The sequence below is a fragment of the Hemibagrus wyckioides genome, linkage group LG03 (assembly GCF_019097595.1).
Source record: "Hemibagrus wyckioides isolate EC202008001 linkage group LG03, SWU_Hwy_1.0, whole genome shotgun sequence".
Classification (NCBI taxonomy): domain Eukaryota; kingdom Metazoa; phylum Chordata; class Actinopteri; order Siluriformes; family Bagridae; genus Hemibagrus; species Hemibagrus wyckioides.
This window is the reverse complement of record NC_080712.1, coordinates 18,277,275-18,396,802: the sequence shown is the minus strand read 5'-3', so window position 1 is coordinate 18,396,802 and position 119,528 is coordinate 18,277,275. Positions and strand designations below refer to the sequence as shown.

General features: G+C 37.1%; 8 protein-coding genes across 11 annotated transcripts; 4 read left to right on the top strand and 4 right to left on the bottom strand.

The window, feature by feature from the left end:
* Window positions 1–23,826: 23,826 nt before the first annotated feature.
* marveld1 (MARVEL domain containing 1) lies at window positions 23,827–25,691 on the bottom strand. The gene has a single exon (XM_058378940.1). The coding sequence runs from the start codon at window positions 25,408–25,410 to the stop codon at window positions 24,922–24,924; it is 489 nt and encodes a 162-aa protein (XP_058234923.1). The 5' UTR covers window positions 25,411–25,691; the 3' UTR covers window positions 23,827–24,921.
* A 5,711-nt stretch (window positions 25,692–31,402) lies between these two features.
* Window positions 31,403–34,110, top strand: pgam1a (phosphoglycerate mutase 1a). The gene is made up of 4 exons (XM_058378927.1): window positions 31,403–31,664; window positions 32,229–32,503; window positions 32,670–32,850; window positions 33,410–34,110. Exons 1-4 carry the CDS (start codon window positions 31,526–31,528, stop codon window positions 33,577–33,579), a joined length of 765 nt encoding a protein of 254 aa, XP_058234910.1. The 5' UTR covers window positions 31,403–31,525; the 3' UTR covers window positions 33,580–34,110.
* A 137-nt stretch (window positions 34,111–34,247) lies between these two features.
* Window positions 34,248–36,155, bottom strand: mettl18 (methyltransferase 18, RPL3 N3-histidine). The gene is made up of 2 exons (XM_058378913.1): window positions 35,896–36,155; window positions 34,248–35,756 (listed from the first exon to the last, which is right to left on the bottom strand). Exons 1-2 carry the CDS (start codon window positions 36,016–36,018, stop codon window positions 34,878–34,880), a joined length of 1,002 nt encoding a protein of 333 aa, XP_058234896.1. The 5' UTR covers window positions 36,019–36,155; the 3' UTR covers window positions 34,248–34,877.
* Window positions 36,156–36,424: 269 nt separating this feature from the next.
* zdhhc16a (zinc finger DHHC-type palmitoyltransferase 16a) lies at window positions 36,425–43,582 on the top strand. 3 transcript variants are annotated; one of them, XM_058378890.1, is made up of 11 exons: window positions 36,426–36,578; window positions 38,405–38,638; window positions 38,753–38,947; window positions 39,051–39,139; window positions 39,219–39,247; window positions 39,949–40,082; window positions 40,212–40,307; window positions 41,492–41,568; window positions 41,671–41,794; window positions 42,166–42,236; window positions 42,687–43,582. In XM_058378890.1, the coding sequence occupies exons 2-11, from the start codon at window positions 38,411–38,413 to the stop codon at window positions 42,787–42,789; spliced, it is 1,146 nt and encodes a 381-aa protein (XP_058234873.1). In that variant the 5' UTR covers window positions 36,426–36,578; window positions 38,405–38,410; the 3' UTR covers window positions 42,790–43,582. The 3 variants fall into 3 exon arrangements, with proteins under 3 accessions (XP_058234888.1, XP_058234873.1, XP_058234878.1); XM_058378895.1 differs by having other exon boundaries at window positions 36,438–36,583; XM_058378905.1 differs by lacking the exon at window positions 40,212–40,307 and having other exon boundaries at window positions 36,425–36,578.
* A 1,972-nt stretch (window positions 43,583–45,554) lies between these two features.
* Window positions 45,555–61,418, top strand: rrp12 (ribosomal RNA processing 12 homolog). Its single transcript, XM_058378877.1, has 34 exons — window positions 45,555–45,770; window positions 46,195–46,415; window positions 46,522–46,605; window positions 46,810–46,886; window positions 47,460–47,565; window positions 48,232–48,348; window positions 49,003–49,141; window positions 49,581–49,708; window positions 49,808–49,906; window positions 50,009–50,100; window positions 50,179–50,290; window positions 51,228–51,328; window positions 51,498–51,612; window positions 52,082–52,224; window positions 53,330–53,451; window positions 53,604–53,668; window positions 53,777–53,939; window positions 54,465–54,619; window positions 54,717–54,784; window positions 55,171–55,264; window positions 55,355–55,513; window positions 55,638–55,718; window positions 55,812–55,917; window positions 57,173–57,280; window positions 57,363–57,520; window positions 58,378–58,469; window positions 58,574–58,732; window positions 58,895–59,058; window positions 59,186–59,296; window positions 60,008–60,054; window positions 60,143–60,218; window positions 60,369–60,436; window positions 60,820–60,902; window positions 60,987–61,418. Exons 1-34 carry the CDS (start codon window positions 45,632–45,634, stop codon window positions 61,087–61,089), a joined length of 3,855 nt encoding a protein of 1,284 aa, XP_058234860.1. The 5' UTR covers window positions 45,555–45,631; the 3' UTR covers window positions 61,090–61,418.
* Window positions 61,419–64,646: 3,228 nt separating this feature from the next.
* On the bottom strand, window positions 64,647–87,719 carry antxr1d (ANTXR cell adhesion molecule 1d). Of its 2 annotated transcripts, XM_058386608.1 has the most exons (18): window positions 87,338–87,718; window positions 85,284–85,355; window positions 85,123–85,194; window positions 84,951–85,032; window positions 84,823–84,853; window positions 84,669–84,742; window positions 84,503–84,571; window positions 84,294–84,374; window positions 84,115–84,175; window positions 80,354–80,452; window positions 80,071–80,140; window positions 75,381–75,459; window positions 74,247–74,342; window positions 74,113–74,151; window positions 72,040–72,138; window positions 71,325–71,492; window positions 70,773–70,853; window positions 64,647–65,594 (listed from the first exon to the last, which is right to left on the bottom strand). In XM_058386608.1, exons 1-18 carry the CDS (start codon window positions 87,514–87,516, stop codon window positions 65,340–65,342), a joined length of 1,707 nt encoding a protein of 568 aa, XP_058242591.1. In that variant the 5' UTR covers window positions 87,517–87,718; the 3' UTR covers window positions 64,647–65,339. The 2 variants fall into 2 exon arrangements, with proteins under 2 accessions (XP_058242591.1, XP_058242592.1); XM_058386609.1 differs by lacking the exon at window positions 74,247–74,342 and having other exon boundaries at window positions 87,338–87,719.
* A 1,165-nt stretch (window positions 87,720–88,884) lies between these two features.
* On the top strand, window positions 88,885–93,193 carry prdm8 (PR domain containing 8). The gene is made up of 4 exons (XM_058378837.1): window positions 88,885–89,028; window positions 89,469–89,688; window positions 89,818–90,049; window positions 90,206–93,193. The coding sequence occupies exons 1-4, from the start codon at window positions 88,886–88,888 to the stop codon at window positions 91,276–91,278; spliced, it is 1,668 nt and encodes a 555-aa protein (XP_058234820.1). The 5' UTR covers window position 88,885; the 3' UTR covers window positions 91,279–93,193.
* A 50-nt stretch (window positions 93,194–93,243) lies between these two features.
* On the bottom strand, window positions 93,244–98,130 carry gdf10a (growth differentiation factor 10a). The gene is made up of 3 exons (XM_058378844.1): window positions 97,649–98,130; window positions 96,143–97,044; window positions 93,244–95,714 (listed from the first exon to the last, which is right to left on the bottom strand). The coding sequence occupies exons 1-3, from the start codon at window positions 97,875–97,877 to the stop codon at window positions 95,523–95,525; spliced, it is 1,323 nt and encodes a 440-aa protein (XP_058234827.1). The 5' UTR covers window positions 97,878–98,130; the 3' UTR covers window positions 93,244–95,522.
* Between the last annotated feature and the right edge of the window lie 21,398 nt (window positions 98,131–119,528).

Here is a 119,528-nt window from a genome sequence, read left to right as displayed (position 1 = left end):
GGGACTATGCCAGACTACTCATTTCCCCTTTTTACAGACTTGCTGCCTCCTCTTGAGGGACAGACGTCATTTCGGGAAACCAACACATGTAATCAGTTACAGTTTCCAAAAATGACAAAGAAAAAGCACTAAACTCTTCTTTAATAAGAAAACTCTAAATGCAGAGCTAAAGAGAGTTTTTCTTTTATTCTTTTTACTGATGTGATGTTTTTAGACTTGTATAAACTGTTGTCTTATTTTAAATGATTTATTTAAGAGTTCATTTTATTCTTATTTTAAAATGTAAATGAATGTGTGACAAAGCATCAATAAAACTCTCTAATTCACTCATTAGATTCACAGCTTTCTATATTCTGAAGAATAGGAACAAAAATGAAACCTGTGAATAAAATTGTTGCTTTTTTTATTTCACAGTGACATTTTCAGTGTCGTGTCCAAAGGTAATGTGAGCCAATTTTAGAAAGAAAAAAAAAGTCTAAATGGCAGAGAGAATAATCCAGTGCAAGGCTTGCAAGAACACAATTTTCTCACACAATGTCTGACATTCTTCTCTGCTTTTATGTAATTAGTCTAAGATCTGTGTTGTTGTCTCTGTTCCTCCAGTGTATAAGTGATTTGATGTGAATGACGTACATTATTTAATTTGCCTGGAAAGTCACAGAATCAATTCTCAACAAGCTTTATTATTCATGATAGCTCTTTGCCTCCGAACCAATTAATCTCTCTAATCATGCTTTCATTAAATTATTATTTAGAAGCTGCATTCTAACTGTGCTTTCGTTACATTATTATTTAGAAGCTGCATAGACCAGAAGTAATGTTCAGTGACTTAAGAGAAATTCTCTTATCTAAAATATTTTTCCCTGTTTGCCCCATGTTTTTCCAGCTTTTCATCTCTGAAGTAGATAATTCTTCTCAGCTTCTCATCCTCAAAACTGTTCCATGAGATAAAGTCACAGGAATTATTACCTTTACACAGAGTTTTACAACAGATCTGCGCTATATCCTTAACCATTTCATGACCATTTTCTTCACTCATATAACTAAAGATGACGTTTTTCAATTTTGATTGAAATGCCAAATCATATTGCAAAAAGAAAATTTGTTGTTTCTTTTTTGTCAAATAGGTTTTATTGAAAGACAAAGATTTTGAAGATGGATTTGCAAAGTATTTCATCTCTATTACATAGACAAAGAATACAATTAAAATTAGAAAAACAAACAAACAAACAAATCACAAACCATCCCTTACAAGATCTGTTTACATTAAATTGTAAAGTATGATGAAAAAACATTACTTAAAACATTACTTTTAACAAATGATGCATTAGTCCATAGGGTTTGCATCAAGGTAACAAGAAAAAAGGGTGCCAGATTTTGTCAAACTGCTCAAATTTTCCCTTCAAACAGCACCTCACTTGTTCCAACTGTAAAGTAGAAATCACCTCTCCAAGCCATAGCTTGCATGTAGGAGCGTCCCTTTTCTTGCAGAATAACAGTAGTAATTTCTTGGCTGTAGTTAAACTGTATGCAAGCAGATTCCCCTGATAATGGATGCATACGTTCAGAAAATGAAAAGTGCCAGATCCGGCTGCAATTTCACCCTAAAAATCTCTGAAAGCACATTACAAATTCCATTACAATTACAAAACAAAACTATGGGACAAATCAGCATCTACTGAATTACATTTGTCCCAAAGAGGTGAGACATTTTGGAAAATTCTATATAGTTACATACTTTTTTGAATAATGTAGTCTGTCAATGACTTTAAACTGAATAAGGCAGTGTCTAGAATTGACAGAATGTTCGTTAATATCCTTTAGTCTCATCTGCCACATCTCAGAAAATGATCAGAATGTATTTAGTCACCACAGTTTTAATTGTGTTTAACTGCATGATGTGGTCAGGTTTAATATTCATTCACTCATATCATATTAGTCATCCATATGACTTATTTGTTTATTTAAGCTGCATGAGTGTTCTGTGTGTGCTCCTGCTGAGCCTCTGTTGTCAGGAGGAGTTAAATAACAACATTTCTGAATCACACTGAAGCAAATGGCCTTCAGTGCAGAGGAACAGGCTGTTGATTTTTGGCCCAGTGCTTTTGGGAAGTGCTTTGTGTTGGTTGTAAACAGGCTTTTAAGTTTTTAAGTGTCAGGGTAGACAAACAAGTTCTGCACAAAGTTGCTACAGCATCTAAAGAGCTTTTTCGAGGCTACTCAATGAATGTCACTTTGAAAGCTGCTTGAAGGATATATTTGCAGGACATTTTTTTCCATCCTCTGTTTCCTGCCAGTATAATTGGAATCAATGTGATAATGTGCAGTAACAACAAACTTCAAGAATAAACTTTATAAACAATGTGTGCAAAATAGATTTAAAAAAAACCTGCTTTAAAAAGGTTCTCGTGTCTAGTCATCCAACAGGGAAACATGTGACATAATTATAGCATCTCATATTATTGTTGCTTTGCCTGACCTTGTCACTATAAATTTATACTTCATTTACCATGACAGTTGCTATAACAACATTTCTTAATGGCTTTATTAACCTGAAAACCCTAACATTGAAACATTTTCTGGCAATGTGTTTAACTCGTGTTTTTTACATGATATCAGGACAAAAAAAATACCCTAGCAGATCTAGGACAGGGCCTACAATCAGAATCAATCTTGTTTGACAATGCAGCAGTTTTCACAGCATTATTTATAACAATTTTAACCATTTAGCACTCAGACCTGTTACATAACACTGCACATATTTGTCTTAGTTCTAGGCTAGTTCTATTTGCTGACATGTTTTAAGAGGCTGATTAACAAAATGAGAATTTGTGAGTATAATGATGTGTCTATTTTGAGGATGCCTAGTTATTATGTAGCCCCCAGCAGTAAACGGGTGATTCTGCAGTCCTTATTTGCTGGAAACTTCTCCTGTATACAGTTTAAGAGAAAAAAGTTAATTAAAAATAAAAACGCATAAATATGCTCCATGGCACACAGTGGTAATTTCCTCAAGTTGATTTAGTGCAATAAGCTATGCTTATTAGCCTTATATAAAGCCTCAGTGAGACCTTAAATAAAGAAACTTTACAAATCAACTGAAGCTTTAACATGATCAGAGTTTAAATAGTTGTTTCAAATCATTTTCATTACACTTACCTAAAAACAAAATATCTACTTGAAAAAGCAAGACACAACTATGACAAATCCAAATATCCGTTCTCTGAAGAGATGAAGTGAGCCTATCCCAGGGAACTCGAGGCACTAGGCAGGACGCAATCACAGACAGTCGTATAGTTTAGAGTGAGCATTCATATTCATTCACTCTTATTCATACAATTTAGAAATGCCAATTAGCCTACAACACATGTCTATGGACTGGAGGAAGAAAACAAAGTGCCCGGGTGAAATTCTGGAGAACATGCAAATTTGCAGGGCAGAGATAAATAAAAACCGAAAGAAAATTAAAAGAATATTGTGCAGAACTAAGAAAAATTAAACAGTAAATTTAAATATAAGGTAGTCTATATCATAGTGCCAGCTCTGAGTGCTCATTAAAAAGCACAAGGGAATGGACGTGTTTCAACCTTGACCTAGTCCTCAGTTGTTCATTATATAAGTTATATATACAGACCTGGACCTTTTGAATGGTCTTTTGAGGAGGACAGGACAGAACACTCTTTTGGTAATGAAAGCATGGATAAGCTTCTCCAAGTATTTTGTAGGCATAAAGCAACTAATTTAGGCTATATTTCTCAGATATTAGAACAATGATTAACTGATTGCTTAATCAAGGCTTGTTTTAACATAACGTAAGAGACTAAGAGTGTGGATTTGATCAGTAGATTGTAGCATTCTGGAGATTAGGTATACATAAAGTTTTTTCTTTACTGCAGAAACATGCACATGGCAGGGCTTTAGGTGCCCCCTTTCTCCTCAAAGGCCATGGTACCCTTTTGGAACCCTTTGTCCAATTGTTTTTAATTGGTAAAGGCCAGCCATCAATAGGCTGAAGGGGAAGTTGTGGGTCACCATGGGTTTGTTTTGTTATTGATCTGTGTGTGCTGCTTGTGTGAAGGAAAATATTGGAAAATAAAAACAACTGGCTTGTGCGTATCTATAAATTTGAAGAAGCAGTAGTTAGAAATTTCTTATCCATAAATGCCAATTTTAAATTAAAATATAAGTAGTTATAATCTCTGATCTCTGATGTGACACAACAAATAATCTATTTGCGCACTTCATACAGAATTGGCCTCATGGGTGCGTAAAAGTAGGAGCTGAACAATACGAAGAACTCAGGTGGAATCTTAAAATGGATTCTACCTTGAATCCCAGAAAAAAATGGGTGGGAAACAGGAATACACCATGGATGTCCAGATCATTCGCACACTCTTTTACATATAGGGCATATTAGTATGTGGCACGTGGAGAACTTGGAAAAACACCCATAAAAACACAAGGAGGACATTTGAGACTCCACACTGACAGCAGCCCATGTTCAGGATCCTCCATAGGACCCTTGAGACAACAACACTGTATACCATCTATAATCATGTAATTGAATTTAAATAGCTTCATATTTAATTACTGTACCTATATTTTGCTTCAGTGAAAAAAAAACATTTATTTGATAAAATAGAAAAAAAAAATAGTAACAACCAAAATGTTTCAACTTCACATTTATATCATTACACATAAAATCAGGTTATTGCAGTTACTGTGCATATGACGAACATTACCCAGAGGACTTAATCACAACAGGAATTGACTCAATGTCTAAAAAAAAGCAACACAATAAAAGAAGTCAATATTAAACTGATACAACAATCTGTAAAAGCATATGTTCCAAGCAGGGTGCAAAACAAGTACTTCTGCTGACACTTTGCAACAGTCACTGTCTTGCTAGAAGATTACGACTTACTGTTTACAATTTATTATTTGTACAATTTATGCTAAATTTTTATTTTAAAGCACTGTTTCCACTGTTTGCCACTGATAGTCTCTTATGCAGCACATACTAATGTATATGATTAGACAAACTTTACCGCTTTATTCTCATGTAGTTTAAATTGCAATTTGTTTATATACAAATACAAAACCATTTAATTGTAAGTACAAAGAAAATAAATAACTGTGTGGGAGAAACTGGTCAAATGTTCTGCAGCAGCAAAAAAAAAACATGTACACACCTCTAGCTAAAAGTACATAATTATACTGTTTTAATTAACATACTTAGCTTGTACATATTTATAAGCAAAATTCTTGACAAGGCAAAAGTTTTGAACCAGCTACAATGTTAAGATTATGTACTGTATGATTAAGATTATGTATTATGTCATAATGACATGTGCATGGACATTTGTGTTTTTACATAATTGATCTATGGAGTACATACATTTCATTTGAAGTTAACTGAAATCACAATTTCTACAGTTTCTAGATTTGATAGGCTGGATACAAGGTTAGAAAATAGAGTTGAATTTAAACATTTTGAAATGATATTGTTTTTGTTGGTGTTCTTGTTTATTGACAAAACGTATGCTTTTAATATAAATATGAATTAATAAAGCATTTGTGTCCACTCTGAACACAGTCACCACTTTCAAATCTACTGAAACTCATTATTCCATCACATCCCAGTTTTTAAAGATTTCAAGGAAAAAAAAACTTCTGTTGTTTGTGCCAATCCAGTCGCTGTGGCTCAGTGGCGACTTCATTAAATGAATGTTTTTTAAAGATGTAGCGTAAACAAATGAACAGGAATCTGATCACATTTATATATTCATAAATCCATCGCTTCTCACGCATTAAATTAATCTGAAGTGCATGGTCACATTTTGTCAAAAGGATGTGTTCTATACAGTACATCATACACATAGACATGATAGATGCCCCCATACCTTTTCTTTCAAGCTGTGTCATAGTGTAGTTTGTTGCTTGGCTACAGGATCTTGTGCTAATGATGGAGGAGCATTGCTTTGCAAAACATTATACAGCTGGAGACCCTTATAAGACTAATCTATTTTTTAATCTGCTATTCAATTGCTTTATACAGCAAGCTGATTATATTAGGGCTGCTTATTTTAAGATTGATTTAAGAAATCAAGGTTTATGTATCCAAGGTTTATGTGACGCAAGTATTTAAATGTATTTTTCTGTGATTTAACCCTGTGCTTGGAATAAGAGTAATAAACATTGGCAGGTATGATTAATTTGATTCATTTATATTGATCATTCTAAGTTAATTAAAAAGAGAAAAATTCTGACACTTAATTTTTTTAGCTGAGTTTTCCAGATGGGAATTCAGGGCAGAATTGACTGAGGCAAATAGTCTACACATGATGCACGAGCTAATTAAACAAACTACACATTTTCAGAAAGTATAGAACCCATTTGTGCCCCTATAGAACCCTAAAACAGTGTTTCCCTATTAGAATGGGTTCCAAGTAGAACCTTTTTAAACATTTTAGGAACACCTCTTTAACCATTTTATCTAGGGACAGCTACATGTACTGTAGATGCAGGCACAGAGGCATGGAGCCAATGGTGTTTCAAAGAATCAGATCTTGGACAATAGTGCGGGCAGGACACAGAGCTCATGGCTGCATCAATGATTTGCAAGTCAATCAGACACCTTATGAAATATCATTTCTATACACACACACACCCCAAGCACACACACACCCACACACACGACAGGGATAAATGCAGGACTTAAGTGAACTAAGTAGCAAATCATGAAGTTTTTATTATTCTTATTTTTATTCTTATAAATTCTCAGTCCTGGGTGATATATCCTTGCAGAGTACAGTAACAGAGATTCTACAATTCACTTCAAAAAGCTTTTTTTTGTGTAAAGTTTCTAGCTGCCTTTTAAATATATATTCTAGTTTTCTAGAATAATTTAACTCCACAACACATCAGTTAAAAGTGATTGGTCACATTGAAAAATTTACTGCCCATTTGGCAGCCAGAGGAGCTCCGTGCTTGTAACATTTTATTTGTATGAGAAAAGGAAATGTAATGATACCAGTGGAACACTGTTTTTATTAGGCCGCAAATAAGGGAAGGCAGAATGATATCTGAGAAAAAATATTGGCAGAAATGTAAAATTCTTGCTTATATAAACCATGAATGGGAATATTCTAGGTGGGGAATTTGTATGGAAAGTAAAATATAAAACTTTAAATATTAAGCAGATGTCCTTATCTGCCCTGGAAGAGCACCAGATATTTATTTCTTAACACTTAAAAAGTCCCTTTTTAAGGTCAATACTATTTCTATATTAATTTGTTATTTGAGGTTGAACATTGATTTCAATTCCGTTGATATTTAACAGATTGACCAGTGTGAGATTGTGAGGTGAGACAAACTGGGCAATATATAAAAAATGTGATTCATCAGATCATGCCACGTTCTTTCATTGTTCTATGGTGCAAATATGGTGCTTAATATTTCCCAGCCCTTGACAGGTGCCATCTCAATCTATATGGTCATCCATGCATTGCTAAATATATTGACATTTTTATTGTGTTTCCTGGCCATTTGCCCACTTTATCCATATAAGAGAGCTACCCGATAGCCCTACATTAACACTTCCCAGATGGTATAATGGCATAATAATAGCATTACTAGTGATTTGTGCAATATATTGCACTCATATAACAATGAGCAAAAACTCCTGGTGGAACGTCAACAGCCTAACAACTTGATTTGACCAAGGTTTAAATGTTATTCAGGCATATTTGCACATCTGTAATTCACTTTGGACAAACAAGTTTGCTAAATGATGTAAATGTAAATGATTGTAAATATTACTGATATGCTGTGCTATAAAAGGCCAACAGTTATTAGTTTAAGTGGTATTCTTTTTATAGGCAACATATCACAGATATGAAATTTCATACTACATACATTATATGGCCAAAAGTTTGCGGACACCTGACGAAACACACCCATATGTTGGCCTTCTCTAAACTTTTTTGCCAAAAAGTTGGAAGCACACAATTGTCTATGACATCTTTGTATGCTGTAAGATTTCATTTGTCATTTGTCATATCTGTCATTTTAAGATTTCACATCACTGAATCTAAGCAGCCCAAACTTGTTCTAGCATGACAATTCACATGCACACTAAAGGTACATAAAGACATTGTTTTTGGTTGAAGTGGAAGAACTGCACAGAGCCTTGACCTCAACCCTAAGCACCTTTGGGATGAACTGGAACACAGACTGCATGTCAGTAATCAATGCCCATGCTCACTAACACTCTTGTCACTGAATGAGCACAAATCTCCATAGCCATGTTCCAAAATGTAGTGAAAAGCATTCCAAGAAGTGTGGAAGCTGTTAGAGCAGCAAAGTGGAAGCAACTCTGGAAAGGGATGTTTGTTAAGCAAAAATGATGTTGTGTGATGATCTGGGCTCTACATACTTATGGCCAAGTGTATTAGTTCTACCCATAAGCACAACTGGGACCCATTTTTCTAAAAGCCAGCACATTTCAACTGGCCTACATTCATTTTACAAATGAGATGTGACTGTCAGTGTATTGTTACAAGCATGGAAACCAGTGCTGGTGATTCAGAAAATTACATGCAATACTCTTAAAAGGTATTTTGTTTCTTTGTTTGGTACCTCTTATTAAATTTTCATTTGAATCACTGACCTGGGATAAGACCCCTCTACTTCCCCTGAGACAAAAACTCAAAATCAATTTAATGTGCAGCTCAGCAAAGCAGGAAAATTAGGGCACAACTTAATTCACACTGTGACCTAAAAGTGTCCCATAATATGGATTCTTATATTTTGCTTCACATTAGAACTACACTGAGAATGGAAGGGTCACCTGTAGTTAACCCTAGTACTGATGAAGTAGCTTCTTCAGCCACCTAGCTTGGCCAAAAGAGATATAAGATTATTAAGTTAAGGAGCCCATGAGACCATAAAAGCTATCAGTAACATTTTATTTATAGAAATCTATCAGTAAAGACATTATTAAGTTACCTATTTTCCTGAAAGGAAGAAACTAAAATCAAATAAGCATATAATGACCTTTTTTATGTTTGACTTTTAAATTTTTCAAGGTAACATTTTTCAATTTGGAGACAAAAATAATGCACTAGTTAACATTATAGTAAAGCAAATCTAATAGAACTTCAGTAAATCTGTTTTGATACAATTACATGCATAAGAGTTGATGTTTTACCATTTAAAGTTGTAGGGAGATAAAGTAAATCTGCATAAAGTTAGGCTACTTTGGCACTGCTTCATAAATCCTTGTCCTGGCAGGAAACAAGCAGAGTGTAGCTCCAGATGTGAATTCCAGTTAGCACAAATGACTTGACATCTGCAGAGAGCATCTAAAACTACATTATCAGAACCTTTTGTATGCAATATGCAACTCTGTTCCAGAGGTGAGCACAGTAACCAAAAACAAATGAACAAAAAAAACTTTTGGTAAAGTGAAAAAAGAAACTAAAGGCAAAAACACTGAATAAGCAATGTGTTATTTGTTACAGTGGATGATATTCAAATTTCAGAACAAAGGTGCTGATAATGACAAAACAGGTTATAGCTGGTGTTATAAGAAAATAATCCACTTCATGTGGCCTGGCTTTTATCACCACTTTTATTGCCACCGTACAAAAAAAACAATAACACAACAATAACCTCAGAAAGTAAGAAAGGGACTTTCATTTCAAGCTCTCCTTCTCAAGTGACAGTAAAGATAACATTGCATCTATGCTACATGATGATCGTGGGTCCAGTGTCCTTAGTCCATGCCCAGCTTTTCAGAATGTCACTACGCACCAATAATCTATTTCACTGTGAAAACTACAGATAGCCAAATGAAAGAAAAGCAATAGGATGCAGAGTAGCATTTTGTATGATTTTACAGGACAGTCAGAAAAAAGGATAAAAATATTACTGCAAATGCAGTGGTCAAGTTAAATTTCATTTCATTGTCTGTACCGCTTATCTGATCTATACTCGGGTCATGGGGAGCCTGTGCCTCAGGTGTCATCGGGCATCAAGGCAGGATATACCCTGGACGGAATGCCAACCCATTGCAGGGCACACACATTCTCTCATTTACTCACACAATCACACACTACGGGCAATTTAGAGACTCCAATCAGCCTAGTAGCATGTCTTTGGACTGTGGGAGGAAACCCACCAAGCACAGGGAGAACATGCAAACTCCACACATACAGTGAGCGGGAGCAAGACTTGAACCCAGGACTCTGGAGGTGTGAGGCAAAAATGCTAACCACTAAGCCACCGTGCTGCCAAGTATTTTAAACTTAATTGTATAATTAACAAATTAAATTGTTTAAATTCAATATGACTATGACTATAAATATTATTTTAACAGCTGCAGGAAATAGCCCATATCCCAAATTCTATATACAGTATGGTTCATGATTTATTTTCATGAATGGAAACTATTTAAAAAAAAAAGTTAATAAGATAACAGTGACTGATAATGATTAAGATACACATAGTACAATAAAAGCAAATCATTTGTGATCATACTAAATGAATCTAAACTCATTGTTATCTGGATGTATTAATATTGTATGGATGAATAAATGGCTCAAGTCACTAAAGATTTTCAGAGTTGGATTTAGGGAGGTGCCTTAACCCTTGCCTTAACATCAATAATAAGGGAACATTACACCTTACATCTTATAAGAACTCATCTAATTTTATTTTCTTCTTATTACAGTAAACCTCCACCTTTATCATCCTTCAATTTGATATCTTATATATGTGTATGTGTATTATAGTGTATGTATCTGGCTAATAGCTTTGAAAAAGAAATGCATGATCCCAGTTGTTTAATTTCTTTTATCATTCTAACCATTACTTGCAAATATTTACATAGTTTCTGATGCCTTATCTTTTTCCTAGAAAACATAATTTTCTAAATTCAAAGCCTAGGTTATTGGTGTTAATGATTAAAATATGTTAAATAAGTTCAACTATTGCCCTATGAATGAAAGTATGAATATTTGTCTACAGCTTTATATTGTGCTAGAAGTCTGTCCTTGGGGATGGCTGTGCAGAAATGAAACATAAAATACATTTAAACAAAACATATGGCACAGAGCCCACACTTCATCATTACAATACTATTATATATTATATTTCACTGGCAAGCATGATTGTAAAAGATGCCCATCAGACATTTTAACTGCATCCCCAATCAAGACAGATGAAATCCGGCAGTGGTTTCTATTCATCTTATATTCATCTTATCCTTTTCTCATGAGGCTCTGATGAGTGTTACCTCCATCTTCTTGAAGTCTATTAAATTGCACTACACAGTGTGTCTGATGAATCTACCTACCTTGCCTGCCCTATATATATATATATATATATATATATATATATATATATATATATATATATATATATATATATATATATATATATACACTATATTGCCAAAAGTATTAACTCACCTGCCTTGACTCGCATATGAACTTAAGTGACATCCCATTACTAATCCATAGAGTTAAATATGACGTCAGTCCACCCTTTGCAGCTATAACAGCTTCAACTCTTCTGGGAAGACTGTCCACAAGGTTTAGGAGTGTGTTTATGGGAATTTTTGACCATTCTTCCAGAAGCGCATTTGTGAGGTCACACACTGATGTTGGACGAGAAGGCCTGGCTCTCAGTCTCCGCTCTAATTCATCCCAAAGGTGTTCTATCGGGTTGAGGTCAGGACTCTGTGCAGGCCAGTCAAGTTCATCCACACCAGACTCTGTCATCCATGTCTTTATGGACCTTGCTTTGTGCACTGGTGCACAGTCATGTTGGAAGAGGAAGGGGCCAGCTCCAAACTGTTCCCACAAAGTTGGGAGCATGGAATTGTCCAAAATGTCTTGGAATGCTGAAGCATTCAGAGTTCCTTTCACTGGAACTAAGGGGCCAAGCCCAGCTCCTGAAAAACAACCCCACACCATAATCCCCATAATCCACCAAACTTTACACTTGGCACAATGCAGTCAGACAAGTACCGTTCTCCTGGCAACCGCCAAACCCAGACTCGTCCATCAGATTGCCAGATGGAGAAGCGCGATTCGTCACTCCAGAGAACGCGTCTCCACTGCTCCAGAGTCCAGTGGCGGCGTGCTTTACACCACTGCATCCGACGCTTTGCATTGCACTTGGTGATGTATGGCTTGGATGCATGGAAACCCATTCCATGAAGCTCTCTGCGCACTGTTCTTGAGCTAATCTGAAGGCCACATGAAGTTTGGAGGTCTGTAGCGATTGACTCTGCAGAAAGTTGGCGACCTCTTCGCACTATGCGCCTCAGCATCCGCTGACCCCGCTCCGTCAGTTTACGTGGCCTACCACTTCGTGGCTGAGTTGCTGTCGTTCCCAAACACTTCCACATTCTTATAATACAGTTGACAGTTGACTGTGGAATATTTAGGAGCGAGGAAATTTCATGACTGGATTTGTTGCACAGGTGGCATCCTATCATAGTTCCACGCTGGAATTCACTGAGCTCCTGAGAGCGACCCATTCTTTCACAAATGTTTGTAAAAACAGTCTGCATGCTTAGGTGCTTGATTTTATACACCTGTGGCCATGGAAGTGATTGGAACACCTGATTCTGATTATTTGGATGGGTGAGCGAATACTTTTGGCAATATAGTGTATATATATATATATATATATATATATATATATATATATATATATATATATATATATATATATATATACTACTTTCTTTAGGTCCTGAATTATTATTCATTATTGCCATTTCAGTTCATGAAACTTCAAACTATATGACTATATGATAGAATATAGCCACTGAGCAGTCATGGCAGATGACACAGAGTTGGACGACAGATCTATGGAGAAATAGGAAAATAACAAAAAAATGCCAGAGACACAATTCAATATACTTCAATAGAACAGAATGTAATAAACTGGTCATTTTGATGCAATTTAAACTGGCAGCCCTAGCATGAGAGCAATGTAAGTGGCCTTGAATATTTATAGCAGTCTATAGCAGATTCAGTCTATTCTTTTTTAGACCACAGGTTTGGTATCTTTAGAGCTGTACCCTATTCTCAGGCAAGAGATAAACAGCAAAAGGATTAGGCACTGCTGGTCTGATTTCATCTCTCATAAATTAGGGCTTGGGGCATGGAGCACAGATCGCTGTCACACACCTGATGTGTTCTTGCTTCGTTTGCAGGGTGCTCATTTTGGTTTCAGAGCAGCTGGTGCTGTGGATTATGCTATTTTAGCTTATTAAATAAAAACTGAGGCTTTAGATTGAGACGCACAGGCATCTAAATTGTAAATTGTCAAAAGGTTTCAAAAATTCAAATTAATGATTTATTGATTATTGAATTATTAATTTCTTGTGATAACATGCCACACTTAAATGAAACCATATAAAATACATAAAAAACCTACAACAAATCAGTCTTTTTGTTTTATGTCTTCCTGTGTTATCTTAATAACATTAGTCTCATGTCCTAATAAATGTATATTCAAGCTTCAGTGGAAATCATCTAGCAATATAACATATAGCTAAAAGTATATACTCACCTTAAATCAAGGCATGAAAGCTAGCTTTCTGGAAGGATTTTCCACTAGATTGAAATTCAGGTTTTGAAGTCTGATCACAAATGGTGCTCTATTCATCAAAGCCCTGATGAGGGCAACTCATCAGCGCTCTGTGCAGGCCAGGAGAGTTCATACATATCATTTTATGCTGTTTCTATAAGGGAATGTGTGACACTCTTTGTACACAAGTAGTCTCATGCTAAAGCTGAGCAAAATAGCAACAATTCTGTTTGGCCGACACATGGAAAAACAGCTCCAGACCATTATTCCTCCTCCACATTTACATTAGGCATTGCACATTACACATCCATTAACCCCGGAATCATCCAACAGATTGCCCAAAAGTAAAGCATGACACACAGTCATATTAGGCTTAGGCTTTTGTAATACTAATTAGCCACAGAAACCCTTGTTGTTTAGCTCCAGACAAAAAGTTCATGTGCTGGCAGTGCTGCTGTATGAGTTTTGAAACTCATAATGGTTTCTCCAAGGCCAATACATTTTACACTTTTTCTGCTCTGTTTCAGCATGTTGCTGTCCAATTATCTTAGTTTGCATAGCCACACAAGCTTTGTTCCTTTCATTTCACAATTTTACATGTTTTCATTTCATCAGGTGGTTGATCACGGTCAAATTTATATAAGTTATACACATACCTGTGAGGTATGTGTGTATTTTTTTCTATTTATTTCTATTTCTAATGTTCTATAACACAGCTTTACACACAATTCAGCTTCAGGAATCTAGTGTACTTTAAGTAGCATAATACTTTAAATAATTCAAGAGGTTTAATGATATTTTCTGATATGTAATGTATAGCATATGTGGCATTGCCATGTGTATTTTAATGTCATGTAAATGGAGTGATTAATCAAGACTCCAGAATGGTGAAATATCCCTTAAATCAAGATTCAGCCCCAACAAGATATGATCTTCTGGATTTAGTGTCTTTCACATTTTTTTTCATTTGGGAATATTTCATTGAAATGCATCCTGTTGCCTCATGTGATTTTATTATTGGCACAAACCATGAGGTATTCAACCCAATCCATGCTGAGGTACAACTTCAGGGCTGTTGCCTAAAATTTCATCATTATTGTAGACAAAACATTTTTAAGCAGACATTCATAGGTGTAGAAATAAAATGTTCTTCACTACCTGTCATATTTGTCAGATAACTAGTATAATAACCAGTGACATATACACTTTTTAGACATTTGTACTGGCAATTCTCAAGTTTAAACAATAATGTGTAAAGTTCCAGAAGTGCACTGGTTATCCAAGTGGAGTATGGTATTTATCTGTATGACAGCTCCTTTAGGCAAAAAATCAAATAATTTTTCATATACTATCATATCATTACACACACTTATAAACTAGTGGCAAAAGCAGCCAATCTGCCTAAGGATGTATAAAACCTTGCTAACCCCGAATAACCAAGTATCAGTCAAGTTATTGGATATCTGTTAAGGCCAAGACATTACATAAGCGTAGGCTGAAGATATTCCAAATGTTTTAACTACACACATTTTTGTTAACATATATAAGTGGGTCAAAACACCAAAAGGCTAGGTCTTTGCACTGGTGATGAAAGTGACCTAGGGAAATCTGCAGCTTCAGTCAGGCATTTTATGCCAGCCTTGGAGTAAGAACTTCCTCCTTGTATGCCAGCCTTTCACACGTGACTCTCTTAATGGTGGACATAAATATAATATATGGCCAAATGTATGTAAACACCTGACCAACACATACATATTTATTCCTTCCTTTAAAGTGCTGCTACAAAATTCTAAGCACATAATTTCATAGGGCACCTTTATTTACTGTGTTGTTACAATTTTCCTAAACTGGAACTAAGAGGCCCAAACCTGTTCCAGCATGACAATGACCCTGTGCACAAAGAAAGCTTCAGGAAGACATGATCTGCCAAGATGAAAGAACTCGACAGGTAATCTGAACATCTTTGATAAGAACTGCAATGCCGACTGCACACCAGGCCTGTGTCTGAGTCTGACCTCACTAATGCTCTTATGGCTGAATGAACACATCATTTACGGAATTTGTCAAATGCCTTTTTACAGAGCAACTTAGATTTACCTCATTTATACTAAAGTGGTCCTGGGAACTTACAATTTTCTAATCAGTAATCCAACATCTTAACGGAGCTACCATTGCTACATAATACATCCCAAAAGCTATGCTTCAAAATCTAACGAAAGCCTTCTCCAGAACAGTCGAGGTTATTGTAACAGCAATGGGGGACTAAATCTGGAATGGGATGTTCAAAAAGTACACAATGTTATCTTGGGGTTCAGATGAAAATTTGCTCTTCCATGGGAGCTGGAAGTTGTGCCTCTTTCCTGAATACTGCAGTGTCTGTTTGCTCCCAGAATTTTTATAATTATACAAAATAATTTTACAGATGATCAGGGTATCTTCAGTTGTTTGGAAATTGATAAAATTGCATAAAATTTTGACTCAGCTGAGTTGCTTGGATTTTTCTATTGTAATAATGGCAAAAGGCACTGAAGGTACTCTAATGGTAGGCCTCTTACAGGCACAGGTTCACTTCAAATTAACTTCTAGTTATGACAGTTAACCAATCAAAAACATCCAAAAATCATCACATCAATTTTTGTAATTTTTAAAGAGACTATTTGGTGTACAGTGGATATAAAAAGTCTGCAGTTACCCCTGTGTAAAATTGTAGGTTTTGATGTAAAAAGAACTGAAATAATGTGTCTCTAAGCTATTGTTCTGCTTTAAAATTATGTCTGATGTGGACAAAGTAGTAGACTAAATATCTTAAGCCAAGGCATTTCACTTTCACAACAAGTTTTTAAAATAAAATGTCCTAATAAAAGTAATGGAAAACTATTCAACAGAATACCCCTAATTAATTATGAATCAATTCTTACTGATGTACACTAAGTCGAATAAAGAGACAAGGATGTTTGCACCTCATTTGAAGTGACTGATGTGGATTACTCATTTCCAATTGTAAGTGTATAAATCTAATTTTACATTCAATAAATGTAATAGAACAATGACATTTTGCCATTTATCCCATCAATAAATTAATAAAATTGGAGTTGCTTTTAGACATTCAGTGTATCATGCCTTTCGTTGATGTCTGTATGGAATCTTTAAATGGAGGTTTTTTTGCTTTTTCAAAAACTTCTGGGTATAGTTAGAAGTTAAAATTGGCCTTTTGCTGTGGTTGGGAATGATAAATTACAATCAGTTGTAGTTCTTGGTAAAGAATCAGTTTTATATTGGCTTAAGCAACAGGAAATATTTGTAATCTCACTGTTTCTTGCGCTGAGGGAATGACTAGGTCAATAACCTTTACTAAGAAGAAGTTTTCCCTTCTTTGCACAGCATGTCCCAAATTTGTAATCACTTGGCTGAAGTTAATTATTCAGTGTGCAACTCAGTGGTGCTCTAGCAGGGCATTAGACACAGTTCTATGATCTATGGACAGAAACGTACTTGAACATTTGTATGTGAAGTCATGTAAGAACATGTGACAATTCAAATGCTCATATTTGTATTTTAAATTCTTATTTTAAAAAATTATGTATACATGCAAGCACGATAAATGCAAGGTCAGCAGGTTTGAAAAATCTTGTCAACATCCGATATTATATATCCGGGAAGAAAACAGAATTTGTCTTCCTTATTCCAATATTTCTACATTCTTTTCTGCAAAACAGAATCGCAATAAACATTTGAATATAGGCAAATCTGTTTAATGTTTCTCATTATGAAAATATATAGTCTTACAATTAAATGCAGTATAATTTAACTGTACTTGTAGATCAATTAAAGTGTTTAATATGAAAACTAATGATAATTTCTTACTTACTTTCTTACTATTTATTTATAATAAGTTCTAAAAATAAAAACTTTTTTATAATTTTAAATATTTCAAAATTCACTTGAAATATTAGATTTTGAGATATTTTCCCTTGCTAAGTTGTCAGTTGCAGTAATGTGCGAATGACACTGTTTTATTGCTTAACCCTCACACAGAAGTCTCTTTTGCTGTGTTTTCTAGCTGGTAAATGTCAGACATGTCCATCTGCTCATGATATTTTGTGCTAAACTCTGGCCTGAGCCGTCTGATCGCATGAACGGTTCCCTAGGCCCCCACACAGGTCCATATGCCCACCAGCGTGCTCTGAACATGCAAGCTTTGCCAGGGGCAACAGGCAGGTGCAGAAGTGCTATGTCACAGAGAGAGCACTCATCTGTTTATCTTTTTATTACAGTTCCTATTGACTGCAGCACTCACTGCTGTAAGACAACCGCTTTTTATAGCTATTTCCTAAGAAATTCTGACTGAGCTATTACAAAGGTGTGGTACATGCACACATTAATATTATGGCCATCTCTTGCCATGGCTTTTCATTACAATTTGCATGCATATTTCTGCCTTGCACTGAAAAGTACAAATGTGAACAGATTTTGTATGTAAATAGTAGTTATATGAGATTGTAAAAACATAATCAATAATTGCTGTAATTTCAGGTACAAGACCTAATGCATTTTGCACCACAATTTAATTACCATGCTCATTCTAACATAATTACTACATATAATAGATGGTGAGGCTTTCTAACAGAGTACCTAATACAAATGCTCTAATATTGTGGTATGATGATTATGATGATCCAGACCACAAATAACTATTGCAAAAGAGGGGATTCCAAAGATTTTATTGTATACATAGCTTAGTGTATCACTAATTACACAACACTTAAGTTCCAGTGCCCTAAGTTGATTGTTCAAGTGGAGTTCCAAGTCCAAAAAAGCAATATCACAATCTATTCTAAAAATCAGCAGAGTTGAAAATAGCTAAAGCACTCAAATTACAGTCAAATCACAGCCTTGCTAATATTCAGTATATCTGCACTCTTGCTTAATTAACTCCAGTACTCAACTTGCACTGCCAATGAATTTGACCATTTTGTTATTATCACAAGGCCTGGAAATCCAATTAATCCTCTTTCAACTTTTTTAATGTAATATTATAGTTGTTTAATCCTGTATCATATGTCAATTTACTGATAGTATTTTATTTTCCAGTATGTTGTTATGTAATTATGTAAGCCTGTAATTATGGATTGTGTTAACACTATGTATAAAAGCCACAGCACAATGTTAATACAATATTATACTTAAAATGCAAACTTGGAATGCATCCACTGTTGTATATTTTCTTGTGCATATTGATGGTATGTCTTTGAAATTTCATTCTGCAATAAATTTACTTGAGGTTTTCTCTTAGACAGTTCACGCTTGTGCAATGATTTAAAATGAGTGATGAGGGTGTCGAGAGACGCTACACTGGGAAATAACCAGAAATGAAATGGAAGACGAGCTGTCAGGAATCTTCATCATCAAATTTGAAACAAGACATCTGTGTGCAAAACAAGAAGCTAGGTAACAAAGTTTCCAAGAATTCAACTGTCTAACCACAAGTGATAACTGTGTAGCCATCAGTGATAATAGCAAACCTTATTAAAACAATCATGATAATGATTTCAAGTCTGCAAAACCTGAATGAAATAACTGTACTGAGCTTTTCACTTTCTAGGAATAATTGAACATTTCCTTTGGGCACATGCTGAAGTGTGCCATGTGGCTGTTATGTAAATCTACTTCAAATACGATGGCGCAGAATGCTTCCAGCATCCTCTAGTGGAAATGTTCAAACAACACACACAAATGCAATGCAAAAACTTCCTGAAAGATTTTTTTCACTAGAATATCCATAAAAGGTGATGCTTGTCAAAGCTGGCTGTTAAAAAAAAGAAAAAGAAAAGAAAGAAAGAAAGAAAAGACAAAAAGAAAAGAAAAGAACGACCTACTAGCCATATAACAATGTTATATAAAATACATGTGCATTTAATTTGAGAAGATTGACTTTGTACATTACAACATCTTGGCCATTACACTCCTTCTGCTTATCAAAAACATTTGTTAGATGGTTAGAGGTTGAGTCAGACTGGTCAGGATTTATTTAAAATTTCTGTTCTTATATAAGCTGAAGGGTTTTTTTTGTGTGTGTGTGTGTGTCGCGATGGGTGGACATGCTAATATGAAAGGTAAAGTGTGTCTGAGGCATGCATTAATATTTCTAACACAATTAAAAGCAACAATTGACATATTTGTATATTTTTGAAGTAGCAGATTTGGCAAACATTTAGCCATGACAACACACAAAGAGCAGCTAAAGCAATGCTCAATAATTACATTGAGTATGGAGTTGAAAGACTGACATTTTCCCCTAATGTGTGTCTTAGATGTCCTCTAATGTGTATATACAGCATGAGGCCTTGAAGGTACATAGAAAATACACACATTTACATTTTCCCAATGTACTATACACTGTACAGAAAACTGTATACTCCATGATTATCTTCACAAGAAGAAGAAAATTAAATATACTATATAATATTCTAGTATATTCATAGTGATTTTCAGATACTGACTGATGAGGTCATTTTGAAAGTACAGCCCTGTTACCCAAAGCAGTCCTGTGATACTCATTTAAGAGCATAAATGCAGCCAAGAAACTTTGTAAAGAATGAGATTGTTGCCCAGTATTCATCAGTCATTCTTTATTAATCAATGCCATAACCCACTGTCTCTGTTCAGTAGTTGTGAAGAGCATTGTTTAAAAGAATAATGAAGCAAACCATCACATTTATTTGATAATTATTTTGTCACCTTTCTAACTGAACTATGTTTATGGTACTTAAAAAAAACATGTTTAATATCTTGAAGACATGAGGGAGACACAGGGCATGATGGTGACAGAAAGCAATAGTGGCAAAGAACAATGCTTCAAATGTTATACACTTATTGTTAACACTGTCTGAGAACTAAAATGACTATTTGATAAAAATTAAAAGAATAACCTCTTCAATTACAGTTAAGTTTGATGCCAAGAGCTGACTGAACTTCTGACATCATGAGCTATTGTGGAGTAGTTACACTTGCTTGATTAGAATGTAGATGATGCAACCCTATCATTCATTGCCTTCACTGAGGTAAGCAAGGGTAGATATGATGCAAATTTTCAGTGATGTATCACAAACAGACAGACTTATCTTTTCTTGTGGCCTCGCAAAAACAAGGGGAAAGCATTCTGACACATTATTGCAAAATTCTTAGGATTCCCTAGACAGACAGAACTTACTGCATGCTGTGTGAGAGAAATGGAATGGATACTGAAATGAACAACAGTTCAAGTATGATGTTTTATTTGTGGGGGAAAAAATGTAATCATGAGCAAATTGCTGTGCTGTAAGACCCAATAAAATAGAATCAACTTCAGGGTTCTTAACAGCATTACACAAGCTTGTTGATAATAAATTTTAATTCAGTTAACAGAGCATCATGTTGTGTTTTCTTTCTTATTTAAACATTTGGAGTTAGTTCCTACATGGTTTGAAACATCAGGACATCAAACTAGTTCTAAATTAGCATTGGGCTAGTTTTCTTATGCTTTCTTAGGATTTCTATAACTCTACCACATTCACATCATTGTCAGTTACATTTCATAATCTTACAGTTTTATCCATTCATCTATTCATTTTCTGTACTGCTTATCTTACACAGGGTCATGGGGAGCCTTTAGCCCATACCAGGGGACTCAGGACAAAGCTATGGACACCCTGCACAGGGGGACAACAAGCACACACACACACACACACACACACACACACAAAGCGTTTAGAGATGCAAATCAACAACACATATCTTTGGTCCAGGGAGGAAAGCATCGGGAGAGCATGCGAACTCTGTGGACGCAGGGCAGAGGCCAGAATCAAACCTCCAGCCATATACGTGTAAAGCAGATGCCTAACAATAATGAAACTAACAATAATAAAACTTTAGCTCAAAATCACTCTTATGTTTGTGGTGGTATCCCACTAAATGTGTAGGGATACTTTTTGTGTGTATGTGTGTGTATGTGTAGACACACAATATCTTCAATTTATTCCATTACAGTGAGAAATGTTTTATTAATTTAATAATTAATGTACACAAAGCCACTGGCAACAATGGCAAAAAAGTTCACCCATCATCACCTAACTCATCTTCTGCAGAATTTATCATGATGAAGTGGCATAATGTCTATAATATTTCATATGATGATTTATATTAGGCTGACAATAATAATAATAATAATTATTATTATTATTATTATTATTATTATTATTATTATTATTATTATTATTATTATTATTATTTTGTCTTTGAACATTTTTGTCTTTACAACCATTCCACAAATAAGCTTACTTTAAAAAAAACGACTAGTTTCCTTCCGGTGGTTTAGTGATTCAGACTCCCTGTGTTTACTTAATCACAGACATCTGTTTGAAGTTCCCATGGCAGTGCTAAGAAGTGTAGAAAAACAAGGTGAAGTCACAGCAAATGTTGGTTTAGCAGAACCCTGGCACCTACAGATTTATGCTCAGTTCTTTTCCTCATAGCACTTTGCACACAAAGTACAATTGGCAAAATGTTCCTGGAATCAATAACACATTTCTGCCATCTGCTACAGGCTGGCAGCAAAATCTGTAGTCTCTGTATTTCCAGAATCTTATAAATAGCATGTCCAACCCACAAATTGTCCATCCCTCTTCCACATTTAACCGAAACATGGCACCTATGAAACAGGATGTAACGTAATTTCCTCTTTCCTCACAAGACTAATTCTGTCTTCTGGAACATTTGGTAATTTGGTATAAAGCATTGCATTCCTTATTGTGTCATATTGTGAGTACTGAAGAATTGAACAGTGATGCAGAAACATAACACACTGACAGAGATGACATTAGAATGCATTGTGTTTGATTACACACTCTTGGATCTATGCCCAGGTAGCAATCCTTTTCAGTGTAGTCTTCAGTGAGGTTAAAATTGATGTCCGTTAAAGCGTTTGAATACCTCTCTGGCACTCTTTGGGTTTTGGTGTTTTCTTTGCTCATTTTCTGTCTCAATCTATTTCCTCCTGTACCGTGTGCAAGGGTGCGTCATTTGGAGGAATGTGTGTCTCAGCACAGCATGGAGCATGTGGTTAGTGCTGCCTTGGCGGGGTCCACATGTGCAGCTCTGATCTCATCGAAGCACTGGCGGATGCACTATTAGTCGGGGTGGAGGGCTACTAAAGAAGGCTTATTCATCAGCAGCTGTCCTGCAGCAATGTAGATTATTGTGATAGAAATGTATGATACACACTGGTGTTATGTCCGTCTTGGGTTTCTGTTTAGATTCACAGTGTGCTGCTTTTTTTTTTTTTTGTATATAAGGCACTTCCTTTTATGAGGCATTAACATGTGATGATTCTTATGTACACCGGAAGCACTTGAAAGTAATTTTGAAGTTATGTTATAATGTCCCACAACTAATTGATTGTATTATTATTATTGACTGAAGGACATCTAATGAGACCAGTACTTGAAAAGCATGAATTCAAATTTTCTCAGTGAAGTTTTGATACATTTACAATTGTTAAAGTATGATTATGAATGTTGTTGTTGTTGTTGTTTTAATGATGCAAAATGACTCAAATCCTGGCTCGGATTCACAGAGAATCTGGATAAGCCATAACACTGAGACTGTTGTACTTGCTGTCTGGGTTCATACAGGAAACACTTAAGCTGTTAATATAACTGCTGCTTTTTTCCTAAAGTTTGTTCTGGCATAACATTTGTTTTTACTTGTTATCTATAGCAGCTCACATGGTAATAGTATGCTGTTGGAAAAAGAAGCAGGGAGTATAAATTTATTTTTGCTCAGTACATAAAAAAGTAGTGAATTCAGAGAGTTTCTACTGACCTTGTGAGGAACAGACCCTGCATTGTACAGCCTTGCTGCTTCACAGGAATTTTAGTGAGAGGCTTACTGGCATGCTCAGTAGAGTCATGGAGTATAGTAACGAGCAGAGAAACAGAGAATGGAGTCTTTCGACAGTTTTCTATGTTCATCACGTATAGCTATCTATTATATATAACTACAAATACAGTAACAAATTCATTTACATTATATACTGTTGGAATGCGAAAAATAGAAGCTGCGTGTTGTTAGAAAAATGTTCAGTGTTGGACCTGGAGAAACTTTGTGGGAAACATCATGGTTCTCATCCTATGTAAGAGAGGCAGAGCTTATGCTACTATCAGCTTTTAATAAAGAGGGTCAATTACATTTGTACTTTTTGTGGTATTAACAGGATTTAGTGTTCTTGTACAAACAACACAAAATAAATTGAGATTTTGTTTTTACTGAATAGGAGAAATGAATGCTGCTTAGCTGAGGCCCAGCCTCATTGGAATTCTTTGGAAGTACGCTCATTAATCAGAGATTACAGTAACACACTCTCCCTCAATTCCCACTACAGACATTAGCAACTCACTTTTACTGCAATTCAGTTTAAGAGTAGAAGTTTGAAAAAATCTAACATTTAAAATCTCACACAAATGGAGTGTATGGAATTTAAACAAACCCATTCTTCTCAGATTCTTGACTTGTTGGCACAGTTTTGTGTACTGCAACAATCTAGATGCTGTGGAATGCTGTCCTAGCTTTTGACTCTTAGCCTTATCTGGACTTAACTAGGACCGCGAAGACTCACAAATCTCCCCCACTACTGACAGAGATGAGTTTCAGGTGATCATTTACTTTTTATTCATTATTTGCTCATACTGACACTTGCTTTGTGTGAAATATAAATACTTGTAGATGGACATTTTTACATACCATTGTTGATGTGTGCATGTTAAGCAAGCGATATTGTCAGTGACATTCTTGATATGGCATTATTCATTCTGCTAGACTCTGTACACATACACCAACACATGTATCTAATGCACATTCAGTCATAAAAAAAGACCCAGCTTTATGTCATCATAAAAACTGATAAAAAATAAACGCTACAGACATGGCATATTAGATTGTTGGTTTGTCATTGTAACAGAAATGATAAAAGAAACCATAGAACTCTGGTATATAACTTGTTGAGTATCTAGACACATAAAATATAAAATAAAATACATATTTTTTTGTGGCTGATGAAGGTATAAATGAGTTTAAATTACTTTATACAAAATCAACCAACCTGGAAGCCTGAGACAAAGGGATCAAACCCTCTGCTTTAATAGAAAAGGAAAGATCTTTTTTTTCATAAGCCAGCTGTGTGCAACCTGGAAAAGGGCTGTTTTTCTCTCTCTCAGGGCTCTCAGAGAGAAGAAGAAGTGTCCCTCCCCCATCCCTCATGTATCCCATGTTGGGTTTTTACACCACGGTCTGCTCACCCCGGCACTTTCTGCAGGAGCCGTATATGGCTGAGAGAAGGTAGGCGCTGGCAGTCAGGCAGGCGAACACAGAGCCAGTGAGGTAGACGATGTACAGGCATGTGTAGCTGTACTGTGGCAAATTGCAGTAAGCGTTCTTCGACGTTTTGTATATCATGATGCCGATTGCAGACAAATAAAGCAATGTAGCAGCAATGTCATGTATCACATTGGTTAACAGCCATCGCTCTCCTCCTAGGATGGGGACAAGGTCCTGCTTGTTTAGCATAGTGACAAAGAAGAGGGCGAGTGTGAGAAGCCAGAAGAACACAGCCACAAAGAGGACAAAGTGAACGGAGCCCTCATACTTGCTGGTGGCGACAGTGACCCAAAGTCCAGCTCCTAGGAGAATCTGAAGGATCCGTATAATCCCATAAAAGCTCTTGAGGAACTCCTGGAAATTCCTTGTCACCTGTGGCTGGGGGGACATCTCCTCTCAGTGGATTAGTTCTCTTTCTTCTCTTTAGGGTGGAGGCTTTTTTCCCCACAACCACAGAAACAACTGGAGATTAGCAACAAATGTAGAAACAAAGGTGGAATTTTCCGAAGAAGTCTGTGTATGATTCAGGAGAAGAAGAAGAAGATCTCAGACAGCAATGCTTGAGCATAGACTTGAAGTTTTGAAATTAGTTTTCTGTTTCGTCCCTTCCGTTTCCTCTGTGGCAGCTGGAAGACTTTGTTAACCTCCCCCTCTTTTCCTTCCAGCAGCAACAGGAGGAGGTTCACAGAGCAGAGGGTTGGCTGAAACACTAACCATCATTCTGTATGAGGGTCACACCCACAGCCATAGAGGAAGGAAGAAGGGGAAGATGAAATAACTTTTGGGATTAACCCCTGTATGAAAAAGAAAATATATATATATTTACATGACTGCATGCAACATCAAATTATTTAAATATCACTCCACAGTACAGATATGTGGACATTATGTATCAAGGACATAAAAAAAATTTTTATACATCTTTATTAAGCACAGGAGAAGATTCTGGTAAGTGTCACAGCAGATCCTGAGTCCGCCAGTGAACCACTGAGCATGAGGCTGGAATACACCTCAGATAGGACACCAGTGCATTCACATACTCTTACATATTCACATACTATGCAAACCCTTTCTAGTGCACAACATGGGTCTAAAATGAAGTATATTCATTTTCTGTTATTTCATGCTTGGCTAGGTATTTTTTGTTTCATCTTTAGAAATCAAATTGTTTCAGCATTTAATATTCCCTGATCTATGAATTCCATGATACATGAATATTCAAAATATCTTTTTTCAATAACCACAAATTAATATTTTATTTTTTCCCTAGCTTTTGTGTTACTACATCAGGCTTACACAGATGCATGCATACAAGACAACATTTTGTTAAAACAATCATTTTAACAATTATTTATATTTATATATTATACTTGAAATATGTTCAATTGCCACTTTTCCACAAATATCACTGATAATCAATAACACTGAAATTGCACTGCAGTGTATCTGTAGTGCAACTGTAGTAAATTGTAGTGATTGTGAATAAAAGAACATAAAACTGACAAAATAAAGTCACACAGGTACAGCGCCATCTCAAATTGCCATCTCAGTGCTCACATGCCTCACAAATGACAACTACATGTTTGTGCTCCTTGCACACAGGTCTGTTGCACAGGGAACAGGCTGTCTTTTCTGTCTTTGGCAGCTGGGCAGATCCTGCACCTCTTCCTCTACGATTGGCCCTCCTGTCTGATGTCCTCCTGCAGCTGGGTGGTGGCTAAGTTTTGTTTTATTATCCAACACCTACCCATTATCACTGTAATGTGGTTTTGAAGGTGGGGCGTGCCTTTATAAACAGCCATTGTGCATTGGTCACACCACCCATGTAATCAGGGTTTGGCTTCTTGTTCGGCCCTGATAAGGGGATGCTCGCTCCAGTAAGACCCCATTTCACTCAATCTATTGGACTGTGTCTCAGTTTCCTCATCAGACAAGTCTTTGATGCCATCAAATAAGTCTTCTTCATCTAGTAGAGCTGGATTTCCAGATTGACCCTGTGGCATATAGTCTAGGTAATCAACATCAGATATTTCAGACTCAGGACTAAGAATTGCTTCATCTTCCTCATCCTGTTCTTCATGCAACATCTCTACAACCATTTCAGCCGTTAATCTGAAATGACTGGGACCAGCCATACAAACACTAAAGAAAATAAAAAAACAAGAATATTTTCAAATGCACAACAAACAGTTACATAAATAACAAATATATAGTTATTATAATACCGTCACTATCAGACAGAAACCTGACCAATTTCTGACCAAAAATCAAAATGATGATATAAAAATAAAATAAAATAAAAATGAAATTCATGGTTTTTGCCTGACAGTGGTGATATATACTTATATATAATAAAATTCTATTTCAAATTTATTTTGTGAATCTAGCTATCTAGAACAGAATATATCAACAACAATTCTCACTAGTAATGTATTTTAAGGTCAAGGTAACCTTAGGCTAATATTCAGAAATCATGTCCAGGTATCTTCCACAATAAATATTATCTATGGTTAAATAAATAAATAAATAAATAAATAAATAAATAAATAAATAAAATAGATAAATTCAGCTGTGTTGAGTGAGTTTGTCTTTGTTTATGAAGTAAGAAAGGTCTAAACATAATTATATGTGGAAATCAAAAACAAGATGTTTAATCAATACCTGGAATAATACATGATAAAGTACATTTCTTTCAAAGAGTCAACAAAGAAACACTCAGGTATGACTGAAATAACATTGGGAATGAATATGGGTCATTTCAGACCCATGTTGTGCATTAGATGGGTAGTGATACAAAAATTATTTTTATTTAAAAGGTTAGAAAAAAAGAAGTAAAATTAAGATTGTTGATGATCAAAAGTTAATTGAGGAATAACTGGAATACTGAATGATGAAATTAATTTTGTGCAAAGATACAGAAAATTAAAACTGTGCATCAAAGGGTTAAAATCACCGGTCAAACTCTTGGCATGTTTTTTGGAGGTGGGAGAAGTGGGAGAATCTGGAGGAAATCAACACATGTGAAACTCTACACACACCATATCTTGAGCTCAGATTTGAACTGGGAACAGTGGAGCTGTGAAGCATTGATGCTTCCCTCTACACCAGAGACCTTTATATTATGCTAATTATAAGTAGTAGTAGTAGTAGTAGTAGCAGTAGTAGTAATATTTTCATTATGAAGTCACTTGTGAGGGCAAAATTAAACCATTTAAATCTGTTACAGCCTCTTATTAATGAGGCACGTTCATCACTGGAAGTTGTTACTGTATGTGCATGAGGTGGAACATACCACCATTAAGTCTGAAGAGAGGGGAGTTTTTCAGTGCCAATGATGATGTTAACAACTTAGTAGGAAGCTATGTGAAAGGTTACAATCTATGCCCATAGTCGCACCTGTTAAACAGATATTATATCCTGGTTACATAGATTATATTCTTCACTAGATAACAGGATACACCTGTAACCTTCATCCCAGAGCCTTCACCTCACACTGCAGGGTCTGTTATTTTATAAGGAACATATTACAAAATGGGTTATAATTACAGTTGTGCTCTAAAGACACAAATTATAGGGCTGCTCTGCCTATTAGTCTGTAATGGCTGTTTAGTAAAGGGCACTGTAGTCTCTTTACAGAGAGACCTCTACCTCAGTATCATATGACACTATTGTTTCAATGATTTCCCTCATTTAACAAAAAATAATAATAACAAAGGTATGCGTTAGGCTTTCATATCATTTTGTCTTATCTGCATAATACTAAATGCAAAATTAAATTTAAAAGTATGTAAAGAAAGAATACATTGAAAAGAGACTTCTGTTTGAGGTATTAGATGATATTGGGCTAAAATTGAATGAATAATTTGACTATGAAACTTTTAGATTTGAACAATGCATTATATCTACGATTTAGAGTGACAGATGGGGCAAGGTTTTACACACACAAGGTATAATGAGAATGGTTTCACACACACACACACTTAAATGCAGACAGACAGCTCAGCTGCATTTGTAATTTCTAAAACTTTTTTGAATATTTTTTTCATATACCTCGAAGCACTTAATACACCCTACACTGTGCCATGTGCCCTCCATTCTAGCAATGCTTGACTGGTCCCACCATCTCTCAGGGTACAGGGTACTTCTCTATTCTGGCACCCTGGGTGGAGGACTGAACTTCCCTTAGATGTCCAAACATACGAGTCACTGGCTGTCTTCACATGATGTCTAAAGACCTACCTTTTTCTGAAGTACTTAAATTATCACTTAAAAACAAAAGTAAACTAAACTTTTCTTGTTATATTACCTTCCCAACAGAGTTTTTAGACTGTTGGTATTCTTAGTCTGTGACTGAGCCAATCTCAGGATGTATTGATTGATAGAGACTTCAAAACACATCTGTAAGTCGATCTAGATAAAGGCATCTGCCAAATGCTTTAAAATGTAAATGTCCTTTTGTGTAATTTGTACTTTGATTAGACAATGTGTACTTAGTTTTTTGACCTCTAGTTTCTCAATTTAAAAAAAACATTCTATGGAAAGAAAAAAAAATCATAGCTAAAAGTCCAACTTCCTCTAAGCATCAGTCACTGATGATGTGTTATTGTGTAATCTGTCAGTGAATCGAGCTAAATCACAGCCAATCATCTTAAATTCATACAAAAACTTGAAGGCGTTTCACTTTGTATAATCACATCACACAACCTTCTATGACTGGCTGCATGAATTTACAATCTGGGCTTGAATTAAATCAACCTCAGCCTTACTTCTATATACAGCTCTGTGTTTTTCTTCTTACAAACATCGGTGTTCAACAAAAGTAAAAAAAAAATTCGCTTTAAGACATTTGTTAAAGGAAAGATAATCTGGTGAATGTTCTTCCACACAACGATGTGTTTAGGGAAATAAAATATATTGCCAAAGGTTTTGGGACGTCTGCCTTTACATGCACATGAATGTAATATGGAGTTGGCCCGCCCTTTGCAGCTATAACAGCTTCAACTCTTCTGGGAAGGCTTTCCACAAGGTTTAGGAGTGTGTTTATGGGAATTTTTGACCATTCCTTTAGAAGCACTTTGTGTAGTCAGGCACTGATGTTGGACGAGAAGACCTGGCTCTCAGTCTCCGCTCTAATTCATCCCAAAGGTGTTCAATCAGGTTGACGTCAGGACTCTGTGAAGTTCCTCCACACCAAACTCACTCACCCATGTCTTTATGGACCTTGCCTTGTGCACTGGTGTGCAGTCATGTTGGAACAGGAAGGGGTCATCCAAAAACTGTTCCCACAAAGTTGGGAGCATGAAATTGTCCAAAATGTCTTGGTATGATGAAGCATTAAGAGTTCCTTTCACTGGAACTAAGGGGCCGAGCCCAGCCCCTGAAATACAACACCTGAATTCAATGATTTGAAGGGGTGTCTCAAAACTTTTGACAATATAGTATAAATATAGGCATCATTGCTTATGTTAATCAACAGCGACCTCTAGTGGTAGGATTTTGGTCCCGTGTTTTCACCCAAATTTTCACACACTACAGTAGATAACTTTCTGTCTACTGTAAACACTTTGGCACGTGGCACAGACTGTTGCACGTGGCCATGTTCAAAATTGTGTACAGCAGACTGTTAGAAAAATGGCTGTCAGGAACTCTTAACCATTCAAATAACCTTTAAATCATTCTATTCTGATCACTGTAGGTACAAAACAAAGTATATAAAACAGTACAACGCTTCACAGTAGAACATAATATTTCATATGACGGATATATTAACTATATATAATTCCGCATGCTATCTAAACGAATACACAGTTTATTTGGTATTTTTGAGAACCATTTTATAACGTTTATAGAACGTTCTAGTTTGGTTCATAAAGTCAGTGCTGTTACTGGAATCTTGTCTAATGGCTTTTATGTGGATCAATAAATAAAATATTTGTTAAAAAATAGCAAGGAATATCTTTTTTTCATACAGAAGTAATAAAACACCTCATTTTTTATATTTAAACACAAATAAATCGCAGTGGACTTTTGCTTAGTCTCTCTGAATAAAAGCTAGACAGTCGTCTCTCTTGTTTATTCCTGATTTATATTAAAAATGGTAATGGTACTTAATCTTGTGCGTTTAATTGTGAGTTAGTTGTTTTTGTGATTATTAGCATAGTATAGAGTACTAGAGAATTATAATTGATGATAATATAAATATAATTTGCTCTCTAGCTCAGTCTGTTCATTTGGCATGTCTGCTGTCTGAGAAATTAGGTTGCAGAAGCAACGACTTAAAATGGGGCGGGGAAACGTTCTGGGGTTCCGGAAGTCTTCTCATTGTAATTGGTGGAGTCGTGCGCGGGAAGTGACGTAAAAATGGTGACCATCCAATCCGAGCTAGAGGACAGTATATTTTAGAGCTTTCGCAGAGGTCGACAACCTGCATGATTTTAGTCCGGTGAAGTGTGCTCTTTCTACCTGCTCGTTACGGTTATTATTTGAAAAAGATAAAACGATATAAATGGCTGCTCATAAATTAGTGCTGATTCGCCACGGGGAGAGCTGCTGGAACCAGGAGAACCGCTTCTGCGGCTGGTTCGATGCTGACCTTAGCGAGACTGGGATTCAGGAGGCAAAGAAAGGCGGAGAGGCTTTAAAGGGTTTGTGGATTTCAATGTTTTTTTGTGTGTGGATAATAACTGATGATGAATAAATGATTAATAATGGTAGGGGATTGGGTAGAATGATTTATATCGCCAGTGAATAGGCAGTTTGTAATGGTTTGTCTAAATTACTGGCGTTTTTCTGATCTCTTGCTCGCAGATTAATATGAACGCAATTTCAAGAGAACCGTGGACACGTTTTTATATTGTAAACGCGACATTTTACGTGCACTATTCACTAGTCACGAATTCCGTGCAGGAGGCGTGTCTTCCGCTGTTTCATCCTCGTCGAACGGTCTTCTATTGCAGCCAATCGCATTCCTCCACTCACTTACTGCCAGCCAATAGCGCAAAGGAGGCGTGTCTGATCGGCGGTGAACGTGCGGCGTTGAACGTGCTCCCTTTCATGTGCCGAATAACCTGTCCTCTCAATGCTATAATTCACATGGCTAACGATTCGATCTATTTATCCACATACTATTAATCTAGGATAGCAAGTCTCACATGATGTAAACTGTCTACCTCATTAAGCAGACGATGTTCATTGTTTTTCCTTTTCAGATGCTGGCTTTGAGTTTGACATTTGCTACACCTCTGTTCTGAAGAGAGCCATCCGCACCTTATGGCTTGTTTTGGATGGCATCGACCAGATGTGGCTTCCTGTGCACAGGACATGGCGTCTTAATGAGCGCCATTATGGTGGTCTGACTGGTTTAAATAAAGCCGAGACTGCTGCCAAGCATGGTGAGGCACAGGTGAAGATCTGGAGGCGCTCCTATGATATCCCACCTCCTCCCATGGAGGAAGACCATGACTTCTACAGTATTATTAGCAAGGTGAGCCTGCATGGATCTGTGCTTTGGTTCAAAGTTGAACCGAATTGTGCAATGGTCCGATGATAATGTATTGGAAAGCGTACAACAGTCTATTACCAGTTTATAAGTACGCTACTAGGACCTAAGAGTTTGCAGGCAAAGAGTTTTACACCTTATTTCTCTGTAGGACCGGCGTTATGCTGACCTGACTGAGGACCAGCTACCTTCTTGTGAGAGCCTGAAGGACACTATTGCTCGTGCACTTCCATTCTGGAATGAAGAGATTGTCCCTCAAATCAAACAGGGCAAGAGGGTGCTGATTGCTGCCCATGGCAACAGCCTGAGGGGTATTGTCAAGCACCTGGAAGGTACAGTCCTTCACTTAACCCATTTAATGTGACTTCTGTTTGCATATTGAATACATGTTAGCTCTGGCTGTGACCTTTGATGTATACATTACAACAAAATCATAGATTTTAAGCCTCACATCTGTTTTGTTTAAATATTTTTATATGCCAAACCAAGGGAAAAAAGTAAAGGGTGTGCACTTAACGTTCCAGTGATGCAACTTAGTTATTGCAATGTTTCCTGTACCACACTCATATATAATTCCTCTTCCTTCTTCTTTTGTCTAGTTGAAGAACTTAATTTGTCTTTCTTTTGTACCATCTTCAAATCACTAATAAGAACCACTAAATTTGGCAATCTTTTCATTGTTTATACAAGTAATTGAAATAAATGTCTATGGAGTTTCAATAAGTTGTGTTCCAGTTACTTATGTGTAAATGGTCCTGAAAATCATTTACAAGTAATTAGTTTGTATGCAGTTTGATAAATGAGGCATTTATAAATGTTTAGAGTGAGCATTCAAGCTTATGTTTGTGCACTGATCACATGTATGAATTAATCCCACTTTTTTCCATACAGGGATGTCTGAAGAAGCCATTATGGAGCTGAACCTCCCTACAGGCATTCCCATACTTTATGAGCTAGATGAGAACCTGAAGCCCATCAAGCCTATGCAGTTCCTGGGGGACGAGGAGACTGTGCGAAAGGCCATGGAGGCTGTAGCAGCACAGGGAAAGGCCAAAAAGTAGTTGGTTTTAATAGACCGATTGCTTAAATGCACTGAAAAGCTCTAAAAGAAGCTACTATTAAACTCATAAAACCATGATTCAGTGCATGTTTGGAGTCACATTGGTAGTTATGTACATCTAACTGAAATGTAGATCTAAAAACATCTATTTATTTATTGACCAAATGCCATCACGGACCAATTAGTCGACAACCTTCAACCAAATGCTTTCATTTTTTTGTTGTGGACCAGAAAACTGAGCTGTAGGCTGCAGAAAGAAGAGTTTACTGTAAGGGATAATCAGACTATATATAGATAAGGGATTCTTTAACATCAGAATGTGGTTTAACACTTAATATGACGGTTGCTTCTAAATTAGACTGATGTCTTTGAATGCTGAGCACTTTGAAAGGAATGAATACAATGCACTTTTATTCAAAGATTTGTCATGTTTCAGGTTGTGAAGATTAAAATATAGTGATTTCCTAATATAATGGATTGTTTTGCAGTGCTACACTGAGTAGAAGCCCAATAAACGTGCAATACACCTGTGCTTCAAGTTTGCTTTCATATTTATTGTTGCACAGTTTCACAAATCACAAATGTTGTTCTTCGGCTGCTCCCTGTCCAGGGTCACAACAGTGGATCATCTAATACACGTTTGATTTGGCACAGGTTTTACGCTGGATGCCCTTCCTGATGCAACCCTCACGTTTTGCCATCTGAGCCTCAGACTGAGAGTTAAGTTCTCATTGGCTGGGTTGGTTCCCTGCCCAGGAATCAAACTCAAGCTGTGGCAGAATTAAGAATAATAGACAAAATATCAACACTCCATTTAATACATGTTCATTAGCTGCCCAGCAAGCCTTTTGCTTCAAGGGGAAATTTATTGATGTAATAAAAAATTATAAATTTGTTATGAAATTCAGTAGACTTTTTTAGTTTGAATCAACTGAACTGCTGTAACTCAGCATGGCTGCATCACATAACTGCAGTGCACTGCAGGAAATGGCAAATGGGGGGGGTAGTCTTGTTCTTTTGTTTTAAGGGTAAAACCTGACTCATGTTTGAATTTATTTTTCTTCTTGTAAACACATTTCTACCTCCTCTGATACACCACACCAGTGTGCCACACAACCCCTAATTTCTCACAGAAATAGTGAAAATACAGCACCAGAATTTCTAATCACATCGCAAGCTTTTCATAATTACTACTTTTAATGAATGACCTTTCCTTTACTCTTCAAGGTTGCAATAATGACAGACAGCCTCTGTATCAGCAAATCATTCATATAGCCGATCTTACAAGGATAGAAAGTACTACGAGAGTGATTTCTTGAACCTCAAAGAAACAATATGCCTTTTAAGTCCCTGATCCAGTTCCCTTAGAGATTTGATTTGGAAGACATTTTTTTCTTCCACAAACCTCTCAAACAAATACAGTCCACCTCCAACTCCAAAATAGTGAGACTTTGTTGCCAAATAGACAACTCCATGCTCAGAAAGCAGTTTATGAAACACGGCATGAAGAGAAGGATAGTAATCTGTGTTGTAGATTGTTTCTGATGTGAAGATCAGATCGTATTTCAGTGTGGGATCTTGACTTTGTATCAGTGTGAGAAACGAAACCCAATCCCCTGAGAAAAAACTGCACCGGTCTGCAAGTGTGAGATTTTTCTCCATGGATCTTCGTTTAGGTGCTGGGCTGCCGTCTTCATCTCCTTTATTCTCATCACCACCCTCTTCCTCACAGTTGAGGAACACATTTGGGATTGTGAGCTGCTCGATCACAGTGCTGTTATAATCTTGGAAGTGGACTTTACTTGCCCCTCTCTTTAATGCAAGAATGCCAAGAAGCCCAGCTCCACAGCCCAGGTCCAGAACCCTTTTTCCAGAGAACGTCTTCCCTTCATCATCTACATACTCGAGCAGATCGTGGGTGCCTTCCCAGATTTTAAGACCTCCTTCATACACTCCGGTTATAAGATCAGAGTTCTGGGTGATGGTTTGAGACAGGACTTTCTCAGCATCGTCTCGCTCAGGGGCAGTTTGCTCAAAAACAGATTCGTTTAGGTAAAGAAGAGGTGGTAATGCACCTATAGTGACTGTCTCAGGGACTGAGTTCTCAATGTGTGAGAAAAGATCTGGTGTATATTTATGCTCTTGGGCTTCCTTCACCTTCTTAGGTGCACTGGTCTCCTGTATATTGAGAAATCAAAGCAAGAGTTATGATGGCCGTATAAAGCTAGATAAATCAACATACGGACATGAGAGCTACCGTAAGTATGAATATAGCTGGAGACATGCTTTCCCAAGTGCAGCTTACTGACTTACTTACTTTAGCCTTGCTTTGGTTCTTCGTCGTATCTTGATTTTCATTTTCTTCTTTCTCGTCCAGAGTGTCATTGTTACAGCTCTGTTTTAACTGCGATGAAATGTTGAAATTAAAACTAAATGCCATAGCGGGAGTTTGACTCGTACACGTTGTTGCTGTCTATCCTGAACTACAGATACCATAATGCTTTGCGGCGGAACTTCCGTGTTGTAACGCGACAGGGAAGTGTTTCCATTTTCTTTACTTTAAAACTAATAAACAATTTCAATTAATAAACAGTTTGTTTGCTGACATAATTTATTACTTTTGTTTTCAATTTATTTGTAATTATTTTATCGCAAGATGTCACATTGAGACACTTCAATACACAATCTAAAACAGAATATAACGTAATAATTGTTACAGTCCATTATGTGTAGGCTGTTTGTAACTAATCCTCCACTACCATAGTGTTACTATTATATCCTTGTCACAATATTACGTAAAACGTAGAACAAACAAAAATCAGTTCCCACAATCCACCGCAGTCCCAGCCCTCAGTCCTCAGCCCTGAGCCTCTCCGAGTAGTGAAAGCTGCTCCGGATTAACTGGAGAAATTCTCATCATGTCCGCGGTTATTGTTTTCCTCTGGAGCATCATGAGCTGATTTGGCGTTTTAAATACTTTCAACAGAGGAATACACTCAGGTGAGGTGAGACAGTCTGTAAAATATGGATTTATACTTAATAATAATAACAATCACGTCTCCTTCGCTTGGTGTATCTTGTCAGGTGGCTGTTATTATCAATGGCACACCGGTTTGTTTATCTTAGATCAGCTTGAAGTATGCATTTTATATCATTTGAGATAAATGAATGCATTCGTTAAGGATTCGTTATAGAGAGAAAGTCATTCATTAAGTCATTTTAATGTTGGAGTTCACGCCCTGTGAGGAATGCAGAATAGCAGGCTTTCAATGATTTAGTCTGTTTTTGTGATTTAGTGCAAATACAGAGTTTTATGTTCAGGCTTATCTGATTTTTTTGTTTGTTTGTTTGTTTTAAATAGTGGGAAAAAAATCATATAAAGCCATCAAATGTAAAGACACTTCTGCGAAGATGAATGCACGCGATACCGTATGACGTCATGTGCGTTTTCTTGTATAGCGTGAAATAAAGAAAGGCGCATGCGCACTTCGAAGCGTTGCATTAATCTGCCAGGATGCAGAGGCACAGTTTGAGGATTAAACATCTGGTCAAATCGAGCAATCCAGAGAAAGTAGTATTAACGGCAGATTAAAAAAAATCTTTCATAACATACCCCATTCATTTTATTACAGTCTGTTTCATTTATTTACCTCATCTGGCTGCTTTTATCCATAGTGACTTAGAATTGATGCATCATACAGTAGAGCAGTTAAGGGGCAGTTTAGAAATCTAGTAATGTAATGTTTCTCTTATTGTGTGCACTCTTGTCAGTGCAGTTTATCCCGTACTGTGTTTTATTTAAGTCTGGCGGCTGAACAGGGTTTTTATTTTGAAAATACATGCCGTTAATCTGATTTGATGATCTGATAGACTAGAGACCACTTTCTAGATTTCAGCCAGTGATTTCATATGTATCTCATGAGATCAGAAATTGCTAGGGTTGCATTGATTCCACTTTTAATTTTTTAAAAAGTATTGACACCAGAGCTGGCCCTATGTATAAAGCACTTCTTGTGTCACTTCTAGTTTGTCCCTTGTGTCTGTAGTAACCTCTAAATGTTAACTAATGCAGGTAGGAAGAGTTGGGCTGCATGCGAATAGGATTGGTCTGAGGAATCATTCACACAAGTCGTCTGGATTTATCGCTTTACTGTCATACCTAATTTGCACAGAAATGAGATGAACTCAGTTTAATTGTCGAACTTCACTCAGTCACTTTGTTGCTTTTATTGTTAACTTCTTGCAAGCACCTGTGGTCAAATTATATAAAACAGCAGTGATTTAGGCTTTAAGTTTTTATTTTATGTCCTATTTTTTAAATGAATGATGATTGTTGAGTCAGTCCACATCATACACATTTACGTCATTATGCCACTCGACCTGATCAGAGCACGTCAAATCCGATTTGATACCGAATCAGCGTTTCAGGCCATCATCAGCACCACTGCATCCCTAAATACTTCTCACTAATTGGCTTACAAGTGCCACAGAAAGGCTTCTGGCCAGTGATCTAATTGCTCTCTGTGGTGAGATGACAGAACGACAATGTTGATGCAGTTACAATGGCATTTATTAATAGAATTATATTTTTTATTTAAGTGATCACAGTCAGGTTTTGCTGTTGAATCTTTAAAGGGAATAAAAGAGCAAGAGTTATTTTCACTCACTATATTCTGTGATGTTCAAGCACTGAGTTATGGCAGAGACTTGGTTAATTCTATATATTAACAGACTCGGCTCACTAGGGCATGAATCAGGATATCGTGTATAGGCGCTGTTAAGGACATACTGGGACACTGTTGACTCCATTTCCAATGTATTGGCAGGTCAGAATGCGGCTGTGCTCCTGTGCCGTGCACACGTTGGTGCGATGGATGCGCAGCTGCTCCAGGCGCAGTCGCAACCGCCTGCCTCGGAGACTGCGGGAGCCCCTGAGCTACACCAGACTCATCCTGAATTCCCTCTGCCACAACTCTCTCCTCAACTGTGATCTTGTGACCGATTCCCTTTTTGAGCCGGTCTTCTGGATGGTGGATGTTATCACCCGCTGGTTCGGGATGGTGAGCCTGGCACTTCTTCTAAGATAGTTTTTTTTTTTCTATGTCAAATACACACGTTCATAATCTTCGGTAGGATTTGTGTTTGTGAAATGTTTTCTTTTCCTTTTCTTCAAGGTCTTTGTGTTTTTAGTGATAGTTCTCACCAGCTCTGTCCTCTTAGTCGCATATATGTGCCTCCTCCCTTTGGCTCTTAAAACATATCCTATTGGCTGGTTAGTATGGCACTTATGCTATGGACACTGGAACTTAGTGATGATTGTCTTCCATTACTACAAAGCAACAACGACGTCTCCTGGACACCCTCCAAAGGTTCAGTACTTATAAACAATTATATAGAAAGTGAGTGTAATGATCCTTTTCATGCTATCATATTCACCATTGTTTTTATTGTTTTGTTTGTTTGTTTGTTTAGATGAAGACTGACATTGCATTCGTGTCTGTCTGCAAAAAGTGTATAATGCCCAAACCAGCAAGAACTCATCACTGTGGCATTTGCAAAACGTAAGAACCATAAACTGCATGTTAACAAATCAGTCTTCTTGATCTGGAGCTTGCTATTAATGGTGCCTTTTTCCTGCAGGTGTATATTGAAAATGGACCATCATTGTCGTATCCTTTTCAGAAAAATTTAGCATCAATCCTGCATCAATCCCGTTCCAGTTAAACTCTAATAGGCAACTGCAACATTAGTGTTACCACATGTCAGCTAATAAACAGATAACATTTTATTTAAGATTTGTGGAAGGAAACAATAAGAGACACCATGTTTTCAGGGGTTCTGCAAGGTTAAATGTAACTACAAAATTAATAAAGGATGTTCTTTAATAAGTACAAAATGCAATTGTTGGCAAATTGCTGTGTTATAAGAGGAATAAAACAGAGAGACATGCTGATATAGAGAAGTAATCAGCTTTGGGGTGATAATGGCATCAGATTGCAGCGTCCTATTTTTCTAACACAAGGTGCACTGTTGTGTTTTAGACCACAGTGTATGTTCCTGCAATGTTAACTGTAAATTCAGTGCAAAAATGAATGCTCCAGTCTGTGTTTATGAGGGCTAAACACAAACAAGAATATTGCAAGATAGAAAATGTGAAATAAGCCATTTGGGGCTGTCAGATAATAATAATTCAAACTACAATTTGGCCACATCACATTAGTCAGATATTTAATAGATATTTAGCCAAAGTCATGTGATTTTCAACCTTAATTGCTTATCTGCAATATGGTAGGAAATTTAGCTTGAACCCTGAATTTTGCTTCCATTTGCTTTGATAATTCAATTATTAAGCTTAACTGTTCATTTTCAGCTTGGTTAAACAACTGTGTTGGTCATTTCAACCACCGTTACTTCTTCTCCTTCTGTCTCTACATGACCCTCGGCTGTATATACTGCAGCATCAGTGGCCGTAACCTCTTCATCGATGCATATCAAGCCTTAGACGTAAGGCTACAGATACAGCTTGTACTTTTAAGCCATGAGTGTATCATAAGCTGGTTCTGTGCTGGTGCTTCTCTTCTTTCTTCTACTAAAAATGGGGCAATGCAATTGTCTCTGCTGTTCCTTCAATAGCACATCAAGCAGATGGATATGGAAAAGCAGGGTGTTCCAGTGACAGGTGTAGCTCTGCTCATAGGAATCCTTCCTCAAGAAACTCTAACTGAGAAGGTATTATATAGAGGGCTTTGCATCTGACTTCACACTCTGACTTTTTACTCATTTTGGTGTTTCTGATGTCATCTTAAGGTTAGAGGTCATCTTGATTTCTATCTAATCTGGCAGTGAATCTGCAGGATGCATTAAGCATGGAAGTAACATGAGGGAACTAATTTATACAAAAACATCTACAAAATTATTCTAAAATAAACCTCAGAGCATCATGCAATAATTATTCTTACCAGCTTGATGAAATCACCTTCACTGTAGTAGCTATTTAAAGGTAAATCCTCTGGATACATGGTTTCAAATTATTCTGATTCTGAGCTTTAAAATGGTGCAACTTAAACTAAAAGTATATAAACTAGTATCCTCTGGTTTCTTCCATGTTTTCCTTTCAATGCAGTTCATACACTTGCTTTTTAACATTCTTGACAAGTTCACTTATTTTAAAACTCTTATACTATTTATTTAAGATATTTAGGTAAGTATGTAAATAATTCTTGACTATCTCGGTCTATTTCGACTGTTGAAAAGATGTTCGCAAGATTCTCTTAGTTGTAGTTCAATTTTGACTTATTCTCAATGAGAGTGGAACCAAATCTAAAGATTTTGAGCAAATGATTCTATTGTCTAATAATGACTTGAAATATTCATATTGTTTTCTGTTAAAACATCCAACAGTACATGCAGAGGAAGAAGAAAGTACACATGCTTTTAATATGAAAATGAACTAATTAATTGTGTGTCAAACTGAGAAAGCTATTCATTTTGTGGACAAACGATGAATATTGTGTTCATTATTATTATTTCTCCTAGTTTAAACAAAGTTTATGAATGAATTTAATCTCACAACTGAGTGAAACATGGAATTTGCTGAGTTACAACATTAGTATGTAAAGTACCAAAGTAACAAAATAAATGTTGTGAAACATGATTTTGTTTATTTCAAGCATTTATTTCTGGAAAAAATGATCTGCCAGTAGAGCAAGAAAATGCCAAAACAGGTTTAATAGCCTTCTATTTATTTTTAATGAAAAAATGAAGTTTTATTTAACTTCACATGGAAAACATTGGCTTTTCTCTATTTCTTTTTCCAAAATAGAATTTAAAGTATCCAAAAAATGGTTAGCTTTGAGATTTGTATATGAGTTATTGCTTTATGCAGTCTAACCTATTTTGCTTTTGTTGATTAGAGTCAAACTTCAGCAGCTCTCACTTTTAAGGACCGGATGTTTCATAAGAGTGTTATCTACATGTGGGTGCTTACTAGGTAGGTTGTTTGATCTTTTTTTCCCCCCTGCACTGTGTTTACTTGGTTGAAAAAAGTAAAATCATTTGTTGATTATTACTACATGTGTCTTGTTGCCTTCAGCACAGTAGCAGTTGCTTTAGGAGCTCTGACCTTGTGGCATGCTGTCCTCATCTCCCGTGGAGAGACCAGTATTGAGAGGCATATCAACAGTAAAGAAGCCAAACGCATGGCCATACAGGGAAAAGTATACAAATCTGCACACACACATTTACATAGCCAATTCAATTTGCTCAGTAATGCTTAGGAACTGAAAGCATTCTCTCTGAATCATAAAAATCCATAAATATTAGCATAGTAATGCTTAGTATCACTAGATGCTGATGTGTATACACACACACAGACACACTGCAAAGAATATTATATATATATATATATATATATATATATATATATATATATATATATATATATATATATATATATATATATATATATATATATATATATATATATATATATATATATATATATATATATATATAGATGAACTTGATAAATTGCATTTATCCACTATGCACTCATTCTGAAGCACATGATTTCTTTTCTTCATGATAGGTTTATAAGAATCCATTCAGCTATGGGAAATTGAACAACTGGAAGGTGTTTTTTGGAGTAGAGAAGAGGAGGTAGGATGCTTTACACATCACTGTTGCAATAACAGAATTATAAGCAGACAATATTGATTATCTGAATAGAAATTGTTTATTACAATTTAACATAATATAGCTAATACATAGTTATTTATTGGGTATGTGCTATACTAAATGAAGCAATAGTAAGCACAGCACATGAGAGCTAGGCAGCTATGCATTGTCTATGACTAGAATTAAAGAGGTTTTTTTTATGTTTTCTTATTTTATGAAAAGCAAATGCTCATGATGGTGCTTCTGAAGTATGAAGAGTTTTGTATATTTGTTTAGCTCACCTGTATATTTAGAGTTAGATCACCTGTGTGTATTGCAAAACACTGTTCCTAAGATCTTAGTCATAATGCATAAAAGATTCTTAAAATAGTGTAGCTCAAAGAGACTTGTTATGCCTGTACTGTAATATTATGTGTTTTATTTTCTTCACAGTCACTGGCTAACTCGGGTTTTACTGCCGTCCGGACACAGTCCTTACGGCGACGGGCTGACGTGGGACATCTACCCGATTAAAAAGGACATGATGCCAGTCTAAATTTGAGCGCCATCAGATGTAATGTTTGTTAGGTCGGAGCACAGGTCACTGCCTGCCTGTGGAGCCATAATCCTGCAAGTCGGCCAAGCCTAGATTTACAGCAGTGACGTGAAAACAAGCAACCATGAAGAGGGAAAAACTGCCTTGTCCCTGGAATAATAATGACATTTTTTAACATAATGATGACGATGATAATTTTTTATCTACCATGCATTTCCAGAGCCTGGATCTGATCGTTTGGATGAACTGGAACAGACAGTGGAGCTGTGCTCCATTAAATATCAAAACTATACACACACCAATTAGCCTTAACATTAAAACCACTGACGAAGGTGAATTGAATAAAACTGATTCTCTCATTACAGTGGCACCTGTCAATATTAGGCAGCAAGTGAACAGTCAGTTCTTAAAGTTGATGTAATGGATGTAGGAAAAATGGGCAAGCATAAGGATCTGAGTAATTTCTTGAAAAGCTGCACAGTGTGATGGCCAAATGACTGTACAAGTGGAACCTACAAACTATAAAGCAGATGGTTTTAATGTTACGGCTGACAATGATTGTTCATGTTTTATACACATGGTATTTTTCTCTTTTTATGCATTTTTACCCACCCAAAGTCTAGAGTTTTAGTGAGGGAAAGGTTATAATTAGCAAAAAATTGTGTCTATGGTTTTTTATAAAGAACCATATGGACAAGGTGGTGGGTTTCTCTCGCCGGTCACTATTACATTTTTTGGAGTGTTTTTTAACAAATATATGACCAATATTTAAAAATAAAATATATATTGCTTTTTTGATTGTGGACAAAACTTCTTAAAATCTCAATCACATGTTTAACTGGTAGGCACCATATCAGCTGGCCAAAAATGTTGCTAGCAAATGAGATATTTTAATGTTGCCCCCAAAACTAGGATATCCTTGTTGAAACTTTTTTTTCCCCCAATTTCAACACGGTAAACCAATGCAAATAATTCAAACGTATGTATTTATGATCAAATCTAACTTGTCTGGCATGCAGTGATGCTTTCACAACACTGATATAACAGGATGTTTTTAGCACTCTGCAAACCAGGCTATAATACTATTAAGATCTTTTTGTGCCATTTGTTTAAATAGTAAAAAGTAAGCAGTAATGCAGTAATTACTCGTTTAATGTTATTAATAAACCATTAGTTATTAATTTAAAAAAAAAACTTTGCCTACCAAATATATAAAGGAAGAAATTTTATACATAAAATGTGTGGATAGATAGATAGATACACTATATTGCCAAAAGTATTCACTCACCTGCCTTGACTTGCATATGAACTTAAGTGACATCCCATTACTAATCCATAGAGTTCAATATGACGTCAGTCCACCCTTTGCAGCTATAACAGCTTCTTCTGGGAAGGCTGTCCACAAGGTTTAGGAGTGTGTTTATGGGAATTTTTGACCATTCTTCCAGAAGCGCATTTGTGAGGTCACACACTGATGTTGGACGAGAAAGCCTGGCTCTCAGTCTCCGCTCTAATTCATCCCAAAGGTGTTCTATCGGGTTGAGGTCAGGACTCTGTGCAGGCCAGTCAAGTTCATCCACACCAGACTCTGTCATCCATGTCTTTATGGACCTTGCTTTGTGCACTGATGCACAGTCATGTTGGAAGAGGAAGGGGCCAGCTCCAAACTGTTCCCACAAAGGTGGGAGCATGGAATTGTCCAAAATGTCTTGGTATGCTGAAGCATTCAGAGTTCCTTTCACTGGAACTAAGGGGCCAAGCCCAGCTCCTGAAAAACAACCCCACACCATAATCCCCCCTCCACCAAACTTTACACTTGGCACAATGCAGTCAGACAAGTACCGTTCTCCTGGCAACCGCCAAACCCAGACTCGTCCATCAGATTGCCAGATGGAGAAGCGCGATTCGTCACTCCAGAGAATGCGTCTCCAGTGCTCTAGAGTCCAGTGGCGGCGTGCTTTACACCACTGCATCCGACGCTTTGCATTGCACTTGGTGATGTATGGCTTGGATGCAGCTGCTCGGCCATGGAAACCCATTCCATGAAGCTCTCTGCGCACTGTTCTTGAGCTAATCTGAAGGCCACATGAAGTTTGGAGGTCTGTAGCGATTGACTCTGCAGAAAGTTGGAGACCTCTTCGCACTATGCGCCTCAGCATCCGCTGACCCCGCTCTGTCAGTTTACGTGGCCTACCACTTCGTGGCTGAGTTGCTGTCGTTCCCAAACACTTCCACGTTCTTATAATACAGCTGACAGTTGACTGTGGAATATTTAGGAGCGAGGAAATTTCACAACTGGATTTGTTGCACAGGTGGCATCCTATCTCAGTTCCATGCTGGAATTCACTGAGGTCCTGAGAGTGACCCATTCTTTCACAAATGTTTGTAAAAACAGTCTGCATGCCTAGGTGCTTGATTTTATACACCTGTGGCCATGGAAGTGATTGGAACACCTGATTCTGATTATTTGGATGGGTGAGCGAATACTTTTGGCAATATAGTGTAGATAGATAGATAGATAGATAGATAGATAGATAGATAGATAGATAGATAGATAGATAGATAGATTAAAGTCTATTCTAAATTTTAAAAATGTGTCATTATAGTTTATATATTCCTGCATCCCATACAGTGATTTTAAAAGGTCTATACTGTATTTGAAACCAAAAATGATATATTTTGTTAGTGCTAGTATTAACACTGCGCACTGCAGTGGACTCAAACTGACAACCACTGACTGCAGCGCTAGAGCGGCGCATTATGATGACGATATCTACGGTGCGACGTGCAGGCCAGGGAGAAAGCGTGGCTGAGCAGTTCAAGGATCACTTCTCTGTCCAAAATGGTGAAATCCGGTAAACTTCGGTCCGGAACGGCCCAGAAATTAAAGCGATGGAAGAAAGGACGTAGCAGCGATTCAAACCCACAGACGAGTCGCTATCGACAAGCTGCTAGAAGCCGATTTTTCAGTCGGCCGATAGGTAAAAGTTAGCTAAGATGTGTTTACGCAGTTAAATGGGCAGCTCCGTGTACACGTGGGTAATGTTAATTCAAATCAAACAGACAGTCTGCTTAATGTTCACTTCTAAACATTTAACCAAGTGTTTCGTTTGACAGTTAAGAAATAATTTGATGTAAAGTTGCAAGTTAGGTCACGGTGATAAATTTGGAAACTATCCATTCAAAGTATATCATTTGAAATATGCAAAGCCCTGTTACATTGAATGTGTTCTAAACACGATTGGTTACATTTTGCCTCACATTTCACTTCTGTGTGTATAAAGTTACATGTAATGTATAGACACAGAACGTATGTAAATATGCATGCTCTTCCATGTTTCTGTTACAGAAAAATATAATCTGGGATTATGCATCTCATACTGTTAATTTTATTTTACCCCACAGAAAAAAGTGATCTTACGGTTGATGCTTTGAAACTGCATAATGAGCTTCAGGTGGGTTCTCTGGAGAGAAAGAAAGATGGCTTGGAGGATACCATGGAGGAGACTGCAGCCCTGACTGAGAGAACATCAGGCACATTTCTGAGTGGACTGTCTGATTGCTCTAATCTGACTTTTAGAAAAGTTCAGCGATACTGGGAGTCCAACTCTGCTGCACACAAAGAGGTTAGCGTCAGCAATTAATTCATTTTTTTTTTTTTGGAGTTTGATCTGTTTTCGCTGACTACCAGTTTAATGCACTACATTAAAATACATGCTGTATGTTTTACAGATCTGTGCTGTACTGGCTGCTGTTACAGAAGTGATTCGCTCTCAAGGAGGAAAGGAGACGGAGACAGAATACTTTGCTGCTTTGGTGGGTTTCAAATACACACGCATCATATACAAACAGTCTCACATAAAACAGAATACAGGATGTTTTGCAATAACGTGCTATAAGACACACTTACACATTAATTGATTTATGTCTTCGTTTTAACATAACTTTTAGTAAATTGATTTTGCAAATAGTTCTTGATGCTGTCAAGTTTGTAAACTGGCCAAAACCTTCTTATATCAGATGACGACCCTTGAGGCAGTGGAGAGCAGTGAATCGCTGGCGGCTGTAGCTTACCTACTCAACCTTGTTATGAAAAGGTGTGTTGTCATTCTCACATTCAGTTCATCCATATAAACTGTATAATGAAACATAATCGCAGTTTCAGTTACAGCAGAGTAGAGGTGTGCATAGGGAAGAAGATCCTGCAAAACCCGAACAAAAAATATTGCTGGAATGTCATGATTTAACATGGGGGGTGTATTGGGAACTTGTTCAGGGCTGCACATTCAATTTAACATGTTCATTTATATATTTTTTATTTTTAGTACCGTTTATGGTGCTTTGCTGTTTTTTAAGGTATTAACTTGCTTATATGTTTTTAAAATAGTACTTAGCTAATTTGTTTGAAAACATATCAGAAGCAATTGGTCAGATTTCTAGCAGGATTAGTCAGAGTGGGATTAAGAAACAGTCCAGTATAGTGCTGTTTGACTGATACAAACCATCCTGAATCTTCTGAGACTCTTTCTGGTGAAGAACGAGGGAACTATCTTGAATAATAGCCATCTTCATAATTTATTACTCTGCCTATATAAGTCTATACTAGCTTATTTAATTGTTATAGACAGAACTTACTGTAAAAACACTTAACATGTACTCTGACTGTATAGGGTGCCTACACCAGTGTTGATAAAGAAATTCTCAGACACAGCAAAGGCCTTCATGGATGTCATGTCAAAACAAGCCACTGCTGACTGTGTGTCCTGTGTTCGATGGGTATGTGCAATATTTCTTACATTCTGCATTCTGTATCTAGTCCAAAACACTAGATACAGTATTTGTATTTCCAACGTGCAAATATACATACATACTTTTGTATTTATAGGAACTGTTTAAAAGAAATGGAGTAATAAAGAGGGTTATCTTTGCCATTGAGAAATATGAAAAGGATTTAAAGATTAATTTTATATTAACACACTTAATTAGCATTAAAAGATGATTGACTGATGTCTTAATAAACTGAATGCTACAGTAATATAAGTGTGATGCTTCAGGTTTGTTCTCTCTAATCGATTTTGATGGAAACAAAACTAAATGCGAAGTGACTTTTGTAATATGCAAATGCAGAGCAATCAGCTAGCTTTGTATAACAATGTTCTGACAATGTTTTTTGAATTTGCTTTTTTCCCCAAGATTTGCTGGAACAAAATAGATTAGTATTTTGAGTTATAGTGTGAGTAATGCAGTAACCTATCTGAATTGCTGTTAGCTTAAACAGAGTTCAGATTTATTTTTAATCACAAAGCTTTGAACAAAATCAGAAAGAGAGAAAATGGTGTGTATTTCCATGTTACACACATTGAAAATGTTCTCATTTTATCCTACATTTGTTTTTTTTTTCTTTCTAATCATATTAATGACAAAAATGATGACTCCTTACAGATCTTGTCATGCCTGGCTACTTTGCTGAGGAAGCAGGATCTCTCTGTGTGGAGTTATCCCTCCACCCTGCAGGTGTATCACGGCTTACTCAGCTTCACTGTGCACTCCAAACCAAAGGTCAGTATTTCAGAGCCTCAAACATTTCCACTGAATTTTTAAATGATGCTGTTCACAATAATGCTTGCCTCCACCAAAAACAAACAAAAACAAATAAATAAGTGGCTAGCTAAAGAAACGGGGATATGATGCATCCCAGGTTATCTCAAGTGCATTCTGAGATGCTTTTCTGGGCACCACAGTTGTACAGAGTGGTACAGTTTACTGTACTGCTACTTTAGCCTTTCTATCAGCTTGAATAGTTCTGGACATTCTCTGTCGTCAATTTTGCGTAATCTCTACAGACTCCTGTGTAAAGGTCCAGGACATCAGGAGATATAAATACTCACACCAGCCCGTCTGACACCAACTATCACAACATGGTCAAAAATCACTGATATTGCACTTTTTCCCCATTCTGATGGTTGATGTGAATAATACCTGAAGCTACTGTCTCTTTGTTATTTGCTTGATTTTATTCACTGTACTGCTGCCACATGATTGGTTGATTAGATAATAGTCTGATTGCCTCCTGAATAAGTAGGTATCATTCTATGAGTAGGTCTGTATCGCCCAGCCCTATCCCAAATAGTTTCATCTCATTGGCTACAAATCTTCTGACATTTTGCATCCCATCTATCACAGAAAATTAACGTTATTTCTGATTTGCTGCAGGTACGTAAAGCAGCTCAGCAGGGTATATGTGCAATCCTGCGTGGCAGTGACTGCATGTTTGGAGATAATGCACCCAGCCACCACCCTGCTGCCATTACCACAGCCAAGTACTGCATTAAAGAGATGGAGCAGGCAGGAGGTAAGCTGCGATCTTTATATAAACTATAATTATATATACTATCTGTAGAAACACTGTATATTATCTCTGTTACTGTTGTACATAGAATGTACATAATGCACACATTTTTGCACAATTTATAATTACACCTGACACTTTATCTGCTGTAAATTCAACTTGCACATACTTCTTTATGCACATTCTGACAGCCTTATTTATTGAGGTACATATTCACGTATTTATCTGCGCTTGTTCATTTGCACAATTTCTACTATTTTCATTTCTGTTAGATGCTAAACAGCATTTCGTTGCTATGTACTGGTACTTTGCAATGACCATAAAGGTTGGTCTGTCTGTCTGTCTGTTTATGCATTCACTTTGTGATGATTTACCTTGCAGGGTGTTGATTAGGTTTTGCCTACCGTTACACATTAACCTTCCTGTATTTGAATTCAAACAGGTAGCAAGGAAGACACGACCACGCTGCATGTGCTGGGGCTTTTGAAGGAGCTGATTACTACGTTTCCTCTCGGCTCAGTGAAGTCTTGCTGTGAGACTCTTCTTCGTGTTATGACCCTGAGTCATGTGGTGAGAAGACATCACTGTTTTTAGTAGTTTGCATGTATACAGTGAAACTGTTATACTGAAATGTTGAGGTTATTATTTTTTTTTTATTTTTGTTTTAAGTTAGTGACAGCGGGTGCAATGCAGACTTTCCACAAACTCTTCAGTGGAAAACCAAGCTCCTCTTCCATGTCTGCAGAGCTCAATGCCCAGATCATCACGGTAAATCCAACACACTTGCAGCATCATACACATTTATATTCATCCAGGGTTTTATTTATTTAATTGCTGCAACTTACTGTTTGAACTTGTTCTTTATGCTAGGCTTTGTATGAGTACATCCCTAGTGAAAACGACTTGCAGCCTTTGCTTGCCTGGCTTGCCGTAATGGAGAAAGCCTATGTCCATTTATCCAGGTAGGGTTTTTATTAAGTATTATATTTGTGGATTTACCTGCTGTGAGGGAAGAAAAGCTGAAATCTGTTGTTTTTTAGCTTACAGAGCTCTTTGAGTCTGGGTCACCTTCCTCGTCTCTTTTCCGCTTCCATGTCCTGTCTCCTGTCCCCCCACACACAGGTTGTCTCTGCCGCCACACAGACTCTGAAGGTAGGTTAGAAATGGTTTAGGATGGTTCTACATGCTATATTGTGCTGTATTTATATTTATTTTTTTTAAATTTGTGTTTGTGTGTTTGAGGTTGCAACCTATGAGGCTACATTCTGTCTCAGTTAATATTTAATAATATGAATCAGCGATTAAGGTCCTCTGAAGATGAACCACATATGTGCTTTTTTGATAAGCAGTTGTGTTCTATGAATTACTAGTTTTCATAGGAAATATTTTTTTTCTTTTGCATCAGTGGTCTTGTAATTAAATTGGGATCATAGTGTCATTCATCTTTACATAGTAGTTACGTAAAAGTTATAAAGGTTACAGAAGTAATAAATTGTCTACATTAAAAATTTCTCAGCGAGGAGATGGGTACATTATGTTAATTCTCTAGTGAACAAATAAAATTATTTAAGTTTCTAAGTTATACTATTTGTCAGGCAGTTGTTCAGTTTTTGAGTTGCACATAAGATTTTAACATATATTTGTTTGTTTATGTAAGGTGATTCCTAGCAGGAGAGTTTATAATGCTTTTGGCCTGGCTTTTTCACTCAAATGCCTGATTTCTAAAAAAAGGTAGATCATCATATTCATGCAAACAAAATAATCCCGCTAGGAAAAAAAAAAAACTACATTCAGTCAAATGGCTTGGCCAGTGGGTGGTGCAACAGGCAATTTGGAATAATTGGCACAATGTAGTTACAGCACTGATGTGTGTTGCCCCAGTGTGAAATGCTTTAAGTTTAAAAATACTTTAAACCAAATCTAATTTTTACATTTTTTAGTATTCAACTGGTAAATTGATTTCTTAAAAAAAATTCTTTAGTTATGCCTCCTGGACAACTACCAACTAATCATAATAGTCCAGGCACAATATCTACTTGTCTACTGTTCGTTGCAGAATAGTGTTGAAATGTGTTGATTCTCTGAATAGACACTGATCAATGAGTGTGTGGCACCACATATGGCAGAGATCGGACCTGTGCTGCCCAACGTTTCTGCTGGTAATGGCCTTTACATCTGTAAAATGTTCCGGTGAGTCTGGATTTGTTCAAAATGTATTTTTATATCTCTTATCAAATGTCTCCCAAATTCAACATATACTCTATGCAGATTGTCTATAAAGTCTCTTTCCTTATTCTTTTTCTTGTCCTTAGAGGATCAAAGTTTTTCCTCACATTTCCTCTCTTTTGTGGTGTTGCAGTATTGTGGAGGAAGGCTTGTCCTATCGCTTCCATGCTGCATGGCCTTTTGTGCTTCAGATCCTTGGCTGCTTCTACAGAGCTGCAGGGAAACAGGCTCATCCTGTTATGATGAAGGTGAGAGCTCTGACTTTATTATTCTATAAATGTTGGGTTTGGGTATTAACGTGTTAGACATCGGCTATAAATTCATTAGGGGCAGTGGTTGCTGAGTGGTGAAGGCTCTCAGTTAATGGCCAGAAGATCAGGTGGTTATACCCCAGCACTGCCGGGATTGAACTGTTGGGCTCTTGAGCAAGGCTCTAAACCCTCTCAGATCCAGGGACACAACAGGGATACAACTGACCCTGCGTTCTGACCCCAGTGTCCTAACAAACTGGTATATGTGTGGGGGAAAAAAAAAAGAATTTCACTATGCTGTGGTGTATATATGACAAACAAAGGCTTGTTCTTCTGATGGTTTGCCGTGGAATGTAGCCAATCAGTGATTTTAATAGGATCTCTCTCTTTATCTGATTCCCTGCTAAAAGTATGTTGACGTTAACCACATTTGCACTGATTATGTTTGTGTGAAATTGCTTTGCAGAGTCTGCAGTCTCTGAGCGACTTGCGTGCAACGCCACAGTTTCCGTTCTGTGGCGAGTTGGATTTAGCGGTAGGGGGTGCAGTGGAGAGCATGGGTCCACAGGTGGTCCTCAACGCTATCCCACTCCTCATCACTGGAAACGAGTGAGTCACTGTAGACAAACACCATACAGCTCATGTTGTACTGTTCAGTTTTAGATATCCGAGTGAACTGGGATGTTTATTCATAAAAAAAAAAAATACATGACGCGGCCATAATTTACCTAGAAGAAATGTGCTGCTAATTTGAATGATATTTAAATTTAATGAAATTTAAATCACAAAACAGCAGAACTAAAATGTCAATCACTCCTAACGATTTCCAACATAGAAAGCAGGCTGATAAAACACCAAAAAAATTCTCTTTAAATATTACACAGGAAACCTGCATTCATAAACAGATTGTTTATATTGAACATGCTGTTTATTTAAATGTTAAGGCAGCGGGGTCGAGGATTTGGGAATTTTCTGAGGAATATTTGGAGTCCTGGGTTGTGCTGCACTGTGCTCCACCACAAGGATTGACTTTAGGTCCACAAATGCAAAGTCATATACTTTGTAAGACACTTCAGGACTGTGTCTCTGCTTGAAGCACCTAGTATTAAAGAAATGTTATGAGAATAAAATAATTTTTTTATTTAAATATGTTTTTATTTGTTTACCTTTGTACATCAATGTAACTGAGGCCTATAGTTACTGGATACCAGACACGAGCAAAACCTTTCTCTCTGGGGATCTTGCTGAGGTTATAGGATCAAGAAACATTTTTTCATTTTAAGTGCAGTCTTTTGACATTATTTTTGTAGGTCTGATGTTTGTGTTGATGAACAAGGATGCAATCACCATTATATTGTTGCTTATTATTATTTAATAATAATAATAATAATATAAATAACAATGCTGCTGCTCAGTGAACTAGAAAACATGAACACAGAAGGGTATAGCAGGTTGTTTAAAATATAAAGTTGGGGGAAAAAAAAGTAAAAAAAAAAAAAAAAAATAGGAACTTCAGGATGTGTTGTAACCCTTAACTTACCTGTTACTGCGTCATATATTTACTGTATTATTACATAGCAAAAACTGAGTTTATCCCTGTTTAATCGTTTCCTCTGTTACTGTACTAGTTCCCTGCTTTAACAATGTTTGTAGTAAGGTAGTGTGGTGGTCTTATTGCCCTGAGTGATTTATTTATTTATGTTTCCTCTTTTAGCGATGACTTGGAGTTCCCACGCAGCTGGCTTATCCCAGTTATCAGAGACAATGTAAAGAACACCCAGCTGGCATACTTCATCTCTTACTTCCATCCCCTGGCATCTACACTAAAACAGAGAGGTTAGTACTTCCCTTAAGAGTGTGTACACACGTTTAGATGAGGAAACAAACATTATGTTGCACTTTATATGAGTTACAAAGGCAATAAATGCATTTAAAGTGTATCAGTTCAGGTAGAAGGCTTTCCAGCTCTGATGGTTTTTCTTTTTCAGCGGATGAACTGGAGAAGGCAGGACAGAAGCTGGTGGCAAAAGTATATAACACATTACAGTTGCAGGTAACATTGTCCATCCATGCACCTGGTTAAGATTCACAGATGAATTTATAGGTGTGACTTGGATTTTTTTTTTTATTAGCTTCTAAGTGTTTGTGTTTTCTTACTCAGATCTGGACTATGCTTCCTGGCTTCTGCACTAAGCCCACTGATGTGGTCAGCTCGTTTAAGGGCATTGCCCGCTCGCTCGGTATGGCCATCACTGAGCGCCCTGATCTTCGCGTGTGCATCTACCAAGCCCTGCGTGCACTCATCAACAAGAGCTGTGACACAGGTCAGCAACTATGTGGCTGTTCATCATACACTAATTTTTATATATGTACATATACACCTGACCCCATTATCCCGAGGTGATTTTATTCTTTAAAAAAAAAAAAGCAGTTTATTTCCTTGAACTCTTTTTATTATTCATGCCAAGCCCTTTCAAGCCTCATTCTCATGTCTCTATAAAAACAGGAAACTGTCTAATACAATATTAAATACAACAAAGCAAATGAGAGGAACAACAATTTCTGCTAATGTTGTATCAGTAATGGGATATTCCTGAACTTCTGGATGTCATCTAACTTGCCCAAACTGAGGCATACCCCCTAATGTGGGCTTGCTGTACTGAATATACCTATGGCACAATAGCCCTAAGTGACTGTTTATACCACTTGCAATATATTTACTGTCTTTTGTAATGATTCTTACACATGTCTACTTAACTAATGTGAGTGAATATTGGGCTTTAGGTGTGCTCCTCTATACCCTTCCACCCTACACAGTACTAATGAGTTTTGTTTGTCCTTTGCTGCAGAGGAGGAGAAGGCAGAAGTGGGTCGCTTTGCTAAGAACTTTTTGCCCATCCTGTTCAACGTGCACACACAGCAGCTAGCACCTGGAGAAAGCGACCCGTCCAGGCTGGCTGTGATCGACACCATCAGAGCTTACTTGACGATCACTGATCCCAAGGTAGCTCATTTTATTAACCCATAGTTATTGCAGATATTCTAATGAATGGTAAGGAATCTAATTGGCAAGCTGGTTTAATAACACTGTGTATTTTTAGATGGTAGGCTCATTTCTGCAAAAAGCCATGGAGAGGCTCAGCAGCCCAGACAGCTCAGAGTTTACACGGTAAATAATCCATAAATTTCACATTCCACACACAGCATCAAACAGACTCCATCCAAACACTGTTTTAATGCCAGTCTGGATTTTATTGTGCTTTCAAAGAATTCCTGAGTAGGACAATGAATCTTATCTAAATCTTATGAATACATTGCACATTTTCCCCAAAATAAAACAGACATTTAAAGGTCTTTTATTCTGATTGTGGCATTGCATCAGAGCCTTTAGAAACCATTATGAAAAAGCCGTTCAAAAGAATATTTGAATTATATGAAAATTTTACATTTTCAATCTAAGTTTTAGAAAATGATAATCTAATTGAATAATTTGATGCATCTACACACCGTTCAGTGGGCAGCTGTTGTATCTGATTGCTATTCATTTTTCCCCAGACTTACTGTGATGGATTTAGTAGTAGTAATGTCTGCCTTTGTGGATGAGGAGGCTATGGCACAAACATACGAACAAATCAAACCCTACTTGGAGGTATGACTCACAAACATTCGGTTTAAAGCCATGTTGTGTAAATTTCACTGCCGCTAATGTTTTTGTCTGCGTCTGTGGCTGCTTTCTCAGAGTAAGGACTCTGGTATTCAAAAGAAAGCATACCGGGTGTTGGAGGAGATGTGCGGAGGAGAGAGAGAGCCATGCAAGCGTTTCGTCTTGGCTAACCTGGAACAACTCAAGATGGTTCTTCTGGACAATCTGAAGAGTGCATCTTCACCTGCGAAACGAGTAAGAGCTGTAGAGGGACATCACTGTCTGAAAGTTTAGCTGGACAGTGCTGATACACACAAACACACACGCTTATTACATATTATTCTGATTTTTTTTTTTTTCTTTTCCTTTTGATCTGCAGCCCAGACTGAAGTGCCTTATTCACATTGTGAAGCAGTTGAATGAAGAACACAAAGACTTCATCACTACACTTCTCCCTGAGGTAGCTTACACACACTGCAGAGTCTTTTTATTTTTTATCTAGTCTAGTTCTGTGTTTTAGGATGATCACAATACCATTAATGTCTTGCATCAGGTTATAATTTGCACGAAAGAAGTCTCTGTTGGAGCACGCAAAAATGCCTACTCCCTCTTGGTGGAGATCGGCAACGCCTTTATCCGCTTCTGTGGAAATACCAAAGGTAAGACTGCTTGAGCTAAAAGTTTTCTGCAAAGTGATTTATAATAAAAGTGATACAGATCAGTTTAAATAAAAGTAGCAATCACTGGATAGTGTTTGATCTACAGATCAAAATGTAATGCTTTGAGTAAATATTTATTTCCCATTCCATGGAGGGTCCATGTTGATGCACTGATGCAATCTTTTGTAAATAAAGTTCTCTATAGCAGAACTCTATAAATAGCACTGGTCTCCTTTCTGGTAATGTTTTATCCCAATTTCTTCAAGTTGGTTATCTGCCAATTCCCACGCACCAGCCAGGTCTCCCCGGTCATATGACTGCTACTAATGAGGCAGGGTGAAGGCAAACACATGCTTCCTCTGAAGTCTTGTTCAATCCTGTTCTTAGGATCTGTCTTAACTGGTAAAGACCCATGTATGTTTACACTTGTTTTTAGGCAGAAATGTCTTGTGAATCTGTCCCTGGAAGAGAATTCTACTGTTTATTGTGATTGCTGAACAATAATCACACAGTCTGGCAATGTTTACGTTTTTCTGGCCAGGGCAGTGACACACATCAGTTAGGTGGTTCTTCCCTGCTGTCTGGGCAGTATCGTAATGCATATTAATAAAGGTTCATCACCTGTTGTTGCTGTTGTAGTGATTGGTGGTTGTTGTTGTGGAGCTACAGCTGCTGTTAGGACAATGTGTTATAGTAACTTGCATTATATTGATGTTTAGAGTGAACATGCTATTCATTTATTTTTCCAAATACCTGAAAATATGAGTTTATATTAAAGTGTATTGTTGTTCCCGGTCTGGTCTTAAATTGCATTTGTGTACAAACCATAGTTTTTGGATTGTATACCTGGATTAATACATAGAGTTTATGGATATTTGATTTTGTTTTTTCAGATATTTGGTTGATTTTGAGTGTCAGTGTGTGGCCTTCCCTATTGTGGTTTGGAATGTAATAGCCTCATTGATTTTCCATGTGAACATTACGTCAGTTCCTGTTACTTGACCAATTCAGGAGTCGTTAATAGCTTAAATAATTTTTCAATATCTGGTCTAGAGTTATGTGCTCCTGTTAAGAAGGTTGTGTTGTGGTACATTTTGGTGGGGAGCCTAATTCTTGTCTACCTGTCAGTATATACAAAATTGGTGAATAAGCACTCGATGATGTGTGAGCAGCTCAAAGGGATGCAGTGACTGGAGTTAGTTTGACTGTTTATATTGTGATGATCAAAAAATCTGAAATCCCTGTCTGTTTTCAGATGCCCTGAATGAGTACTTGAGCCATGTGTACATCGGTCTCACAGGATCAGTCACAATGATCACCTGTACTGTACTGGCCCTTACCAGACTTGTGTTTCAGTACAAAGGTAACCAACATTGTGATTTAAAGCATATATTTAAGAGGAGTGTGTGTATAAATGCCTGGTTAAAACAATAATTTCATTTTAGACTCTTTAGACGTATCACCACTGGAGCAGCTCCTGCACAATGTCTGCTTGCTGCTGACCTGCAGGACACGGGAGATCGTCAAGGCGTCTCTAGCCTTCATCAAAGTCATCCTCTTCATCCTGGATGTAAAAGTTCTAACTAGTCAGGTGTCTGTTATTGTAAGTATAAAAGCCAAATACTGTATGGAGTCTCAATCTATACTCTCTTCTGTCTAAATGCTCGTTTTACTCTAAAGGGTTTTTCACACTTGAAATAGTTACCCCTGGCTAATTGTAATTCCTAGATAAACTAAAATCTGGATTATCTTGCTTCATGTTTCACACTGTTTAAACTTAATCTTAATCTGATGTTTCACACTGGACATTCCTAAACCGTGGGTTAACCTTCTTATTTGTATATTTGTGGTGTCAAATAACCGACTGTTTTAAATAACGGCTTGTCTGACACGTTCACAACAGTGAGCAAAAAAAGGACAACTCTGCTCTTCTGTGCAGATGAGCTATTGTATATTTGTGTATATCTTTCAAAGAATTGAATCATTATAAGTTTGTTGCATTGTTTACTAGGTGCTCGCTGATATCCAACTCCAGCTAATTTTGTCACGTTTCCCTTTCTCTAAGGTGTGCACATCCGTGATGTCCAGTGTTCTGCCACCTGATGTTACTGTGTGTTTATATGTCCAGATTTTCATGATATGTGATATGAGACACTTGGTGTTCAATTTCTGATTGGATGTCTGTTGCTAAGCATCAGGCTGTAATGCTCTAACACCATATGATCTCACACTGTACACATTTGGCACTGTAATACAGGGTTTTCAGAGGACGGTTTCATAACCCTGGGTAACAAGCGGTGCTAACCTCGCTTCTAATTTATACATGTGAAATGTTCCTTTACCCCGCATTAAACACAGGATTTAGATCAACGATATCTGGATTAAATGCAGTGTGAAAAGCGATTAAGATATCTGGGTCAAGTAACATCATTTGTACATCTATGTTTTTTCCTCTCTCAGATGGAGGGCATCAGCAGTATGAAAGATGATATGAGAAGACACTGCAGGACAAAGCTGAAAAACATTTTCACAAAATTAATCCGCAAGTTTGGGTAGGTTTGATTACAATCCTTTTACAGCACATCTACATGTCATTTTCTGCTGACATGTAGATCTAACAGAAGTGTTCTTTCCATGTTTATCTCTGTGTGCTCAGCTTCGAGCTGGTCAAGAGTATGCTGCCTGTGGAATTTCACAAAGTGCTGGCAAACATCCGTAAAGTGGAAGCCCGAACAAAGAGACGCAAACTGCTGAACAAGGCTGAAGAGGACGGTTCTGAGAGCGAGGAAAACCTTCCTAAAGCCAAGACCGACAGGTGTTCACACTTTTTATTACACATTGCCTGTTTAGGTGTGAACGTGCACAGTGACAGGAATGGAAAATGTTCAGACACCAAATATACTGTTGGAGTTTAGAGAAGAGATTAAAGAGAGATAGGAAGGGATAAAACTAACATCCTTTTCCATTGTGCTCTCAGTATCGAGGACATCCTGGCAGAGACAGACTCTGACTCGGAGGATGAGAAACCTAAAAAAGGCCAAAAGAAGCCAGTTAAACAAAAAGCGCAGGCCTGGCTGAAAGAAGGAGTATCTGATGAACCACTCAACTTCCTTGATCCTAAAGCAGCACAGAGAGTTCTCTGTAAGATTTTTTTATTTAAATATATTTTTCTAAAGAAGAAATAAACAATAATATTAATAGATGTCTATCTGGTTTTATGTCATTTAGTTGTATTTCCTTTAAACATTTGTCTCTCTTTTTTGTGTAGCCACCAACCCTGACTTGAAGAAGACGCCTAAGTCTGATCATGGCTTCAAGGTGACATCAGACGGGAGATTGATCATTAAAGACGACGATGAGGAAGATGATGGATCTAATGGCAAGTCTTGCGGTTTGATTTGTTTTTGGACTGAATCTTGGCTTGTTTTCCTGTGTTGTTTGAGTCCATGAGGGGACTGGTTTAAGAACCACTGCTTCAGAAACGTGTCTCCCCTAACACCTGCTGCTGTGATTGATTAAAACCTGGCTACCGCTCATCTCATGCTTCCACAATATACCCATACCTAACATCGTAGATATTTTTAATTAGTGCTGTCGATTGATTAAAAAACTAAAACAATCACATAGTTACCATCAACTATCTGAATAAGCCAAAGTGTTGGTTGCTTTCTCAGTTAGAGGTTTCATTATTTACCCATGAGATCCGCAATCCTGTAATTCAGATTGTCTCACTGAGATCATTTCACAAGGGTGTTTTGCTTTTAGATATGTGACATGTCAAGGACGAATTCCTTCTGTGGTAATTAAATTCAGCTTTGCAAACTGTGCAGATTACTTTTGTTTTCTCCAAATATCCATTATACGATTAAAACTGTGTGTGAAAACTACTACCTTGTTCACAGGAAGTAAACAAAATGCTTATTTATTTTGCTAGCACTGTTTGTAATACATCCTATGCTTGTGTTCTCGCTGTATGATACTGTACTCTTCTGCTTGTTAGGGTTCTATAGATTTACATCTAGAAAGCTGTTTAATGGCTATATCTGAACAGTACAGTGAGCTGAATTGTGCTCTTCAATGTCTTTTTCAGATGACAAAGAAATCGATGACATCCTGAAAGAGGCTGGAGTGAAAACGGTGAGTAGTTGGTGATCATTTTAACACGGTGTTGCATATGTCCAAGCAAATGAACATTAAACAATTTTGGACTCTTTCTTATAAGCAGAAAAAGAGCCAGAAGAGGAAAATTGAAAATGATCTGGATGATGACATGGAGATTGAGCCACAAATGAAATATAAAGGTATGTCACATTTTATCTGTGAGCAAATTAGTGAAGGAAAAATGTCCATGTTGGAAGAGTACTTCTCTGCATTCAGCAGCATTGTTTAAAATTCAGGGTTTTTTTCTATAATTTAGTAACTACTATATTTTTCTTAAAATTTGAACTCAGCTGGTGGCAGTGGCATTCACAGACCTCTGGGAGGAAGAGAGGAGTCAGGAGCTGATTACAAAGCTAAGGTAAAGTTGGATCTAATAGTCCAACAATTGAAACAATATAATTGATACAATTATAGTGATATAATATAGGAACCTCTTCAGGACAGGGGGTTTGATGTTAAAATGACAAGCTTGTCTGGGTTAAAAAAGAGAGAAATAAATGGTGAGAGAATTTATATTTTGTTAATTTAATCCTAACTTTTTTTTTTTAATTCTATTTTTATGACTGTCAAACCAATAAACCTCACCAATAATTGCTTCACTTTGGGCTGAATCACATCACCCCATCACTGATTATTTTCCTGTTGCAGCACAACCCATTGTGTTTTTTTTTTTCCTTTAAGTTGCATCATAACCACTATGTATCTAGCACTAAGTCGCTAATAATCATGTTTTCAATGCAGAAAGGAAAAGGTGACATTAAGAAGAAGGGGAAGCATGACCCATACGCCTACATCCCTCTTAAGAAGTCTCAGCTCAACCGCAGGTAATGAAGCTGTGAAGTTTTTGAACATGTATTACCGATAATTTGTGATTCACTCAGTCTGATCCAGTGATCTTGTGTACACAGGAAAAAGGCTAAACTGCAGGGTCAGTTCAAGGGGATGGTCAGAGGAGCGAAGAAGGGAGCGCTGTCTGGAAAGAGAATGCAGAAAAATAAGAAGAGAGCCTGACGCATATATTTCTAAACATGCAATATTTTTAAATCTGAATGGACAGTTTTGTTTATGGACTTCAGAAGTTATCGCTCGGATTGGATCACTTCATCATGCAGTATCATGCTTTCTGGCTTAGAAATGTGTGTAAAGTTGCGCACAGATCCCACTAGTGCAACTAAGGAAGTTATTCCACTACTGAGTTCAATGAATTGTGTTCTTTTCATCAGTGTGTGCTCCTCTCCCTCTAAGTGTTTGATTTGATGGTGGAAAAGGGTGGATTACACAAGATGGTTTGTGAGATAAATGTATTTATGTGTTGGAAAGTAAACATGGCTAAAATTGAGAAAGAAGTGGCTTGTGTGTGCTTTTTTTGTTCAGGAATCGAAGGAAAAATTACACGTTTAGTCCTCCCACAAGTAATTATCAAAATAAGTGTTATACATTTTCTTTGTTTAAAAAAAAAAAGACTAAAAAAAGCTTAGGGTAGATGTTGTACGTTTGCCCACTGACAAAGAAATGATCAGTCTAATTTTAATGGTAGGTTTATCTGAACAGTGAGAGACAGAATAACAACAAAACAAATCCAGAAAAACACATTTCAAAAAAGTTATAGTTAAGTTGATTTGCATTTTATTGAGTGAAATAAGTATTTGACCCCTTTGCAAAACATGACTTAGTACTTGGTGGCAAACCCTTGTTGGCAATCACAGACGTCAGACATTTCTTGTAGTTGGCCACCAGGTTTGCACACATCTCACATCTCAAGGAATTTGGGCCCACTCCCCTTTGCATCCATGACTCATTTTTAATGCCTTGGCTGAGGGAAGGAGGTTCTCATCCAAGATTTAACGGTACACGGCCCCGTCCATCGTCCCTTTGATGCGGTGCGGTTGTCCTGTCACCTTAACAGAAAAACACCCCGAAAGCATAATGTTTCCACCTCCATGTTTGACGGTGGGGATGGTCTTCTTGGAGTCATAGGCAGCATTCCTCCTCCCCCAAACACGGCGAGTTGAGTTGATGCCAAAGAGCTGGATTTTGGTCTTATTTGACCACATGACCTCTGAATTCAGATGTTCACTGGCAAACTTCAGATGAGCCTGTACATGTGCTTTCTTTAGCAGGCAGAACTTGCGGGCGCTACTGGATTTCAGTCTTTCACCACGTAGTGTGTTACCAGTTGTTTTCTTGGTGACTCTGGTCCCATCTGCCTTGAGATCATTGACAAAATCCTCCAGTGTAATTCTGGGCTGATTCCTCGACGTTCTCATGATCATTGAAACTCCATGAGGTGAGATCTTGCATGGAGCCCCAGACCGAGGAAGATTGACAGTCCTTTTGTGTTTCTTCCATTTGGGAATAATCGCACCAACTGTTGTGACCTTCTCACCAAGCTGCTTGGCGATGGTCTTGTAGCTCATTCCAGCCTTGTGTAGGTCTACAATCTTGTCCCTGACATCCATGGACAGCTCTTTGGTCTTGACCATGATGGAGAGTTTGGAATCTGATTGATTGCTTCCTTCTGTGGACAGGTGTCTTTCATACAGGTAATGAGCTGAGATTAAGAGCACTCCCCGAGAGTGCTCCTACTGTAATCTCAGCTCCTTACCTGTATAAAAGACACCTGGGAGCCAGAAATCTTTCTGATTGATAGGGGATCAAATACTTATTTCACTCATTAAAATTATTAATTTTAATATTTATCTGAACTCACTGTTCAGATAAACCTACCATTAAAATTACAGACTGATCATTTCTTTGTCAGTGGGCAAATGTACAAAATCAGCAGGGGATCAAATAATTTTTTCCCTCACTGTATATGTATGTATGTATGTATACACACACATAATACATAACTTTATATTTTTTTTATATTACTTAATATGTTTGTATCGCACATTTAACGACGATGGACATTGTCTCAAAGCAGCTTTTATAGAAGTATAGAAACAGAAGAACAAAATATATATAAAATATAAAGTTAAGTAACTATTTTATCTCTAATGAGCAAGCATGAGGCGATGATGGCAAGGAAAAACTCCCAGACATAATATGAGGAGAGATGAAACCTTGAGAGGAACCAGACTCGGAAGGGAATCCGTGCTCATTTCTGTGACACTGGACAGTAAATGTGAAGTAATTTACAGTAAAATGTAGTTATTACAGTTTAGTATTTTTAGTATTTGTCCAGCAGGGGTCAGTGTTTCCTTTAAAGCCGACTTTAGTTTAACTGAGACCCACATGAAAAATCTGTCCCAACACTGCTGCTGCGTTTTACAGATAATACAGATCAATAATGTTTTGAATTGTATACATTAAAGTTTTAAATAAAAAAATCCCATAAAATGCCATTTTTTAAAACTACTTTCCCCTGCAAAACAAATATCTGCAGATTTAAATGTTTGGTGAAGCTTACCTTGGAGAGTCTAACTTCCTGTAATGTCTAATCAGATTGGAAACAGTTCTTGAACTATTCCTCCATGTAGAAGCTTTCTTCTTAATTTTTTTAATTTGTACATGTGGGCTACAGTCCTTCAGTTCTGACCGCAGATGGAAATGTTGAGACTAAGATATTTTAGTGAATTGAAAGGCTGTGTTTATTTTAAATGTTAATTCTTGAATATTGTCTAGATAAAAGACTGGTGTGTGGCCAGATATTAACCATATGGTGACAGGGTTCTGAGCTCTAGTATCCTAGCACACAATAATCTTATAATTGTGTGCCTGTTATATTTGTAAACGTTTTAAAATTCATTGCAAAATTCATTCAGTGGGTCAGCAAAATCTTTGGGGGATTTCATGTGTCCAACATCATATTTATATGTCTAGGACACAGAGAATCATCTAAAGCAATGAGGCTAGTATTGGCCAGAATTTAGAGCTCTGATATCACATAAAAAGTGAAAAATCTTTATTGGCTCCTTATATGAGTTGTGCACAGATTGTCCTACATTAGAGACAGATGTTGAAGTGTCGATGAAGCCACTGCTGAGCTGATGGACTGTAAAACTTTAAATGACTGATCAGGTCCTTCCAAGCGTTTGACTTATATGTGGCAATGATATTTAAACTGTGAAAAGTATAACTGGTTATTATAGTTAAATGAAAAGGAAACAATATGTCACTCCATAAAGAGTTAATGGGTATTTAGGTCATGAACGAAAATGAACAGGCTTGCTGGTACTAAAAAGTCAGGGTTGATCCAATCCAAACACAGAAATCACTATTTAAATACACATTCTTCCACATAATATCCCTTTCAACTTGCTTCTAACTATTACTCTACCTCAATAGGTGAGTAGCTAAGATGAAAAAAGACGTTTTGTTTATGTTGGCAGTGTGTTAAGGCCTCAGCAGTGTCAGATGTAGGTCAGAGTGGCACTTGTGCAGAAAACACGTGTGGAATGAGAGGAAGTGGATCTCAGGGGAGGCAGCAGGACTACACAGCACACCAGACTGAGACACAACACAGGAAATACTCACTACACCACAACTCTGCAGTCCTGTGCCCATATATGACCTGGTATGTTTTTGCTATAATCAGTTAATACATTACAGAAATACTGCAAACATTTGGTTGCAAAACTGTTTAATAAATGGCAGTGATACTTGGTTAGTTGTGTGTCGGAATAAGAGTGTTTTTTTGTTCAACAAACAGTTGCTCATATACAGTAAAAGTATCTAAACATAATCACATTATGTCGTCTGTAGTTGAAGCATCCTATGCATAAAAACCAAAGCCCCGCATTCCTCTCCACAGTAGAGTTTTTTTTTTTTTTAAATGACAAAAGTAGGCCATGCTTAGTGTCCTATAACAGTAGCGGACACGCTGTCATTCTATGCTCAAGTGCTTTCCAGGAAACCAAGGCTAAATAAATTAAAGGAGGGAACTGCCCTGCAGTTGCATTTACTTTATTTTTTCAGGTCTAACCAAGTGATCTAAGGCTAGTGCCTTTGGAAATTACTTACAGATGACTAACCTACACTTCAACATGCTTAAATCCTTCCTCCTTCAGCTTTCAGTCATTCAAACATGTAATATGAAAACATGTCAATCTTCTAGCACAAAATAAAACTTTTCAAAGACTTACACATACTGGCTACATGACATGCGAAATCACAAACAAAATGATTCACTTAAAGCAGACCCAAAATTCAGTAAATTAGGTCACATCTTATTCATCTCTGGGAATAATCAGTAGTTAATTCTTTTTGCTGTCCAGCAACAACTCTTATCTTAGGGTGCTTCGGATTCTGCATTGTTCTCAGTGCTGGTTCCCAGGGCAGGGTGGGGGAAGAGAAGGAGGAGGTCTTGGCGGGGCTCGTGATGGTGGGGGTCCGTAGCGTGATTGTCCTGGTGGGGGTCTGGGTGGTGAGCGGGTTGGACGGTTGGGAGGTGCTGAGGTGGAGGGGCGTATCAGGGGCCGGTGCTCTGCTGGGGGCGGTGGAGGTGGAGGAGGGCTGCGTGGTGGAGCTCTGACTGCCTCGTCTTTCACCCGTGTAAAGTTGATGCATCGGCCCTGCACGCACACAGCAGATGGCAGGATAAGTGACAGTTACGAACTAAAGCTAACCTCCTTGTCATGTCTGTGCTTCACCATCCAGTTCTGTTCATTGACCTAAGCCATCACTTTATTTACTTTCACTATAAATGCAAAATGGTGCATGCTTAGAGATCTGTTTAAGACATGGCTCTCAAAACAAAATGGGTTCCATGGACCCCCAGTAAAGCATAATTTCATTATAATGGTGGAAAGCACAACCCACCACTATGAAAGCTATTATAACTATAAATAATGTCACCTGGAATCTAAAGTCAATGGGTTCTGTGGATTCACAGTTCCAACAAAAAAATCAAAATATTATTGTATAATACATAATGCCTAATTTTTAAACAATTTTTTTAAGAAATAGTTTTGAATTTTAGTGCCTAATCATTTAACTAATTGGTCTATAAAATAATTCTCAACTAAGGGGGTTCATAAAAATGAAAATAATATAAAAAAAAAATTAAGGCAGGAGTGTGTGAGTGCAAATATAAATTAGGCCACTGCCCTGTAATAAAAGGAAAAAAAAACAATAAAAATAATAAGAAAGAAAACAAAAATAATTTCACCTAAATCATGATGATTAAAAATAATTTTTCATTGTGTGAAAACAAACTGAGCCAAACAATTTTCATACTGGGTAAAGTCAATTCTGCACAGATGATGAATGTTAAAGAGGGTGAAACAGAGATATGATAGTTAAAGAGAGCAGAAACCTCTTACAAAACAAATGAGAAAGAATCCTAATCTCAGAGTATTATGTGTCTTTGCCCAGATGATGACCCCAAACAGGCACAAGACTTCACACATCCAAAATCATTCTATCCCTGAAATCATGGGGGTGGGGTTTTAGAGGTTGCAGCATTGCACTTTGGGAAGAATGAGAGTAGCAGTGAAAAAACCCTTTCCTCCAAAAGCTTTGGGAAATAAAACCTGCATTCTTACAAGAAAAGTGATTCATCACTGTCAGGAAGGTTAAACTTTCAGAAGCCATTGTCAGGAGATTTTCAAGGGTTTTAACTTAAGGTCAAAGCAAAGAAAAGGTATTCAGAGTGTACTTTACGCATCATTTATTGTGAAAAATAAAACATTCAGTAATGTTGGACTCACAAACTGCTGAAAGTGGAACAACTTCCTCCTTTGTCAGAGCACTAGACACACAAGTCTCTAGAGACTCGTACGTAATTACATTTTTAACACATATTGTATTTCAATAAAGATATTTAAAAAAAAAAACAGAACTTTAACACATCATGATTTACAAGTTTGTAATATCACCTAAAATGTTATATAATGAAGAGTAAAATTAAAAACAACAAATGCACATATTCACATATTCTCTCTTAGGGTCAGTTAAAGGATTTCTGTTAAAGGTTAATCTCACTAGATGATAAAGACAGAGGAATCTGTTTGAGTCAATCAGTTACACTTAATATGATAAGGCTGATGTTGAAGCTCTATTGGCTAACGAACAAAAAAGCACAAGGCTAGTTGAAAAATATTTGTCCAGTGCTGAATTCAAAAACAGGGTCAGAATCTCCTTTAAATCCATTTGAATTACTTTCACTTGAGTGGCAATGAGAGCAGCCGTCAGGGAGGTGCCACTTTCTGCCATGCTGTTTGATTGCTCATCAGACAAACAGATGGAGAGATTAAAGGCCACGAGCCAGACCATGACAGGAGAGATTCCATCTTTTGTTCCAGGTCTCTATAGCACTGGATCAAGGCTAGGGCAAAGGCAAGCGACCGAGAGCACCACTTTCTTTTTTATGGGTCATAGTGATGAGGACACGTTCAAGAAATGCTGGGGAATGCTCATTAACTCAGTACACACAGCTAATCTCTCCTTACATCTAATGACGGGGGAAAAAACGAGCTTTATCACAAGATGTTGTATAAAATTATGCACTGAAGTTTATCGAATGCTGACTAGCATTATACAAGCTTCATGTTTTGTTCTCCTTAATTCCAGTTTTATACAATGACCAGCATCAAGAGAGATGTGTAAGCAGTATTTCCTCTCCATTATAGCATATTGCTCAGCTGATGCTGGCCTCTGCATGCAGAAGCCATTAAATACAAATAAGTAGTGTTACAATGTGGTCCAGTTCTGTGTACAGCAATGCACCAGGTGGCTGGTGGTAAAATGTGTTGTTTTGACACGTATTTGTAGAAACTGCTGTGGAACTGCTGCCGAAGCTTGAAGCCTGCTGGGGAACATCCACACTAGTTAAAACACCATATGGAGTGATTTCTCTCCAGTTCCCCTGCCCCCTTTGCTCTTCCTCTCTCTTCCTTCTTCCTCCTCCACATCTGCACAGCATTCAGGAGGCACCATTCTCATTCGGCCCATATGCTCACTCCGGTGCGGGGCTGTTGCTCTGCTGCTCGCCAAATTGTCCCATTCACCACACATGACTGCTAGAGTGATGGCTTCAGCCTCCCAGCTAGGCAGCCATGAATTAATCCCCATCACCCCCAATGCTACCCAACAATGGCCAAGCACAATAAAATTCAAAGCCTACCCTGCTCACTTGCCCCATGTCACATTAGAGGGCTCTCGGTTTAATAAGCTGTTAAATCAGACCACCAAGTGTCTGAGGGTGTTTGAGTGTGCTCTGGCTCTGACCAAGATACAAGAGGACAAAAAAAGACTGAGCTGCCTGAAAGGAAAATCAGTACAAAACTTAAAGTCATATGTTTTTCATCCACACTTGTAAATGATGCTCACTGGGAAATCCTGCTAGTCAGAGTGGGCTGTTTTGCCTTTAGTAGGTCAATACCAAAAAACAAACCGAAACACTTCCTCCGTTCTTTTAAGAATTTGTTTTGTCTTAGCATTAAATGAGCCGATCCATAGCATGCAAGGTTACTCACTTTCAACCAGCGTGGCCTTGTAAACCAGGCAGACAAAGGATACAACAAAAAAAACTTTTAGTGACAAGAACTCCTTTCTTCAGAGAGTAATAAACCAAACCTGTCACATTTGCATCACAATGTGTGCACTGAAGCTTTTACATAATGAGTTTAACCTAAATGGCCTCTGTGTTATATATTAGCTATAGGTTCTATGTTAATATTGGGTATTAAAATTAACCAAGTGCTTTTTCACTTCTTGCCTTTCTTGCCTTTTTCTAAAGCAAAAAAATTGAAGCACAAATCACCGAACCTACCGATCTAGATAGGTGTACATTGTACCATAATCACCTCTTTTTTCTTAAAAAAACAAATCATTTTATTAATTAAGCCTCACTTTTTTCAACACATTACTACAGTGTGTTTTTCATCTACACATCTGAAACAAAAGTAAATTAATACATATTAATAACTGTAACTCTACCCCAACTCTGGATGCTCCACCACCCAACTTCAGAACTTCAGACTAGGCAACAAAACCCTTTCAGAAGTTTTTACCATGCATAGAAAAAAGCAAAAACCTCTAAACCTGCAACTCAGAATTTGTGTTCATTTAACTGATATATTTATATAGTACAATGTTAAATATAATTGTACTCTATATAGGAAACTATATTACCTATAATTATTGTACTTCTTTAATTCTTATATTTATTTTAGAATCTAAACTTATCTTAATTAGCAAGATGAAAGGTTTGCATGTCTGATGTTACAAATATTTTTAATGTTTGTTATTACGGTGTCTTTTGACCTAAAACAGTCAACATAACTAACTTCACAGTTACGGCCTGAAGAGTTTAAACAGGTTTAAACTCATCACAGCTTTACGTAGGCATCAAGAGAAAAAGAAAAAGTAAATACACAAACCAAAGTGTAGAGGAGAAATAAGTGACAGAAAATTGTCTGAGAAATATGCAAAAGAGACAGGAAAAAGTACAAACCCTCATTTATATTTTATTCAGTAATATTATTTGGGCTGTTTTACAGTAAAAACCTTAACACAAATTTTGGTTACTATTCTTCTGAATTAAAAGAAGAAGACAGAAGAGGAATAGCTGGAGGGAAATCAGCAAGTGGAGATATAGTAAAACAGTAAGTGTGTGAGAGTAGGTGAACAGAGAGACTGCAGGAAGTTTGAGAGTGTATTCACTGTGGTATGTGTTGACTGAGCCAGGGCAGCTCATGGGACATTGTCCTGCAGGTGGGCATGAAACACACTGCTTACTGTGGACATGCTCAAACCAGCCTGAATGCTACAGCTGTTATCAGCCAAACCCTCTTCTTTAGTGAATCTGCTGCCTTTCCCAATGCTTTTCAAAGCTTCTGCGCAGTATATAGAGCAGCTGGGCATTGGCCCTGCCTCACACAAGCAGCCTATTCTGCAGCACAGCTCAATAAGACAACATTCACATGAGTCCATCCACAGTGAGAGTGCAGCAATAGCTTGCTCAACTCAATAGAGTCGGACTGTATGGTGTTCATCGCTCCGGCCCACATGAAGGATGCCTTTCATAGCCCTGCAGATGTGTTGCCGTGATACGGTCTGCTGTTGTAAAATAACGCAACATGTCGCAGAAGATCTCACACATTGAAAAATGTCTCGTCACAGAAATAGGATGGTAATGGACATGAAGAAGAGACTAGACTCAATACAAGTCCGCTCCATGTGAAAGAAAATATCTATTAGGGTTTAAGATGCAGATTGTTTGACTGTGTTTTTCAGTGCAAGGGAGTTGCTCTTATCTCTGAAATTGCTACAGTGAACAATACAAACGCCTTGGACCTGCAAATGTCTTAAGTGCTAAAATGACAAATAATCATGATTTTTTTAATAGGACCAGAACTATCAAAATTTACATTTCTAAAACCACTTTGGCTGAACAAATCATCACAGCAGAGAGCCAGTATAAACATTAGCCCCTTGATGCTCTGTTCTTATTTTTATACACAAATGCACACACTAAATCCAACCGATACAAAATTCATGAAGTGAAATGAAACACTTCAATAATTACATGCTAATGAACACAAAAGGAAGAAAAACACAGTCTCTGTGTAAACCATAAACCACCTTATAAGGCAAAGAGGCACGCTAGATCTGAGCACTAAAGCCAGATAAAACTGCATTCCATAGCAGGAGAGCTGTGGTATTTGGTCACACATATCACTCAGACACAGTCTGCTACAGCAAATACATGAAGTAATATTTTGGATGGATTCATATATTATTCCTACCTGATCTCCAGGCTGAGGCCTCATAAGAGACACTTGATCATATCCACGGCGGAGCAGAGCCCACAGAGCATCCAGTTTTCCCTAAGCAGCGCAGACAGGAACAACACTCAGAGATCACCATAAGACCTATGTGTACTTTTAATATTTCTGTGAGATCAAGAATGTAATGATACTTTATAAACCAGTGGCTTTTATTAAAACAAATGTGGTGTGCAATATGATCAATATGAAATACAGACCCCTCCAAAATTATTGGAACAACAAGGCCAATTCTTTTGAAGACATTTGGGTTTGCGGTCAAAAGATGAATATGATTCGACAGATGAGAATTTCTGCTTTTATTTTCTGATATTTACATCTAGATGTGTTAAAAAAACTTCAGAACATTGCACTTTTGGTGGCAGACCACACAACTGTTAGGTGACCGTTACAATAACGTCAGAGGGGACTGTAAAAAAATAAATCAAATCACCACACCATCCTGTGGACAAAGGTTTAAAAAGTGATCACAAATGAATTTATAGCAAATTATCTGTGGAGAAACTTAAGTACCTTAATGGGAGTGTACCACCGCCTCTGTTGTGAGCGCCGGTGTGCTGTCGACCTCTTTGGTTTGGCCTCATAAGGCTCAAACTCCTGCTCAGGCATCTTCACCACTGCATTCTTAGGTTTCTCCAGCTTAGCGCCTTCCTCTGTAGAGCCTTTCTCCCCCCAGCGCACCTTAACAAACAGCAGCAAAACAAAAAAAACTAAAAACTCTTGTTTCTGTACTTGTAATTATAGTCTATACCTTCGGTTTATTATAATGCAGCAGCACAAAGTAAAATTAAACACAAATGTAACATCAGAAGGCAAATAAGTAACAGTACAGTTTTCTGGGGAAGTGGTAGCTCAAGTGGTTAAGGCTTTAGGTTGTTGATCAGAAGATCAGGGTTCAAGCTCTAGCACCACCAATATTAACTGTTGGGCCCTTGAGCAAGGCTCTTAACACTCTACACTAAATGGGCGCTGTATCATGACTGACCCTGTGCTCTGACCCCGGCCTCCAAAGTATATAAAGAAAGAATTTCACTGTGCTCTAATATACATGTGACAATAATAAAAGCTTCTTCTTTCTAAATCGACTTCCTATGGCTCACTTGTTACATCTGTCTTACAACGTAGTTATAAAGACTATAATAATAATAATAATAATAATAATAATAATAATAATAATAATATCATTGTATTCAAATGCAAGGTTGATAAAAATGCAAACATCTACTACCTCCATTCTTTTAATGCCCCCAACTCCTCTACCCCCATAGTAAGAGGCATCAACTGTAGGCCACTTCTTCTTTGGCAACCCATTCTCATCATCAGATTCCTGAACACACACAAACACAATAATTTCTTTCATTAAAAGATTAAACCTGAGTCACCGGGTACACAAAGCCTAACACCTTTTCTGTTCAGGATTTACTCTTCAGTCTACTTCCACCCAAACATAATACACACAAAAACACAGCTGAACAGTGCAAGAGACACAAATAGCATCTTTATTGTTATTCCTAATTAAAGGGAAACTTGCATCTATTAAACCTCAGCAGACAGACGTCCTTGTTTATGGATTCAGTGTTAAGTGGCACAGATGCACACTCTAAGGCTACTCCCACAAAGCTCTCTTATTTCACATCAGCATTGGTGACTGCTCGCCGTTGACCTCTGGGAACAAAACGAGTACAAGAGGGCCATTCTGCACGTTCTGCTGCACGGTGCCTGTGTACTCTATCATGCTGGAGGTCTAGTCTTTCTCCTTATAGTCGCTCCCTTGTACTGCTGCAGTACCAGCACATATGTCACTGTGTCACAGACACTAATTGAGACAGTCGGGTGTAAGCCAGTGAAGTATTATGAAGACATTTTGTAGTTATGATAAAAGCTTTGATCAGATCATCCTTATTCTGTAGTGTAGATATAAGTTATAGAAGTTTGTTTGAATGTGTGTAGGCTTAGGGAAGCAAGTTTACCTATGAATGATGCTGATGTAATAAAATTTCACACTGCTTTACAGATAAATGCTTTTATTTGTAACCGTGAAATGGATTCCGCCATTAATGGCAATTTGTTAACCCCAGTGTGCATGCATTTGATGTGAAGTTTAAAGGTTTTGCTCCAGCATGTAAAACCCCAATTATAGTCACTTTGAATTAATCCATTAGAACAAAAACAAATGCTGTATGTCCAAAAACATGTTATCATTTTTTAATGCTAAGAATGCTGAGAATCTGATACATTAAACAATATCACACTGTTGGCACATCCTAAGCCTGAATCTGTTTAACCCTAGTATGTACAGATTTATAAACAGAGATATAAATGTATACAGTGAAAAAAAAGGACTAAGGGTCCTACAGAGCTGATTTTCATACACATAGTTGGACCATTTCAGATGGCACAATACCACTTTCTTCTTTTCCGATCAAATAGTGTTTTCTTTATAAACTACTAAGCATTAAAAAATATTTATTTTTTAAATAAATCACTTCAGTACTAAAATATTTCACACAAAAATCGCTTACATTGTAAATATAATGATAATACAATAAAATCATTCCTAGCAAAAGAAACAAAAAGACAAGTCTCTTTATACGTAATACAAAAATCTCTTTATATGTTCAATGTCAAAAATAAATATCTTAAACAAATCTTTACAAATATGCAATTCTGATTAAATCTTTGGAATTTGTTACAGGATTTAATAATCAATATGTTTTTCAGATCCAGTATTTTTTGCTGGTATCAGCCTGTTACTCAGTCCCTTCAAATTTTTGCTGAGTTTTTTTTGTGTTGTTGCAGCCAAAATTTTTTTTATAATTTGCGACGCAACTTTGCAGAATTTCTTTGTGCTTTTTTTCCAGACATTTTCTTGAATTAGTGAAATTGCAAGTGCAGGATACTTCTTTTAAACTACCACCCGTGAAGACACATACAGTACATGATTACTTTCTATAATAGCTGTAATTATGTTCTACGCACATGAACTAAAGAGGGCTTTGGCTGAAGGTGTGTTGTGATGATCTCACACAAAGCATCTTGGCCCAAATCTGTTTAGAATTTGTGGTAAATTTAACGAATTGCGAGCTCATCTAAATATCACAGAGTTTGCTTGATTTTGTGTTCATTCTTGCAAAAACCTGAAAATACTGGAGGGACTGATTACCAATACTGGGTATCAGATCTGTGCCATCTGTAATAAAAATACTGTCTTTTCAGAGCACATGTGCACTCCAAAACTAATCACAAAAGTAATACAGAGCACAAACAGTAACACACAACAAATAGTGGACACTGAACTTACAGGCTCAGGTGGTGGTGGAGGAGGAGGCTCTTTAATGACCTGTTTATAATATAACAGTAAATCTTATCAAATGTAAAACTGATAATAATATTAAAGCAAGCAACAAGAACAACCTCTAATATGTAAATACTCACCACAGTACAGCACAGAGGCCAAAACCACCACATCAGCAGCAGACCCACAAGCAGGAAGATCACCAGCAATGAAATGAGGAGAATGGTGCCATCAAACTGCACTCAGACAATTTCATTAATAAATTTTATCATTTCCACATCAGCCATGTCAGCAAAAAAACAAAAGCAAGAGCCAGTGCACAGTGCAAAAGATTGAAGAAAGAACTTATCAGATCTAAAGAGGCCTAAGAGAGAACTATCACAGATCAGAATGTGAACTTACTTGATAAAAAACAGACTCCTCTGATGAAAGAAAGCAGAGGAGATGTCACAAAAGTATAGAGAAAAGAGCAGGAAAGGAAAACAAGAAAACACATAAGAAACCTAAAGAAAGATCATATCAGATACTAAGAGGAATGCAGAGAAACAGAAACAACATTATGAGCTGAATCACAGTCTAAAATCTTCTCTTTTTGCAATTTTTCTTCATATGCAATACAACAGAATTTTATTCATGTAGCACTTTTACCAATAAACACTATGCTTTATAGAAATGTTCCTATATACCCATAACAAGAAAGCTGTGTCAGGAAAAACAAACATGAGTAAGAAACCTTCACCCCTCATTTATAGTTGTTTAGTCATAGAACAGTAGATTCAACCAGTAATTAGTAAAAGACACACAAAACAGTCATTATGATTACAGCAGCAGTTCTTCCAAAGCAAAAAAAAAAAAGTGAACAAATGAAAAAAATTTCAATATGAAAAAATGCATTTACATTTTTTTATCAAGAGATTATTAGAAATCAGATATAAGTTTATTCAGCCTGTTTTAGATGCCAGTACATTACCAGTACTTATGTTTAGATTAATAATTTTTAGTAATCTAAAAATAAATATATTAAAATATATAAAAAAATATTTTTTATTTTTGCTTATTAAAATATTATAATAGAAAATACTAGACAGATTTGATAATCTCCAAGATAGTTTTACTTGTTATGATGTATTTTCTGAGGTGTAGGTACAAGTCTATAGCATCCAGTTGAGATTTTTCACTCATGTTTTGTGAATTGTGAAGTGGTTTAATTTAGGGTGTTTTGGATAAGATGAAGCTGGTGCATCAGTCACAGATCACGCACTGCATATACTTACACATTCAGTAGTGGTGATGTGCACTGAACTAGTGATGTAAGACAAGCCCTCATTCATGCTGACCTGAAGGTATATCACCCTGCATCAGAGCACAAACACAGACAGAAATCAAACTTTCCACCACATTAAATCAGCACATTCCTCCAGTGGCCTGTATGAGCTTGTCTCAGTTTTTTTTTCCATCAGAGCTCGGCCCTGGCAGAGTGGACCACAAAGCTGGATAAGATTGTATGTTTATACTTCTTGATAAAAAAAAAAAATCTTAAAAGCTGCATCAATTACTTCCACTGAACTGTGTATCAGTTTTCACTATCGGAATGCTGGGAGAATGTAGAAAAGGTCATTAGACTGGCCATTTGGACATAAGATTTCCAAAACTATGTGCAACCATGAGATGTCACATCAGGAAAGATGGGCAGATAAGTGGGAATAAATTCTAAACTACCAGAAATGGTGGGATTACTGAAGCGTGTCAAGGTACCAGTTAATAAGGGGGAACAGAAGGGAAAAGCAAGACATTCTCTTTCTTTTTCTATTATAGTTCCTCCTTAAATCAGAAGCCCAGAAGTCATTATCCCGACAGCAGGGGCACACCCATACATTATGTAAGATAAATTACTGGATATTTACAGATTCAGCTTTAGTTAGCAAATGGCAATCCATTTACAGGTTATGACATTCATTTACAGTTTATGGACTGATAAGTTAATTAATTAATTATTAAAATAAATGTAATGGTGCATTTACTGTGCTACCTTCTTTTCTATAATGTTTCAGAAAGAAGACACACATTATTATAAAGTAAATAAGTATTTAATATTGCACATTCACTTGTTTCAATGTGCTCTGTAGAATCCTGCAAAAAACAGTTCCTCTATTAGACAGTAAAATCCCTAGGAGGTGAAGAAAGTCTTTTTTTCTAACAGGGTTCTTATTACGTTTTTCCAACATCCTGAATATTATAAAATGTAACATGATACCATTAAAATAAGCAGCATTAAAAATAGTTTGCTTATCTAAATAGTTTTTCACCACAGTTTAATAATATTACACTCACTTATCAACTTAAAATAAACTGCCAGGAGAATCAGTGGAAATAATACATTTGATATGATTACAGTAACATACAGTAGCTTGCTCTTGCTGTATGTAAGTACAAAGAAAAATGTCAAAGGCATAGTAATGCCTTTTTGTGCATGTGACTGTTTAATATAATGTATAAGAAAAATAATAAGTAGCAGCGGTTAAAAAGTAGTGCAGTTCTAAGGTTAAACCACAGACAAGGCAAAACAAGACAGGACATGCTCTGACCAGTCGGAGAGCACACCCTTTTAAATGTATTATTAAAAAGACAGAAAGTGAATATGTTCAGATGGAGGATAAATACACAGACTAACCCTACATTGTAAATTCTAGACTAAATTTACCCCATTTTCTCTTGTCCCACCCATTAACCATTAACTAGCTCTCAACAATCCTGCAACAGCTATCAGCGAGAGAAGGTGAAGGCTAACACATGCTTCCTCTGAGACACATGAAGCCATGAGCTGAAACACTGGAGAAAAGTGCTAACTGCCCTCTTTCATATACATTACCTCACAGGCACTGACAACTCACTAGTATAGTTCTGACAAGGCACTCTTTGTGTGTTTGGTGTGCCACTGCTACTACTTTGTCTTTCATGAAGGATGAGATGTTTTCAGTAAAAGAAACAGTACTATTTGAAGGATGATGAGAACTTTGACACTAATTGCCCATTCTTGTGGATATGAAAGCTGTCAGTCAGTCCCTTTGGCCACTTCATATGACAGCTCTCTTAAAAATGGAAGCTCACCCAATATGAGACATGCTTCCATGTTTGGCTCCATCATAGGCATTAAAGTTCGAGCCTGGTGGAAATATCCGCAGCTTTCTCTTCTGGGGCAATCCTTCTTCCATGTACACAAAAAAGAAGGAGACTCAGATGTCAATAAGTTACTGTAGGGCTTTCACCCCTCAACATTCTCTCTCTCTCTCTCTCTCTCTCTCTATTTCTCTTCCTTCGCCTGATTCAGTTTGGAAGGCCTGCTCAATTCCTCGATAGCCCCTTGGCAGGGGGAGCAGGAGCAGAATGAACGGGGCTCCAGTGACAGAGCCATCTCACTCTCCATCAATCAGGCAGTGGCTGGCCCTTTTTAAGCACATCTTCTGAGAGCCTTTCAGTCATCATGCATTTGGGTGACAGGAGTGACAACTTTATCTTATAAGACATGGCTCCAATAGAAGTGAAGGGGGGTGACAGGCAGTTTGTGCCCTAAAATCATCTTCTCCCCCACCTTCTCACCCATCTTCTCTCCAAACATGACAAACATCTCATACGGCCGTCTGCAAATCTGTTAATAACACTGGCATACATTACATTTGACATACTGATAAATTTATTAACTGTAAATAACTGTGCAGTACTTGACCAAACTGGTATTTAATGCAGGTTTTGTTACTAGCATGGTCATTGTCCTGAGCCTTTGTAATCCAATAATAACAGTGTTCTATAAAAGTACTCAAAAGGCACACAAGTAGAGTTCAGGCAAAGTTAAAAGAACTAAAAATAGTTTTATTTATTTTATTTTAATTTTAATTAAATAAATAACAAAAAAAGTGTTATTTTATGCTTAACATATGACCAATAGGGTTTTTGTTAATAATAAATAATGAATAGTTTATTGTTTATAATAGCTTATTAACAATAAATTATTAATATAATTAACAGAAGGAAAAAATAACAAATCTAATAATGAAGAAAAAGTTACTCTTTGCAAGATGAAAACAGATTGGATATGTTCATAGCATTCATGAAGAGTTATCTTGTCATAACCATGGTAACAATAGATAATCTAGGTTATTGGGGAGGGGCAAATAAAAACATGAGTGTGTAGCAGTTGTGCAGGCAGAAATGCCATGTTAATGAGCGCGGCCAAGTGAGAATGGCCAGACTGATCCAAGCAGACAAGAAGGCTACTGTAACTCAAGTGACCACATCATGGTGAGCAGAAAAACACTGCAGTATGCACAACTTGTTGAATCTTTTACTTGGATGGGGTACAATAGCAGAAGACCACATCAATTTTCACTCTTATTATCCAGAAACAGGGATCTGAAATTACACTGGCATAGGCTACCCACAACTAGACAGCTGAAGATTGGAAAAAACACGGTGCATTTTCCTCAATCGTCCAGTCAACTGCCCAGACAATGAGATCACATTTTTCCCAATCTGTTGTTTGTTGTAGAAGTAAACTGAAGCACTTGTCCTGTATCTGCATGCTTTTATGCATTTTGCTGCCACATGACTGACTGATTAAATAATAGTATAAATACGCATGTGTGCATGCATTTCTAATAACACTGCTGGTGAATCTATGTGGAGATTTATTCTGACATAATATTGTACTATGCAACAAAAATGGCTGGATAAATATATCATCATAAATGCAGCCATTTGGTTTGACATGTAATGAATTAAAAGATAAAGCCAGCATAACCATTTTACACTATTGGATAGAAGAAAGATTTTAAAACATTACAAACCCATGTCAGTAAGCATGTCTTCTGGAAAACAAGAAATAATCCTGGCAATTGCACATATGTACAAAATGCACCATATTGTATTAGGAAACTGCAGAGCATCAGAGAAAGTTGATTATAATACACAAAATATTAGTAAATGATTCACCGTAGTCACCTAGGATGTACCACCTACCTTTATGTACAAACACTCTGATTAGGCCTACAGTGGCTTTTCACAAGAAGCCAGATGCTTTCCAGGCTACCAATCAAGACAACAACAAACATGCCTTTGACACTTTAACCTGGCATCAGACCAGGGAGATGGTCACCAAGAGCAGAAATGTTGCAAAAATGCTGTGGTGACAAAGATGATTGTTTTGTATAATAAACCAAGATTTTTAAATTTTTGGCTTCAACAAATTAAGCTTGAAACATGTCTGAGCCAGGTCTGCACCATATTTGGGCCAGAAAATAAAAGTAACATTTACACCAGATCTGCAGATTCACATGTTAATATTAATTTTAAATGCAATTATGGATTTGGCATAAACAAGTCCTCATTATGGTTAAATAACTATTTACATATGACCTGTTTGAAAAGGACAAATGTTATGAAATCTAATATAGTATAATATAGATGATGTAGATATAAATACACAGACCAAGTGTTCAGTTGCGTAGAAAAAGAGCCCCTTTAGCATCGGGACCATGGCTCTTTCTCCCCAGGAGACAAGAATTGCTTCAAACAATCACGGAAAATCTACTTTGACAAGAACAAGACGCATAAATTCCTCAAGGTGTCTATAGCCAGCGGTGCTCAATATTAGGCAGCAAGCTTGAAGTACATTTTCTGAAACATTTGTTGTGAGACCAGATTATATAGACACAGGATTCTATGTTTTGCCTACTCTGTGTGCTATAGGTTTATACCCATCCTCTCCCATTCCCATCTTCTCAAATACGAGAAGCCAATTACAGTTATCCCTCATCTCTTAGAGATGCTAATTAAACATTCTGCACATCTGGTGTCTTTGGTGTCGTAAAGCTTGACTGATGCAAGGAATGTACAATGACATTGACCCAAATGTTTCAAGGATAGTGATGTATTAGGGCAAAGAAGGTAGTGATTGGCTTTGACACTTACTTTCCAACTTCATCTATAACCGGTGCTGGGCAAAGCAGAAGTGTGTCTTCAACATTTACAGGCTTTTCATCTGTGAATAACAAAAAAAATACAATATATGCAAATAAGTGTGTGTTAATTAACCCCATAATAACTTCCATTGCTCATCAGTAGGTCCATTATTTAAAATAAAACAAATGGCAACTTTTTTACTGACAATAAAATGATTTAAACTGACCACATTTACATATTTAAATAAAATTCAGAACTAATTGCAAAGTTACTTAAACTCACTGTTACTTACTCACTGTGACTGTGCCATTGATTTTGAAGCTGCACAAGACTTGATCAATGTTTCTGGCGTACAAAAATCCTCTGCCTCTCACAACCACTTGGAATGCCTCTGCAAGAAATAGACACCAGGACAGTATGGTTTAAAATGACCAGCAATGATCTACTATTCTTTATACACACCTGCAATGAATTAGTTCTTGAAAAAGAAATATGAGAACAGTGATATGCGAAATGATCAAAAACTGTGATTACATCATTGTATATAATAATAATTAAAAAAGGGCCTATGTTTCACAGGCCCTGAGAACAATCTTTCATAAGAAAATGCCAGTTCATTATGAAAAATGCCATGAAGTATGCAAGATCATGGACCTTTCTACACAATGGGAGAGAGTCAGAGAGCATATTTTCCACTGATGATGATAAAAGCCATCGAGTTCTCACATCACTGTGCGTTGTTTGACTGGGGAGGGGACTACATTGGTGTCTGAGAAAGCTGGCTGTCTGACCTTTGCGCTGCTTCAGGCACTGCTGCAGCGCTACTGACGGCTGCTAAGTAGCATATGTTAGAAAGAAAAACACCCTCGACCACAGTGAGGGTGTTCCAGGATGCAGAGTGAACATAAGCTTATGCGTTTCTGCTTGAGGATTTAGAAAGTGTGTTAAAAAACGGAAAGGTCTTCACTCATTTCACAGAAAATGTCCTCTGTATGGGTGAGCATTTGTCTGACCTTTAACATTTAACATTAAAGTTCACTGAATAAAAAACTTCTGTGGACATGATTCCATCAGGAAAACACTGCAGTAAGTAAATGTCAGGTGAATGCCACTGCTGTAAGACATACCCTCACATTATCTGTTTCCTTCATCTTATTGGATAATATTTCCTTAGTAGCACAACAACACAACATTTTAATCCATGTTTGTCAACAAACTACTTTAAGAATATGGAATGTATTTGTAAGAATAATTCTATTACTCCTGATCACATGCCTCTGCCATGCTCTGCCTTCGCCAGGCTTTCCTCAGCACTGCCTGCCTAATGTGACATCTGCATGGCTGAAATCGGTAATTCCTTTTAATTTCAGTGAGTGCAGCATGTATGTCCTTTTCTTCCCCTGTTACTGTCAGATGTGGTGCGTCAGGTTGTGACAGGGCAGCATGGAGGATAAAGGTCAACACTGGAGAGTGCAGTGGGTACTGCTTGGAGCAAAATCATGAGCAGGGGCTGGTACGCTGCTGACCTGCACCCGCCACACCATGCTGAGAAACTGACGCTTCCCGTCCACACCTTAGACCTCAAATGGCCAGGTCTCATAGAGCTAAGGTGACATGTGCAAGATGGGACTTCAATCACTGCCAATGAATGTTAAGGTGTTGGGGCAATGGCTGAGCAGTCATCAACACAACAATCGCTGTCATGTCATATATCAAGAAGGGCTCTCATTGTAGCGAGAGATGGCCCGTGTTCAGGCTGTGTGGCCTGGTCACTTCACATCAGCCTCACACGAGAGGGCTAATCATGACACAGTCCATAACGGACTGAACAATATCTGTGACATTAAATTCTATCTTAATTATGTAAGACAAATAAATTCCGGTAAGAATATACTGTTGGTTGATGTATTCATTTCTGCATCCTTACTTAATTATACAAGATAATATGCTTAAATTATGATTAAACCTAATAGGTAGTGATAAAGGAATATTAGCCCATGGTGGTTTTCTGAAATGAATTTTCATGGCATCTGGATTAATTACTGGGTAATATGTTCCACTAATTATGACATTCATTGTCATGAAACATTTCCATTAAGGATTAAGTCCATCAATCATCGCATTAATAATGTAAATTTGATTTATTGAAATGTTTAAAGGTATGACAAAATCCCATAACATAATCATATTATGATAACCAGTAAACGCTCATGTAATATCTTTAATGATGACTCTTTCATAATCTTATAGTTTCTTACAGAAAAAAGTAAAATGATTATTTTATCGCTCTTTACTTGGCAGCTCACATGGTGACAGAAATAATCTCTCAATCTGGTAGGATATGATAAAGTAATATCAGAGAGGTGGGTTATTTTTTTGTGCCTGGCTGATTTGTCTTGGCCTAGTTTGCCACATCTGATCGGTGTCTGAGGTCTGAGCTTCTGAATGACCAAACTCCTACCCATTCTTGCATTTAACAGTGAAATACCCATTTGTTTAATTGGCTACAGCTCAGTGGACAAGCCTCCACACTGAGCACTCGTGTATGGAGCGCATAGGATGGATGAGGCTTGACATGACCTTTTTAGCATGCACTTACTGCAGAAGAGTGCACTTACAGCGCAGTCACTGTGGCAAACCAGGCGAGCAGATTAGCGCTGCTCAGACATGATCAGTTTTCATTTTCTGAGGAGCTGAGCAGAATAATCCTCAGTAGACACATTACGCTACAGCCAGCCAGTTGACACACAAAAGCAAAGCAGTTTCACTTCTGCATACTAAATATTTAATCTCTATATATTTGTAAGTAGTACACAGTAGTAATTCTGTAGACATTGCATGAGCATTAAACCTGTGAATGTCAAAGTAGGGTCCAGGAACTCTCAGGAGTCCATGAAGCATATCCAGGGGTTCTGTGATTTTTTAATGTAGTTATGACAATGGTAATGAAAACTCACCATTATCAAAATTATTATGTTTATTCTTATAATTAGTAAACTGATTAACTCATCCCTTGAATTAAATGTGTTTCATCCAAATCTTAACTCAAAAAAAAAAAAGGTCAAATAAATAATGTCAACTTGAAATCATGCAGATGAAGGTCAGGAGCTCACATCAAACATAAGAGAATGGGGTAAAGTGAGATCTCTGTCACTTTAAATGTGGCATGGTATCTGATGATCTCCTGGGATGTACATGCACCAAAATCTCTGGAATTTAGAATGGTGTGAAAAACAAACAAAGAAGCCTCATGGGACTGCAGACTCCAACAAGTTGATGATGAGAGAGATCAGAGGAGAATGACCAGACTGCTCTGAGCTGACAGGAATTCTAGAGTAACTCAAATAAGCACCCTCTACAAAAGTGGTGAGCAGAAAAGTATATCAGAATGCACAACATGTCAAACACACAAAAATACTACAGCAGCAGAAGACCACATCACGCTTCACTCCAGTCAGCCAAAACCTTGAATCTGATGCTATCATGGGCTCAGACTCATCAAAACTGGACAGTGGAAGACTGGAAAAAGAGCAAGTGATTTGTTTTCTAAACTTCAACTGTCCAGTTTGGGTTACTCTGTGCCCATGATGGTGTCAGATTCTTGGCTCCAACCAGTATGGCCATTGTCCTCTGACATCTCTCATCAACAAAATGTTTCCACCCACAGAACTGCTGCTGACTCAATGTTTTTTGTATTTCCTGTATAAACTTGAGACTGTTGTATGTGAAAACAGCAGGATCTGAAATAGTCAAGAGACCAGAGGTCAGACTTTTGCCTCATACTGATGTTTGATGTGAACTAAAGCTCTTAACCTGTATCTGTATGATTTTTTCATATTGTGCTGCTGCTGACTGATTTGATAACTGCATGAATGTGCATGTGGAAGGGTGTTCCTAATAAAGTGGATGGTGCATGTATGCTGTTAATAAAATTCATGAAATTGGTCTGTGGAATTTATTTTTTCAGTTAAAAGTTTCCCTGGGTGCAAAATGTTTTTAAAAACCCTGTTTTTAATGATATAACATCCAGTAGACCTCTGCTTAAGTTCTTACCTCCAGCACACACACTTGATGGCTCTGCTGCTAAAATTTCAATGCATGATTTTTTGATGATCTAAAAAGAAAAAATCGTTTAGCTTCACAATACGATATGCTTAACATTATAATCACACAGCTTTCACTGAATATAAATGTTATATTGCATACTGAGACTATCACAGCAGAACACTTACTGAATCAATCATTCCTCTCAAGGCGTGGAAACCTCCCACAACAGGAATCACATGCTCAATGGTATCTGCGATGGTAGCCAACTAACACACACAGTACAAGTACAATACTATTACTATAAGCTCTACGAATCTACAAACAACCCGTACTGAAGCTTTCGATGAACATATTGATAGACTATTTAGTATAAGTAAAGTTTTGTACTTAGTACCTGTGTTTGATTAAAGTCTTTAACTCCCACACAATACACAATGGCTCCCAGAGATCTGGCCCTCTGTGCCTGCACACAGACACACACAACATGCATTAAGTCCTGATAATGCATTAATGCTATGCAGAATTAAGTAAATGAAAAGAAAGACAGCTTGTTTACTTGCCTCTTGCTGTGCTGTGATTAACTGATTTGTATTTAACTCGCCATCTGTCAAAGCAATAATAACACTGGCTGTCCCTGAAGAGAAAATGTCACATGACGTTAGTTAAATCTAAAACAATATTACGACATACACTGTACCTTGGTGAGACACTTACCATAATTTCCATGATATATTTGTTCATTTGCCTAAAATTGCAAAGCAAACATACCAAAGCCTCAGTATAATAACAAAGTGATATATCAGGGCAGAATTTGAAGTGGAATAAGAAGCATTACAGTATACCTTTTGTAATCCAAGATTCATATTTGTGTCACCTCCTGGTACCACATTCTTTAGCATGCTCAGACCTTTGGTAATCGTATTCCTGTTTATTAGGAAAAAGAAAAGAACCCGAGACTGAACCACACTGTTTATTTACACAAAGACTATAAATTGAGGGGCAGGAATGTCTTACCTATTTTCAGTTAGTTCCATGATGATAGTTCCTTGTGTTGAGAAGACAATGAAGGACATCCTTAGCATCGGACTATAATAATAATAAATGTGGGGAGAAAAGTTATAATCAGGAATATGGCACTAAAATATCACAGAAGAATAAAACAGAACAGGGATTACCTTGTGAATTTCTCTGCGAGATTTTCCACAAAGGAGTAGATCTCAATCCAGTGGTTTTTGACACTTCCAGATCTGCAGCGAAGCAAAGCATTAGAACAACCAGTTTGATGTTTTCACTGTAAAAGGTCCACAGATTTGCGATTATAAATAGTAATTATTATTTTTAATAGTCTGACTGAAGTAACTGCTGGACCACCCTGTGCATAGAATGTAGATTACTAATTAATTACACTTGCGCAAGCATCCCAACAAGGTCTAATTGCCTTTGTGTCAGATGACTGTGTCTGCTGTTAACAGGGAGCAGAACCCCCTCCACTTTGAGCTAGTCAGTTGAATTGGAACAGATGGCAAGGGCCAAGAGTAACAGGTTGAGATTCAAAGTAGAGCTGGCATGTACATCAGCCTGTTTTTAGTCCTTCATCACTGACAAATGTGCATAACACAGCTACTCATATTTCAGCAGTGTGATACCATAAGATAACATATGTGCTAAGAAGGATATTAGATGTGGCACTGGACTCCTTTTGGTCTGCACACTAGTTTTTAGACTTATTATCATTCTTGAACCCATTAATTTATATCATTAGTAGTGTAGTAACTGATTCAGATTCTGGGAATGAAGGACAGTGTCGAATTCTTATTTTATAATCAGTCATAATATAATACAAAATAATGATATATATATATATATATATATATATATATATATATATATATATATATATATATATATATATAAAACATGTTATAATGGTATGTTATAATAGTAGCTGTAGAATACATACGCCTCAGAAGCACATGTTGCACTTATTTTTTCACTACATCTACTATATATTTTTCAATAGATCAACACTGAACAGGTTGGTCAATAGACAAGAGAAAGAACCTTAACACAAATTTACCATCAGTTATATCAACTATTTGTTATATATCAGTGGATATGTAATTTACATTGAAGTAACATGACACTGAAAATCAGGTGCTTCTGCCCACCTTTGATTGTGAAACCAACTGAAATGACATTTGTAATAACCTTTTAGAACTTTATTCATATGAATGGTATAACCTGCATAATAACTATTTACATTATATAAAATTATCTAATACAAGAATTAGGTGCATCCTTGAATTATGATTATATTTGACTTCTGGAGGCTTAAATACTATTCAGTATTACTGCAGGATTGTTGACTGACTCAGTTAAAGCAAATGAAATATATTATGGTTACATTACAGCACAGTTCTTCATTTCTAAAATGTTTAATCAACTGGGACTGAAGTCTATACATGCTCTAAATTGGTGCATAAAAAGCTCAGTATTACTGTAAACCAGCAAGTTGGAGCATGTTAAACTATTCAGACCTTCCAGGTGCTGCAAATCTAAGATCAAGATATAGAGCTTCAGTAACACTCCATAAGTCCTGCAGAGGCCAAGCAGCTGAGATCTACATCATCCTGCCTTGGGTGTTGGTTGGTGGAAGGAGGTGCTATAGGCTAATAACAACAACAACAAAAACAGCCATAAAATGTAGTACAAGCTTTTGGTGACACTGTGTATATGTCACATATTTGAAATTATATAACCATTCAAATCAAGTCATTCTACATGGAAAAACAAAAAACAAAATAATAATTTTAAAAGATGGTGGTTTTGTTCTGACTTTGGTCCAAATGTTTCTAATTGTAAAGATTATTTATATAAGGTTTTACTTAATCAAAAATAGCAAAAAAAAATGAAGTAATACTGCAGCTTGCAAAATGAAAGATGATCACTACAGAAAACACAAGAAATCCCTGTCAAAGCCCAGCAATAAAAGGCATAACGTCCTTGTTGGACATTATTTCAGACCCTCTAAAGTATTTCGACACTAAGCTTTTGTCATTTTATCTACTCCTCGCTTTAGAATAGAATGGACTGCAATGCAAGCAGTGAAATTCACACGCGGTTGAATAGGTTTATTAAACCTCGTGGTAGTGTTACTTGTCATGCGCATCACATGTAAAGCAGTCAAATGGGAACGCATGGACACTTCAGATTGGTAAGCACCACTTACTTGTCGAGGACAAAATACAAGTCGAAGGCACCTTGACAAGAGTTCTCCTCGTCTTTAACATTAGGCTCAGCTTTTCCATTTGGAAGTGTGAACATCGCCATTCCTAACAGAGCCACGGTCAAACCAAAGCTAAGCAGAGGGCGCGCCATCTTTCCCCCAAACAACTCATTCAGTCCCATACAAAACCAGCGACAAAACGGAGATTGCTCATAATTCCTCAGAAAACAAATAAATATTTCCAAGCGAACATATTCCACCTAGATAACAAGGAATTGTCAGCGTGTGAAATGCTGCAGCGATCCGAGTGTCCGCTTCCAAGCCATCCTGAATCGCCCCTCCTCTAGTGCACACTCGGAGCGCAGACACGGAGAGTGCACTTTATCGGAGGAAGTGCTTTTCACCCAAACACACTTCACTTACAGACCTGCTGCGGTTTAAATACGGAATTAAACTACATGCTGTATTTTAAGATATGTTAACACATCTGGATAAATTATATATAATCTAAACGTATTCTTATTGCCACTGTACGGAAATTCTGAACAGCCTGAATACAACTTGGCCAACAATATCACTGGACTGTTGGATAGAACTAAACTCAGGAATAGATAAGACAGGATGCCGCGCTGTTCGCAGTAAATCTGATATCCCTGTGTGTGTGTGTGTGTGTGTGTGTGTGTGTGTGTGTGCGTGCAGCTTATTGTTGTTATTGTTTTTGTTGTTTAAATTTCAGCCTCAAACAACCAACATAAAGTATAAAGAAATAAAAGTATATTGATTTTGTGTCGCCATCCACCGCGCACACACACATACACACACGTTTGTCTTACTATTCTCTAGTAATAGCCCCTTGTCTACAATAGTTTTGCTGTTGTTGCTGCTATTGTTTTTTTTTTTTGTCCCTGAAGGTGTACACACACACACACACACACACACACAAACACGATTTTTTCCCCTTCCCTCTCCTCCTTTTGTAAGTTGCTTAACACCTCTACTACTTATAATAATAATAATAATAATAATAATAATAATAATAATAATAATAATAATAATGGCTATTAAAATCCCGCTACATCATTATCGCAGATTGGAAAGTTTGGGGTTATAGTATAATATAAAGCTAGTATAAATCTAGCTAACGCCATAATAGTGCATATGATATATATGTGTGTGTGTCTGTGTGTGTGTATATATATATATATATATATATATATATATATATACACACACACACACACACACACATATATATATATATATATATATATATATACACACACACACATATATATATATCATATGTACTATTATGGCGTTAGCTAGATTTATACTAATAGATATGTCCACTTATTTATTTATGAAGATTTGGAAAAATGTAAACCATTTTAAGGAACTGTATAATTTTCACATGCATTCTAGCAGCAGTGTCTGATATTAGTGTGTCTCGGATCTCCTAATTTCTCAGAGATAATTGCTTATTTGTGATGTGTGAGCTCAGTGGCCAGCCTGCCACTCGCCTCCCCCTTGTCTAATGAGCGCGACGTAAAAATGCAGAGGCGCACAGAAGAGCTGCAGCAGATCGGACACACACTTGAGCCTCATCACACACTGCACACACACACACACACACACTTCTCTCCTCTGTGCTCCTCTGCTAAACCAAGAGCTGTGGAGCATCCTGCGATCTCTCTGTAAGTTAAACTCTGACTATAATTTCTGTTTGATTTATAAATACTGGTAAACGATATTTGGTAAAGATTAGACTACATATTTAATTTGTATTCCAAGCAATATAATTTTGGTACAAAATATTTAGTGCTATAAATATACTGTATATACTCGATTTTTTTTACACATTTGCTGGCGGTGTGAAGCTGTAGAAGTCAGGGAATTAGATGAAACAGGAAATTTTAGGTTTGTTAAAAAATACGTTACAGACATGCCATTGATTTATTAGACTCTGTAAATTGCGTATATTAATGTGAATGTATAAATAATTCTTTTTTTTAATTCTTTTTTTAATTGGTGTAATGAATAATTGATCAGTGAAATAGGCCACACAAAAATAATACAAGGCATTTGTAATTAATATCAGATATGTGTAGATTAATGACCATCATGTCTTTTTCAGGATCATGGAACATAGTCTAATGCCGCGCTCTTTATGGACCAACGACAGCAAATTTCTCCACCATCATGTCCCTGATTTCTTCACCAGTGTCCAGGTTACACAGGACATACCAGCAGGAGTGTCTTTCGGTCCTTGTGTGCTTCATAACACTTTTTATGACACAATAGCGTTCATCGCCTTGAAGTCGTTTGACAGAGGAGGAAAAGCCTACGTGTTTAGAGTGAGTGCATTATACAGCATCATTCATTTTGCGGAAATACTGTTATGGTATTAAGCGGATTATTAGGCTACACAAGACATGTGCAATGAAATGTATTGTATATACATAGTGTGTTACATTTATCAACAGGTAGATCCGGATGCATTAAAGAGTTCTCCGTTAGTGGTTCCCTGGCTCAGGTTGGTGCAGGCTGCAATGGACGCAGAAGAGCAGAACACTGAGGCCTATCTGAAGGGCGGTCAGCTGTATTTCCGCACTGTCCGAGATATTAGCCAAGGGGAGGAACTGCTCGTCTGGTACGACGAAGAACTGTCTCATCTTTTGGGCTTTAGCGACATTAAAACCAAGGCCCTGACAGATGGTGAGGACTGCTCACATTGTTATGGGTCACGAATGTCGACCCACATTAGCGTGCGCCTATTCACAAACATTTATTGCTGGCTGTAACACTTGTGACAAGTTGCGCATGCATTGGAATGCATATGGGTGTAATGATGTTAATGTATCTTTTACACAGGTTACTCGTGTGGGAAGTGCGGACTGGCGTTCAAGCACGAAAACCCTTTTCTAGCTCACTGTCGCTTTTTATGCGCGCAAGTTAAAGTGGACACATTGCGAGGAGACAGCGAAGAGAAAAACGCTGAAACACGGCGACAGCGCAGTGTCACTGACTTTCACAACATCGCAAGGGACATAGAACATAAAAAGTCGGGCTCGTCAGAGGATCGGAAAAGAAGGCACGACGAAGCTTTGAGTCCGAAATGCAAAAAACCTGTTTTGTTGGAGAAAAAAAACATGGCCAATCATAACAACATGGCACACGTCCACAAATACTATCCCAATGAACATGATTTTACGGAACCGACCATGAAAGTCTCCAGTTCTCCAACTTCTCCAAAGTCAAAAAGCGCCAAAAGCAGTGCGTTTGTGGAGACCAAGAAAGCGAAATCGGAACAGCCGACCAAGACAGAGGATATAACACGGGAAAACCCATCGGTTTCGACTTTACAACTGGACAGAGAGGCTGCTTTGGGCCTTCAGTCCAACTCCAGCGCCTTTTTGCTTTGGAGTGCGCATGCGGAGCAAAAGAGCGCTTTCTGCAAACCCAACAAGCTCAGCATCACTGAGGACCAGCAGCATCAGAGACCACTTGGCCTTTCGGATGATGTTTCAGAACAGACAGCTTTGGGATATAGAAGTATGCTGTCGTCTCATTTGTTTCAAGGCGACCTGCACAACACACAAACAGTCTCTCCGGCTCCCATTAGCGCTCCCGGCTCCTTTCATTACGCACCGGATGTGTGGTGCCGGAACATCAGTGGTCCTTTACAGCCCACCTCTTCTCTCAGTCTTCTTCCTCCTACTCTCAGCTCTATGGCCGTGACGGTGCAGAACTGGTGCGCTAAGTGCAACCTCTCATTCCGGATGACTTCGGACTTAGTGTTTCACATGCGCTCGCACCACAAGAAAGAGTTCGCCGCCGAGGCTCAGGGTCGGAGGAGACGAGAGGAGAAACTCACCTGCCCGATCTGTCATGAATACTTCCGCGAACGTCATCATCTCTCGCGTCACATGACTTCACACAACTGAACGAGGGACTAAAAACAAGTGTATTTCATACTATCAGGTCAAGCAAAAATGATAGAGACATAATAGAGATTAATGACTAGGACAAGTAGCTGTTCATGAATGTCAACAAGCCAAATGACACAATGAGACCTAAAAACAGTAATGTCAAAGTTGAAGCAGCTCATAATCTAACATAAGACCAACTAAGACCAAAATAGCTTACAGTAACATTTTAATATATCATTTAGACCCCTGATTAACATGAAGTGCTAGGTAATTAATTAATTAATTAATAATTAAATGGGATACAAATTAAAAATCATCAGACTAATGTAATTATTTACCGACGTGTTATTTTTCCCCTGTGGTGAAAATTCTGTGTTCATTAATGACTTTCTGTGTGTGCCACTAATCTCCACAAGATGTCCGCAGAACTCCACAGAATTTTCAGTCAGCATCTCATGACCTAAGTTTTCTATCAGTTTTTCTATCCAGTGTATCTGGGTGATTGAAATGAGAAAGCAAAAAACATAATATTAATGTCACTATGGTTGTGATTAATATTGAGTTACAGCCGGAAGTGCCTTACAAAGCTCAGGTTTGAAAATATAGCTCTACGAATAGACATTTCACTAACTTTAAATTGCTAGCAGCCGGACTAATCCATGAGTAGGGCTTATTTAGTTGTTGTTGTTGTTGTTGTTTTGTTTTGTTTTTATTTCTTGCACTACAGTTAAAGTACTAATTTCTTTCTTATCTAGGCTATAGGGCATGTTCAGTTATTCATTATTTTAAAGTCACCACAAAGGACAAAAATATGTATTTATCTGCAAATTTATTGGGAAAAATGGTATAGCCTTTATATATTTGGTGATGCATAATATCAGTAAAGGTTCTAGTTTAAAGACTGCAACCTGCAACATGTTTGGCTTGGCTTTTATTTTTAATTGTCATTAAAAATAATTAATTGTAGTTGTTCAGTACTTATTGGATTAATCCTATAAGGATTATACGATATTTTAAGTGAATTGTTAAGAAAAGGCTGTCAAAGTAAAAAAGCTAGATCATTGCTTATGGATAGATGTTAGATTAGTATACATAATGCATTTTAATAGATTATGCACTATAATAATAATAATAATAATAATAATAATAATAATAATAATAGTACTGAGCTTACCTAGAATTCATTTACTTAAGAAATGTTCCTTTGGTTCATGCTTCTTCTTTATTGAAGGTTTAAAACAATAAAGTAGGGTTTTATTTTTTAATGATTATGGCTTATCATATAACTTTTGTCATATCTCATGGTCGACATGAAAAGACACTAACATTAGCCACTGTAATTTAACTGAACTGTGATTGGAAAGGGTATATATTTTGGAGACCATTGCAGGAAGAACAAAATTGTAGATGTTCACAAATTGTGCTCATCTATTTCCTATGATATTGTATTCTTCATGTTCCAGGGGGATACACACTGAAGTGATCACATGGGATTTAGGAAATAAAATTTGTAATCATTATAGTATTTTAACATACTCTAAATATAGGCTAATATCATTCTACTGACACTGATGTGTTGGAAATAAATCTCGTCTCGGTGGTTGATGTTTCTCAAAAATGAACTGATATTGCTTTTCTTTTTCTCTTTTGATGATTATTAGATATTAGATGAAGCAGTATGCATTCTCAAAAATTATTGGAAACTGGGGAAATGGACCAGAAGATAAACAAGAAATGATCTTTTGAGTTATTCAAAGACTTAAGTCAGTTATATACGGCTTACAAATTCATGCTTCCTTATGCTAAGTAGGGTGTTGCCTACTTGCGCTCAGTGTCAAAGGAATTAATATTTGTGTGAGTTTGTGTGTAAATGTATGGGGGGGAAATACTACTATAATATTTTCTTGAATAAAAGTCGATTTATCAGTTAGTGCATGTTTTTATTTTAAGTTATATCATGAATAAGTTAAGAATAATAATATTATGACCTCAAACACACATACACTGGTAATCCTGTGGAGGGCTCTCTCTACTACATTTTGAAGAGTCTAGAGAGAGAGAGAGCTTATGAGAAAGTCAAACTCTGTAGTCATCCTCTGCAAAGTTCTCAATGCTGCCTGTGGTCAATTTATGAGAATAATTCCAGCATAATACTGTCATAATTAGTGATCGAGCTGCATTAGATGCTAATAAGATGAGGAACGATTTGTTTCAGCTGTATTCAAAATGTCCATTCATATGTAACACTTGTACTTACAGGAACAGTCCTCACTGACTTGTCCTTATTTGAAAATCTAAATACCTGCCTTCACAACTACCTAGTACTTCCCAGCAGAACCTGAAACTGGGGATTCCCTCTTGAGGATCATTTCGAATTTTGCCACGGATTTTAAGTGTTTTAAAAGATAGTGGTTGCTGGGAGTAGGAATATGATTAGATTAAGAAATTTGAACACTCAAAGCACAAAACAATATATGCAATTCATTTTAACAAATGTTTGATTTCATAAAATAAGCTATTGACATCCTAATTTCTAACCCAACTATATGAACTTATGAATAATAAAATCATATTCATTAAATGAATTCATTCACCGTCTTCTGACAGTTATTATTTGTATTGCATATATCATACAAAATGTTTCCAAAATTATTTGCCTGCATTTAGAGAGCAATGCATCTTAAACTTGCTAACAAATAAGTCATAAATCTGGAAAATGCATTCATAAGAATCAGAGACATTATATAAATATTACCACATATTGAATAATTTTGGGAAAACAAATCAACCACAACTACTGACAAGGGGAAAAAACTAATTCATCTAACATTTTTTTAAAAGTCATAGCACAGACTAGCTGGTTAATGTTCAAATAAATCATTAGCATTTCTGGTCTGCTGTGGATGACAATGTCTTGAGTGTGTTTGAAAAGAGTGACATCATTTGTTGTGAGAAAAATGTTAACATCCTGCTCTCAAAGGCCCGGTGGCTCTTGAAGTGGGTTTGAAATGACGACTAGGCAAAGTGAAGACTCATCTATCCTCTTCTTTGATGTTGAAGTGGAGAAAGCTGCTTTCAGAGCCCAATCAATGTTCACCCGCTTCACATGTTATTCAGAGATCTTTACAACAAAAGCCTTTCAGTAGAACCTGCTTTTAAAACATCGATATGCTGTTACAAAATCAAGACTCTTACAATTAGTTTGGATTTTCTTTTTAAATTCTATATAATCACTATACATATAACTAATAATTTCAGTTCATAATTTAAAAACAAATACATGTACAAAAATACATTTTCTAACACATATCATATTGAAACATTGACCTTACATTGTAAATTTTGTATACAAACACATTTACCCCAAATATTTCACACTTAGGTCAATTATTAAATACTGTTATGTAGTAGATAATACACTCCCATTCATAATCGTAATCCCCTTCAGCGTCTCTGAACTCCTGATTACATCTCTAAAAGTAACACAAGCTGTCTGAGGATGATTTAACACATTGGTGACCTTGGTGAGTAGTCTACTTCTGACACACAACCACTTGGAAATATTCCAAGGAAAACTTTTAAATATGAGTGGCTTATTGTTAGCTCATTGCTTAACAGTCTTGAAACCAAAGCCTGGTTTCAAAGCCTCATTATTAGTTTTAAAACTGAATCTCCAGCTGTGGAGTGTCTGCTGATGTTATACGATACATATTGTGAAAACAAAAACTCAGTTCAGAAGGCAGTACATGTTTATACACTATTTAAAGTAACTTAAATGCCAAGCACTGAGACTACCTGGTGCTTGGTCTGGTTGCACAATAGAAGTGCTAGACTGTTTCCTACTATGAACATTTTAAACCAAGCATAATTTAAATAATCTCTGCTTCCACCTGGATATCTCTACATAGTGTTTTGACAAAATCTTTACTGTTTATCATCAAAAATAATAACTCTATTTCGTACATAAAGCAGCAATGCAATAACTATCGAACCAATCTCTTGATAAATTTACACTTTTTTTTTGCTTAGAGACAATGTTCAGCATTATAGATATATAAAAAAAATCCTCATTATAGAGAAAACTGTAAATCAGGATTGAATGAGCATGTAAAGACCTTATAACATTATAGCTTTGCAGTGGGTACTGTACAGTATGTGGCAACTACAGACAATATGCCTCTTCACATTTTGTTTTGGTGTTGTAACCACAACACATGACCGTGTTTCTATATATGTGGTTATCCCACTGACCACTGAGTCTATCGACAGGAGCAGGTCTCCACTGACATGTCGGGGTAGTTCTTTAATACAATGTTTTTGGCTTCATCTAGGAAGAGGACACTGAGAGGGTTCATTTTCTCAGGTACACAGCAGGGCTCCGGGATGCCTGGAATGATACCAACCGTCTTCACTATACTCTGAATGGTTGCATGGTTGGATGGACGAACAACCTAAAATAGAGAAGAAAAAAACCCCAGATTGAATAATGTAAAAAATGTAGGAAAATAACTTCAAACACATTCTTCTCTCTGTATTTTTGTTTAGCGTTTGAGAGGACACAATCTCAACATTTCAAACCACCCCTAAAAACCTCACAATTGACTGTTTAAAGTAGTGGGAAAAAAAGGAAATCAAGAAAATAGTCCCTCTAAAAACCCCATTAAAGTTCAAATTATGTGAATGCAATTACACTTAATGCTTGTGTGCTTCACTAATGCTGGAACTGAATGCTTTCTGGAATTCTTTGTTTAAAGTCTGGCTAGAAAAGTCATTCTAAGGCATTTTTAAATATTTCAATATGGCCAAATAATCCACTCCACTATATCCACTATAACCACTATATAAATGCATAGTACACCCATAAGTATAAGATGGTCACCTTAGGTATGGGAAATTCACACGTTCCTGCACAGTAGTAGGCGTCAAAGGATTTAGGGGACAAGATCCATTCACTCCAGCCAATATCTGCAAAATCCACTTTGAGGTACCTCCTGGAACAGACACGAGGTTCTCTCCACTGTCTCCTCCGTGCTTTCTTCATGGTTTTCTCATCAAAGCTGAGAACCTGTAACTTGTTCAGTCCATCACCATGCCCCTGGTCTTTCTTTCTCGGCTCCTTTTTAGAAGGCTTTGGCTTCAGTGATAGATAAGTGCTTTCCCACTTATCATGCTCCTTGAAGCTGTTATACTCCACTTCAGGGAGCTCATTGTTCTGCATAGGATCAGGAAAATACAAGTCTCTTTTAACCCGCATATCAGGTGAAGTGTTTGAAGACGGAGTGGTCTTCTCATCTGCAGGGAAGGGGTCATACCTCTGTAAGCTCATGGCCACACTGTTAGGCTCTGAAATGGCTTGGTCATTGGCATACACTAGCATGTATGGCATTTTGAAGGTTGACAAATGCTCCTGATACCTCTGATATTTTTTGCCATAGTCAAACTCCAGCGTTATCACAGCCTGCTCCCTGAGTCTCACTTCCTTTATGATTTGAGACACATCTTTTATTTGCCATATCCCTCTACTGTGTGGGTAAAAAGTGATGTTCCCAAGCAATGAGCCCGAAGGTGAATCAGAGGAATAACTTCGGAATAAAAGATGAAATGAAGGCAAGAAGTGATGGTTCTGGATGCGACAGGAAGGACTGCGAAAGCGCTTGCAGAACCAGGACCTCTGACGTGGCCGTTTGTCAAAAAAGAAATGAAGCGTGGAGGTGAGAACGGTCTCAGAATCTTGAAGCAACGTTAGATTTAGGTGATACAAAACGCGTTGTTCCAAGCTTTCTGCAAGGAAACAGAGAACAACTGTTAGTTATATATGCATTGTAAAACTGACTTCAACAGCAGGCTTTTTGTTCTAAGGAAGGACAAAATGAGGTGATACATTACTCCTGGAGCAGCTGGAACCATGTGGATATGATTATTTAAGCTTCCTTATAAGCCTGCCTAGAATCTAGTAACGTGATATCAATAAAACATTCTGATAAAACGCTTTTGCAGACTGAAACAATGTTAACATCTGCTGCCTTGAGTATATAGATAAAGCTCCTGTATAGCTTTTTATGCTTCTTGGTTCATTTTTGGTATATATACTAAGCACATGGTTGCAGTTTATTGGTAAGGGGTTGGTCAGTTCCGTGAAAATCTCTTTGGTGCCTACACATAATGTTAAGAGAATGCAGAAGGACATTTATGTATACAATATACAGTTACTTTATGCTTAAATAGCCACAGAGAATAAACTCTTACTAAACACATGCACAGAAGACTGAATGGTCTTGACAACGGTGAAACTAGATTTAAAGAGCAAGTTTAATTTCTTTCCTTCCCTAAGTGAAATTCACACTCAGTAGAATGCATATGGAAGAAAAAATGCTTCCCAACTCACCAGGCTTGGCTTTAAAACTTCTCACAGTATTTGTGTTTTTTGGCCAGTTCGACTCTCTGCTGTATTTCTCGTAGAGTTTGAACATATGCTGTGAAACTCTGTCCGTTTCCGTGCTGTCACTGACTTCATCAAGCGGCACATCCAACACAAAGTCTGACACTTCATGGCCAAGCACACATATGATCGAAAAGAGTAGCAGGTGCGCCAAAACGGTGCATTTAAACGCCATGATTAAAAAGGCGCTCCAGACAGACAAGCTTTCTAAGAACCAAAAATACAAAGTAAAAAAAAAATCAGATCATGAATCCGGGGACCACCTTCACGAATGACAGGTATCTGCTTTAGTTTTTTTTTTTGTTTTCCTTTAGTGACGTGCTGAATAAAGGAGAGTATCCGCTGGGTCTCGGTTAACCTGTTGAATGTGCGCTTGTTTCTTATGAGCGCCACTAAAACGTGGCTCAGAACATATGCTGCTCTGGAGGCTGACGCACGCGCTAAGGAGCCAACAGAAAGCAGGGAGAAGCACACAGACCTGACAGCACTCAATACTGCTATACTACTTACTACTGTGGATAGTATAGGAAGCATAGTATAGTATGGATAATATAAAAAAAAAAGCACGAGCCACACGAGACCTAACAAATAACAGACTACCTACCGCAGAGTTTACAGGGAAGCTGCCATATTATTTTTTATTGATCATTACAAGACACTCTGCCTTTTCACCCCATGCAGCTGATAATAGAACCACAATTGTAGTATAAAGGTGTTCAGTTAGATTCTGTTGTAAAGACACATATGTCTCAGGAAACCATACAATTTTCACTCATGTGGTTGATTCTTTACAGTACCTACGTGTTTGCATGAGTTACATAGATATTTTAAATGTTTTGCAAATGAACTATCACTTAGTTTTCCATTCACATAATGATAATTAGTAAATTACTTTATGATATTATTGCCAACAGTGATATGAGTAAGTGGTGTGGTTTGACAATAGTGTCAGAGATTATAAATAACCCACAACAACAACAACAACAATAATAATAATAATTAAAAAATAATAATAAGTACAACAACAACAACAATAATAATAATTGCTATTATTATTATTATTATTATTATTAATATTATTATTATTATTATTATTATTATTATTCACAATCATGCAAGCCGCCACATTTGTGAAACTAGGAGAAGAAATAAAATGCATTTGTTGACCATTATGTCGGACATCCAGTTATCTAGCACAAAAATACTAAAATGTGAACCCTGTAAATATGTAAATAAAATCTGATTGCACTGAACACAGGTTTGAAGGTAATGAAACAGGTGGATTTGCAGCAAATCGCAAGTTGTAAAATGTATTCATCCATCTGAAGTTTTGCCATTATCCACTAACAGTCATGAAAACTTAGAGATCCAGTGTTGTCATTTTTCTTCTTGTCATAATTTAAATAAGAGTATAAAAGAGTTTTATCAAATTCTTTTGTTTTTATTTTATTCCTGAGTGTCTACAAAATACATCTGAAATTATGAAATTTGTGTCTTTACAACTGACAGGCAGTTTATTTATTTATTTAACTTTGTTTTATTAATATTTTTTGTGGACATGTGTAAGGTCTATTCCTTCAGGTCTGACAAGTAATACTCAGAATACAGTAGGTCACGTTAGCTTGTTTAAATTAGGTTGTAAATGTCAGGCATATTGCACATCAATTGAAACAACTAAATTTTCTTACTGAATATCATTTGCCGTTTTAAATCCGAGCAGCATCAATTTTCTGTAATCAAGCAACTGCACTAATCAATTACTAATCAATGCAGTTGTAGCTTTGTTTGTCAGTGAATTAGGGTAAATCTGTAAATCATGGAAATCTGAACTATTGCCCAAAACAAACTGCACTAACTCATTATAAAGAGTGTTGTCTTTCATGAACTAAAGTGATTTACTGGGTGATTTACAACAGATATATATATTTTTTCATTTAACTTTTTTACGTACTTTTGAGTTTGTTAGCATATGTTTGGCAATACAGAACTGTTTCAGTCTTTATGTTTCATTTGAACTTCGGCCAATTACAGTAAGCATGTAAATACATCTCCATCATGGTGTAGATGAAGTCATATTTTATATGTCGTCAGTTTGGCTGACAGTCTAAAAATTCTAAATACAGTAAAAGTTTATTTTCACATTATAACCACATCAACACCTCCAGTATTGCTTCCATCATGTTTGAATTGTTAGACACAATCTTGTTCCCATCATTTTTCATAGCTTGTGTTCACTGCAGAGAGCAAAACATTCAACGAACCTCATTTTAATTTATTTGCATTTTTTTGGTAGACTGTATATACTCTCAATGTGTGTCATTATAACAGTAAAACATGTTTATAGTTTTAGCTTTAAAAAAACTACTTGGCTTCTCCTTTGTTTGATTTTATTGACACTTTTCAGTCCCATGAAATCCACCAGGGGTATGCCCCAGTAACCTCTGGTTATTTATTTATTTACTTTTTCATTGGCGTCTCTGTGGTGCTGTTCCAACAATGCGGTTCTGTGAAAGCTCTGGGCTCCAGTGGAGAGGCTGTAACAAGCTTGGTCTCAACAGCAGCACAGCACCCTTAAACACCTCCTCTGACCCTTTAGGGACCCCACCGGAGATTCCCTTTCTCTTCGCCCTTAAATGTGTCTTATGTCTGCATTAAAATGTTCTGAGCCTCCGTCCACTAGGACACTGTTGCTGAGTGAATCAGAAAACAACTCACTCTTCTTCAGCGTTCCTCCTCCCAACTTCCTTTTGTCAACTGCATACCATGCAAGAGCAATGAGCATTATGGGTAGGTTAAGCTTCAGAACAGAGAATACTCGTTTTAACACAAAGAAACGCGAATGCAGGGGTGAAGGAATCCAAATTAATTCTGGGTCATAGAATATCTTTGACTTTTGAGTGTCACCGATTAGTGGTGTCTCTGTGGCACCTATGAAAGTGTGGCTCTGCTATGGCATGCAGTGTTTATTTACTTTTTGTTTTTCTGAAATAGTGTAATAATTATGGGTAAAATCCATAATAGAAGCAGAAGTATTTGGCAGAGAGGACACTCAGTAAAAATCCTTAGGTATGGCCTTAATAAGCTTCTCTTTTATTACCAAACAGCTAGTGGTCCATAAACTATGCTATTATTTCTATTTAGACACGGCCCTCCTATCTACTCACTGGAATTTTTTTTTAAAGCATTTTGTGCAAAAGAAGCAAATCTGTCAGTGGTCTAGATGCAGTGAAACAGATGAAATCTATTTACTTCTTATTTATGATAATGAAATATTTGTGCTAGAGTTATATCTTTTACAGGGTTAAAATAATAAATGCTATTATGAGAAATAAGCACCATTGTACTGATTTTCTTTTGACTTACAACATTGGGGATTTCATGAAATGTTTACTCATTTGCTATGTGGCAAATCAATCTTAACTGCTCAGCAAACAATATCATTAAGCATGCATTTTACGTTCAATTTGAAATGCTCATTCTTTTTGGTTTACTGTGAAATATATCTATGAGAAAAGAAAAAAGACCACAACCTTCGCTTACATTCTGCACAGTATCCATGGCACTGGTCCAAACATATATTAAACAGCCATCTGTAACTGTCAGCAGACATTTCCGTAAGTGAGAAGGTAAATTACTTGCTGCTGCTTCTGTTTGTCTTTGCCCTTTCTATTTTGTTGGCTCTATAGCTATGTGAGGCAAACCCAATTAGCCCTGCAGTTCTCTATTCTGCCGACTGTTCATCAATCATTTTAGGCAAACTCAAAATACTCAGGCTCGCACACCATTATGCAATCAGCAGGACATTTCACATTTCAGTATTCACTAATATGCTCTTGCAACTCTATAGCCTCTTCTCACCATGAAGGGCAGATTGAAAGCATTTGAAAGTGACTCTGAGGTCAGTTAAATTCTGTTCAGCAGTAAATTTCTGAAATAAATATACCTAAAGTTATTGCCCTGTAAAAATCTGAATTGCATAACTAGGCAAGTCGTATGAAAATATGTTGACAAACCTTTTCTGGCAGGCTGGTTTTTTTTTTATAAGACCACAGGTATACTGAATGTTACAAAAATGCTTGCACATATGTAATAGCTCAGATTATTTACAATAGACTGCTTGTTTAATGTTGAATGAAAATGCAACCGTTAAGAAAAGACCATTCTCTGACATATTTTATGACTAAAGAACTACATGTCCACTAGATAGATAGATAGATAGATAGATAGATAGATAGATAGATAGATAGATAGATAGATAGATAGATAGATAGATAGATAGATAGAGATAGCATGTGAAGTGGTTTGGTTTGTTAAGCCTGTAATGCAACACCATGTTTTTCTGATTTTTCCCTCCATAAAAAATATAAAACAGATGAGTTTGGGCATAGCACAGAGAGATAGAATTTCAATCCAAATGATGACTACATGTTAGTGATGTGCCCATGGTCCTGCGGAGAGCAAGACTGACATGTCCGTTTCCCTTCTGTCTGTCCAGTCCAGGCCTTTGGCCCAGTAAAGAGGATGAGATCACTTGGCTGTGTAAGAAGATGTAGAGCGACCCTTTGTCGTGGTCCAGAGGTAATGAAAGTCTCGTGCTGTCCGAGCTGCAAGGACCAACTGCTGCTGCTTTGTAGCTAACATGATTTCACCCCTTACTACTGTGATCGCTGAACTTCCTGCAACAGCCTGTCTTTGATCTTTGGCTCTCTGTCAATCAGAATTAGCTATCCTTCAATACCGACCCCTCCTTCCCCTGTGTTGAATCCAGCCTAAGAACAAACCATGCTTTGTACACACTGAATATCTTCATGAAAGAAGCCACACCATGAGGTTGTTTATTCCTTAGCTACCACAAGTCTCCTCTGCTCATCTGTCAGCCAAGTATTTCACTGGCATGTTGGTAGATTAAAAGTATAAATATTACAAAATATCTATAAATTTTATAGTGTGCATCATTGAACATGGCGTTTGATAATGGAAGGGTGTGTGTGACTATAGAAAGAGCATCAGGCTGGAGTTCAGGATGGTGATGATAATGACTCTGTGACAGGTTGACATGGTGAATAAGGTAAATGACAGTTAAGCTGTCTCAGCACTGACCCCTAGGCTCCACTTGGCAGGACAAAAGACCATTGTAGTTAATGTTCAAACACAACTGGTTATATTCTTAGAAAGAAAAATGTTTGAGGATATATGTTTAAATGGTTTAAAAGATTTCTCAGGTATTTCTTGTAATATTATTAAATAGTTTTAATTACCTTTAGGCTGAATGAGTATTCAAGAAGTGCTACTCATTGTTGAGCAGATGACTACACACATTTTTACTCTCACTGTCATTTCACATTGAAATAAGCACTTGCAGTTTTACAGACTGATTAAATAAATAATGAATAAACAATGTGAGAGTGAATATTGTTCCTTTCACAAGATCATGTCATTATTTTAGGTAGGTAGGCGTTTTTCATAAAAATGTTTATTAATGGTGCATGCTTTCCATTTTGAGCTTTGAATGATTTTCTGTTAAGAATTGAGTTTGTTGCGTAGTACTAATGTTTAAGAAGACTGGTTTAGGGGAAGCCCTTTAACTGAAATATCTGTGTTTATTATTATTATGTCTATTATTATGTCTTTGTCATGGTGTGAAAATGGGAGGTCTTTTTACAAGCCAATTTAGGTAAGAACGTAAAACAGTTTTAAAGTTTTGGGTATGACACAGAAGACTTTGTACAAAAATCTTACTAATTATAAATGTAGTATTAGATACAGCAAACTACTTTGTATACTATCTGACCTATTTTTTGCTAATTTGGACAGCTGCCAATTCCCATCAATTAGAAGAGGATGAAGGCTAACACGTGCTTACTCATGCTTCCTCTGACAAACATGAGGCCAGTCAACCACGTCTTTTCACACTGCTGCTCATGCTGCATCACAAGGCAATGTAACACTTTTGGAGGACAGCGCTATCTGTCTTATTTTGCCTGCATGAACTCACCTGCGATTAGCTAGTGTCACTGTGATTGACAGGGTAGAAACAGTTTGTCATTCCTCTTAACCAGAGTCCACCATGGTTGGTGGGGGCATCATCATGATTCAAAATCACAATCTCCTGCCATCCTTTGAATGCTTTTCTGTGGCATCACATAGGAACAACAACAACAACAACAACAAAAAAAACATTTAAGACTACAAATGATGTGGCATATGGAGCACAACACAATCGTTATGAAGGATAAGGGTGTCATGTTCATTTAAATGTAATTTCTATACCAAATGTTCAAATGTCTGCATTGCCCGTCATATTAATATAAAACTACTTTGCTACTTTGGGATGTGGCAGGAAGCAATTAAAAATCCTCCAGGTTCAATTCTGAGCTTGGGCTCCTGCTTACTGAAGATGAATGAAAGGTGTTTTAATATTATGTTCCCAACCTTGTCCTGGAGTTCCCCTGTCCTGCATATTTTGGTGTTTTCCTTGCTTTAATACATCCAGTTCAACTTCAGAAAAGGCTGTTACTTAGTTCATTAGCTTTATAATTTAATGTAACCTGGTGTTCTGGAAGCAAGGGAAATGCTAAAATGTGCAGGACAGAGTAATCCAGGACCAGGATTCAGAACCTGAACTTTATCCAGTCATATAAACCTTGTTAATTCTGCAGGATTTTCACTATGCTCAGTATCGGGTAATACTTTGGAATGTTGAAAACCTCCTGCTGCAATAGGGCTGGAAGTATATATATAAATATTTTTAATGGTTTGTAATGTTTATAATATATTAACTAAATTAATTCTAATGGTGTTTTTTTTGTGGAATAAAGCATTAACCTTCCTTTTGCACTTTAGTTTCTTTGTGACTCCTTATAGTGTTATCTTGATTGCATTATCTCAACACTGAAACCTAATCATGTTTATGTCATATGCCTGCATGAGCAAACTCAGACTTCCTAAATCAACACTGCATTCTCAGCTGTTTGACAAGTCATGAGCCTTTTTACCTTTGAACGCTGTGTAGGCTTTTTTAAGGATTTGGTAGAATTCAATTCATTGTTAACTCAGACAAGATGCAGACAAGAGAACAGCTGCTGAATACCCACCTCGACATATATCTGCTTCGCTCTCTGTCTGTTTGTCTACTGTGTTTGGTCATTTCATCTTCATGAACAATTTGAAACCAAGAACAATTTAGAAACCACTAGCATGCCATTGTAGCGAGCAGTAAAATATAGACCCTGAATGTAATAAACTACTTGTGTGACCACAGTGGTACTTCTCACTGCATGCAGCTGCTTCAAAGGGCAACACACATCATAAAAGCATATCACAAGCTGCTGTATAGTAGTGCTAAACCAGCTCTGCAGTTAAAATGCTATTGAAGTTAAGCAAAATTGACGGCTGTACTGCTTACTAAGCGAGGCAAGCTAACTAGTCCCTTGAAGTTGAACAACCAAGTGAGCAAAGGCTATAAATTCACTGTCTTGTGGGTCTTAAATTTTGCAGTTAGGAATGTATTCAGTACTACTTTGCCTGTAAATGTTCTACAGGTTATACAGTATAGGGTTTTTAGGGGGAAAATAGCTAATACATGCACCAAAATTCACTAGATGTCACCAGATGATATCAGAGACAGCCAAGGAGAAGATGAGTTCTTTTCTAAGTATGGTTCCTTTCAAAATTTGTTTGTTATGTTGTCTCAGGGAATTTCATGATTTATCTAAAATTGCTTTGTCACAACATCCCTTATTTTGAATTGATGAACATCAACATGAAGAGAAGAGAAGAGAAGAGAAGAGAAGAGAAGAGAAGAGAAGAGAAGAGAAGAGAAGAGAAGAGAAGAGAAGAGAAGAGAAGAGAAGAGAGTTTTGTCAGAAAAATAAATAATCTCTTATTACATAATAAAAGTAGAGTCAAGCTATATACATACAAATATAAATCCTTTACTTTCTATCAAAAATACAGAAAAAATGTTATAGTGAGTATCTGGGAAATAGACATGAAGGAAATTGTTAAAGATTAATTATACAGAACACAGAATAATTCACTTTTAGTTCTTATGAATGTAGCCAAGATGACAGTTTACACTGAAGAACAAAATACACTATATTGCCAAAAGTATTTGCTCACCCATCCAAATAATCAGAATCAGGTGTTCCAATCACTTCCATGGCCACAGGTGTATAAAATCAAGCACCTAGGCATGCAGACTGTTTTTACAAACATTTGTGAAAGAATGGGTCGCTCTCAGGAGCTCAGTGAATTCCAGCGTGGAACTGTGATAGGATGCCACCTGTGCAACAAATCCAGTCGTGAAATTTCCTCGCTCCTAAATATTCCACAGTCAACTGTCAGCTGTATTATAAGAACGTGGAAGTGTTTGGGAACGACAGCAACTCAGCCACGAAGTGGTAGGTCACGTAAACTGACGGAGCGGGGTCAGCGGATGCTGAGGCGTATAGTGCGAAGAGGTCGCCAACTTTCTGCAGAGTCAATCGCTACAGACCTCCAAACTTCATGTGGCCTTCAGATTAGCTCAAGAACAGTGCGCAGAGAGCTTCATGGAATGGGTTTCCATGGCCGAGCAGCTGCATCCAAGCCATACATCACCAAGTGCAATGCAAAGTGTCGGATGCAGTGGTGTAAAGCACGCCGCCACTGGACTCTAGAGCAGTGGAGACGCGTTCTCTGGAGTGACGAATCGCGCTTCTCCATCTGGCAATCTGATGGACGAGTCTGGGTTTGGCGGTTGCCAGGAGAACGATACTTGTCTGACTGCATTGTGCCAAGTGTAAAGTTTGGTGGAGGGGGGATTATGGTGTGGGGTTGTTTTTCAGGAGCTGGGCTTGGCCCCTTAGTTCCAGTGAAAGGAACTCTGAATGCTTCAGCATACTAAGACATTTTGGACAACTTCATGCTCCCAACTTTGTGGGAACAGTTTGGAGCTGGCCCCTTCCTCTTCCAACATGACTGTGCATCAGTGCACAAAGCAAAGTCCATAAAGACATGGATGACAGAGTCTGGTGTGGATGAACTTGACTGGCCTGCACAGAGTCCTGACCTCAACCCGATAGAACACCTTTGGGATGAATTAGAGCGGAGACTGAGAGCCAGGCCTTCTCGTCCAACATCAGTGTGTGACCTCACAAATGCGCTTCTGGAAGAATGGTCAAAAATTCCCATAAACACATGGACAGCCTTCCCAGAAGAGTTGAAGCTGTTATAGCTGCAAAGGGTGGACCGACGTCATATTGACCCCTATGGATTAGGAATGGGATGTCACTTAAGTTCATATGCGATTCAAGGCAGGTGAGCAAATACTTTTGGCAATATAGTGTAAGTGGATGGGACAAACAATGAGAAAAATTTTCATCAGTGATTGGTTATTGAAAGCAATCATACTCAGTGATTGGTCACTGGGAATACAGATGATCAGTGATTGGTTATTGGGAACATTGGCTTGCTCTAATTAAACTCAGTCAGGTTTTCACACCGATGGTGAGTCGATGGATCCGGCTCTCTTAACTCATATAACCGTCAGTTATGTGTTGGAGAGCTGTATAAGTCAATAAAAATTGTTGCTAGGCCCTTTTTTTTAATGAGATTTCTAAAGAAGTATAAAAATGCCAGTTTGGATGACAGCTGGAAACGTTTGCTTCCAGTTAGCCAACTTATCTACTGAATTTAATACCTTTCGTCAGACCTGACTTGTACTTGGATTGGAAGATAAAGTCATCCACTTTTGTTAATGCACAGTAAATGGTTGCCTTTTAACAAACATACTTTTTCCCACAATTCACATACATACTGGATCCCTTTTCACTGGACTACAGTAGCATCAGACTAATAGAATGAAGCCTAGCATACAAATGTCCTCCAGCTTGTATGAAGCCTGACAAAAGTCTCTGATTTCTCCATGCCTTTCTTTTCCTACTCAGAGAAAAACACATCCAGATGCTAGATTGGCTAGTACATACATCTGCCTTTTCCTCAAAATGAAACCATGATAAGCTGCATTCTCACAAAAACCTCCAACCACATAATACACAAGCATGACTGAGGTCTAGCTGTTGCATGCATGTCTGCAATGCCAAGCTGTGCGTTTTCTTCCAGAATAACAAAATGTGGATAAGTTGAATTATGTTTAGAATTGCATGCAGTTTTCGTTTAATATAAGCAGATTATTTCCTCAAAACGGTGACTCATGCTACACATTTCCAGTGATTTATGAAACATCCCAACAGCAAAGTATGCCACATTATAAGAAATCCTCTTTATAACATAATCAGAGGTTAACTTCACGTTTATATAGATTCCCAGTCTTTAATAAACATATCAATTAAAAAACACTTTGCTGTGCTTCATTTAACCTTCCACCAGTCAAAAAAAGCATCTCTAGGCTATATAACACAAATGATTTCTGATCTAATGCTGCATGCAGTGTTCACTATGACAAGCTCACTAATTATTTTAACCTCAAATGTCTAGACACATTTAACACTTGCCTTTACCTGTCTGTTCCAAAAGTAGCACTGTTTGAAACATGTGCCAAGACTTTCTAGATCACAAAGAGGTAGAGAATGGATAATTTTACCTATGGGTTTTCAGATTCATTAAGTCTGTAAAATATAGGCTGCTGTTGTGGAAGAAAAATCTGATTAATGCTACCGTGGGGATCTGGGGATATACAGTAGGTAAGACCTGTGACCATTTTACCATTCTCACATTTGTTATTTATGCCTGTGTTAAAATGTATGCATTTTTTATTATTATACACATAAAGCACATATCCAGGCATCTGACTTTTATGATTTTTAACACCACAGATGGTTCTTACAGACAGCAAGGTTGCTTTCAATCTGAAAAGCTGCTTGATTAGGTGTCCTAAGACTACATCAAACTGATGTCATGGCTCTGTAGACCCTCAAGAATCTTATTTATTTATAACAAAGCAGATAGGAACGGAGTGTTAATTTGTTTAAAGGAACATAATGAAACAACTTATAGCTAAAAGCAAACAAATTCCATTTTTTTGTGGTGAGAAACAAATAAGGGTGCAGACTTCAAACCCAGCAATAATAGTAATCTGCACATTACTAATCTGTGTAGTTTCAAGATAGTATCAATGAGCCTGAAATCCAGGGCTTTTCTGCTAAATTGCAGCGTAATGGCAAAGTTAACAGTTCAGTCACACTTGATATTCCATATTCCCAAATGGATCTGGGAACCAGCGCCAGAGAGGCTGCGACCCAGTGCTCCACATGAAAAGGGATAAAAAAAAAAAAAAAATCACATGGGGTTGGTGAAAGTGCTGACCTTCTAGAATGTTCTCAAATTGCAGTATGTTTTATGAGGGTAATAATAGTTTCAGGGGTCACCAGAAAACAATGCTTAAAGCTGGCTAAAGAAGATTCAGAGATTCCCCTTTTCTATTTTTTTTTTTTTAGTTATAATTACATAGCGATATTTGAGTTGATTTTTAAACAACTTTATTTCTTATTTAAAATTAAAAGATCTGTCTGTTTTATACATATAAAAATGTACAATTCCTAATATATTTCCAATAAAAATGTTGGCTACAAGTTCAGTTTTACATTACAATAATTCAAAATTGTCTTTTCGTAATGTGTTTTTATGATCCTTTATTTTCTTACTTGTTTTGGGGTAAATTTGCTTAAAATGAGCACAGTCGATTCTAAAAGGCTTTCATTTCTTTATCATTGCAAAGAAAAAAGAAAAAGATTTTCACCATTCAAAGCTTCAGCAACACCATAACAGTTTAACGATTTAGCTTCCAGTCTTGTGTGTGTAATTTCCTGCTCAGTGCTCCTCCTAGGGTTCCTTGTGAAGGTGAAGGTCAGGGACCCCTGGGACATTTTCGGGAAACAGCAGCTCACAGTTATATATGTTAATGAAAATAACTGTGTGATTGTATATACAACACCACGACTGTGTCTTTGAAAGTTGCCTTGTTGAATTTTTCTATCTACAAAAGCATACTGGTGAACAGAACCTCAAGGCTAACTTTTCTTGAGTGCTAAGTAGGGGGTAGGGTTGGAGCTCTGCAGTTGGGGACCATGAAAACCAACTGTCAAGAAGTGGCTCCAAGGGGATTATGTTACCCTCAAAATCAAGTCATTTATATTTTTGAGTGGTTGAGAAACGCTTTCTTTTGTCATTGCCAAGAAATGTTAAGATGCAAATCTACTGAAAATGACCAGCTGCCTTGGGTAATCAAAAATTGTTCTGTGAATCCTTAAATTCTAATAATAATAATAATAATGAAAAAAAAGGGGGAAAAAAACAGTCCTAAATCTTTGGTAATAGAAATGTTGACAGGCATCCATTGGGCATATAGTGAAACTGTTTATTTCCCAGAATAAATGATTGTGTCAAGTGGGATTAAGAATAAACAGGCAGCTTATGTTTGATAAGTATAACACAATCAACAGCTTATCCATGTGACTTATGTGACTGAGCTCCACTATATACAGTAAAAGAATGTTATTTGTTTTAGAAATCTATAATATATCAGTCATATCTTGCAACAAACCTACAGTCATCACATTTGACAACACCATTTTAATTTCCCTTTAAAAAGTCATTTCCTCTTTTGAGTAACCAGCAGATTTATTATTGCATGTAGAGGTCAAAAATACAAACTACAAAAAGCACTAACAGAACCCCACTGGGGCAGATATCACACTGCCCTCTGCTCACTCTATGAACATTTTGTTTATGAGTGGGGGAGGGGAAACAGATAGGGCAGTTAATAAAATTAAATCTTTTGTGTTTATTTAAAATACTGTGACAAAGGCAATGGGAACCACACCTGCTGTATCAAACACAATTGAATTTCCTTACTACAACAATAAGAATTGTTCCAACTGCATAAAAATGTAAAGATTGATTTTAAAAAAGCATGATGAGCTAAATTTCTTATGTCAGAGATGTTCACTTTGATCACACTTTAATGCCAGAGTACATCTTATGCTCTGTCTTTAAAAAATGCAGATAGTTTGTTTAGGTTTATTCAAGTCTTATTGTTTGTTAAGTGGCTATGATTGGATTAATAATATATACTCTAGATAGCAGCCTATAGCATATCTCAAGTGTGACTGTCTGGAATAAATTTTGTTTGAGTATATGTCTATTTTTAATGTCGTCCCGACCAAAATCTTTTTTCACAAGCTGTTGAGGTATTTATTGTGGGTTTATTGCTTTGATAGTCTCTTGTCCATGTCAACAGAGGTAGAAAGTCATTAAAGAAACAAGCACTGCTGAAAGGCTGTAAGCACATTTTTCTACACAACCAAGACAAGGCAACTGGACAATGTGGATAATTGCAAGGAAAGAAGCCAATTTGTGCTCAGTTTTTCACCCTTCATTAACACCAGAGACCTTAAAAAACCTTTGGCCACCTGCAGGATCTGTGGTACAATAGCAAAAACAGAGAACATAAAGGAGAGAGGAATGCAGAGAAACACTATTTATTGAGATAATTTTTATGAAGGAAGAAAAATATTTGATTGGCTTAGCAGCAAGCATTTGGTGGTGTTGCTCTAGTCCATGATGATATGGAAGGGAACAGCAGGCCTTTGTTTGCGGACAGAATGGTGCTCTCTATGGGGTCACCGCAGGATTCCAAACATCACAGACAGGGGAAAACTATACACTGGAATTCCTCTCTCCCTATGAATGTTTTATTAGCCATGTGAACAGGTCAGAAAGTCATTCCCCATCACAGAATCACCCGCTCTGGCACAGGGGCAGTTGTGTATATGTGTGCTCTGAGCCCAGCTTACAGGCTCCTGACTGGATCAGCTCAGATGTGGCCAGGGTGATGAAGACAGGATCAGTTTTACTGCTAAAGGAACAGCATTCCAGTGTTCTGGAAAAAGATGTGCTAATGGAATGCACATGTGAGAAATCAAAAGCAGTGTTGAGTTTTTGTAAATGTGAGATATTGTCTCAGCATTTCAGCTTTAATAGTTGGCCTTTCTACAAAAGCTATAGTGACTATTAGTGACTCGGTAACATAAAACATAGTCTCAAAAGATAGGCTTCTAATAAATTACATGAAGTGATCAGAAACTCACTGTGAATAAACTTTCAGTGTTTAGAAGCCTGAATATTGAATGTCCGTGCCTGATTTAGAGCAACGTTTCAGAGGATATTCAGCACACCAATTTTTTTTTATTATTATTATTTTGAAAGAAAAAATCTAGTAAACAGTCTCTGTTTTAAGCTTACATTTTAGATTACCATTATTGGAGATCCTGGCCCTGAGTTAATGTGGACTTGAAGCTCTAGCACATTGTTATATTAAGAGGTTTTCCAGAACCATGGATTTGTCCTCCTATAGAAATATTTTCATGTATATAGATGTAGATATTAATCTAGCCCTAACCAAGGTGAAAGGCCAATGTAAGTTAGCACTTTGAAAGTTGGCCTTTTTGCTCCCTCTGGGTATTTACCTCAACCCAAATGCCATGGTTTCCCCTGTCCATTAACCTTTGCCTAGCTTAGACCATTGCTAATGGTGCGAACAATCTCCAAAGTCAAATGGAGTTCCCTAAATCAAATGGGATCAGGACTGGGAGCATAAACCAGACTCATACTCTTTGATCAGGTGATCTGTGTGAGCACTCGGGATTAAACTACATGCACACAAACATGGAGCAGCAAACCGTCTTGTAGCAGGGATGAAAAATGATGCAGGAAATGAAGATAATAGGTGATAAACTATGTTGAAACTATGTCTTTTAAATGGTCAGGGAAAAAGGACAAAACAATCACTTCAAAGCATAACACAGATAAATAGAGATAAAGAAAGACAGACACAAAACAATTTTTATATCAAACAAATGAAATAAAGATTTAACTGAGAAATATAAAAATGGTTTTTATGTTGCTTAATTCAAATTGTTCTAAAATTAATAGTATAAAAAATGTACAGATCATGTATTTTTTTTTCTTTGTAAGATACTATATAGGCATGGGAATGGCTGCCAATTTCTCATGCACCACTGATTATTTTCATCTTTAACAAAGTGGAACCAGAGAACATTAAACTGAAAAGTGCTGGCTTTAGCTCTTGTGGTTCTGCAACATTGAATGATCTCAAGAATTCTTTCACTCCCTCTTTTCTCCTGAGCTTTGGTCTTAATACCCTTTATAGCCCCTGAAATTTCCCGGGATTTTTTCCTCCCCACAAATCTGTGCTCCAGGTTTACAGGGTGTCATGTGTGCTTCTACTGCAGGTCAGTAGGCAGGAGCAGATAGAGCCATTATTTGGTTAGCTCTCACACCAGCTGGCCTTCTCAGGCTGTGAATGAAGCTGCCATTGTGGAGCATAAGAGACCTGCTGGGCATGCTGAAAAACACATCCACAGGGTGAGCTGGGAAAGTGACGGCCTCTGCCAAAGCACAGCACAATCACAGCCATACTCTAGCTCTGGAGGAATCTTATCCTAGTGGCAGCCTTCAGAGCAGAGGGACATGTTAGACTGATGTAGGAGACTGTTATGGAAGTAAAATCAACAGGCTGAAATAGCTCAGTAAGCCGAGGGGTCTTAAAGCAAACAGAGCAAAACTAGCGTAACGTCCTGCAGCACATTTTTCACTTTGAAAGACTTATTATAACTTTGAGCTCTTTGCCTATATACAAAACAAAATAAATGAAGGAAGGGAGCACATTTAGAAATACAGAAAGTATTTCACATATTGTTTAAAGATGAAAGAACATATAATATATCAAGAGAGAAACGAAAATAAATTCGCCACAACGGTGGCCTGTGTCTGTCAACTGGTCTTGTCTAGGACAGCATTTTGCTGTAATGCTGACACATCTGGAGCAGCAGAAGACGGATGAATCCTGTCATCCTTAGTCACATATTTTTGCCATCTTTTTGCCATGGTGTTAACTAAGGAGTAATTGATCTCAGCTGGGGCAGTGTCCAAGTCAGTAGCAGGTGTGACACGCTGCTCCGATGTCCTTTACCTGCAGGCTTCCTGGAAAGAACACAGTCTTTGTTAGAACCATAGACCCAAACCTCTACAGCTAATTCAAATCATTTATTATAAGCTCCCACAGATATTTCACAGGATTTCTGGCTGCAGAGCAAAAATCTAATCCACCAGTCTGAGTAATTCCAGATTGCCGCTTAACTCTTCAATTTAGTGTCTCTTCACACATGGTATAAGTTATATTCTTATTTTCATTGTGATGTTCAGCAAAAGCACAATCACTTATCTATGATGCAGGCACTGATGCATAAAAGAGAGGTGAAACAGGTGTAATAATGAAAATGATATTAAGTGAAATAAAATATTCATAGTTGAATAATATCCCAAGATTTCTAAATTACAGGAAGTCCTAAATCCCAAGTCAAACAGTGGAACACTGGCCTCTGGGTACTGTAAACCGCTTAAAATGAAATACATAACGCTGAAATCGGAGATAAACTCATGACTGACTACAGCTGAAGAACCAAAAGAAATCCATTATTAATAGTTTTAAGATGTGTTCAGTACTGGTCTTGTGCTGTTATTTTTCTAGCACTGGTGTTAACTACCCAAAACTCAGTAAAAAAACCAAACAATCAAAAAACAAAAAGATAAAAGGACCCCAAACTAAATCCTGAACTGGATTTCTATTCAGTGCAGAAACATGGTCGGACAAAGGCTTACGCAAGACATGCTGAGGGGGCAGAATGCAAAAGATGAAAGCTGGGAAGTCTTTGCAGCTCTTTTTTCTGTGGTATATATTCAGATCTATTTATATTTTTTATTTATTATGTGTGGTAATTATTGCATTTTATTTTCCCCAGAGATGTTGCCAAAGTGTAAAAATGGCAGCCATTCATATTAGATTTACTCAAAGGGTTTCCTCTAGTGGCTAAAAACCTCCACAGTATTAAAAAAAAAAAGTTTGAAAACAGATTTCCCCTCACCATTTCCTGATGACTTTCATACATTCCTGTCCAAACAGGGATAGCCCCAGGCACACCTTCTTCCAGGCTGGTTGGTGTGGAAAAACCGAGTGTTTCCCCAGGACCTACAGAGCCAGAATACTTCAAACATGGAAGGAAACCTCGGCAGTTCCCATCAATGAGGCTATTCTCTCAGTAAAGTGCAAGCCCTCCAGCTCTGGCCAGGGTAAATGTCAGGACTCGAGAGCCTGTTTTTCTTGGAGTAAGTTGATATTTTTACACCTTTCATAAAAGCCTTGCCTGACCACTCCATTAGCAGGAGGCCGTCACTGGACAGACGTCTGCTCTCAGAAACCTTACGTCTCTCCTGTCATGCCAATACATGGTGTGTGTGTGTGTGTGGGGGGGTGTTTGGGTATATGCCAGCACACCCACCTAGAGTAAATGTTTAAATATTAATAATAGAGTTGAGCACAAATTAGTGCATGTTGTACATATTAAGGCTTATGTTTGTATATTGGCTAAGTGTGTGCCCAGCCTTTTAATTCTTTACCTCATTAGTCATCAGATATGAGCAGGTATTTTTCAGCAGCTGAATTCATTTTTTAACAATAAGAATTTAACATTTTGAAAGATGAAATTTTTAGAAAACATGCTAAGTGATTTGAAACAAACATCTATATGGATCATCCTCTGATCATTGAAAATTGAATGCATATTCTGACACACATAAGAAATAATAAAGTAATAGTAATAAAAAAGTACCAGTTCCTTCAAAACAGGTGATTTGCATTTAAGGTGTTACTGATAACCAAGGTCTGGGTTAATTATCGGTTTGGTTCAATTTATCCAAACATTTTAAGCAGTAGGTTAATGATATGTAAATAAACATTTGAAAAAATGTGATAACTGTGTAACTATACAAAGCACTGAACTGATTTCACCGTGGACTAAACACTCATTTCCTCTTGAGATTATTTTGTTTAGGGATTTGGGGAAAGTGAGGCCCCGTTCCCACTATCGCAGCTGTAGTTTATTTTTGCTAACCTGCATTAGGTCTTTAACACAGCAGCCTCTGCTTTTGGGTTGAATAAGACATAGCAAGATGATGCTGTGTACAAAGCCTGTCGTTTCTCCCTGCTGTGCCACCCATGAACATAAATTGCTAAAGGCCCTGCCATGTATAAATGCTTTCTATACCAAATTAGTCACACACACCCGCTGAGTGATGTGGTGTGACTCACACTGTAGGTAAAACTCAAGGCACACAATGCACATCAGAGATCTTTACCAGTGAAATGAGGCCAAAGTTTGCTTAAATGGAAATGAATACAATTTTGAGCTCTGTGTTGAATTACAGTGTGATTAATTCTTCCACATTTATAATAGATCATTTAAATTACTTTTCTGGAATGGTGTTTACCTTTTGGAAACGAAATATAGAAATAAAAAGGAGATTTCTCAGGTATGACACATTTTGGGACATTAAACATATTACTAGTTGCATTAAAAATGATAAATGTGGCCTCTCAATTCTCAGATTTATAAAAGGAATCATAGCACCACAGTTTCATTTCACACTTCTTTTGTGTTAAATATCCTTGTTCACTAGATCATTAAATTGTAGTATTTTTATATTTATATATCAATGATACAAAAGCAACCATATAATCAGTTATTTTTAGTATTTTTTTTATATATATGTACAATTGAATTCGTGATTTTTGCTGTCGTATTATTTCAGGAAAAGTTTGTGCAGAAACCCGACAGCTCTCTCTGGCTCTTTACTCCTGCCAAAATGCCAGAGTATGTAAGTCTTGGGAAACAAAAAATAAATAAATAAATAAATAAATAAATAAATAAATAAATAAATAAATGATATAAAACACACCCATATATGTAGTTTACAATGAGAATAGCAGACAGTTATGATCTCATGGCTTTTTGGATCGCTATACGGACAGAGGTGGCAAACTTAATATTTCAGCACTGCCTAATGACTTGTGAATTTCATATTTCAAAAAAGGGAGTGTGAGTGAGCATTCATTGTTGCATGACATTAATCATGGCTTTGAACCCCAGTGGACCACAAAGCCAGTGACCTTATATGGCAGCAGTAAAAAAGCAGGGGGGCTTTCATTTACTCATGCTCTCGAGAACTGCAGACCTACTATTTTCCTATAGCAGTATTTCATGTCATCCCTGCTGTTTTGGATGGCTCAGTCTTCAGTTTTTAGTGGGTGTTTTTAGTTTAAAGTTTAGTTAATTCATTCATTCATTCATTCATTCATTCATTCATTCATTCATTCTCAGTGACCATTTTGGTGTGTGAAATAAAACTGGGCCATAGCACAATGACATGCTTCTTACAGAACACAGGCATTCTTAGCAGTATAACTCAATAACTTATCTTTTATGACAACAATTAGAATAAGAAAATATAGATCTGTTCATAAAAGCCCTTTCATTTTCCTCTCCCTCTCCATGATGTTTTATTTTGAATAATAAAATCTTGGCCATTTTAAATTCACTGAGATTCCGTATGTGAAAAAATATTACTAGCCCTTCACTCGTCACATTCTTCATGCTTAAAGTTCTATTGTTTTTGGACAAAAAAGTGTGAAATTTAACCAATGTTATGAATACATTGTTACCAAGTTACCAAGCTTTATGACCATTTTTACCTCTCTTTCTTTCTAAACTGTGTTGAAGTGTGGTAATCTGAGCTGATGTTAATGCTGAAGGAGAAAGAACTGTGTGTTTCTTCTATATCAGGATACACAGCCTGTTGTACAATGATGTCTGTCTCTTCTAACAATGGTGTAACATTACAGCTGAATAAAACCATGCAAAGGAATGCTTGTAAGTGCATGGTTCATGCTGTTAGTGAGGTTACAACAATGAGGCATATGTATAAACCTAGATGTCATGAATAGTGGGCTTTTTTTATTAGGAATTGCAATTAACAAATAGGCAATTTGATTTAACATGATCTCATTGCTCCCTGTGCTCAGTGTGTTGTGCTGGCCAAGTGAAGTTTGCATTTAAGAAGAGGATGTAAGTCATTTCCTATTCACTTCAACAGTTATAAATCTTAAACACATGGGATTAGCACATGTAGTGCTCAACTGTACTCCTATAGTGCTAGCAATGCATCATCGCTAAAGCTCTAAAAAACCTGTTTAGGGCATTTTCTCATTCATAAAATGTCATGCTTTTCATGTTTTTTTTCCCCCCTAATGACAAAATGCCATAATTAGCCAGATAGAAATAGAAATTCATATAAAGTTATCTTTATAATGGCAATTTTAGAAATATTCTATTTTAAATATTAAATATACAAATCAATTCAATTAAAAAACTGCTATGACTGAAGTCACTTGTGCCACCTACTGGTGGGTTGAAAACTCATGGTCCATTTTCTCATACTAACTTTATACTATCATGGGTTAAGAACATGTCAGTGTAAATGTTTCCCTTGTTTCTTTGCAGTTCCTTGTACACTATAAATAAATATAAACCCCCTTTTTATCTCAGTGTTTCCATCCTTGTAACAGATGATGTCATTGGCAGCCGTGTTCTCTCTTGACCCAAACAAAGAGCCTTTCATTAGAGCCTCAGGAAACCTACACATTACAGCAGGTGATAAGAGGCACAGAGCAGAGCGTGCCAACCAAACAGACATGTCTGTAGAAAAAAAAAAGCAGAATCTGACTATATTTTCCAAATGAATTCCATATTGTGCACTAGTCTTGCAAAGGAAAAGAAATCAAGAGCTGGTCATTGTAAGTAACAAATGAATAATAAAGAAGTGTTTTAAGTGTGTATTGGGATGGCAAATGTGTATTGTTTATGCATCAATTTACTTTTTTTCTTTCCTTATAAATAATAAATGAGAATTGCTTCTTCAGTTTTGGCTCTGATATATTTACATTTCCTTCCTTTAGTTTTATAAATGAAGTGGCTAGCCAAAATGTGGTTTTCTATAACTGCATTTTCAACATATTTCTTACTTTGGGATTAGGATTAGAAACATAATATTTTGTCTTTTAACACCTAAAGAACACAGTTACAGTAAAAATCTCATGCTAACTGTAGGTCAAATGTCCAAAAACAGACGTACAGTATATTTCATCAGGGCAAACACCCACTTCTTCATGATAACTATGTGTAACTGTATCCCCTCACACATACTGAGACAAATCCCATTAGACTAAGCTTTTGTCCTTTTTTTGGATGAAGACAAAGGGAGTGAATTTTTCACATAGGCCTGCTGATCAAATGACCTTTGGCAGTTTGCATTTGATAAAGTTACTCACTTTCCACTGTGCCATCATGGATCAACCCTCATTCAGCATCAGAGCTGTTTGTGTCGCTGCTCCAGCACCATGTGACAAGTGACAAGGAACAAGAGCTCAGAGTCATTTGATGTTATCTGTATGACAGTGACCTAATTTTGCCCTTTTGTTCTGTCAAATGTCACTGAGATTCTGAACAGAGAGTCTGGGTCTGGCTGTTTGAATTCAGAAAGAAGTGATTTTGTTGACTTTGTGACTCCTGATAGCTTGTTGTGTCTTTGCTAGCAAGAATGATGTGCCCACTGTGCCGTGGCCATCAATTTGGACAGCGCTGAAGCAAATCAAGCACAAAATGAAGGAGGTACGTAAAAGGCATCTCTCACACGGCTCATATGCTGGAAACAAGTGAACTGAATTAAAGGTCTCATCAGGGCTGTCTTCCCGATTAAGGCCCCTCTGGCTGTCAAAGTCACATTTTAATCACAGACGTAATTTAAAATTGCATTAATGAAAACAAATGGCTCTCTGGGCTCCTGGTGCTCTGCATAATGAATTATTATCGCTGCTAACAATCACATTTCTCTGCATTTTTCAATTACATGC

Excerpts from the sequence above, each read along its gene's own strand:
- marveld1 (XM_058378940.1), bottom strand. The coding sequence starts at position 25,410 with ATGTCCCCCCAGCCACAGGTGACAAGGAATTTCCAGGAGTTCCTCAAG.
- pgam1a (XM_058378927.1), top strand. The coding sequence starts at position 31,526 with ATGGCTGCTCATAAATTAGTGCTGATTCGCCACGGGGAGAGCTGCTGG. Across the intron at positions 32,504-32,669 it reads TCTACAGTATTATTAGCAAG|GACCGGCGTTATGCTGACCT; the intron begins GTGAGCCTGCAT and ends ATTTCTCTGTAG. Across the intron at positions 32,851-33,409 it reads TATTGTCAAGCACCTGGAAG|GGATGTCTGAAGAAGCCATT; the intron begins GTACAGTCCTTC and ends TTTTCCATACAG.
- mettl18 (XM_058378913.1), bottom strand. The coding sequence starts at position 36,018 with ATGGCATTTAGTTTTAATTTCAACATTTCATCGCAGTTAAAACAGAGC. Across the intron at positions 35,757-35,895 it reads AGAACCAAAGCAAGGCTAAA|GAGACCAGTGCACCTAAGAA; the intron begins GTAAGTAAGTCA and ends CTCAATATACAG.
- zdhhc16a (XM_058378890.1), top strand. The coding sequence starts at position 38,411 with ATGCGGCTGTGCTCCTGTGCCGTGCACACGTTGGTGCGATGGATGCGC. Across the intron at positions 39,140-39,218 it reads CACTGTGGCATTTGCAAAAC|GTGTATATTGAAAATGGACC; the intron begins GTAAGAACCATA and ends TTTTTCCTGCAG. Across the intron at positions 40,308-41,491 it reads AAGAAACTCTAACTGAGAAG|AGTCAAACTTCAGCAGCTCT; the intron begins GTATTATATAGA and ends TTTGTTGATTAG.
- rrp12 (XM_058378877.1), top strand. The coding sequence starts at position 45,632 with ATGGTGAAATCCGGTAAACTTCGGTCCGGAACGGCCCAGAAATTAAAG. Across the intron at positions 55,514-55,637 it reads CATCTTCACCTGCGAAACGA|CCCAGACTGAAGTGCCTTAT; the intron begins GTAAGAGCTGTA and ends TTTGATCTGCAG. Across the intron at positions 57,281-57,362 it reads ACTTGTGTTTCAGTACAAAG|ACTCTTTAGACGTATCACCA; the intron begins GTAACCAACATT and ends ATTTCATTTTAG.
- antxr1d (XM_058386608.1), bottom strand. The coding sequence starts at position 87,516 with ATGGGACTGAATGAGTTGTTTGGGGGAAAGATGGCGCGCCCTCTGCTT. Across the intron at positions 85,033-85,122 it reads ATGGAACTAACTGAAAATAG|GAATACGATTACCAAAGGTC; the intron begins GTAAGACATTCC and ends CCTAATAAACAG. Across the intron at positions 65,595-70,772 it reads GGCCTCAGCCTGGAGATCAG|GGCCGATGCATCAACTTTAC; the intron begins GTAGGAATAATA and ends GTGTGCGTGCAG.
- prdm8 (XM_058378837.1), top strand. The coding sequence starts at position 88,886 with ATGCAGAGGCGCACAGAAGAGCTGCAGCAGATCGGACACACACTTGAG. Across the intron at positions 89,029-89,468 it reads GAGCATCCTGCGATCTCTCT|GATCATGGAACATAGTCTAA; the intron begins GTAAGTTAAACT and ends TGTCTTTTTCAG. Across the intron at positions 90,050-90,205 it reads AACCAAGGCCCTGACAGATG|GTTACTCGTGTGGGAAGTGC; the intron begins GTGAGGACTGCT and ends TCTTTTACACAG.
- gdf10a (XM_058378844.1), bottom strand. The coding sequence starts at position 97,877 with ATGGCGTTTAAATGCACCGTTTTGGCGCACCTGCTACTCTTTTCGATC. Across the intron at positions 97,045-97,648 it reads AAGTTTTAAAGCCAAGCCTG|AAAGCTTGGAACAACGCGTT; the intron begins GTGAGTTGGGAA and ends GTTTCCTTGCAG. Across the intron at positions 95,715-96,142 it reads GTGAATTTCCCATACCTAAG|GTTGTTCGTCCATCCAACCA; the intron begins GTGACCATCTTA and ends TCTCTATTTTAG.